General features: G+C 42.1%; 1 protein-coding gene across 2 annotated transcripts; it reads right to left on the minus strand.

Moving 5' to 3' along the window:
- Nucleotides 1-7,871: 7,871 nt before the first annotated feature.
- Nucleotides 7,872-121,406, minus strand: LOC121434457 (thyrotropin receptor). 2 transcript variants are annotated; one of them, XM_041633423.1, is made up of 10 exons: nucleotides 121,237-121,406; nucleotides 54,843-54,914; nucleotides 48,602-48,676; nucleotides 45,059-45,133; nucleotides 42,649-42,723; nucleotides 39,685-39,762; nucleotides 36,469-36,537; nucleotides 30,295-30,372; nucleotides 12,470-12,658; nucleotides 7,872-9,285 (listed from the first exon to the last, which is right to left on the minus strand). In XM_041633423.1, the coding sequence occupies exons 1-10, from the start codon at nucleotides 121,404-121,406 to the stop codon at nucleotides 7,872-7,874; spliced, it is 2,295 nt and encodes a 764-aa protein (XP_041489357.1). The 2 variants fall into 2 exon arrangements, with proteins under 2 accessions (XP_041489357.1, XP_041489358.1); XM_041633424.1 differs by lacking the exons at nucleotides 7,872-9,285; nucleotides 12,470-12,658 and adding an exon at nucleotides 29,265-29,292.
- Nucleotides 121,407-121,896: the final 490 nt, after the last annotated feature.

The raw sequence follows: 121,896 nt of genomic DNA on the forward strand, positions 1-121,896 counted from the left end.
ACCATGCAAGCAGGAGAACCCAAGTCCAGTTCCCTAACCCACACAGAAAGCAGGACATGGGTGTGCCAGAACTGGGGGATCACTGGGGCTGATGGCCAGTCAATCTACCCTAATTGATTTACTGAGAGATCCTGTTGTTTTTCTGGTTTCTCTCTCTCTCTCTTCCTCCCTCCCTCCTCCCTCCCTCCCTCCCTCCCTCCCTCCCTCCCTCTCTCTTTCTGTGGAGAGACCAAAGAGGTGTCTCTGTGGTAAAGAGCGTTGGCTGTTTTCCAGTAGTCCTTGGTCCATTCCCAACACCCACATGGTGGCTCACAACACTCTGTAACTTGTTCCTGAGGATCTGATATTGTCCTCTGGCTTCTCAGGTACTAGGCATGTATTTGGACAACTGAATGAGACATTGAAAGGTATGGAACCTCTAATTGATGAGAGATCTGTTATAAACAGGTGTATGATACCTTTGCTTGTAAAACCAAGTTCCAAAAGACTAGACAGGTGTCCAAAGTGATCGGAGATGTGATATTCTGAAATTATGCATAAGAGGAAGAAATGTTGACCTCAGGGACCAAACAGGGCTTCTCACAGGAAAAGATAACCTCATTAGATAAAGTTAGACCTGTCAGGATTCTCATTGCCTATGGGGTGTAGAGCACTTTCTTGTAGTATATATGGGGTTTCTGGTGAGAATTCTAGGAGCTTACAGGTTTGTAGCTGTGAAAAGAGAAAAGCCAATGTCCTTAAATGTGCTGAAATTGTTGATTCTCAGCTGGCAAGAGGCGTCAACCAGACTCTAGAGGGAGAGCTCCTCTCCTTTCTCATTTATGTGCTAACCCCGCCCCCCCCCCCCCCCCCCCCGGCTCCCCCCCTCCCCATCTCCTTATCCTGCCTCAGTTCTTAAAGGACAAAACTGAGAGCTGCTTCTGGAAATAAAAGGGCTACATGTTTCTGGGCATTTCTTCCCACCACTAGCCGAGCTGTTAACTTACTAAAAAATTAAGGAATTTTTCTCTGGAAATGGCTAATACCGGGCAACTGCTATAAGAGTTAACCACATATGTCTGAAATTCCCAGTCCTGCCCTCCACTTGCCTCTACCCAAGGCAGGTGCTATGGAACAACTGCCACACTTTCTCTGTCGTATATTTTCTAGATGACTTCAGTTGCCTTCACAAATACACTGATAAAAGCAACTTGGGAGCTGGGCTGTGGTGGCACACGCCTTTAATCCCAGCACTTGGGAGGCAGAGGCAGGCGGATCTCTGGGAGTTTGAGGCCAATCTGGTCTACAAGAGCTAGTTCAGGGACAGGCACCAAAGCTACAGAGAAACCCTGTCTTGAAAAACCAAAAAAAAAAAAAAAAAAAAAAGCAACTTGGGGAGGAGAGGGTTTGTATGGTTTATACATCTTTTACTATTGCAGGGAAGTCAAGGCAGGAACTAACAGCATTGCATCCACTGTCAAGAGCAGAGAGAGAATACATGGATTCTCACTTGCCCTCAGCTTGCTTCTCATTCACCTACACTGTTTAGGATACTACCACCACAGCTGCCACCACCACCAACAGCCCACCCCACCAGCCTAGGCAATGGTGCCACCCAATGTGGGCTGGGTCTTCCTGCATCAGTTACCAAGGTATTTCCCTACAGACATGCCTACAGGCTAACCTGTTCTAGACAATTCTTCACAAGACTCTTTCTAGGTGAAGTTCTAGGCTGTGTCAGGTTGACAGTTAGAACTAACCAATGTGTAATTAAGGTCTCCAATGCTGAACCATTTTTTTTTTAATATTTATTTATTTATTATGTATACAATATTCTGTCTGTATGCCTGAAGGCCAGAAGAGGGCACCAGACCTCTTACAGATGGTTGTGAGCCACCATGTGGTTGCTGGGAGTTGAACTCAGGACCTTTGGAAGAGCAGGCAATGCTCTTAACCACTGAGCCATCTCTCCAGCCCCATGCTGAACCATTCTTATCACGTGATCACTACACACACTTTCTGCAACCTAGAATGATTCTTTGAAAGTTTTACAATTTCTCCTAGATACAGCATCAACCATTGTGGTGGTTTGGGGGCAAGGAGTCCCACCCAGTATATCCACTTGGACAGAGACGTGGACAGGGACATAATGGAATAGGTTGGCAGGGGTAATTGAGACGTGTGTACTCTGGGAAGATTAGTGTAGCACAGGATGGGGCTGATTGGAAGAGAATGGTTGCTCTCTAGATCGGATGGACAAACAAAGAAACAGAAGGACATGCTTGGATTTCAAGTATCTCTCCCACTACTGGCTCCCCTGTACTAATTAAAATGAAGCCAAGTGGCAGTGTGCATGTCTGGGAGGACTTGTGAGTGTCACAGCCATGGTCAGTTTTTCTCGTTCGCTACAGTTGGCTGTGAGATGGTGAAAACAGGCATGATGCCGGCCATCTCCTCTTTCCCCTGGATCAGGGCGTTGATTGGCAGGGTATCCCTTTTCTGACATTTGTTGGAGCTGTTAATACTTACCCTAGTGCTGCTTCTGTCTGAGTGCTTAGGGAACTCTTGAGAAAGCAGAAAAGCACCTCGGCAAACAGAATGTAATTGTGTGAGTCCCGTGTTTGCATAGACCTATGGACTGTTTGTCAGTGTCTACCTTGAGTTTTTCATTATAACCTGTATCATTTTAAAGCCCTTTCCACCTGCTGTCAGGAAAAGGAGATACAACATTGTAAATTTTAAATTTGAATTTCCTACAAAAACTAGGAAGAACAGTCTTGCTTTTCTCAAAAGTTTATCTCCTTTCTTTTTGTTGATTTTTTTTTACTTTCTTATTTATTGTGTTTTTCTCATCATGAATCTTGATCCCATTCATTTCCTGTCCCTGCGTATCCAGCCTCTGCCCTTGCAGCTCTTCCTGACCCCAGATTTTGCTATACTATCCATGCTGGGCCCTTACTGGAGCTCCTCTTGGCTATCCTGCTGTTGCCCCTGGGTTGTAGAGATCTTGCAACTTTGGGTCTATAGGACCGGTCCCTTTACTTGCTCCAGCAGATCACAAGGCAGGGTGGATATTGGGGTGGGCCACCCCATAACCCTGGCTTGGGCCTGGATAGTGGTCAGCCTGCCAGCTCTTCCTTGTCCTCACCACCAGACTGCGCTCCCCTGCATTGCCTTGGCGAGTTTACTCTTTGCAGTGATGAACAAGGGGCAGGGCCGGTTCTGCTTTCATGTCCTCGGGGTTGCATTTTCTACATCTACACCTTCAGGACCAGCTCTACTGCGTGCTGCAGCGATGAGGGACAGGGCTAGATCTACCGCTCTTTGACTTCAGGGCCAGCTTTTATTCTCAGGCATTGATGGGCAGGTGGGGGAAATCTCTCTCACCCATGACATCACAGTGATGATGAATAATGGGGACAGCTCTTCCATGCTCATGGTATCAGGATTGGCTCACCCACACTTCTGCCAATGGGGTTGGCTCTACTGTGCTGCCCAGGCAAGGTGCAAGCCTGCTCTACTAAGTGTTGCAGCTGGTGACAGGCAGGAGCAGCTCTCAGCCCTTCTGACCTCAGGGCCCCTCTCCCAACCTGCCTCAGGCATTGATGGGCAGAGAGGTGAACTTTTGTTTCTTTAATGTGGTTCTTGGTGAAAAACTTGAAAAGCATCATAAGAAAATGAGGGTTTTGTAATTCTCATTAGGGTTGATCTGTAGATGCAGTATCTAGGGTCTTTAGAAAATTGAATCTCAGGAAAGAATACATTACAGCTAGATTGTTGTCAAAATCCTTCTTGCCTAAAGACTATATGTTTTTTCAAAGTATGTTTCTTAACTGGGCTTCTGCGTGGTCTCATCATTGTAAACAGTACTGCAATGAACATGAAAATGCAAATCTTTTTAAGAAAGGATTTATTTTGAATTGATGACTACATATGCATGTATCTATGTATGGGTGCACTATGTGGGTGCCTGTACCCTCAGAGGGCAGGAGAGGGCATCCGAGCCTCTGAATCTGGAGTTACAGGGGTTTGAGAGCCTCTGGCATAGGCACCGGTAATCAGACATAGTCCTCTGCAAGAACAGCGTGCACTCTTTACCACCGAGCCATCCCTTCAGCCCCTTAGTTCTGCTCACATAAGGATTCTGAGTTTATTACCCACAGACAGGTTTCTGGATCACATGGTAGTTGTGGTGGTTTGAATAAGCCCATGCACTCATACATTTGAACGTGTGCTCACCAGGAAGTGGAACTGTTTGAAAGGATTAGAAGGCTTAGGAGGTGTGGGCTTGTTGGAGGAAATGTGTCACTGGGGGCGGTCTTTTAGGTTTGAAAAATCCATGCCAAGCCCAGTCTCTTTCTTTGCCTGCAGATCAGGGTATATCTCTTAGCTACTTCTACAGCACCATGCTTGCCTTTCTGCTGCCATGCTCCCTGCCATGTTGATACCAGAACAACCCACTGAAACTGTAAGCAAGCCCCTGTCTATGTAAGAACCTTAGCTCTCATCTTATAGGGATTAAGAAATAGTTTATTCTGGAGCCATTATAAGTGACTATGACTTGGGAACACAGATTTAGATTACTGCAAATTCTGTGTTCCAACATGAAAACAGTTTTATGAAGTCTTTTTTTTTTGAAAATATTTATTTGTTTATTTATTTATTATGCATACAATATTCTGTCTGTGTGCAGGCCTGAAGAGGGCACAAGACCTCATTACAGATGGTTGTGAGCCACCATGTGGTTGCTGGGAATTGAACTCAGGACCTTTGGAAGTCGAGACTGTCGTGGCCCGTGAGGGTCCAACATAAATTCCCTAATTCCTCAAACCGGCTGGAACGGAGTCGCGAGGAAAAGAACTGACACAGCTTACACCGTCATCATGGAAAATGGCCAGATCGCCGTTTATTCTCCAAACATTTTATATACCCACACCAAATTGAGCGGGGAGGGGGAAAACCAATTACGCCATCACCTAGGCAACCAGGTGCCTGGGCTCAAGTCACATCCGCATCTAGCAGTCAGGTAGGCCCTGAATTAGCATCTCTATAAGACATCCTTCCAAATTACAAAAAGAAGGAAGCACCAAATATCTGAACTCTTAAGTCATCAGCTTCAGTCAAACATCTCTTCTCAGGTAACCCACATTTTAACAAAAGAAGCTAGGAGCAGGCATCCTGGCCTTTGTTAAGGGCAGAGACAGCTTGTCGGCAGAGCTACGTGGTCAGCTCGGACCGGGCTAATGGCTTTTGTGCCATATCGAAATATGGGCCCACAGAGACAATGCTCTTAACCACTGAGCCATCTCTCCAGCCCCTTATGAAGTCTTTTTTTAAAAATAGTTTTACAGAACAGAGAAAACCATAAATCAAGGTAAATTAAAAATCCCTTGGTGGGTCCACCAGAGAGGGGGGTGCAATGGGGTGGAGGAACCATTCTGTAGACCACAGAGGTCATCTGATTGCATTCTTTGCTCTTGGATTGGTGGAAGCCAGTGTTCTGCTAAGTTACAGCTTCTAAGACATGTTTATTTATTACCACAAGGTGTTAGTTCAGATACAGAGTGGGACAAAGAGTGGCTGTTCCAGATTGGCTAAAACTAAGCCCAAGTTAAGCAATGAGTCTCTGAACCTACAAAATTCCCACCTCTCCACCATGCTGAAATTCCAATCTGTATTTGTTTTACTATCTTTCTATTCTTATCCATAGATGCTTACTAATGAATCCTAATTAACATTCTTGGAGTTGCTAATCAATCAAGGTGGATTTCTCAGCAGCTGTGCACAGTGTTTTCTCCTCTTTGATTTTAACATACACGTATAATGTTAATCTTAAAAGAAATCAACAAATTAAAAAAAATACCATATACCTTAGTACAGGAAGAAAATGTATTGCCTTTTGCCCATGTGAATTTTGGTAACAATCTTGTTTGAGTCACTCCTCTAGGACTTTGCTTTCAAAGTGCTAGATCAGCTACTCAAGATGAAACACAATCGTCTGTCCAGATGTGGTACCAAGACATCACAAGAGAGAAACACATGCCGTGGGTAACACATTTGCTTAACTTCAGTAGTTACGAGTCAACTGTCGGGAAAGCCAGTGCTAATGGACAAAGCGCCAGGGCCGTCATGGAAGGGCTGAGTGAGATGACCCACAAAACCCTACTTCACAGATTTAAAGTGACAAAACGTTTTTATTGTATGCTTTGGGTCATGAGCACTGAGAAGCAAATGCCAGATCTGCTTGGAGGTTGAGGTGAGGCACTAGAACAGTGTAGTAAGGAGCTATCCAGTCAGGAAACCCAGAAGGTACTCCTGTAGACACGAACTCCTGGCCGTTTGAAGCAAGCTCACTATTGGCCATAAATGTTTTATGTCAGTGGCTGACAGGCTTAGAAGGAATCTGGCAGCGTCAGATGAAAAAGATTTCTCTTTTGACAATGCTAGTATGGTAGGAGATGCTGAGTGCTAAGAAGCCGACCTGTGAGGATGAGGTAAATGCTTTGAAGTGAGTCTACACAGTCACATAATAACTCTATTATTAGTCTATATTTTTTTGTTTTGTTTGTTTGAGACAGAGTTTCTCTGTGTAGCGCTGGCTGTCTTGGAATTTGCTTTGTAGACCAGGGTAGCCTTGAACTCAGAGATCCACCTACCTCTGCCTCCCAAGTGCTGGGATTAAAGGCGTGTGCCACCACGCCAGGCTGTATTATTAGTCTATTGCATACAGTCTGTTTTGGACTTAACAGCAGTATAGATATAACAATTAGATGAATAGTTAGGATCATTCTCCATATAGTCAGTCACTCAGAAGAATTTTTGGTTCAGACATGATGATCAAAATAAAATAAAATAAAATAAAATAAAGGAAAATCTTCTTGGGTCATAGCATGGTTCCAAAAAGAAGTAGACAGCAGCTCCACAAGATAGAAAAACCAGGTTTAAAGATACATTTAAAGATACATGAAAATGTATCTTTAAAGATGAGATATATCTAGAGTTTTTAAAATGGAAAAGGCAACAAGCGCCTCCATTTCAGTTTGGAGTTCCAGGGACTTGCTTGAAGCCCAGCAGTTAACTGGTGTGTAGTCACAGTGTTAACAAGTTAACAGTGTTAACAGTGTTAACAAGTGTGCTCTGACCTCATTCTCACGTATTGCTTAGACATGTCTTCCGGAGCTCTCATCTTCTACAAGAAGATAATTCTTAGATTGCTCAACCATAAAAGATGGGATCTCAGCAGGTTCTCCAGCCAATGCAGGACAGCCAGGTCACAGCAGGTAGATGCTGGTGAAGAGACACTTGTTTCAGAGTCTAAGGAATAAAAAACCTCTCCCAGCTAAGCTTCCCCCTTTTCATGTTTAGTGGAAGCAATTATGTAACATCTAGTCGTGTTTGGCTTTCCAGGGTTCTTTGGGTCTCAAGATGGGATATCATGTAGGCTAGACAGGCTGGGAACTCACTCTGTAGCTAAGGATGAACTTTGGATCCGCCCTGCCTCTACCTCTCAAGTGTGGCATTTTAGCTTTAAGGGACAAAAGCTTTCTTTGGTTATATCAGGGGAGCCAACATGAAGCTGCTTAAGTAACTGAACACTGGCGATCTTCAGTATTAAACAACACTCCACAAGCAGAGAAGGCAGATGGGGAAGGGTTCTGTTGGTATCCGTGGAGCATGTCGCCCAGGGTCATAGACGGACATGTCTCCTGGAGAGCATGGACTATTTCCATGTTACCTGGGACTTGGATATGCTGCTAGCTTCTCTCCCTTCTTGGAGACAATACTAGAGATGAACTGTGTCCCTATGAAACACCACCTGCCTGAAGCTACGCATCCACGTGCCCTAGATTAGAATGTGCATTCAAGAAGCCAGACTTTTGTGCAGCGCCACTTTACAAGGCCGTTTGCCTGTCCTCTTCTGCAACTTGCCCCTGTATTTTTGGAGTTAGGCGGGCGTTTTCAAGGAGTTCGTAGGCATCTTGCATGTTGGGGAGACTCTGTCTCATGTCCTGGGGAACCTTTTGAATCGGAATCCCGGTGCTGTTGTTTGGGCACACTCTCTGACCCTGGTATGACTGGGCCCGGCGTTTGCAGATGCCAAACTTGCTGAGCAGGATGAACACATCCCTCTGGAAGGCCTTAGTGAAAATGGCATAGAGGAATGGATTGGCACAGGAGTTGAGGGGGTAGAAGAGAACCAGCAAGATTTTGGAGTTAGTGACGGTGATAAGGGGCTTGTTCAGCAGTGCTGACAGGGCGTAGAAGGAGATGGGGGCCATGCACATGAAGTCCGTGAAGATCAGCACGGCCATCCTCTTGGCAATCTTGGTGTCTTTATCGCGAGGGTTGTACTGGGGATTCCGGACCGTGACGTAGATCTTCACGTAGCAGGAACAGACGATGACAAAGGCGACAATATTGAGCAGCAGAACCAGGGCAATGTAGGCTAGAGCAAGAGGCGTGTCAGTGTCCATCGGCAGGCAGATGCTGACCTTGGCGTAGCTGCTTATTCCCACCAAGGGGAGCAGGGCCAGGAGGAAGCAGGAAACCCAGCCCCCCGCCATGATGGTGTACGCATGCCGGAGGCGGATCTTCCTGTCCAGGCGCATGGCGAAGGTGATGGCATACCATCGCTCCAGGGTGATGACTGTTAGCGTGTACACGGATAGTTCGCTGGCAAAAACGGTGAAGAAGCCAGCCGTGTTGCACCCAGGGCCAGTCTGCCAGTCGATGGCGTGGTTGTAGTACTCGGACTGTGTGTACAGGTCCACAGAGGCAATGAGAAGCAGGTATACCCCCATGCAGAAGTCGGCAAAGGCCAAGTTACACATAAGAAAGCGAGGCACGGTTAGTTTATAGTGGCTGGTAAGGAGAATAAACAGGACAAAGATGTTGCCCAGGAGAGCCAGCAGACTGACAAACCACACCACGATTCTCAGGAACTTGTAACCCATGATGTCTTCACAGGGGTTAAACTCATCCGACTTGGGAGTGCACACCATGTCTTCATTGTCCCCACACACAGTGTAGTCATAGTGGCTGTCGAAGGCTAGCAGAGTCTCTTCCTGAGGATTTTTGAGCTCTTGGCCGAAACCGAGGATCTCATCCTCTTGTTCTTCAAAGAATACGTAGTAATGAGAGTTGCCCGAGCTCTCCTGGAGCTTGGGATTTTGTTTGTACCCAACACCGTTGTCACTCAGATCTTCCTCGTACTCCTGGTAGAGGGGACCTCTCAGCACATTCACTGATTTTCTCTGGCGCAGATTCCGGATGCTGCTCTCGTTACACATCAAGGACTCCAGGATTCTGTAAGGCAACAGATAGGAGTCACCTCTTGCTTAAAGTCCACCTTGGAGCCCCTTAAACTCTGGGAAGATATGCAAGTTACTTCTCCTGATGTTATTGTGCTACTGATTCTCCGTGATATGGATGGGCCCTCCTCTGCCACGCCATTTAAAACATTGACTTTGTTATGTTGCATGCACCACAGCATGGCGTAGAGTTTCACTGGCAGAATTAAACCTTCCTAGTCAGAAATCACTCCAAGCACTTCAAAGATCAACGAGAACACTTTAATAAAAGCATGCATCCAGATTCTGGCTAAGCCTATGGGATCCCAGCCATGACCAGAAATTGTCTACAGCTCCGAGTCTTGAGCTCTAATATGGTAACCTTACATATGCATTGAGTTGGCTTTTAAAGCTCCCATCCCAAGCTATATTTTCTGAGCAATTAGGTGGGTTTTCTTTTCCTTCCTTCCTTCCTTCCTTCTTTTTTTTCTTTCCTTTTTTTTTTTTTTTTTTCAAGACAGGGTTTCTCTGTAGCTTTGGAGTCTGTCCTGGAACTAGCTCTTGCAGACCAGGCTGGCCTCAAACTCACAGAGATCCACTTGCCTCTGCTGGGATTAAAGGCGTGCACCACCACGGCCCGGCTCATTAGGTGGATTTTCTAGAACCAAAACGAAGCAGCAGTTTTTGGTTATCTTTAGATTACACTGAGCAGCACAGATGCAGCTCTCTGTTAAACAAACAAGGTTTGCTGTCTGAACAGCTGGCAGCCAAGGCCATGTCTCTTTGCGTTCCTCTGATGAGAAGAGGGGCTCCCTATGAGCCAGTTCTAAAGAAATATGTCCTGGGGGAGTCTGAATTCTAATTTACTGTACTAGTACACCTCTGCCTTCCTTATTTTATACTTGCTAAGTTTGATTAGCATGCTATTTGTCTTAGAGTTGTGTTGGAGGCAGTACTTTTTCAGGTAAATTCTACTGTGTAGCTTAGTATTTTCTCAGCAAACATTGGTAAATCCTCTATACTTGTTATTATTTTTTCTTTTCTTTTCTTTTCTCCAAAAAGACAACTTTTGGTTGTTGATTCTCTTCTCCTACTATGTGGGTGCTGGGGATGGGACTCAGGCCTCTTGGAGCCATCTTTCCCACCCTCTGCTATTGTGACCAAGGACACTGATCTTATTTCTCACCATCTTGAGCCACTTGCAGAAGAATCATGATTGAAAATCACGACACGGGAGCCCACTTAGAATATGGCTCCCGTGGTTACTAGCTGTGCCACGTGGGGCAGACCTGTGACACCCGTTCATTTGTGAGTGGAGTGAGAACGTTAAATGAACAGAGGAGTAGCTTTTCCGAGCTGTTACAGCAGGACCAGGAACATGTGTTTGTGAGTGCTGTTAAATACTATTCCTGTTCCCAGCTCCAGAACTCCACACTCCCTTTGCCTTGAAGCTCATGGCCACATTTACTCGTTATTCAATTTTAGACATAGCCGCGTTTTTTCATGGGAGCCTTTCCTTGTCTATTAAATAAACCACCCCACCCCATTATCTCATCCCTTCCCAGCCCTGACTGACATTTCCTTCTGTTTGTTGACTTCCTCATACCCCTGCTGTGGCTAGGATAATGCCAGGTACACAGGAGATGCTCACAAAATATTTGCTAACAAATTAATAAATGGCCACAGCACACGGGTATACTCATAGAAATGATTTACGTTTTCAATTTATTTTTTGTTTTCTTGAGATTATAATATAATCACATCATTTCCCCTTCCTGTGTTCTCCTTCCTAATCCTCCATGATACCCCTCCTTCCTCTCTTTCCATTTCATGACTTTTTTCATTAATTGTAGTTGTTATTATGTGTGTATATGCCTAAATACATAAATACAACCTCTTCAGCCTGTCTAGTGTTATTTGTATGTTTATGATTTCAGAGCTGACCATTTGTTATTGGAGAGCAAATTGGTGTGCTCTTCCCTGGGAAGACTAGCTCTTGTTCTCAGCATCCCTTAGCTGCCTGTTGTTCTCTGTGTAGGGTTGAGGCCTACAGGCCCTCCCTGTACCAACATCAGCCTGTCTATTGTTGTCCTTGTTCAGCTCCTGCTTTGGTAGTTATGTTGGTGAATCTCCATGGGTGTGGCTTCTGACATTCCTAGGAGATACAACACAGTAGACTCTCTGTTCCTCTGTCTCTTATAATCTTTCCATCACTTCTTCCTCAGTGATCTCTAGACCTTAGGAGCAAGGGTTATATTGTAGATGTATCTGTTGGGACTGGAAGGATTTATATTTTTACTACATCACCAGCGAGGTCGCCTCTAACCATGCATTCCATCTCCGACCCTTTCCACTCAATGCCATGTAGTGTTAGTATAGCACCCGATATCAACACCCTGTGCCCCATGCAGCTATTATGGCTGTGATAGTCCCCTTCACCTAGCTCTTCAACCTTCCTCTTTGCATCTGCCTCTGTGAGTATGTCCTGATTTTTTTTTTCTGGTAAAATTATGAGTGTAGAAAGTCATCCAGTAGATCCTTGTGCAGAAACTAAAAGAAATGGAAATAGACAAACGAAGGTGGAGTTAGGACAGGCGGCACAAGGCCAAAAGAGGAAATAGGTCACAGGTCAGGGACAGCTTGAAGTGTGAAGTGTGATGACGTGTATTATTTCAGAAGCCAGCTACTGAAATAATACACGTCATAGCTAGTACCTTCTTTTACTTGTGACATTCTAGAAATTCAATCCCAGATGTTTCCAGTAAACTGCTTTATCTTCTCAAAACCTCTATGGATGACGGGTGATGGTCTCGAACCTTAGAAACTCGGGGTAGTTGAATGAGTACACTGAACACCGAGATGATACAGCTAGAAGCTGATAGGGTTGGGATGCAAGCCGAACCTGCTTCACTGTTCCTGCACACCGGACAAATTAGCTGCGCAGTGAGCCCTCTCTCCATGACATCATCATTTCTTATTGTCTCCCCTCCCCCACCACAGTCCAACAATGTTGGCCTTATTTCTCATCTGCAACCACTTTGCTCCCACAGCCACTAGGCCCAGGGCTTTCCTGCTGCTCGTGGGGGGAAGCTTGCGGTTCTTTCCCTCCTCGGTTTTAAATCCCATTCATTTCCAAATCTAAAATGAATCCAACTCCTGTCGTGGCCTCTCCTTGCTCCTTCCAGGCCTCTAGTACTTACCCCCTGATTTTCTTCTGGTTTTTAAAAGCACAGCAGTGGCTTGGGTAAGAGAGGTCAGCCCGCGTGAGGTGGAGGAGACTCAAGGACAGAGGGAGCTTCTTGAGAGTCCAGGTGTCTTTGGCGATCAGTTCCTTCAGGTGCTCCAGGCCTTTGGAGGGAAGGGCGGTGACACTGGTGGAAGACACATCTCTGGGATTCCGGGGACAAAACGACACAGACGGGCAGTGAGCAGCCAGGGCCTTTTAGTCTTTGCCACCCCTCACCTCCCCAAAACCACACAGTCCTGAGATTGATGGGCAGATGACACACTCCTTTCCAGATGACATGGACTGACAGGTAATCTGAGTTCATTACCTGCACCCGCTGGTCCACAGCAGACATTGAGTGTCCAAGTCAAGGTTACAAGAAACTCCCGTTTTGTAAAAGTTTTCATCAATCTTTGTTGTGTGTATGCCTATTGTGTGTGTGTCAGCACACACATGTCGTGGTGTGCATGTGGAAGTCAGAGGGCAGATTTGTGGAGTTAGCGCTCTCTTTTCATCTTTACGTGGGTCCTGGAGATGGAACTCAGGTCTTCGTGCTTATGTGGCAAGTGCTTTGTACCTAGCGAGCCATCTTACCAGCCTAGAACTGCTGTTTTTATTGCATGGAAGTCTTGCATTTAATCAGCATAACGCCATAAATATTTTATTCTTTTTGATAAACTCTTGGAATCAGAGAGGACAGGAACGTTATTTTGTAAAATGACATCATACAACTACTAAAAGATCTCCAGAAAAAAAAAATCAAACAAAGTCAATGACACCTAAACTATTATCACTTTCTGGGGTTGGGGGTTGGGAGCTTATGTCTGGAGACACATAAAGTACTCATTTGTAGGATTATTAGGATCAATATTATGAAGATACTCTCCATTAAATGCAGAACATAGTTACATAGGGAGTCATGGCTAAGAGAACTCTCCCCAGCACAAGTTCTTTTAGAAAACTGTAAATATATTCCTATTTTTAAAAAGCCAATTATTTTATTAATAATCTAACATTACTTCTGCAAACTGTGGGAGGGAAATGTGGTGGGGCAAGGGGTTGTTAATATTAATGTTAGTTATTAAAGTAGAATGGTTTTGACTTTTAAGTAACAATTATCTCTTCTCTAGTCCCAAAGAGTAAAGACTATATGTCTTGTTGATGTATATACATATATATAGATGATGCTTATACAGAGTAGAGACTATATGTCCTATTGATGTATGTATGTATATATATATATACACACACACACACACAGATGATGTCTATACAGAGTACAGACTGCATGTCTTATTAATGTCTATACAGAATAGAGATTGTATGTCTTGTTGATGTATATATATATATATATATATATATATATATATATACACACACACACAGATGATATCTACACAGAGTAGAGACTGTATGTCTTGTTGATGATTTTTCTTGCATTGCAAAATAACTTGAATAAAGCAATAAATATTTAACCTGCCATCTCTCTTCTTTAAATAGTCACTATGCATTCCCTATCCAAGGTATATATTTATACTTAAAATATTTACATTAAGATGGGTGTGGTGGTATATGCCTTTAATCATAGCACAAGGGAGGCAAAAGCAGGTGGATTTCTAAGAGTTCTAGGCCAGTCTGGTTTACAAAGCAGGTTTCAGGATAGCGAAGACTACATAGCGAGGCATTGTCTCAAAAAGAAAAGGCAAAACTAAATTTAAAAAAATTAATATTAACCTGGCTTGGTGGCATATGTCTGTAACATCAGCACTTGGAATTTGGAGGCAGGTGGATCAGGAGTTCAAGGCCATCGTCCTTGGCTACACAGTGAGTTCAAACCAGCCTGGACTACAAGAAACCCTGTCCATATACCTATGTGGTAACCAATAGCTCTCTGATAGAACTTAAGACTGACTTAACAAGAGGGAAACCATACTTGTTACTGGAAATCTAGCCAACTAACAGGGCTAGTGAAGTCATGGACCTTGGAGAAAAACCCACAATGTCACTCTACTAAACCAGCATATCCATAACTATATTGTTAATACTTGTCTTATACCCACAGATAAATCTAGTCCTTACTCCTCATTAGGGAATCCTCTCTTTGCAACCAATGGAAACCAGCACAGAAGACCACAACCAGTTAAAGTACAGAGTTGTGAAGCTTAGTCCCAACATATATAGCTATAAAACAATTCCTAAACCCGAGGCTCAGGGATCACTGCAGAAGAGGGGGCAGAGAGATTGCGAATGAGAGGAGCAGGAAGCTTGCGTCTCTAGGAATGTCAGGAAGTACACCCATAAAGTCTTACCATCAAGACTTCCTAAATGTGAGCTGAACAAGGACACCAACAATGGACATGCTGATGTTGGTAAAGAGAAGGCCCATAGGCCCCAGCCCTACACAAAGAACTACAGGCAACTAGGGAAAGCTGGGAGTGGAAGAAGTCGTCTTCCCCAGGAAAGCACACACCAACTAGGTATCTAATACCAAACAGCCAGCCCTAAAACATACATATGAGTGACAGTATAGAGACTGAGCAAGTTACAGTTAATGTGTTTACAAATACAGAGGTATGTACCTGTGCATATATGCGTGTAACAATACTGAATGAAAAATAGAGGTCGCGAGTTTGAAAGAGCAAGAAAGGGCATATGTGAGGGTCTGCAGGGAGGAAAGGAAGGGGGGGAAATGATGTAATCATATTATAATCTCAAAAATTTACAGAAAAACAAGAAGAAAAAACAATTAGTAGTGTCTGCTTAGCAAATAAAATCTACTGTTGTCAACTCTTCCATTACAATTGGATTTAGCTGGGATTTTATCATCAAGGTTCCAGACTGCCAGAACTTGTTACTGTTCTTTTTTAAAATTTATTTTATTAGTATTATTATTTACTGTTCTATGTTCATTGGTATGAGAGTCATATGTTCTGAAACTGGAGTTACACACAGTTGTGAGCTGCCATGTGGGTGTTGGGAATTGAACTCAGGACTTCTGGAAGAGCAGCCAGTGCTCTTAACTGCTGAGCCATCTCTCCAGCCCCTGTTCTTTTTCTTTTTTTAAACAAATATAAAGCTCATATATATTATCCTTGCTGTCACCATAGAGCTATGATTCTTGTGGGAGAAGGTGTCATATTAGTTATTTTGGTTGGTTTTCTATTTAAAATTTTACAGTTCTATGTTCTCCAACCTTGCCTGTTACCGAGAATGAACTTTGGCACTTGTCCCTGAATGCTCTCCAGATGATTAACACCAGCACAAGATGTTTGGGAAATTGGCATAAATAATTCTGCAGCTGGGGAAGGAGCAGAGGGAGGAGAAAGCGCCTTTAGCACAGCTGTGAAGTGTGGCCTCTCCTGTCCTTTGAATGCCCCTCACTCCCCACCCCCATCCCCTTACCTCCCCGCCCCCCAACCCTCCCCCCTGCCATTCTATCTTCAAGGTCAGGCCATCTTTCAGTTCTAGCTTCTCTTGGAGCAAGTTAGGTATCTCTACCCTGTGGTTCATCCATCTGTCCGTCATGTTGAAGGAGGATAGCATCTTTTAGCTCCTTTGCCCTGTCTTGCTCTCTTCCGGGCGAGTGTGCCTGGCATAGCATATGAATGTGGACCCACACAAACACTGTAAAGGTGCTGAAAATATTATGAGATGTGGATGTGTGATTCTTTTTGTTTTGTTTTTATAACTTGGTTTTGCATTGTGGGTGGTGCCATCGCTGGCCTGGTGATCCTGGTAAGCAAGCCAGTAAGAAAGCAAGACATGAGGAGCAAGCCAGTAAGCAGCACCCCTCCACGGCATCTGCTTAAATTTCTGTCTTCAGTTTCCTTCCCTGTTTGACTTCCCGTCCTGACGATCTTCAATGATGAGCAATGATATGGGAGCATAAGCCAAATCCTTCCTGTGCTTTTGGTCATGATATTTCATCATAACATATAGTAACTCTTAACAGCAGGCGCGGACAGAGTCAGTGTTGGAGCAGGAGTTATATACCTGAGAAACCTCTGTGGCATGATGTGTGTTTGGAATTTACTGGAACTCAATAAATCTTCATTCTCTTTTTCAACTCTGAGTTTATCTGAACTCAAAGCAAAGGATGCGGTCAACACAACTCGAGCCTGGAGCTGAAGCAGTCTGTGAGGCTGCTCATTTGACACCTTCACCTGCATGCCTTGCAGACACCTCCAGCTAAACAGAGCTGAAACTGAGGGGTGGCAGAGTAACTCTCAGGAAGCAGGTTGTTCCGCCCACCCTGGTTCACACTCACGGGGTCAAGGTGGCAGAGTCGAGTGTGGTTTGCTGTTATTTTCCTCATCCGTGTTTTACGCTGACCCTGTCTTGCCGAGGTCTGAAGTTCTCAACAGACACTAGAATGTTATCAAAAACAAAGGCAGCAGCTCCTTTCTACTTCCCAGGTGACCCCACGAGTCATCTCTACTGGAAATAGTACGATTGGAATGGATCTTCCCTTCCTTCCTACCAGTATCAAAGGGAATCTTTCCTGCCTTTTATACACCAGCTTCCGGGGTTTGAAGCTACAGTTCTTTCATATGGTCTGCTTTGCCCCTGTTCTACATTCATGCCCTCAAGATCTATAGTGAAATAAAACTGAGCTCCCTCCAGCCATCAGATACCAGCCCAGTTGTCCATGTGCCCATATACTTGTGACCTGTAGTGATATTTCATTTGTATTTCAATAAATAAAGCTTGCCTGAAGATCAGAGAGTAAAACAGCTCCACTAACCAGCCTTACAGACCAGGCAGTAGTGGTGCACTAGAGAGGAATAAAGGATGGGAGGAGATAGCTCTCAAACATAGTCTCATTCTGAGATTCCTGGAGGCAGGATCGCCGTATCTGTCTGAGGTAGAGGTAAGAATCAGAGTCTGGCTGTTTGTTTTGCTTTTCTGACCTTCAGGTTGAACGCCAATATCGGTCTCTGGGTTTTTATTAATAGCACTACAGTGACCCTTCTTACCACCATAGCTTAGGTCTCAACTACACTTCATCTGAGTTTTTCAAAAATGTCACGAAGGTCTCCCGGAAATCTAATGATCCCCCCTGTCTTAACACTTAGAATAGGATGCTCTCCCCAAAACATAATCTTACCACACTACTGCAGCAGCGAGCGAGGCACAGTTCCCTCAGGACATCCAGCTGCTCAAGGAGTATTGCCCTTCCCTCCACAGGGAGACTGTCCCTAAACTCTGTCATCTGTCTTGATATTCGCTCTCGTTCAGTTAGACCACACTTTCAAACAACTTCTTAGAAAGACCAGCTAGAAAAGAGATTTTCAGCTTGCTTGCAATTTTCATTCTTTGCCTTGCTAGTATTTTGGGTTGCAAACTTTTATTAAAAAAATCCCTCTTTCAAAATTGAAATTACTTGTCTTATTATAGTCTAACACCACTGTTGCTTTTCATAAATAAGATGCCACTCAAGTTCCTATGATATGGACTAGCTTTAACTCTGTGTGTCTGTCTCCCTCCCTCCCTCTCTCTCTCTGTCTGCTGTCTCTCTCTCGCTCGCCCCCGCCATGTGTGCTTGTGTACCTGCCCATATGTTCGTGATGATGATTAAACTCAAGTTTTAAACCCTCTACAGCTGACATTCTAAGTCCCCGCCTCAGAAGTCCTTAGAAATGCCTCTTTATCCTCAGTGTGAGAGTTCTCAAAGCTGTGCCATGCTGTGAATCCTTTTACCGTTTTTTTCTTCTAGTCACAGGGGTTTGGATCCTGCTTAGTCTGAACCATTAGAACATGTTCTTCTCTGGGAACTCTTCTTGGGAAGACTCATTTTTCCCATTTTCTCTTCCTCCTTTCTGGAGTTTCCAGGAAGTGGGAAAGGAACCTCTTGTATTCCCCAGACACACGTCCTTCTTTTCTTGTGATTATCACCTTCTGCTCTGTAGTCTTCTGGTAGAATGCCTTCATCGTATTGCCCATCTCTTGCACTGAGTTTTTCACTTTAGCTTCAAGAGAGCTTGTACTCTGTCCTGTTTAGAGCAGTATTTTTGATACTTAGACTTCAGGCTGGTGATATGGTTTGTCAAGTGCAAGAGAATCTTTCTGAGCCTTTCTTGTTCTTTCGTTCTTCCGGTAACAGGATGACCTGCGAAACCCAGCAATGCTAATGAATGTGGATATAACCACACTGGATTTTAGAAAGGCAAAGGAACAAATACAGATGATAAGTTTGAAATTCAGGTATGGTTTCTGGCTTCCTCATTTACTCACGGTTGCTTAGCAGCAGCCATCACCATCCTCAACAGAGTTGTGGGGATGAAATGTCTTATCAGATCTATCAGGTCACTAATTGCTCTGTGAAAAGTGAGTGCCTTGCTGTTCTCTGCAGGGTCTGATTCTTCAGACTCACTTTCCCATTTGTTTCCCTGGGTTTTGAGCTCTCCTGGTAGAAGCATTCTTTGCCCTGGTGCCCCGTGGTTACTCATTAACACAAGTGAGCTTGGCCGCTAGCTGACTTTGTTTTTGGGCAGCTGCAAAGAAAGATGGCCATTGTGTTACTGGACTCCAAAATGGTCAGGTTATATTCCAGCATGGGGCAGGGGGGGGAGGCACATGAGCCCCTACCCCAGCTGATGACCTACTGATACTTGGTGGCTTTGGAGTGAGGAGAATCAGCTCTCTGGAAGGGTGTGGCCGGCCTCCGTAGATCTCCACGCTCCAGCAAACGGCCCACATGCAGGGATATTTTGGCAGCATGAATTGGGATCGCTGGATTACTTTTAAAAACAAAAGACACTGAGTTGGGAGGGAGGCAGGGAGAAGGTAGTGTTTCTGGGAAGAGTTAGGGGGAGAAGTGGGGAATGAATATAATTGGATGTGTGTAGTAAATTGCCAAAGAATTAACGAAAGTATTGTATTTATAAAAGGTCAGGTTATGGTGCCGTTTTTGCTTCCCTGTTTTTTTTTTAATTTAATTTAATTTAATTTTTTGTTTCCCTGTTTTCTAATGTCTTTACAAAGGAGACTTGAAATCTAAAGTTCTGAACTCCTAATAAGGATATGTTATGATGGCAGCATTTTGCATGAATGGGTTAGCAAATATGCTGATCAAAGCTGATTGTCAACATGTCAGGATCTAAATCACTGAGGAGACGAGTCTCTGGATATGTATGCCTGTGAAGGATTATTGATTTGGGTTAAATGAAGTAAGAAATCCTACCTAAAAGTGAGAAAACCTGCCATTCCATGGGAAGGGATCCTGAACTAAAGAAAAAAACGAGAAAGCTTGACAAACACATATAGTCAAGCACATATAGTCATCTCTGTCTGGTTCCTGACTACAGATGTGGTGTGAACAGCTGCCATCTCCACGCCTTCCCTGCCATGATGGAGGGTACCCTTGAACCAGGAGCCAATACAGTAAACCCTTTCTCCCTAGGTTGCTTGTCAGGGGATTTTATCGCAGCGACAGGGAGAGTAACTAATACAGAGGCTCAGTGTTACCAGACAGACACATTCAGCCAGTCCTCCACCGTTTAGTGCCACGTTGTCTCTAACACGGGGACAACAACAGGCCACACACATCACCTCTAAACCCCGTACTACAAGGGTCCTGGGCAGAGCAAGACAGTTGCCTCTGGCTGTCTTTCCCTGGGAGATCTCTGCGTTTTGCTTCCCTTTTCCCCTGCCTTTCTCTTTCATAACTCTCCCGACTGTGGACACGCCCTTACCGTCTTCTTTGCATAGGTTCAACCTATCATCTTTTCCTTTTAGCCGCCACTCTGCTGGGCATGTGGACTCTTCAACAGCTTTGACAATGCTGCCAAATGCCGAGCTAGAGCAGACAGCCTCCCGTCTCTGGTGTGGATGGAGAAAGAGCATTAGTCTGAAGAAAATCCTCAAGCTTTACAACTTAGGGTTCTTTTAATAAATTTGAATATGTATCTTGTCTTATTTACACCATTTTTTTTATTTGATCACTTTGCATCCTAGATTTCCTTAGTGTAATTTCTTACTTACAACTAGGCATTCAGCAGACAGTTAAAGCCCACGGGTTCCATAATTTGTGCCACGAGAGTTCATGAAGCTTCCTGTTGCCTTATGAACCTTACAATGAAGGATTTCTCACAAGCCAGGATCAATCAAGAGAAGAGCTTTACCACAAGGAGATGAGAACACAGGGCCTCTGAGTCACAATTTAATGAACAAGATAGATTTCTATGTCCTGTCAGAGAGAGTGTGCACACGTGACAGCCCACAGCTTCCTCTTTCCTTCCACTACTGTGGGAATAGAACTGCAAGAGAGACAAAGAAGTTGGTATTTACCCATGTTTGCATGGGGCAAATCGTGTGCATAATTCTATGAACTAAAACCTCCATGTTGTACTTACATTGGTGGCTTATTTGTAATAATAATATTATTACAGATAATAATATCCAGACAGACCCACATCCCCCGTCAGTTAACAGGCTGCCAGGATTGTCTGGTTAATGGTGGTGTCCTGAGTAAATGCTGTTGCAGAGTGTAATTCACTTGATTGTTTTACCTTTGCTACAAATCCTATGCATCCTCAATTCTGTTAAACATAAGTCATTGAATCAATATGCATAAAAAAATCTAAACTTATGCAGTGGATGGTGATGGAAAAGGCCATAGTTTTTTGTAATTGAAAGTACAAGATAAAATTTGTGTGACCATATTTAGCAGAGTCTCACTGGCATTCACAAAAAGCAGATTTTTTTTATATTTAAAGATATGAAACAGGGGAAGGAAAAACATAACTGTACTGTTTGTTCTTCAGGTTCATCACTGTGGAGAGATCACGGTTAACAAATGTTGACTGGTTGGTCTGGAGAGATGGCTCAGAGGTTAAGAGCACTGGCTTCTGGCTGCTCTTTCAGAGGTTCTGAGTTCAATTCCCAGCAACCACATGGTGACTCATAACCATCTGTAATGAGGTCTGGTGCCCTCTTCTGGTGAGTAGGCATATATGCAGACAGAACACTATATATAATAAATAAATAAATCTTAAAAAATGTTAACTAATAACTATAAATTTATATGACATTTAGGACGTTTTGCCAGTTTTGTTTTCCTGGGGTTTATTCAACAAAACTTTTCATGTTCCGTTTTTTCCCCCCATTCTTTAAAGACAGGATTTCTCTGTCCTGAAACCAGCTTTGTAGGTCAGGCTGGTCTCGAACTCACAGAAATCCGCCTGCCTCTGCCTCTGCCTCCTAAGTGCGAGGATTAAAGGTGTGCACCACCATCACCTGGCTTTTGCTATCACTGCCCGGCTAAATGTTTTTTAACATGCCAAAGGACAAACACAGAACCACCCTTTGCTTGAACAATAAACTGTGATTAAATTGTGCTCTAAGAGAGCTTATGACTTGTAAATTATTTTCTTAGAGATAAAACCTTATTCTACTAGTACTTAGCATATATGAAAGTATTTATTCTGAATGAATCTCTAGGTTTAGGGCAGAATTCCCAAGATTTTAGTGAAATTTTTCTTTATTTAAGATATAAAACAAACAAGAAAACAAAAACTTTCCTCTTGGAGAATGGTAATGGTTATATTTTTAGTTGATTAAAGAAAAACAAGTATTTTTCTGACTCTGAGAATCTTCAGACTAACTCCATCACCTCTCTCCTACCCAAAGGAAGCCACTAGCTAGTGTCCACTTTGCGAATGATATCTCACTAGTTGTTAAAAAGTAATGCAAGTTGCGGGTGGTGGTGGTGCACGTCTTTAATCCTAGCACTCGGGAGGCAGAGGCAGGTCAGGTGCCTCTCTGTGAGTCTGAGGTCAGCTTGGCATACAGAACTAGTTCCAGGACAACCAGAGCTGTTACACAGAGAAACCCTGTCTCCAAAAACAATACAAAAACAACAACAACAAAAGCAATGCTAGCATTATAGACGGCTGTGATTTAAGGTATTAATTTTTTCCCCATGCCAGTGACTACAGTAGTAAGAGATCTCATTAATAAATGAGGATTTGGGGGGGAAAGTCAGTATCCTTAGTTTCTAGGATCTGACGATTTCTAGGGCTGATGTTGTTTATCCTGGATCTGGTCCAGAAGCCAGTACACAGCGCAGGAGGTTTCACTGTCTCTATTAGTTCTGCACAGACTTCCATGAGCCTCTTTCAATGCCTTTGCTGTGACCATGAAGGTGGGGCTGCGTCTTAAGAGGCATGAGGTACTCGAGTTGTTGCCTCAGCAACTTGGCTTCTGAGTCGGGCACTGCAACAGATCTGTTGGTCTTGGGCTTGCAACACTGCCACAATCAGTAAGCACAGAGGCCTGTCAGATTAACATCCTCTAACCTTGAATCCCTAGGAGGCTCCCCTTTCCAAGACAACTACCACAGGCGTTCCTCTGTGCAGCGCAGAAAGAAAGATGGGGTCTAAGCCGATGTGGTTTTCAGAGCTAGGTTCTCTCCTTTGAGGGAGGTACAATCCCTTATGAGAAGCTAGGAGATCCAGAAGAGCTAGAACTGAATACCTAATAAAGCCAGGGTTAGAGGCAAAGAAAGGATGGCGTGGGGTGAATTGAAGAGGTCACACCCTGTAAAGGGTTCTAACGTCTTCACGGCCATCCTACATTCAGCCCTTCTTCCTCATCAGATCAGGTTCTCCACAATATGACCTCAGAGAGTCTTTCAAATGCTATGTTTTGAACCTAGCTGTCATGGACTTCTAGTCTACCCTTTGCCCTTCCTCAGCTAAGCACACCCCCCTTCCCCACCTAAAGCCCGCCTCCTTTAATAAGGTCATTGCTAAACCACACTAACAAGAGCTAGTACCTTGGTTTTCGAAACATCTCCTTATGGCTCTTTGACATTAAATTTATGCCATAGCCACTTATTTACCTTTTCTTAAATTTTGTTTTGACCTCTCTCAAAGAAGAGTTCTCATCTCTTTGTTCAACAAAGTGCCCAAGACAAAAATGAGTGAACAAGCGTCTGCCACTTAGATCAGCCAGCTGTCCTCAGGAAAGGAAGGAAACGGCAGAGTATAAACTCGTGACGGCAGAGGGACGGCGGTTAGAACTCCAACTAACTTCTTTTCGGACCAGCTGTTACCCAAATAGAAAACTGGACACAAGATTTGAGCAGACACGTTTCAAAAGAAATTATGCAAATGCTAGTAAGCACATGAAAAGCTGATCAACATCATTAATACCAAGGAAGCACAAACTGAGACCCAAGATTCCATTCATACACACTGTGATAACTAGACTCAAACAAAAGGACCGTAAACCTAGGTGTGGCGATATATGCCTGAAATCCCAGCACTTGGGAGCTGGCTGCTAGCAGGAGCCTGAATTTGAGGCCAGCCTAAGTTACGCAGTGAAACTGTGTCTCAAAAAATTAAGGGCTTGGGATGTAGCTGAGTGGTGGAATGTTTGTCCAGTGCATGCAAGCCCTGGCTTCAGTCTGCATCAGCACACACACAGACACACACAAACACATGATTGATTAGAATGAAAAAAAAAGTTGACTGGGATGAAGCTCTCATCTATTATTGATGGAGAATAAAAAATGAGACAAACAATCAGGGCTGGGGAGATGGCTCTGCAGTTAAGAGCACTGGCTGCTCTTCCAGAGGACCTGGATTCAATTCCCAGCACCCACATGGCAGCTTATAACTGTCTGTAATTCCAGTTCCAGGGGATCTGGCACCTTCACACAGACATATATGCAGACAACACACCAATGCACATAAAATAAAAAAATCTTAAGAAAAGAAGATGAGAAGACCATTTTGGAAAACAGTTTGGTAGTACACCCAACAAAGTTAAACAGTTATCTGCCCTGTGGCCTGGTAATTTTGATTCTATATTTTTATGCTAGAAAATCCAAAAGATACGTGGTTGTTTATAAGAGATCAGGACTTGAGAGAAGGTTCCGGGGAATGAGAATGTTCCCAGGCTTACAGAGTAGAGTAATCAAGTGGTACAATTAAAAATGGTTGTTGTTTCATATAAATTATGCCTCAATAAAAAAATTTTTTCAAACATGATCTACCTAGAAAACAGTGCATTTGATACACCTGTGGGTTTCAGGCATGCCAGAGAGAACTTCGTCACAAATTTCTGCTAAGACTATAACCTTGGGGTGATCATAAAGAGCCAAAGAAAACAAAAACCTATTCTATGCAAACAAAAAAAGTTGGCAGTGCCATGCCTGGGGTTTTTCAAATGACTAATTTGAAAAGAGATGACATCAACAAATGCTTATTCTAGTTCATAAGTGTAATATGAACTCAAGGATATAAACACAAAGACGGTCTCTTCTTAAGACATACTTATAATAGTAATTGGCACTGTTATGGTAATTATCACCAGCTCGCTAAATGCTGTTCAGGCGAGTTACATAATTTAGAATCTCGAGAGCCCTGATTATTATGGAAAGCATTGCATTTCGCCGGGTGGTTTGCTTTGCTGTTATAAACACAAGGAGCTTCTCTTTCAAAATAAAGTGGGGCGGAAACAAGGCACTCAAAAAATGGAAAGTATAAAAATGGAAAGGGAGATGGACTGTCTCTGTGACAACAATCAGTCAATAAAATGTTATTAAGTTCCCAACTAAATTAAAAAGCCTTCGTAGAAAAAGAAGGTCTTAAGGACTGCAGAATAGATGGCATCTTTGATTTTGTGCCTGGTAGAAATCAGACTCTTCTGGTAGAAACGACCTTGAAAAAGAAGACGAGGCAGAGGCAAGTTCTCTCTTGACTGTGGGGATGAGCACTCCTTTACCGAGACACTGCACAGGGCAGAATATACGCAACACACAATCCCCTTTTCTTTAGATGGCTCTTGTAGATTTTTCAAGTTTAGCATGTCCACCAAATGGCAACCATGCCATGGCTATCTGACACTCAATTACAAGGCATCTGATGTTCCTTGAATATTTGCTAATGTCTGTTTTGGTGAGGATATCACAAAACTGTGAAGTACAGTCCTTTTCCTATGGGAATCTTCAAATCTAATTAGGGGAGGATTGTGGGAAAGAAAACGAAGGTGTTGATGCAGGCAGGCTTAAGAGCTGTCACAGGTTGTGCCTACACAATTTTAAGAATATTCACGCTTCACATTTGAGAATGCTATAGTTCATTTCTTATTTTTGCTCTTATGGAACCTTCAAGCGCTGACAATTTCATTAACTTTCTCATTGCATCTTATTTGGTTCAATTAAAATTTTTCTTAATGTAGTGCATGGGATTTGTTAGGTCTCAAACCCAGGACAGGTCTCACTGGGTACCTGAGACTCCTCCCAGCTCTCAGCACCACTCAGTACCAGTGGCTCCTCCCAGCACTCCTCACACTCCCCCCCCCCCCCAAACCTCTCCCTCCTAAAGGATAGGCTTCTGCTTCCTTCCCTTAGCCTGTGCCCTAAGTAACTCTTTTGGCTACTCCTCTCTTGGCCTAAGCCATCTCTCTTGGTTAGCAGCTCCTCTCCTCCCCTCCCTCTACCTCTCTCCTCTCATGGTGTGGTATAGTCTACTGGCCATGTTCTCCTTTATATCTGCAATAAAAATTTTCTCCATACTCTGTAGCTAGTTTTTCTCTGTCCTGACTGCCAGCTCCCAAAGCACAACACAGAGACTTATTATTAATTATGAAAACTCAGTCAATAGCTTAGGCTTATTTTTAACTAGCTCTTATGACTTAAACTAACTCATTTGTATCAATCTACCCTTTGTCTCGTGGCTTTATTACCTTTACTCTATACATGCTGTTTTCTCTCTGTTTGCCTGGCAATTCCTCAAGTCTCCATCCTTCTTCCCAGCTTTCTCTCTGCTCCCAAAATCCTGCCTAGCTATTGGCCATACAGCTTTTTATTATACCAATCTGAGTGACAGATCTTCATAGTGTACAAAAAGATTATTCCACAGCAATACTTGTCCGTTTATTCCATTTTTTTCATTCAGTACTATTTCTTTAATTAAAAATTTAAAAAATTATGTATTTTGTTTTATGTGTATGGGTGTTTTGCCTGCATGTATGTATATAAGTGCACCATATGTGTGTCTGGAACCCTCAGAAGTTAGAAGAGATCCCCTGGAAATAGAGTTACAAATGGTTTCAAACCACCAGATAGGTGCTTGGGAACTAACCTAGGTCCCCTACCAACAGGTGGTCATAACTGCTGAGTCCTCTCTTGACCCCTACTTTATTTTTTATTTTGTGTATGTATATGTGTGGGTATGTATTTGTGTAAGTACAGTTTATGTGGGTGCATGTGTGTTTATCTATGTGTGGTATATATCGGGGGGTGTAGCTCTGTATTCTGAGAGACCAGAGGAGGGCATCGGATGGCTTCAGGTGTCTTCCTTTTTCACTTTGTCTTGTTGCTTTGAGGTGGGGTCTCCCCCAGTTTGTTTGTTTTATTTCCCCCATCTAGACTGAAAACTGGTAAGGCGCAGTGATCCTCTTGTCCTTACTTCCCTCAGCGCTGGTTTACACGCCAGCACGGAACCACACCTGGTTGGTTATTGCTAGGTCTCACACTCCAAAGGACAGTGCACATGTCTAGAAATAGCAGTCTCGGCTCAGCGCACACTGGACTATAGGATTGCTGGTGGATACTTTCAGCATTCCTCGGGAACCTGGGAAACGGGTTTCTGTCTGCCCAGAAGAGCCACTTCCCTGTTCTCTTCCTTTCTCTGGCAGATGAGGCATCTTGCTCCCATTTGACACATACCAAAGCCAATGCTAAAGTTTAGACTTCTCAAGTCTGTATTCACTTGTATTTGTTATACATCTTCCAGCCACTGCTGGCCTCCTGGCCCTTCCTATCTCCTCCTCTCCTCCTCCAATAAACTATGTCTTCTAGATTAAAGCTCATTTCCTGATTTCTTTAAAATGATAATGATTCCCCTCTCCCCCATTCTCTCTCTTGCTATTTTCTGCTGTTCTCACTTCTTTCGTAGATAGCCTTGGCCCTGTCCAGTCTGCTTCTTTTTCTCTCTGCTCTGGACTCTTCCAGACGCCTCTGGATGTTCTCCCTCTTGTGCCTCCAATAAAACTCTTCCCACCAAATCATGGAGTGGACATCTTGGTGATCCCTTTACTGTACTCTTGCCTATAGTAGTTACACGGAGGTTATGGTCTGCGCACAAACCATGTTTGTACAACAAGCACTCTAAATTCCAGAGCAATCTCTCCAGTGCCCCCCCCCCCCCCCATTTTCTAAGAAGTAAATGAAAACCCTGGAAACTTTATAATCTGAGCATCCAATTTCTCTGTAATCCATATCTCCAATCTAGTTTCTAAGGCCTCCAAGTTGATCACTTTCAGCTTGGCCTGTTTCCTTCCATTCGGTCAACATTTCTTCGTGTCTTTCTTTTAGAGTTCATCGGCTGGTTTTCTTCTATAGAACATGAGTGATACACTCTTCTGTCACCTTTACCCACTCACTCCCCTTCCTCATATAGCTCTACTTGCCTAGTAGTTTTAGGACCTCTTTAATCAAAGCCACATCTAGGATTTGACTGGTTACCCTGTGTGTTGGAACCTCATTGTTTTTCAACGATAGCTTTTCGTTTTGTAATGAGCTGTTTCTGTCTTTGCCTCTTTCTTATTTGTACATCTTGGCTTGAAGGGACCTCTTGCTAAATCTCCTGTGTGCTCTAATGTTTTATAAAACACCTCCCAAACCAGACCAGCATTGCTCCTCATTTTAGTTTTTTATTAATTAAGCTTATTCCTAGACAATGTCATACATACATGTATATAATGCATTCTGTTTACTCTCCTTCATCCCCTCCCATCCCTATCAACTCCCCCCTCCTCCCTACACCTCCCTTTCTCAGATTTACATCTCTTTTATTCATTTTATGACACACTGCGCTTAACCAGGGCTGTCTACCTGGTCACAGGTTTGTAAAAAAAAAAAAAACATTGGACTATAAGTAGGCTCACTGGTGCCTAGATGACTGAGGGAAATAATGCTTGTCTTCTGGAATCTCTCCCTAACCCCATGTTCAATTATGAGGGCTGGCCTCCAAGCTCCTTCCTCATCCAGCCTGACCACTGATGGGCCACTGTGGTGCAGACTTGGCGCAGACAGCCATCACTGGTGTGAGCTCATGATTCCAGATGGTACTCCTTGCATGCTCTGCTCATGATTGCAACGGTTACCTCTTGCATGCTCTTCTGTCTGGACTGGCAACCGTCTTAGCATACACCTATTGTCCACCAGTTTTCGTTGTCATCTGTATATGTGTTAATCCAATTTAATTTGTTCTAGTTTTACAAGTAAATGTTTCCTCTCGCTTCTAATGGATGGCCTTGTGGATCTGTAGGGTACTGGGTTTTATTTCACTAAGGACTAATTAGATGGTCGGTGATGAGCTCTTAAAGCAAGGAAATGAAGAAGGTGGCAATGATACAGAAGCTTGAAGAAAATAGACTTGGTAGGACATGATCGCCAACTACATGTCGGGGGTGTGGTTAGAACAGATGCACAAACAGGTGCATTGGCTAACTATTAAAAAAAGTATATCCATCTTCCCTCAGATGTAAGATCTTCCAGATAGGAATCAGACTATAATTTATAGTTTTTCTTCTTTGTGTTGGGCATCAGGGGGTTGCCTTCATGTACAATTTCTCTGTAAAGACAGAGCACTTCCTAACTTTCAACTTACTTAGGAATCTCATATCTTACAATTTCGTAAGCAGTCACTGGTCCACAAACAGAAGGCCTATAACTTGGGGCCTTCTGAGTCTCAAAGGCTTCTTTCTTCTAAGAGGTAATCTATACAGCCAAGTGGGGAATAGTGGCAAAAGCCTTACCCAAAGATAGCAGCTTTCTCTTGTCTTGAATGTTGGTGTGGTGGTCTGAATGAGAACGGCCCCTATATGATGTGGAATGTGTTACATTTGTTTGTCTTGTGGAATATTTGATAGCGATGCAAATATGTGTGGCCTTCTTTTATGTTGCTTTGTTTAACTGTAAAGCTGTGTAACTTTGCCTGTCTGTTTTAACACCTGATTGGTGTAATGAAGACCTGAGCGGCCAATAGCCAGGCAGGATTGGGCTAAGCAGGGCTGGCAGGCAGAGAGAATAAATAGGAGAAATTGAGGTTCGAGAGAGGAAAAGGAGAAGGAGAGGCAGATGCCCAGGGCCAGCCACCCAGCCACACAGCCAGCCACAGAATAAGAAGGGAAAAAAGACATATAGAATAAAGAAAGGTTAAAAAGCCCAGAGGCAAATGTAGTTAAAGAGAAACAGGATAATTAAGTTAGAAAACCTGGCAAGAAAAAGCCAAGCTAAGGCCAGGCACTTGTAAGAAAGAATAAGTCTCTATGTGTTTGTTTGGAAGCTGGGTGCCGGGCCCCCGAAGAGCAAAGATTAAAAATAAAAACTACACCTATAGGCTCATAGTGAGTGGTGCCCTTGGGAGGTGGGAGGTGTGGCCTAGTCAGAGGGCCTGTCACTGGGGGCTGGGTTTTGAGGATTTCAGATGTTCAAACCAGGATCTCTCTCTCTCTCTCTCTCTCTCTCTCTCTCTCTCTCTCTCTCCCTCTCTCCAGCTCTCAGATCCAGATATAGAACTCTCAGGGACCTCTTTATCACCATGTCTGTCTATACTCACCATGCTTGCCTCCCCGGTGATAATGGACTAAACCTCTGAATTTTAAGCCAGCTTCCCATGAAATGTTTTCTTTTGTAATAGTTGCTGTGGTGCCTCTTCTGTCATAGCAATAGAAATCCTAACTAAGACAGTTGACATTGCCTCTCTTCACACCTCTTTCATTCCAGAAAAATAAAAGAGAAAACTACTAAAAAGCTACCAGCCATTCATTTGTGCTACTCACAGCAAGGTTGGTCCGCTGTATACTCCTCCAAAGGCATCTTTGTCAATAGCTGTCAGGAACTTATTCTTGTTTAGATAACTAGACAGGGGAGCGGGGGGGGGGGGGAGGAAGGAGAGGGAGAGGGAGAGAGAATATGAATTACGCAAAATTAGCCATCACATAACAGAACAAATATCAAAATACACTGTAACCAAGGTCACATCAATTTCAAAGTCACTTTATATTCTCTTGGCTTAAGCACCAATCTGTGTGTCAGGAATGCAAGGTTTTATTGTGGCAGGAATTTGAAAATTAATCATGTTTTGGGCCTAGTTTGCATATCTACATTTTATCAAAGTTGCCCAAATTTCCTATATCCTGGCAATCATTTTTTTTTTTCTACTTTGACTCAAAGTTTGCTTTTCAAAATTGACCATTACTCCCATATAGCTTTGAAGCTAGAACTTAGTTAAGAGGTGGGATGGAGATGGTAGGGTGATGGGAGGTGGCAAAAATGGTGCGAGGCTCAGTTCTTTTTTTTTTTAAAGCAGAGTTGCCAGATTTAACAAATTAAAACACATGATGTCAGTTTAATTCGAATCACTGATAAGCAGTGAATAATTTTCAAGAGTAAATATTTCCCATGCAAATTTATCTGTTGCTTATTTGAAATTCAAAGTTAATTGAATGGCATGCATTTTATCCAACAACACCAGTTTTGGTGTAGGGATATTTGTATAAGTAAGATTGCTATACCTTTTGTGAAAAATGTGTTGATCTTTCCGTTTTTATAATGCATTAGCCATTTGAAAGGATAATATTTCCTAGGCAATTTAAGTTGCAGAGTGCTTTTGAAATAAGATTTCCTCCAAGTGAACAAAAGCATCCAAGGATTTAGAAATTGGTCCTTCCCTCCCCCGCACAGCTTTTTTAGAGAGGAAAATCATCTAAAATGAAATAAAGTACATCCGTCTTTAACATAAATGACCCCAATTTATGCATTTACAATAACTTGCAGCATAGCGTAGGAAATTTACACTAGTGAGTGACCGTGACTTGATGCAGGATACATACAGTGGGGACGGCTGGGAGGTCTGCTTAATTATAGATAATGCTTCTCGCGTTGTATCAGCGAGTTTCTCGCTGCAGGGTGGTTATTGCTGAAGGCTGCCGGCTAATAATAGTAGAGCAATTGAAGACTTTCGGTCAGAATTCCATCTCCAGAGCATTCACAAAGAAAGGGCCCTTTAGCTGATTGGGTCCAGCTGAGTCTTTACTGGAGCGCGTGGATAAAAATAGAGCAAGCGACCCCCAGTGCGGAGGAGTTTTCTCACCCTCCTCTCTGAGCACGCTAAGGGATTAAACAGGCAATGAGTGGAGGCCTTATATGTTTGAATACAGTTTAGAGTCTTTCGATTATTTTTTAAAATAGAGGTCGGGGACTATTGGTCTAAAGTAGCACGCCTTTTGCCTGTGCTCTCTGTTTCCTCCTGACATTATCAGAATCTGTGATCACCCAGTTTCAGCCAGAATGGAAATTCTGCGCCGTATTTACTGCTGAGTACCCACTGCTAAGTTCAGGGCTCCAGGAATACTCACTGGGTGGGAACCGTGAAAGAGCAAACAAACAAATAAATATATCTTTTCTTTAAGATGGTGATATTGATACTTTTAAACTTTGAGGGTGACGCATATGACTGTCTAAAAAAAAAATAAGGAAAAAAAATAAAAGAAGACAGCATATGATATGGTGGCCTTGGGGAAATTGACCCTCCTGACGTCTGAATGCTGACGCAGCTGGTTTACAAATGGCCCACCCGAGGCCTCTTTAAGGGGTGGCTGAGCACACAGCTCATGGCGTGTGTTAGGTAGCTCTCGGTTATAACAAAATGGACACAAACAATCAGCGTAAGAAGAGAAATGGATTACTTCTGTTCACAGTCATGGGGAGGAGCTGATTGCAGTATTCTTGGTTTGTGGTACCATGGCTCACCACAGCAGGGGCATGAGGCAGAGGAAGCTACTTTCTCTACAGGTTCTGAGAAGCCAGTAACAGAGGAAAAGAAGGACCTGGTACCGTGTCCCCTTCAAAGGAATGTTCCTAATACCCCCCTCCGCCCCCCCACTAATCTTAAAAGTTCTACTGTTTCCCGCTAACACCAAGCTGACAATTGGTCGACTTTAACACATGGGCCTTGCGGGGCATTCCAGATAACGTCTATAGCAGAGGGTGTTTTGAAGTCTCCCATAGAAAAGACCAGTCCACTATATGTTCGGATTCCTGAGTAAGATGCCAAAGCATTGGTAGGCATTCCCAATGGGTTAATGCCATAGAAGGCTTGGGTCAAAGCACTCTCGTGTTCACAGACTGATTCTGCCATAAACCCATTATGTTTATGAAGATCTTTTGTTTGGTTATAGCTAGAGTGGGTAAGACCCACCTTGAGGAGAAAACAGCAACAACTGGAGAGAGGCTCTTGATGAGCACATCCTAACGACTATGATGGGCTTAGTGGCCATAGCGGCTTGTAACTCTTTATTCTTGGGCCAGTGTAACTATAGGTCACATGTAGTTCCTAGGCTGTGCCAAATCAAGTGAGCTCTGCCGAGCTCCTCTCTCTCCTCCTCTTCACTCCCAGTGATTGAGAGCAAAAATCAGCTTGCTCTAATCATCAGAAATTACTGTAAAACAAAATTATCACTTGTCCAATTTTGTAGCGTTTTCGTCTGATACTTAATACATCCCTGAGGACCAGGAGATTGGTCCACATGCAGAGCACTTTACCAGAAATGTTGCGGGAGGCTTCAAACTGGAGAAGGCAGCCAGAGTCCAGAATGGAAGAAAGAGCACAGCAGGAGGCACAGCCAATGTGAATGGAGATGAGCCAGCCTGATGGAGGCCCCATTCTTAAAGGACAGTACGCATGGTTGTTTGGCTGCTTGCCCTCTGAAGATGATCGAGTGATAACAATGCATGTGCCTCTCTTCCTTGTTCAGTCTGTTGGTTTCTTGAGCCAGGGTCTCAGTATGAAGCCCAGGCTGACTTTGGACTCGTGAGCCTCTTACTCCCACATCTAGAGAGTCTCTGGTCGTTTTGGGGGCTGCCTCTCTTAGCTTTGAATCTTGGGTTCTGATTTCTCCTTCCAGCAGAAGCTAATGGTGAGGAATTACAGACCCAGAAACATTAGCATAGAGAAAAGAAGAACTTTCACTAACCTCTTTAGCCACATGCTGCTGTCTGGGAATGTCATTCTCTGCAACCTGGTTCCTTGATCACAATTTATCCCGAGTCTGTGCTGTGTACACTGACTTGGCTAAATCAGTCACAAATATTGGTAAGCCAGATGGGAACCTACTCTAGACAATGACTCTTTTTGTGCGAATGGTAATAGAAGATGAAGGCAAAGAAGGTCCAAAAGTTTGGGAGGACTTGAAGAAGTGATGAAAGGAGAGATTTCCTAAAAGTCAGATTGCTAATGTGAGTACTGGGACAGGCTTCCAGAAAAGCTCCAATAGTTCCTTCCAAAGTGAAAAAGATGCTGCCATCTCTGCCTGGATAACGATGCTTTATTATTTTCATGGGTTCTGCCTTTTTGATGCTGGTGAAGAAATTAAGCTTGTCCTCGAAAACAGTTGTCAAATTTTCCATATTTCAGGACTTGAGAATCTTTACTTTGAACAGTAGGGCCGGGAAAATGAAGACAGCGATGAGCTGGGGAAAAACATTTAATTGGCAGCCTCAGTACTGTGAGGTGTGTGTGTGTGTGTGCTTAGTTTCTTGAACTCACCTTTTCTTTTTCAAGACAATGTTTCTCCGTCTATCTCTGACTGTCCTGGAACTCACTATGTTGACCAGGTTGGCCTTAAACTCAGAGATCTGCCTGCCTCTGCCTCCCCAGTGCTGGGATTAAAGGTGTGTGCCGCCACCACCCAGCTTGGACTCATTTTTTGAAAAGTTTCTTTTGTGAGACTTATTTTTATTTTATATGTGTGAGTGTTTTTCCTGCGCGTTTGTCTGTGTACCATGCACATGTAGATGCGTGCAGAGGTCAAGAGAGGTCTTCGGATTCCCTGGACCTGGCATTGTAGACAGTTGTGAGATTCTACATAGATGCTGGGAATTGAACCTGAGTCCTCGGCAAGAACAGTCGGCGCTCTTAAGCACGGAGCCATCCTTCCAGCTCTTGGATTCCTTCTTGACACGCAACAGCCATTCAGTGAAGACTTGTTTGACAAGAAATGAAAGCTCAGTTTCTGGGTAACTCACAGATAGGACAGGTTCTGCCCAGCGACAGAAGTAGTCAGTGTCCCAGAGAGGTGTGTGATGCACAGAGTAAATTTGCTGTTGCTCCTGGGTTTTGTTCTCTGAGGAATTTAAGGATCCATTTCAGTTCCAAGATCGAATTTCAGCTCATTCCTGCATAATTCCTTTAGGGGAAAGTGGGGTTGGCTTCTGGCTAGGCTGTGACATTCACATGGGAGTACTTTACATGGGGAACCGTGGTTTTTATGGTTTTTTTTTTTTGTTGTTGTTGTTGTTTTGTTTTTCCACACGGCTCTTGTTATTCAAAAACTGATAGGGATCCACCGCCTTGCTCTTACATTAGTCTAAATGGAAGCTGGGTTGGCCCATGGAAATCTTGATGGTTGAGAGATGGAGACACTTGTTTATCGACAGTAACAGGTGAGAAAGTGTTCAAGACTGCAGAAGGCCGCCAACCTTGGAGCATATCCTACAAGCTGTTCAAATACTTACCCCGTGAGAAATAGCAGCCTGCTTAATCCTATAATCTTCTCTACCGTCATCTTTCCCTAGTGGCTCCAGGCTGTGCTGAATTACTTCTAATCAGCTCATGTGTGATGCTAATTAGCACATTGTTTGTGCTGACTTCTCTGCTCATAACGATGACTGTCTTGGTAAGTCCTTAACACATCCAAGTTGTATTTATTTTGGGTCTGAATGTTTACTGTTAGGTAGAAACCCAGAAACTAGAATCCAACAATAGAGAATTCATCTCAGGGAATCAGACACTGTGTGAGACGCCACTCGGTTCTAGAAGACTGGATAAAGAGAGAGCAGAGAGGTCCAGAGAAAGAACACGGGACTGAACTTATGATTGAGAGCAGCTCAACTTCTCTTGAGCAAGGACACTCGTATTCAACGATCTGCCACCTGAGTGATGACAATGTGCTTGGCTCGCAGCGAAACCACGGAGCGACAGCTTTTACCCACTTGCCAGGATTTTCAGAACCCCCTAACTAACACCAGAACTGCTGCTTGGCTTCAGTGCTTGTCTGCAGTGTGGGATGGGTCCAGTCTGGCTGCAATAACACTACTCAGCCAGGCTAAAACAAAGAGTGTAATTGAGGTCAGACCCGATAACTTCAGAACATCAGTGTGAAGGGGATGATTGCTGTTTTGGATAACAAATTCTTTCAACTAGAACCTAGAGATATGTAAACACAGTTCTAGAGAGATCACGCTATTTTAATCTTTGAACCCTGCAAGGGTAATTATTACAGAAGAATTATTAATATGTTTTCCTTAGTTTGAAAACACAGTCAAGATGGAACTGTGCTAAAAGTATAGAGTGAGGGTCTAGAGAGATGGCCCAGGCTAAGAGCACTTCCCATATAAGCTTGACTACCTGAGTTTGATTTCTGGAACCCAAGTAAAGGCTTTTACTGGAGTGGTAGTGCAACTCTGTTATCCCAGCATTTTTATGGTGGGATCAGAAGTAGAGATACAAGAATCTACCTGAAGCTTGTGGACCACTAGCTAGGGTAGAGTAGACTGAGCAAGGGAAGGAGACAGCAGGAGAGATCCTAGCTCAACAAGATGGAGGGTAGGATCTGATTCTCAAACATTATCATCAGTGTCAGATGCACATAGTACCACAAAGGCACACACACACACACACACACACACACACACACGAACATACCTGTGTCCCTATAAGACAACTGATGATGACAGTATATGTCTTCACTTTATTGAGGATGAGAGCTTTGGGATTTAGAACTGGGGCCAACACTGTGTCCACTTCTGATGGCCCATGTCAAGTTCCTTTAGTATCACTTTCAAGACCTGAGATACTTAAAATAGATCCCAACAGAATTCAGACTCTCTGGATGGTCCTTCTAGGGGTGCGATGTCGGGAATGGTGGCAGTTTCCATGGTTACCCTAAACTTACACAGCATCCAGCTTTGTCCCATTGAAAGCATGTCCTTGAACTGAAGTAAATCCATTGTTGTATAGTTTCCTAAAATCAAGAGAAAGAGGGAGAGAGAAAAATCAGTGGCCATGCAGCTCAGTGGTAGAGTACTCGCCTAGCACATGTAAGGCTCAGGGTCACGGGATCCCCCAAAATGAGTAAATAAGTAAATAAAATTGATGACCTGTGGGATATATGTTGTTCCTTTTTAAAATAGTTGGTCTTCATCTCTTTAGTATCAGAAATGTGCATAAAATTTCACTCGTCATCCATATGCATTCCTCAAGACAAAATCCCTTATAGTATGCCTTGTCTGGGACATAAGATGTTTCCAAGTTTGAAACCTAATTCTCCGGACTTAGGGGCCCGTGAGTCAGCCTTTCTGCAGAAGCTACTTTTTGGTATGTGTGTGTGTGTGTATGCACACACATGCGCATGCACATGCATGTGGGTGCAGATGTCCAGGTAGAACAGGGAGGGCACTGGATTTCCTGGAGCTGAGTTATAGGCAGCTGTGAGCTGTCCTATGTGTACGCTGGGAACCTAACTCAGGTCCTCTGCAAGATAGGTAGGCACTGTTAACTGCCGAGCCATCTCTCCAGCCCATAGACTCTTTTAAAAGATGTGTACATACTAAAGGGAAGGGAGTTTCAGATGACATTTAAGCTCATGCCAACATTGGAGGAGTTACAACACTTTAAGAGAACCAGATAAGAAGACACCCATCTGAACGCATAGATTGCCATTTTGTCCCCATCTCTGTCTCTCTCTTAAAACATCTACTTGTCTTTATTGTTTAACCATAAAGCAAATACTTAATGATTATAGCTGGAATTAATTTGAACCTCATAGATGAATTTTAAAAAGTAGAGAGACCATGCCCCTTTGTGGCAATTTTTTTGAATGTTTTAATATCTATTAAATTTTTCCTTGATTCCCAGGAGCCATCCTCAAAATATTACCACCCCTGCTTCCTGGTGAAGTTACGGAGGATATGGGAGTGGCTTGCCAAGAACTTGTTAGTCTAAACTTGTTAGGGTTCTGGATCCTTGACCTCAAATTTTCTCATCTACCAGAAACACACCTCTGTAGGAGAAGGGAACCGAGTCTTTGGGACTCCAAGCTGTGTGGCACTCATGGCTATTGGTAGTTATTGGCATAATGAAGCAGCAGGCCCCAGGAATTCCTCAGGACAGGTGGGGTGAATTTCGATAATAATTTAATCTACTACTTATGGACTTGATAGGACAAAAACTACAGGGGGGACTCCAAGTTTACAACCAGGCCTGGCTCTGCCACTCAGTAGCTGGGTGATCCTGAGACTCTCACATCCTCCTCCATCCTGTTTTTTAATCTCTAGAAATATGATGCTAATATCTTATTACAGGTTGCTCGGGAGACCCAGTCACTATATCTAATAACGATGAATGCTAAAAGATGACCATGTTAAAGGAGAACGCTAAAATTTGAATCCATTCTAGATATCTGTGAGAAACTGGAGAATAATCTCATGGTTTTGTTGTTGTTTGTATATATTTTTTAAACAGCTAAGTTTTCTTGTAGTTCCTAAAGGATTATAGGTGTGGGCTGCAATCCATTTTCTAGGGACTCAGGTCCAGAGAATAAAAAATGCTGATGGATAAGTCCTCTTCTCCTGAACTGCAACTCTTCCAAATATGTGAAAAAAAATCCACTTTTTTATATTCTCTAAATTTGTTCTTGATGGGCAGGAGAGATGGGTCAGCCATTAATATGCCAGCCACACAAGCACAAAGACTTGAATTTGGATCCTTAGAACCCACTTAAAACAGCAAGCATAGTAACAGTGCCTGGAACCCTTGTCCTGCGGGTGGGGTGGACACAGTGGATGCTTCAAGTTCACTGGGCAGCCAGTCTAGCCGAATCGATGAGCTTCAGGGTCAGCCAGAGACCCTGGCTCCAAGAATATGAGTGGAGAGGGATTGAGGAAAAGCAATGCCCATCTGTAAGCCTCTACAATCCATGCATATATCTGCATGCATACGTTCATGTTTCTACACGGACAAGCACAAACACCACACACATACATGCACACACATGCACACACACGTGTACATACACACTAAAAAGTTTTCTTGGTTTGAGTTATGGTTAGAGACTAAATAAAACTTCATGGAGGAATAGGTCCTGAGAAATGCAAATGGCAGAGAAGGGAAGAGGCGCCGACTCTGCTGTTGGGCATTTTCCTTGCACATTTAAAGTTTTGAATCTGATTGACCTTAACGGAAGAAAGGGCTTTTATTTTATTTTATTTTTTTTTTTTTTTGATTTTCGAGACAGGGTTTCTCCGTAGCTTTTGGTTCCTGTCCTGGAACTAGCTCTTTTAGACCAGGCTGGCCTCGAACTCACAGAGATCCGCCTGCCTCTGCCTCCCGAGTGCTGGGATTAAAGGCGTGCGCAAGAAAAGGCTTTTATAACGATATTATTTTAAAGAAATATCATCTGGAAAGATAATTGACTAACTCAGGCCAGGCCAACACTACACGGACAGAACACCAATCCCCATCCTTCAGCATCTACTTTTGAAGAATCAAAGAGCAGGTCATGACTTCTGAACAAAAGCACTGTGTTTTCTACTGAACAAGCAGTTACAGGAGCTGTGTTATAGCTTGTGATCTCCGAGCAAAAGTGCAATTACAGAACATGAAAAGCCCCCCGTGGCACCACTCGCTTGTCAGTGACTCTGAAAGTCACATTTACTCCATGGTGTTTCTTCCTGGATAGAACGGGGCCATTTGGATACGGGATGATGTACCATAAAGCCGACAGGCCAAATCTGATCCACATTCTGTTTCTATAAAGGGACTTAAATGGGACGCAGACTTGCCCCCTGACTTATGGATGTGTTTGACTGCCTTTGCTTTGCAGTGGCAGTTGCTCCGAGGCAATGTCTACAGCCTACCTGGCCCTTCTTGGAACAAATGACCAACCCCTGCCACAGAGAATACGCAGTTCTCATTACCGCAATCTGTTTGGGGTGTGCCGAATATCACACCACAAGGCAGCATTCATCTGTGTGAAACCCTTCCAGATAGAGTACACATTATAAGGTGGCATGCTTCTGTAAAACTCCGACACAGTTTTGGCCAGAAAAACCACGGCAATAGCCTCAGATAAAAGTCAGGTGCCGGCAAGAGTGAAACCGGGAATACTCACAGGGTCAAGGTTTCGTTGCACAGTCCCTGAAATGCATTTTCAGGGACCGAAGTCATGTAAGGGTTGTCTGTGATTTCCCTGCAAGAGAAAACGATGAAAGCAGTTGAGAGAAGAATGCTGGAAATGGGTTCTTGGTGCATGTGTGCACTTCAAAGGACTGGCCGGAAGATAGCTCAGCTTTTGCTGTTTCTTTGACCTGCTTCTAAGCGCTGGTGGCCATTTGAGGTAACGAGAGCTGCTCTAGGTGGATACACATTCGCAGTCCAGTCTGCATCAGGCAAACAAGCTCCAGTGTGAGCTGAGGTCTCTGCCTTACTCCTTATCTCAGAGCAGATGGAGCTCAGAGACTTCTGAATCTGTATCACGATGTCCATAGCAACTAGAATTTTCTCTGTCAATATAGGGATAAGGGGAAAGGAAAAGGATCAATGGATTTCATGAGGATCATTAGAAAGTCTATTTGCAAAATGCTGCCAGGCAGGTGTTCCCAGAGGGCTGCTTATGTTTAAACAGAGTTTAGCTGTAGCAAAGAAACATGCTCATTTTTTTTCCTAGAAAAAAATTAAGAGTGTGCAGCATGCCAGGCGGTGGCACACATCTTTAATCCCAGTCCTTGGGAGGCAGAGGCAAGCAGATCTTTGAGTTAGAGGCGAGTCTGGTCTACACAGTGAGTTCTAGGACAGCCAGTGCTACACAGAGAAACTTGGTCTCAAAGGAAAACTGAGAGAGAGACAGAGAGAGATAGAGAGAGAGAGAGACAGAGAAAGGAGAGAGAAGAGAGAGGAGAGAGAGAGAAGAAAGAGAAGAGAGAAGAGAAAAGAGAGAGGAGAGAGAGAGAAGAAAGAGAAGAGAGAAGAGAAAAGAGAGAGAGGAGAATCATTCTATACTTTGCTGACTGCAGCGCAAACTCAACCTTTGCAATTTTCCTGCATACATACTTTTTCATTTGCATGATTAGGTAAGACAGCTGGTCTATGCCACTGCTTTTGGAAAACAAAAATATAAACAAAAACATCAGTCAATCAAAAGCATACCCTGATTGCTCTGTGACATCAGATCACATACTCATTTGGATTTTTCTAGTCCTTTGTTTCACTATTCATTGAAACAAAACTTCCCTTTATATTTTGAGTGAAGCAAGTATAGAAAAAGCTATCAGAAAATATGAAAAATGAAGTATCACTGTTATCAGTAGCCCCCTTCCCCATTAGGCCATTCCCCTCGGAAATCATTTGATCATTTTTCCCATTTAAAAATTAAATGTGGGTGGGGGAGTCTTGAGACAGCTCTGTGGGTAAAGGTTGACAACCTAAGTGTGGTTCTGAGAACCAACTCCTGCGTGTTGTCTTCTAACCTCCACATTCCACATAAGATACATACATATTAAATAAGTGTAAAACATGAAATAAAACAGGCTAGAAATTATTCTACCTAAGTGCAGTGGGTAGACCCTCCCTGAATGTGGTTGGCACCATTTCATGGGCTGAATTCAGAATCTTATGTGAGTGGAGGAAGCCCACGGAGTTGCAAGGAATCATGGATATGTTTGCTGTCACTTAGCTCTTGACAATGGGTGTGACGGGACCAGCTGATTGACTGCCTACTTTGGCTTCCCTGAAATGATGGCCAGTAACTTGAAATTGTAGCCAATTAAATCATTCCCTCCCCAGTATGTATGCTTCATGCCCATGGAAATCAGAAAAAAGTGTAGGATGCCCTGGAAAGGGAGTTACGAACCGTTGTGAGCTGCCACATGGCTGCTGAGAACAGAACCCGGGTCCTCCACAAGAGTGAGCTCTCAACCTCTGATCCATTTTTCCAGCCCCCTCACCACTGTTGTCTTTTGACAACAGAAATGAAATTAAAACAAGAGTAAACCTGAAGAGTTGGCTTTCTTCTCTCTCTAAAATTCTCTCCCAAAATTCTCTTTTGAACCCTGTCTTGTTTACTAGTGTTGTCATGAAACACCATGACCAAAGAAACTTGGGGAGGAAAGGATTTATTCAGTCTGTGCTTCCATGTCACAGTTCGTCATCAAAAGAAGTCAGGACAGGAACTCCAGCATGGCAGGAACCTGGAGGCAGGAGCTGAGCTGAGACCATGGTGGAATACTGCTTACTGTCCTCTTGGCTTGTTCAGCCTGCTTTCTTATAGAACCCAAGACCACAGCCCAGAGATGGCCCTGCCCACAATGGGCTGGGCCCTTCCCCATCAATCACTAATTTAAAAATGCTTTACAGGCCTGCCTACTGTAAACAGAGACTGCTCATTCATCTCCTGGCCACCCAGACCCAAATAATCACACAGAAACTATATTAATTACAACACTGTTAGGCTAATGTCTTAGGCATATTTCTAGGTAGCTCTTACATCTTAAATTAACCCATTTCTATTAATCTATGTATTACCACAGGGTGTGGCCTATTGGTCTTGGTGTTCCGGCATCTGTCTCCTTTAGGAGCTTTGTGGCATCTCCCTGGCTCCACCTACTTTCTCTCTCTCTATCTCTGGATTTCCAACCTGGCTTTATTTTGGCCTTTCATAGGCCAAAGCAGCTTCTTTATTAATCAATGGTAATAAAACATATTCACAGCCTACAGATACCTACAGAGGGGCATCCCACATCCACATTCCACCTGACTTTATGGAGGCATTTTCTTAATGGAGGTTCCCTTTTCTCAGATGACGTTAGCTTGTGTCAAGTGGACATGAAACTAGCCAGTCCACACCCGTTCCAATCCAGCTTCCTACCACCACCATCCTACACAAGCTGTTGTTATGTGAATCAGCAGTGGCCCACAGCTTGTGAACTCTGGCCGTTCCTTACTTGTGCCTCGCTCCATCCTTCAGCACAGTTACCCTGCTTACTGCTTTCTCTTGGAGTCCATTGCTTTTCCTGGCTTCTACTACTTCCTATGACTGCACCCCAATTCTTACCAAATACTGCATGTTGAGCTTACTTACAGTATAAAGAATACATCCGTGGAATAAATTTTGGTCAGGTCAGGGAATATTCTGAGTCCAGTGTTGAAAATGCCACTATATTAAAAAAGAAGAAATGAAAGTTTAGGTAAGAAAATCAATACCTAAGAAGTATAGTGTAATGGCCGAAATCATGAGACTAGGAGGTAAATCCCAAGTCCTCCACCCAATACCTCATGACTGTGGCAAGTGCCAACCCTGACATGAGATGATATTTCTTCAAAGCATAATTTAATTTGGTCAATAGTAGTGATATCGATGGCCTGCTTAGAATTAAATGTGGATTATTTGAGCCCAGTGAGATGCCTAGAAATAGAGGAAGAGACAAGGGAGAGGAGAGGAGGTGGGGGAGTGGATATTTCCCTGTTTTAATTGGAAGACATATGTGCTTGCGCAAGTGGCATGTATCTTTGTATGTGTGTCTCTCTCTCTGTGTGCGTCTGTATGTGTCTGTGTGGTGTACACGCATGTTATGTGTATGTTGGGGGATGGGCTGTCAAAGTCCAGTGGAAGAAGAACACATGACTATCCAGCTCCAAGTCAGCTTTCCTGTTGTCAGATTTACATTGTGGCATGGCGGTTTGTGCCATTAATCCCAGCACTCAAGAGGCAGAAAAATCCCTATAAATTTGAGGCCAGCCTGGTCTACATAGTGAATTCCAGGACAGCCAGAACTAAGCAGAGAGGCCCTGTCCCTTCCATAACCCCCAAATCTGCATCCTACTGCATTATTATTTTGCTAAGAATTCCTTTTTTGTAGTAACAACCCTGTGGGTATACAGCAGTCTTTAACCAACACTTGCAGAAAAAAAGGAAAATCTGAAAGACGATAGCTTCTCCTTCCAAAATTCATGCCATCAAGGAAAGAGTATGTCAAGGTTAAAAGATGTGTGAAACAGAACACGAACACAAAAGTTTGAGGCTCCGAATGCCTCCAGGATTTAATTCCTCAGCTACAAGACCATAGAAGTGGAAACAAAGTACGTTTGGAAAGGCTTGGTACAGAGCAGGGGAGACTTTGACCCGACCTAGCTCTTCTAGTGTGAAACAACTCATGTTTCCCTGAGACATGTTCAAAGGCCATTCAGTCTTGACTCCTTCTAAAGGGAAAGACATTGGACTGAAGAGGCAGCAGGAGCCAGAGAACTCAAAAAGGAATAAAGGGGATGATCCAGAAGGAGAGAAGTGATGTTCCATGGGTGTCTACGAAACATAGCAGCAGTTCAGCCGTGATTGGGGTTCATGACAAAGAGTAGGACAAAAAGGCCAGAGAGTCCAGTGGAGACCATAAATGTTGGATTAATGAGACTGGAACCTTGACCTCTCTACTCTCTAAACCCACTAAATGAGTCCTTTTCTTCTTTGATCTCCTCCTTAATTACTTGATTGACCATCCACTGAGTTGAAAGCAAGTCCATAAAAGGATTGACTGCCTTGTCCTACAAGAAGCCTTTGAATCGCACACACCATTAGACATGGAATTTCCCACTCCCACCCCTTGGACATGGGGCTGTTTCTAGTTCTCCCAAGTGGGCCATGTGGCTTCATGCTTCTGTCTTTATCATGGTACCCTATCCAGTTAAGGCTCCTTCTGACATAATGTCTCTGCAGTTCTTGAATAACTTCTATCCAGCCTTAAAATGTCGGTGAGATATACTTTTATTTTAAAAGTCTGGATGTAAATAAACTACATGTTAATAGTGATTATTTCAAGGCACAGGGTTGAAGATTGATTTTTATTCTCATTATACTGTTGCTTTTCTAATTTTAAAAATTGTATTTAAACAGAAAAGAAGGCTCCTCCAGCTGGTGTGTAAAGGGCTTTGGGTCAAATATTCACATCCATTCAAGACATTTCCCTGGACTACCTACTGTGTGATAGGCAGCAAGGATGAAATAGAACCAATATGCCCCCTGCTCTGGTGGAGTTTATGGCCAGCTCATAAGTCATTGCCAAAGCCAAGTAGAAGTGTATCACTTCTGTATTGAGACTTTGCCTTTTGAAATTTCTGATATTGTTTTTGTTAATAAATATAAAATTGTTGTTTCTAAACATTATTGACAAGTTGGCTATCAGGATAAGACCATGTATATATTTTACTGTCTCCTTCCTCTTCACTCTGGGAGCAGCTCTTTGGTCCCAGAACTATATGCTGACTTTTTGGGGTAGGCTTTAAACGTGAGCTGTTTCATGTGGCACTTTGCCCAATGGGAAAGGTGAAAAGTCATAAGAAACGATCTGATTTTGCCATACACCATTAAAATGATGTTAGACAATATCATCTTAAGGAGATTCTTGATAGACAACAGCATCAGAACTCTAAAACACACACACACACACACACACACACACACACACACACACACCAACAAGGAAGGAGTCAATACTTACAGGAATTTGAGCAAGGGCAGCTCTGTTAGAGCATCAGGGTCTATGTAAGTTAAACTTCTGGTGTTGCGGATTTCTCTGCAAGAGTTAACGAGAGTGCTGTCAGCAAAATACAGCCCTTCCAGTTTTTACTAAAGATAAATCAAGTTTAACAAAAGTTCATGAAAAGATGAGGATACATTTATATGGCAAGACAGAAACTCTATGTCCTTAGCCACTGATTCCTAGCTCCTCCCCTGGACATGATTTTCCTCATGGACTTGGTCTCAGTCAGTTTGAATTTATGGACCACCTTTCTCTTAACTGTAGTTTCAAAGCTTTGTTTGTCTGTTGTTTGTGTTTCTTATTTTCCTTGCTTTTTTTCCCTAGATTTTGGTAGAAAAGAAAACTCCTCTAGTGGTTTGACAAACTGATGAGCACAGGCGTCTTTATAGTGACAGGAGCCAGTGATGCTGCCATGATGATGAGCACTAGAGGGGTAAGTGAAGTGACAAATGACAGCATTGCAGAAAGGGCCAAGAGTCTGTTGACTGCAGTTTCAGGTGAAAGGGACAGAGGAAGCCTAAGCAGCTTGCTTGGGTTTATTTTGTGATGCCAATAATTTAAGACTCAGCATATGTGATATGTTGTGATATCATATGAGTTTGTAACTTATATAATTAGGTTCATGCATTCACTCATCAGGAATAGTTAACATAAGTGTCATAACAACTGTTAAACCTGGGCCGTAACTAGTAAAATTAAAAATTTGGCACACCTAGATTGGCTAGAAGAGGTTCATAGCACTCTCTGTGCTTACAAGGAAAGTCAGTGAGAACCCACTGAGGTCTGTAGTCTTTTGTTCTGCAGATGTCCCCTGAGGCTTGGCCACCGAGAGTACTGTGTCCAGTCATCCATGCTATTATTTGGAAAGCTTGGAATCTGATCATTGTAATACTTAAGCGTCTTTGTTCTAGGATAATTATTTGTGGGAAGCTTTCGGCTGTAGGATACATCCAGTACCTCATGAGAGCCTGTAGAAGGAGGAAGTGCTGTTATTGTCTGGATTTATAGATGAGGAAACTATGACTCCAGGGACCTTATCCAAAGTTATGTGGCCAGAGGTGACAGAGTCAAGAGTCTACAGCAAGCCTGGCTATTCAGCAATAAAAGGAACAAACTACAGATCTGTGCTACAAAGGAGATGAGCCGCATCTCACAGGCATCAAGCTAACTGAAAGAAGTAAAACACAAAAAGGCCACTTACTATATGCATCCATTAATAGGAAAGGTCCATGTAAGACAAAGTTGTAGCAATATTTTAGAGCAGGATCTGAGACATAGCAAGTACTTAGCAGCCATAGAGACTCGGGTTTGATCCCTAGCCCTAAGGAAGGGATGGGGGGGGGGGGAAGGGAGGAGGGGAGAAGAGAGGAGAGGGGGAGAGAGGAAAGGAGAGGAAAAGAGAGGAGGTAAGAGGAGGGGGAGGGGAGGCTAGGGGAGGAGAGAGAAAGAAAGGTAAAGAGAGGAGAGGGGAAGAGAGAAGAGGAGGGGAGAGGGGAGGAGAAAGGAGGAGAGGAGAGGAGAGAAGAGAGGGAAGGGGAGGAGAGGGGAGGGGAAAGGAGGAGAGGAGAGGAGAGAAGAGAGGGAAGGGGAGGAGAGGGGAGGGGGAGATCTGGCAGAAAAGAGAAGGTTGAGATAAACTACAAATATCCACAATGATGCTTTTGTCATTGATAGTAATGTGTGTTCTAAAACCGGATTGTTATGATAATCAATTCTGCAAGTTTCCAAAAAATTATTGAACCACAGACCTGTGAATTATTGAACCACGTTTGGAAACCAACTTTCCAAAAAATTAATTGAACCACGGGTGTGAATTTTGTGTTCTAGTCAAGCAATTAGCCTTAGTAACAGTTTCAAATGTGGTTATTACTGGAGTCTAGCTGAATAAGAGAATCCAGTTACAAGCGTTACTGCCAGATCTTTACCACACATATCACTGGGTGGCTAACAGATGGGACTCATAGTAGGTGACCAATCTCATTACTCTTTCAGTCACTGGTAATTGTCATCGTAATTCACTTTACTCACAGACGATAAAGAACACAGTGTGTTGCCTATGAGCTTCTTAGTAAGAGATCCGTTTGACATGAGTTAGATGAAAGAGTGAATTGATGTATTTGAAATGAATAAAAAGCCAGGGCCCAGTTGTGGTATGCGGCTATAATCCTAGCACATGGAGGCCGATGTGGGAGGAACACATATTCAAGACCAGCCTGTAGCACACAGTTCTTGACCAGCCAGGATTATATAGTGAAACCCTGTTTCAGCCACCCCTTCTCTACTAATGGATCAATCAGTTTATCATTGATATAGACCTCTGTGTGATTTCTTTGGGGCTAAATGGCTGTGGGACCTGGTGGGAGGACAGAAACCAGGCAGGACAGAAAACTACCCCAGTCAACAGTCTACCTCAAAGCAAGGCATGGTGTTTTATACCTATAATCTGAACATTTAGGAGAGTGAGGTGGGAAGATTGTTGTAAGTTTGAGGCTAGCTTGGGCTACAGAAGGAGACTTGGTCTCAAAATCCTGAACTAAACCAAATCAAACCATAACAACTATGTAAAGCTTCCCAACCTCCAACAATCTCCTTTAAAAAAAAAATCAAAAACAAAACAAAACCACATTAAAGAAATCCTTGGAGATAGTTTATTATATCGAAAGAAAGAGGATTGAGTATTGTTAGCATCCAGACCTAGAATTTTCCAAAACATTAGAAAGATACTTTCTTGTAACTCATGTAACAAAGGCAAAAATGGGCAAGGGCAGTTTAAACTTCTTAAGAAGCGTTTACAACCCCTCCCCCAATACTGTAATTCTAATTATTTTTGATGCCTAAAATTGTGCATTCAAACAATATTAGATTTTTAAATCTTTTTAAATCTTTTCTTTTCTTCTATGTTTGCACCAGTAAGACAAATTTTAATGTTTTGACAAAAATTTTAAATGTCACAAAGTACTCAAACTTTTCTCATTGATGGTTGAGTTTCTTCACCCAGTTCCAGTTTGTTTATTTTTAGAGTGCCAGGCTACCATGCAGAGCATAGGTTACCCTTATTTAAATTCCACTGTTTTTTTTTTCCTGTGCAGTCAAATCTATTTCTATTTACCTCCACATTTACCCCCTCTGCCTCTGTTCATTTTCTTCAGTACAGAGTATATGGCTGGATTGGGTCATCTTTTATTTTTTTTTCCTAATCATTCCCTGGAGCAGTTCTTTTACTTTAAGTCTAATGCTGACAAGTTCTCAAGAACTTTCTTTGTGGATTTGGAGAAATGACTCAGCCTGGAAGGTCACTTGCTACCCAGTCTAATGACCTGAGTTCTATCCCCAAAACTCACTTGGTGAAAGGGAAGAACTGACTTCTGCGGGTTGTCTTCTGACCTCCTCTTGCATATTGTGACACACCAGACACCGCAAAAATAAAATAAATGAATGTAAACGACCTTTTGTACTGGTGGCTGTGGTCTGGCTCTACTGGGTACTTTTCGTTGTACTTACATGTGAGTCATTTTGCTCAGGTTGTAGAAAGAGTGTGGCTCCAGCCGCTGCAGAGTTGCATCTATAGATAAATAGCTGAGCATTATAGAAATAAGACACAGCAGGAAGTTAGCAATGGGTTCCAAGCACTCTATTTTATTTTATCACGTTGGCTTACACAGGCCATTGCAATGCACGCATAGACTGTGCTGTCAACATATCCCCCACAGTCCACTGCTCTCTCTTCTCTTGCTCCACCCCTTCCTCATTAGTCCCTGTGTCCCCCTGCACAGCATTGCTTCCACCTTCCTACCATCTGTATATATGTGGCTCTAGGTATCTATAAAGCCTAGGACCCATAAATGAGAGGACACTTGCAATATGTGTCTTTCTGAGACAGCCTGAATTCACTTAACAACATGGTCTTCAGTTGCTTTAACCCCCCATTCTTTATGGCTGAAATCAATTCCATTGTGTCTGCAAACTACATTTTCTTACCCATTCCTACTGATGAGTGCCAAGGTTGGTTCTCTAATTTCAGTAGTGTGAAAAGTGCTACAGTAACCATGGATGTGCAAGTATCTGTGATATAAGCACAATATTTTTATGTACATATATGCATGTGTTCATGTGTAAACAGGCAAACAAGTGTATTTGTGTGTGTGTGTGTGTGTATGTGTGTGTGTGTGTGTGTGTGTGGTGTGTGTGTAGACTTGAGGAAACTTTGGCTCTCATAACTCAGAATGCCATCCACACTGTTTTTACAGATGAGGTCTCTCATTAGCGTGGGACACCTAAGTAGACTAGGTTGACTGGCCAGTTGTCCCCAGATATGCATCCATTTCCACCTCGAGAATGTTGGGATTTATAAATATGTGCCACTACACCTGGATTTCAAACACAATGTTTTAATAACTTCTTTGTTAGGGCCTTCCCAAATCATGGACCATGCACAAAGCCCATATGTAGTCTCTAACCACATTCCCTCTCCCCGCAAATCCCAGTATGTCTAAAACTTCCCAATCCTTTATGTTTCATTTCTCTGCAGGCCTCAAATGTCATTTTCTTCAGGAGTTTTAGACCAGCTTCCCAAAGATGCTACCATTATCATGATACATCATCACAGCAATATGAATTCATCTTTCATGGATAACCACAGTGCATCTTCCTAATTATTTGGACAGCATTTGATTTATGTCACACATGATTTATGTCATACCACTAAGCTGTCAGTCACCTAATGTGGAGGTTTGTGTCTGCTTTTGACCACCGAATTGTGAGTGTCCTCATAGTTCTTAGCATTAAGCAGACTCAGTAAATACATGCTCAGTGAATACATAAATAAATATCAAAATCAGAAAGTGTCACAAAAGAACACTAAAGAGAATAAGAAGCATTTTAATAGTGGGCTTAAGAGCATGAGGATAGAAGTGAAACTTCCAAGGAACTAACTGGCATTCTCCTGGTGGAGCATTCCAGAGGGTGGTGACTATAGTGATGATGCAATATTCTGAAAATGTCTCCTAACTCCTAAGAAACTGGAACCTTTGCTGGGCTTCACAGCCAAAGCTAACAACCCACCTTGAAGTCACTTAAGACTTAAGATGGCCAGCCTCCTGAGTACTCAGCCTATTTGTTTAGCCTGCTTTGAAGAGAGCAGTGGAACAACCAACCTTACTTGCCTTGGCTTTCCCATGTAATTAACTTTTACAACCTAAGCTAATGAATAGCTGGAACCTTAAATTATGTGCTTTATAGCGGGGCGTGGTGGCACACATCTTTAATGCCAGCCCTTGGGAGGCAGAGGCAGGTGGATCTCTATGAGTTCGAGGCCAGGCTGGTCTACAAAGGGAGTTCCAGGATAGCACAGCTATCACACAGAGAAATCCTGCCTTGAAAAACAAACAAAAAACCCCAAACATACAACAACAGAAATATTATGTGCTTTTCCTTGCCTTTGTCCTATAACAATACGTGTGTATTATTTGTTGAAAGTAGCAGATACAGAAGTTGAAAGCAATCTAAAATCTACCATGAAGGTTGAAGGTATCCATTCATGGATATTGGTTGATAAACAATGTTTGTTATTTGGGTCAGCTGGGATCAGCTGGGGCCAGTGAGAATACCTTGTAAAACTCAGTTAAAGATTTTTGTAGAGTTGCCCATTGCTCCCCATGTGATGCCTTCTGCGCTGTTCAATAGAGTGAAACCTTTTGTGAGAGACAGACACACAACAGACAGAGACACAAAGACATGCACATACACGCATGCACACACACATACATACACAGACTCAACAGTTAGTGCAGATGGGCCCAGAATAAGACTCAAACAACAGACAGAGGATGTAAGACATTGAGCACATGAAGGTAAGAACCCAGATTTGAACTCCTTTTGGTAAATGGTTCCAAGGTGAAGAGCTTTTATTTCTTTCCTGAATAAGACACAATGCATTGGCAATCAGAGATCATCACTAATGCATTTAATTCATGTAGACTGCATTATCTCTTAAGACCTATCTTTCTGATTTTGAATGAAACTAAAACGTTCCAGGATTTGCCTCGAAATTATTAAGCAAAAATATCATGCAAATAAACGTTTTAGGTACTAAGAGAGGGGAAAACGACAAGCTCCATTGCATGAGCAGTTGTGGATTTGTATGTAAGCTAGGTTGCTTTAGATGGTTTTGTCTAAATCTCTCTTGCAACAAGAATAATCCACACAGATCCAATGACCATCATCTACTGAGAGGCATTTCTATGGCATTTTGGAAAATCAATGATTAGCATGGTCGTAACAGAGATTCTCAGCCCTGAACCTAGAATTGAACAACCTGGATACATAGATGTTCAAGACCCATCCCAGGATCATTGATTCAGGATCATGAAGACTGGGCCAAGCATTTATATTTTTTCAAAAGCTTCCTTGGTAATTTTTATTGAATGACATTCTTCATAAGAGGGATAGTAATTGTTAGACTTAGGGTTATCTTTTTTTTTTTTTATTTTAAACAGGGTTGCTCATTGCTATTCTGGTAGTCCTATGCTGATTAGAATTATTTATTCTATGAACAAACAGCCTTTGACTTATCAGGTTTCCCAGCCCTTTGTCCTTTGTGGCTGAGCAACAGCATGCAAATTGTTTTCATCCGAACATTATCTCAGAACACTTTTTACAGGATCGGTTTACTGTTTAGGGACCATAGAGAAATTTTCATGGGTGAAAGTGGGGCAAGAGTCATTCTGAAAGCTGGAGACTTACTTCCCTGTGTTTGCTTCACAGCCTTTACCCCACATTTCCTACTGAATTTTCAGAGAAGTTCGTTCTGCCCGCCACACTGAGCTGAAGTTCTGGTTTCTCTAACCTCTGGGCTTGCTATAGCTTAAATATAGGAATGATTTATTCACCAGGACTGAAGCAATGATTCTATTTTGTTCCATTTTAAAACTAAGACATCTCTTTATTGCATGTAAATGTTACTCAATTACTATGATGACTATACAACCTCTTATAAAATTTAGGGTACTTTTCTCCTGTTGAAACATTTGCCAGAGTCACTGGTGGAGATTTTTAATTTCCTGGGCAAACCTAGGTCATCTTGGTGATCTCCGCTTGCTTCCCCTGGGATATCTTACTATTATTACTGTATGCCCATGCATCCAGCAGATATCTGTTGAACATTTACTTTATACCAGTATCTTTCTGGAAATTGATAAAACAGACTTCTTCCTTAGCTTCAAGGAACCCATAGAATTAGGAGATTCAAACTATCAGATGGGATTAGTGCAGCATGTATTAAGTGCTCTGGACGGTACAGGAGATCTTAGGCTGGCAAACCCAGTGCGGGCTGCTTGGGGGTTGCCGCAAGGAAACTTTCAAATCTCCATGAATATTGTCTATTTCTCAGCCACCCTCCTCCTACTGCCTATTCTTGATTATATAATATTTTGAATTCTGGTTGCTCACCACCAATCTTAGCAGACAAACTTTATAGAAAGCGTTGAAGCAGGAGATAGGAATTCTTTGGACCCCCCTCCCCACCAATAACTTTCTTGTGACAGTGGAGAAAGGGACTGTTTTCTTACATCCCTAATTCTGCTTGGCTGCGATCCTCCACCTCCTCAAGGACCACAAGCTCTAAGGTTGTTCTTGCTTTGTCCTTTAGCATCTCCCATTCTACAGTCTTCACCGTGTACTTGAGACTGTTTTTAAAGACAGGATTTTTCTGTGTAGCGCTGGCTATCCTGGAACTCGCTTTGTAGACCAGGCTGGCCTCTAACTCGAAGAGATCCACCTGCCTCTGCAGTACTGGGATTAAAGGCGTGTGCCACCATCACTCAGTTTGAGACTGTTTTTATGACTTCCAAGAACCTCAGTTTCTACTTACATCACTCCCCTGACCATGCACGTGCCCAGAACGTCCAATATCCTTTATTATACCTTGCATTTCCCCCTTCTCGTGTGCATTCTTTCTGTCTGAATCAGTATATAATTTACTTTATTATGTTTGACTCATTATCTGTCTCCTCCCAGCTGAATATAATTTTAGTAAGTGTTCATAGCCAAAGTGGAACAAATGCTTGATGACTGAATAAAAAATGTCTATATCATGTGTCTGCAGGAGAGGATGTCTTTCACATCCTTTACCTCCATACTCTAGAGGCCAGTAACATTCTCCTCTGCAATTCTGGCAAACAGTCAAATGTCAGAGTTCATTCTGGCTGAGAATCATTGAAATGATGCAACAGATGTTCAACACATGGCCAGAAGTGGAATAAGTTGAGTTACGCACTGTACAGGTCACTCCTGGTATTATTGGGTGTGTTTGAGTTAACCTGAACTGCCACCAAAAAAGACAAATATCTCACTCATCTCATGTGCAGAATATGGCAATGTGAAATCCCGAAAGTGGCTCTTACATTCTAAGACACTGGAATTTTTGTTGGACACCACAGCCAAAGGTAATAATACGTCTTGAGGTCACTTGAGATTTTAGACCACTAGGGTACTGTGTCTTCAACCTGTTTTATCTTCTTTTAAGAGAACAATGTAACAATCAACCTTACCTTACCTTGGACTTCCCATGTAGTCAACTTTTTCAACCCAAGCTAACCCGTAGTAGTAAACTTAAATCATGTACTTCTCTATGCCCCAAACCAGAAGAACACATGTGTTATTTGCTGAAAATAGTAAATACCAAAGTTGAAAGCAACTTCCTAAAACCTTCCTTAAAAGTTAAAAGCATCCATTTATGGATTTTTGTTGATAAACAATGGTTTTGTAGAACTGTTTGTTGTCTGGGTCCGCTGGGATCAGTTGGAGTTGGTGATTTGATCCTTGTAAAACACTGTTCAAAATTTCTGAGAAGTGTTCCATCCCTTTCCCGTGGATGATTTCTATGTTGTCCAGAAAATACAGGGCAGAGTTCTTTGTGGGAAGAGAGAGAGACACGGAGACACAAACAGATACATACAGCCGCAGAGCAGAACTCATGGATGCACACAGATGGAAGACAAAACGCGGGAACAGATCAAGACAGCCTTCAACCAGGCACAGATTCAGACTCAAGCAACAGGAAGACAGAGGATGGTAGACATGGGAAGCATGAAGTAGAAGTTTCAAATCTAAACTTGCTTTTGGTTACATGATTTTAAGAAGGAAAGTACTTTTATTTCTTTCCGTAATGGGACACAAATTATTGGTGACTCAGAGTTGGTCACAAATCTACACACAGACAGTAATCATCAGTCTAACATGCAAGTTCCTTTTCTCATCTGTTTTCATACCACATTTCTGTTTCTCAGGCTTAGAATTGTTTTAAATTCATGTTTAAGCGAGAGAAATCTCAAATGATTGGCTGCATTTGGGAGAAAATGTAAATGTTTGCATTGTATTAGTGGTGGAAGTGAATCAACAAAAATCTAGGATGAGTGAGTAGGAGAGAGAGAGTGACACAGAAATGTCTGAATATTCTTAGCTAAGGTTTTTGTCACATCCTAGGATATATTAAAATACACATAAGTGGTGAATATGACATGACCAAATGAATTTAAGTTTGCATTGGATTTAAAAGGTCCTAAAGGAAGCAAAACATGGAGGTGTGACTAAGCAGGTAAGTACTAGATAAATAAATTTCAAATATGCTAAAAAGGCAGATGTCACTGATATATGCAAGTGTAATAGAAATTGCTTTTTCGACAGACCCCATTTAGAAAGTATGTCACAACAGCAAAGTTCTCTGTATACTAGGGTAATTACTTACATCCTGGAAATATTGGGCAGGTTTGAAAACGCGAGACTGGGGATGGTCTTCAGGTGAGTCTCGATGAGCTTCCTAAGGAAACGACAGTCATGTGATTAGAGTCCTCATCACTGGTCTTTCCTAATTACTCATCTAATTAAAAGAATATCTTATCAGAAGTGTTTCACCTTTAAACACAAACAAAATCGACAAAGCCATCATGATTTCTCCTTCGGGAAAATAAGAACTGAGAATGTGATTCAGATGCGGAACATGAATCCTCAAACTTCATCTATGAATTGAATGGAGAGCAATATGCTTTCTCTACCACCACACTGCATTTGCTCACTGAAAAGGAAGGTAGGGTATTCCTATAGTATATTCATGAGAGTGTCAGGTCTACTGTAGTATCGATGCTGATAACCAGCCAACACTTTCTCAGAACCATAAGTATTCTTTGTTGAACCTGCAAATTGAAGGTATGGTGATGTGGGATTCCCCTCTGAATGCTGGGAATATCATTGGTTAATGAATAAATAGGCTTTTGCCTATGGAAGGGCAGAATAGAGCTAGGTGGGAAAACTAAACTGAATGCTGGGAGAAAGAAGACAGAGTCAGAGAGACGCCATTGAGCCACTGTAGAAGACCTGAAAGAAACTTACTGGTAGACCACAGCCACATGGCGATACACAGATTAATGGAAATGGGTTAATTTAAGATGTAAGGACTAGCTAGAAATACACTTAAACTATCTGCCAAACAATCTTGTAATTAATATAGTTTATGTATGATTATTTTGGGTCTGGGCAGCTGGGAAATGAATGAGCAGCCTCTGCCAACACTATGGCATTCCCCAACTTTCCTTTCTGGGACACCTCATAAGTAAGAAAACATCTTCAAATATCTCAGTATGGGTCTTCATCCAGGTATTCAATTTTTTGGCTTCCTCTCTTTACATAGTGATTACTTGAATAGAATCCCATGTGGAAAAGGTGTGCCCAATATCCCAACACATTTTGCAAAAAAAAAAAAAATGCAATGTTGTGTCCCATCTGCCCAAGTCTAGTTTTGCCCCTGAACTGGAAATCACACATCAGTCCTTACTAACTTACGTATAGATAATAGATAATATTGTATATCTTCCTTTCCAGAGTGCAGACTATTTCCCTTCATTTCTTTTCTCCCTTTCTTCTACCTATGCTTACTTTGCACTACTTCCTTTGACAGTACTAAAAAAATATCTGTAACATGCTTGATCAAAGCACCAGTAGGCCAACTTAGTTTGTAAAAGGACTTAGGAACTTTAGTGAAATGTAAAGGGGGTAGGTGGATGAACGAGATAGAGCTTTTACTCCTTCTCAACCTATGAGTATTTGACTATGAGATCCAATGTTGCTTTAGTATTAAGAAATTCAAGTAGTGGTAGTAGAATATGCCTTTAATATGAGCACCTGGGAGGCAGAGACAGATGAATCTTTGTGTTGTAGGCCAGAATGGCCTACAGAGTGAGTTCCAGGATGGCCCAGGTGACAGAGAGAAACTCGGTCTCAATCCCTCCAAAACAAAAACAAAAAGAGAGAGAGTGTGTGTGTGTGTGAGGGGGGATAAAGTCAGTGTTTGAGTGGCACCTTAATCTAGCTGTGTGGTGTTTTTGTTTGTGTGTTCATTATAATAATGCAATTTTTATTTTTACCAAAGAAAAAGAAAAGGAAAGAAACTCAGATCCGTAAATTGCCTTCACTTGAAGTTACATCCCCTTAACTGTGGTGATTAAAGGCTTATTGATGCAGATCCAGGATTCTGGAGTCAAAAACATATGAGAACAACTCGTTCTATTAAAATCTCTGTGTAAAAAATGGGCCATGCAGAAGGCAAACAAGGGATAATACGCACACCTGTTGGGTATTATGAAAAGAGGTTGAGTTTCTTGAGTCCAAAGGTGGTCTTATAGAGCTGCTTGGCAGCAAGCCTTTTGAGGGCATACTCTCAGAAGATTTCACATTGTCTGCAGGTAATGTGGACTAAACTGCAACTTTCACTGACTAAAAATTAGGGCACTCAGCCTTCTCCAAAGGAGAGAAATTGGTCAGGCTTGCTGGTGCACATTTATAATTCTGGTATCCAGGAAGATGGGGCAGGACAGTTGTGTGTTCCAGCCCACCTGGGGTACATATTGAGTTCAAAATAATAATAATAATAATTATAGTAATAATAATAAAAAGATTAAAAATAAATGATTTGTGTCAAATTAAATTGCAAGTTATAATAAAATTAAAAGGGTTTCTAGAAGTTTGATGATAAAAGAAATAGCATATAAATAAAATTTAATATTTTTCAATTAAAATGCAAATTGTATTTATATTTTTCCTAGAGAGAGAGAGAGAGAGAGAGAGAGAAAGACAGACAGAGAGAGAGAGAGAGAGAGAGAATATTATGTGTATGTGATTGTGAGTTTATGTGCACCATGTGCACACAGGAGCCTGTGGAGGTCAGAATGGGGTAAGAGATTCCCCTGAAACTAGACTTACAGATGGTTGTGAGCCACCATGTGGGTGTTGGGAACTGATCCCTGGATCCTTTGCAAGAGCAGCCAATGCTCTTATTATTAAACACTGATCCATCTCTCCAGGCCCATAATACCTGTTTCTTAAAGTATTTCTGTTCTCAGACATCAAACCTTATATACACTTAAAGCTGAACAAGTTATTCTTTCTTAGTGTGTCTTTTTGCTGCCTCTGTTTCTGTCTGTTTATCTGTCATGATTACTCATCATGTATAGACCAACCAATACAAATTATGTACTTATTGTAACAATAAAATAGGCTCAATAAATCTTCTAGAGTGAAGATGATGCCAGCCGTCTTAGCATTAAATGAAAACAAATAGCTTATTTGTTGGGTGAATTTAATGCAGTGATAATCATAAAAGAGACTGATTTCAATAACATTTACTGAAGTTTCAGAGTGAAAAATGATCACATAAATTCAAATTCAATAACAATGTAATTTACAAGTTTTTTTTTTTTGCCGTGCGTGCATATTCACAACAATATATAGATAAAATACAAAACACCTCTGCAACTTCGAATTCTTTTACTTTTGGTCTAAATAGTCTTGGTTACGTCTCTACAATTCACCTCATATTCACTTTTGTTTCTGAGAAATGTGGTTAGTTTGATGAACTACAATTAACACTTTGAAAGGATGGCTTCCCAGTGCTTGTCCAGACATTTGTATTTCTTCAGGTAAAGATAAAAAGGATAGATGAAACTGTGGCATCGAAGTAATGAAATAATGAAGACAAAATATCTACAAACAGATCTCATATTCTGTTTTTTCTCTTAATAAGAAAGGCCCAGAGATGAAGCTATGTCCTGTTCTAAGTGGCTGTCCTGTCCGAAGTTCCATATTGTGGGACAGTGGCTTTGGGAGTGCAAACGCAGGGTGACTGTTCATTTGCACTGATTGTGCAAATAGATGTTCACCACCTATTCAGAATGCACCACAAGGCACAAGGTGCTAACTTATTCACACAAGTAAAAAAACAAAACAACAACAACAAAAACTACCCTCTATGAACACAAGGTGGTAAGTACATTGAGAACATATGAACACTATCAGAAAATCCAGGTCTATGACTTTACCTAACACACCAGACACAATCTCTCACTTATAACTAGAAAAGGAGTGCCCTAGCCCTGAGTCAGGGGAGACATGAACTTGTCACCTGGCTACTTGGGAGCCTTTTCCAAGAGCGTTGCCACAGTGATGGATTGCTGCCTCAGTCCCTGGCTCCAGCTTGAGAACAGTTTGTCCTGTCCTCAAAGACTAGCCCACTTCAAACGGACCCTCCAAAGGTCTTTTGGATCAGGAACCGCATTGGATAACACTGTACCTTCAGGAGCTCTTGTTTGCTCCGTAGTTCACAGAATTTCTGTGGACCACAAAAACTACCCTTTTGTAGCCACCCTGTGCATCTCTGTGGGAAGTGGGATGTGTGATCCGAGAGTTAATTGTTGTATGGAGCTGCGGGCCGCTTCCCACCGCTTAGCTCCCGGCCACCAGCTAGCTCTACCTAAAATAACTACACAGAAACTGTATTCTTTTAAACACTGCTTGGCCCATTAGTTTTAACCTCTTATTGGCTAGCTCTTACATATTAATCTAACCCATTTCTAATATTCTGTGTAGCACCATGAGCTGGCTTACCAGGAAAGATCATAACCTACGTCTGTCTGAAGTGGGAGAATCATGGCGACTGCCTGACTTGGCTTCTTTCTCCCAGAATTCTGTCTGTCTACTCTGCCTACCTAATTTTATGTTCTATTAAAGGGCAAAGGCAGTTTCATTATTTAAGCAATGAAATCAACACAAAACAGAAGACTCCCACATCATTTCCCCCTTTTCTGTTTAAACAAAAAAGAAAGGCTTTAACTTTAACATAGTAAAATTACATATAACAAAATTAACCTTAAAATCCATACCAATGCAAGTTATTCATATCTATATCAGTTAATATTAGTAATTTAGGTTGGAATGGAAGAACATTGATCTCCAGTGGTCACATTAGCGAGTGAAATCGGGTCTAATTGCTGCTTTACGACTGCTCTCTGTACCTCAGTTCACAGCTGGAGCTCAGTGGTTAGTTGGTCTCTCCATAGCCTACATTCCCCACAGCTAACTTTCTAGTCAAAGAATCTCCAGACACTGTGGTTACAGTTTAGAGGGAGGATAAAACAAGACAAAATTTAAAAAAAAAAATCAAACTACAACAACAAAGCCCCAAGAACGAGTAGAGAGTAGCCAAAACTTTTTATCTTAATTTTCAGAATTTATTTTGACTGTTTGTGGGAAAAGAAGTATATAAGTACTTTATACCAAGAGTGTTAACAAAACATCTGGATATTTTTTTGTATTCTATAAAGAATCAACAGCAAGCTATTTGTTTCGGATTGTCATTTTGTAGGTGTTGAAGAATTCCTGCTTTTGATTTGCCTCTGATGATTTGGGATAAATTCAACAAAAAGGGTCAGCAAAAATAAAAATAGTTTCTTTGTAAATAGAGTTAAAAAGCTCTCAGAAAACTTCCTTTCTGCTAAGTACGACCATCTACTGTTAATGATTCCATCTTAGCACCGTGTATATGGAGTCACTGGGAAAAAGTTCAGTGCAACAACTTCATACCCTCGGTGAATTTTGTAATTTCATAGTTAAGCTGGCAGTAAGACATTGAAATTGCAAGTGTGAAGAAATCTAAGCTGGTGGTACAATTTAAATTTAGTTTTCTGCGATCCACTTAACAATGGAAGGTCATTGAGCATGTGACAGAGTCAAATGTTTCCTTGGGGCCTTCTTGTATGATTCAAAATCAGTATGAAAAAAGCTCTATAAAAGTTTTAAAAATGGAGACAGGAGTATGTTCTGCATGCTGCATCATTCCCGTTGCTGCCTGTGATGGGCAAAGCTAGTCACTAGTGTAATTGTCACATTGTCCTTCTCTGACTCTGGTGTTGTCCCTGGTACCTTTTCTTTGGAGTCCCCTTTCAGGGCTGATGGATAAGTGACCTTATGACAATGGACAAAAGCTGCTGGAGCCTGGTGTAGGAGGTCCTTCTGTATTTGTGTTGCTTTCATTGGTTGAATAAAGAAAACTGCCTTGGCCTTTTGATAGGGCAGAACATAAGTGGGGAAGACAGAACTGAATTCTGGGAGAGAGAAAGCAGAGTCAGACAGAGCTACCACCATGGAGTTGCCAGGTCAGACATGCTGGATCTTTCCCTGTAAGCTACGACCTCGTGGTGACATACAGATTATTAGAAATGGGTTGAATCAAAATGTGAGAGTTAGCCAATGAGAGGCTAGAGATAATGGGCCAGGCAGTAATTTAATTAATACAATTTCTATGTGGTTATTTTGGGGTTAAGCTAGCCGGGTAGCGGGATGCAGCCCACTCCTCCTACTACAGATTGGCGCCCAACTACAGGAGCCACTGCTAGCTTCACAAGACAAATGACCCTCACATAGAAGGTGGTTATCTATCACTGTGAGGCTGCGCTCCTGAGCTAATCACCCGATGGGAATCAGACTGAACCCCTCTAAGGATAAGCGTTCTTTAACCTATCTTGAAGAACTAAAAGTAGAAAATGAGCTATTCCTGATCAACCAGTTCTTCATGAGGTTCCTGTTAGTGCCTCAAAGACAGGTTGGAGCATCACTGAACCCTTCCCAATGTAACTGCATTAGCTAAATCTCTTTTCTCCATTACTCTTCATGACTTGGTGTGCTGGGGACAGCTGGTCAAGTCTAGCTTATTGGAACTCCTGGAGGCAAGATGTTTGATCCACTGCTACTTGGAGTTTGAACTTTGGTCATAGCCCTCTGGTCACAAATATTTGAAGTGACCAGAAGTACAAATACGTTGTGCCCAGAGGCTTGCAATGTATATCAAGAGATTTTGGGTTTCATGTCTTACAGATGTTCAGTTTATCTGCTTCTTTTGCTGGTCCAATTGCCCTTTAATTTCCTGTCTTCCCTGCCTTCTGAGTACCGATTCAGAACCATCTAAACAGATCCTGAGTCATAATTCCTAAGGCCAACAAACACTCATTTAACCTCCGTGTTTCTGAGTTTAACTGATAGGCACTAGGGGTGGGGGGCAAGCTATGTATGTCTCAAATGTCTGCTTCATGTGGATAAAATGTAAAACAGAAATCAATGGGAAATGCCATGGCTTGACCTGTAGATTTTGCAGAATGGAATCCAGTTGAAAAGGGTCCTTTTTTTTTTTTCAGCAGCAATGGGGAAAACTCACCCAGCTAATGATATAGAGGTGGCCTGCTTGTACCCGTGCTCCAAATGAGAAAGGTGTGTGCAGTTAGACTGTTCACAGTATTCTCCCTCATGGGTTCATCTCGCTGAAATTCCATTGACACATGAGTAGTATCAAAATCTTAACATCTTCTTTCTTATGGAGGATAGGTGTTTAGAAGTAAGTTTGGGGTCACACAGAATGAGAGAGACGAGAGAGAGAGAGAGAGAGAGAGAGAGAGAGAGAGAAAGAGAGAGAGGCCAATTGAATGACTCCACAGGGAAAAACTTTAGTCTTGATCAAGAGGGTACACTGCTCCCAAAAGTGGAGGAGCAAGCACAGAGAAGCAGCAAGTGAACTTAGATTTTTATTCTAATGAAGGTGGTGACTGAGTCTTTCTCTTGTTTGGCTGGGATTTGACCTCACACATTCTTTCAAGATTGGTCAGTTTTTAAAGAATTAGCACAAAGAATACAAGGGGGGAAAGGACAAATCAATCACTTTATGTCTAGAACAGAGCAGGGACTTTGTAAAAAAAAACAAAGGTTTTTACAATAGTAAGGAAGTGGGGGAGAATGAAATACCTGTGTAACAGTTATCAATTGGGAGAGAGATGAAGATTCGCATCATTGTTATGGAGGTTTGAATGATAATGGCCACATAGCCCATACATTTAGATAATTAGTTCCCAGTTGGTGTTACCATTTTGGATGGCTTAGGAAGTACGGCCAAGTTACAGGAGTTGTGCCACTGGAGGAAGGCTTAAAGGTTTCAAAAGATCTGGACCACTAGGTGGTGGTGGCACTTGCCTCTAATTCCAGCTCTCAGGAGGCACAGACAGTCAGATTTTCATGAGTTTGAGGCCAGCCTGGTCTATAGATGGAGTTCCAGGACAGCCAGGGTGGTTAAACAGATAAACCCTGTCTTGAGAAACAAACGAAAGAAAGAAAGAAAGAAAGAAAGAAAGAAAGGAAGGAAGGAACGAGAAAAGAAAAATAATAATAAAATACTAAAGAGAAAAAATGACTTGTGTCATTCCCCGTTGACTCTCTGACTTCCTGGTAGTTGTATCTCAAGATGTGAGCTCTCAGCTACAGCTCCACCACCATGCCAGAGTATCCTGGCTGTGGACACTAACCCTCTGAAACTTTAAGCCCCAAATAAAGCTTTCCTTTATAAATTGCCTTAGACATGGTGTCTTATCACAGCATTGGAATAGTAGCCAAGACACTTGTCTTAAACACAAATTTTATAGTATTTCATAGAAAAGACTCATATTTAATGCTTCTTATGTAGAGAAGCCATGGAGTTTGTGTGTTTTTTCTGAAGGTGCAGAAGTTCTCATCCATGGGATAAACTGGCAGGAGGAAGACTAACAGGGAAAAAGCATACAAATTCACAAACATACAAAACTTTGGAAGCCATAGATGAAGTACAGGACTCAAAGGAAGGCGAGATAGTTAGGGGGCTCTTGGAGAGGCAAGGTCAAGGGTTATGGTGGGGTAAGGGAAGATGTCTCCTAACATAGACGAAGTCTCAAAAAGCAGCTCACATAGTGCCTGGTAGTGGACGATGATCTGTCTTTGGACAAGGGGTGGTCTTTCATAACCTTCCTGTGAGCTGCTGGGCAGTTAAGGGGATTTTCACAAGCAAGTCTCTGCCTGAATCTGCTGTTGTTCCACTGATTTAGGTAGACATAAATTTCTTTTACAAATGAACAGCCTTCTCTCTCTCTCTCTCTCTCTCTCTCTCTCTCTCTCTCTCTCTCTCTGTGTGTGTGTGTGTGTGTGTGTGTGTGTGTGTGTGTGTGTGTTCTAGAAGAAAACCACAGGATCTCTCACTGATCTGGAAGTAGCCAGTAGGCTAGGCTAGGTGGCTAGTGAGTGCTAGGAACCCACCTTTCTCCATTTCCCAGAGCTGGGATTACAAATACATGCCAACACACACTGCTCTTTCTCTTCCTTCCTTCCTTCCTTCCTTCCTTCCTTCCTTCCTTTCTTTCTTTTTTTCTTTCTTTGTGAGCTCTGAAAACTGAACTCAGGAGCTGATGGTTCCATAGCAGACTGCCAAGTGAGCTGTTTCCCTAGTCTGCCAACAGTTTTTCCAAGGTAACCTTGTGCCTGCACTTTCTCAGGATACCTGTCTCAAACTAAGTTCAGCTAAAGATATATTGGGATGTCATACTCTTGGACCCTACAACAATTTCTACAATTTCAATTGCATAGTGTGTGTGAATAGGCTCACCTGCGGGGGATTTGAGTGGACTGGTGTTCCACATCACTGCCTGGTAAGGACTGTGCAGGCTGAGTGGATGCCAGTACCTGAGTCTAAAGATATTCTTTGGGATGGCTCAGCCCATGTAGTCTGGTCACAACAGATTTCTCAGTCATACGGCATATCTATTTCTCTTGTCAAAGAAGCTGAGAATATTCTGTAGTTTTATATCTATTTGTTTAGTAGCAAGGTCTGTATCCCAAAGGCCTTCTGTGTTGTGGCAATCTACTAACCAGCATTAAATTAGTCCACACAAACACTGAAAATATTGCCAATAGAGAGAGGAAATTGGTGCAAATAATTCATATAGATATTATGGAGTTGGATTGGACAACATTAGTGTAGTCTCGATGTGACATTTACCGTTTGCCTGGGTTTTATTTTGTGAGATGAAATTCTTAATGATGAATATATTTAAATGTGCAATTTTGGTATGCTGTGGCAAGCTGTGCCCCGTCATGGGGTTTCAGATCGGGACTGCAGACCAAGATAGATCATGCAAGCAAACACCTGGGAGGATTTGCATATAGACTACTTTTAAATAAGAACAAATTTCAAATCTGTACTTTGTTAAACGTTTTTTAAAAATGCTGGTAGGAAAGTAGGATTTCCATGCTGTGGCTGAACTACATTATAATACAAAAACTAAGATAACTTCAGTGTAAAGTATAACATTGCAGCTTTAATGGAGCTATAGACCACTAAGAATTCAAGTATGCCTGAGATATGATTTTGGGACAGACAGAGTTTCCTTTTGGGGTTGATTTGACCCTTAGAAAACCAAGCGAGAGTTCAATAGATTTGACTTGTGGGAAATTTTGAATTTAGGGCCCTCAGGGAAAGAGCTGTTCTTTCAGAACTCATGGTTTATTTCTCCAGGTTGCTGAACATATCAAATTTTAGTTCATTAGTAAGTGTAACATTTGAAATGGTTCATCTTGGTTACTTACATTAAGGTAGGGAGATTTTAATTTGTGTGCTTCAGGGTTTACAGATACAACCTGACACAACAGTCACCACCTTGACTCATAACCAATGTGGTTGACCTTGAGTGACATTAGCCAGATTCTCCTGCATAGCTTCCCAGAACACATGGACAGAATCCATCTGGGGCTTCGTGGGGCTTTACAACTAGCCTCTCTGTCTTAGTCACTTTTCTATTGTTGTGAAGAGACACCATGACCAAGGCACCTTATAAGAGAAAGCATTGAATTGGGAGCTGGCTTACAGTTTCAGAGAGTGAATCCATCCCTGCAGGAAGTGTGACAGCAGGCAAGTAGGCATGCTACATGGAGAGCTTACTTCTCAGCTATAAGAAGGAGGCAGACAGGGAGAGAGAGACAGCCTGGCTTGGGCTTCTGAAACCTCAGAGCCCACCCCCAGTGACATACTTCCTCCAATCAGGCCACACCTCTAAATCCACCAAGTGGGAGCCGAAGACTCAAATAAATGAACCTGTGGGGGCCGTTCTCATTCAAAGCATCACACTCTGGCTCTAGGGATATACCCAGGTAAAGGGATAATCCAGATATATTCCAGCTAGAAGAAAATCACTTTTCCCCTAACCCTTAAAACTGGACTTATTTCTAATCCGAATCATGGAGATTCAAATGGTCATGCTGCCACATAGGACTGTGCTTCAATTACTAATTCTCTCAGTCAATTGAACCCTGAAACCCTGAATCTTTTTGTCTCTGTTTCTTTGATCTCATGCTCCTTGGTTCAAGTCTTCTATCAACTAGCAATGGCATCTTCTGGACCACTTATCAACCAAATATGAAAAAAATACAAAATTTTATGAAGGCAATATGTATTATATTTACTAATATGTGATCATAACTGTGCAGTTATCATCTGTCATTGGTTTGAACAAGACCACAGATCTATGTGGTATAAATCTTCTCCAAGGAAGAAGTTGTGCTAGTATTTAGGTAGAAGCATTACTCCTGATTCCCATCCACGATACTGGATCATGTTTTGCACACTACTGGGGGAGAAAGACAATCATCAATATTCACTCAACTACAAACTCTGTGTACTACAATGGTGATGTGCCTGCAAGATATTCTAGTGCAATAATGGCATAAATGTTATGGGATCAACCAACTGCTTCAAAAAATGGACTTAAGGCCCACTCCATGAGATAGAATCCATGCCTGACACTGATAAAGGAGCCGTGAACCTGAGACTAGATTGGTCGTGGGTCTAGGGGAAAACTTAATATTATTCTGATAAAGGAATGTAGCAATACAATGGCTTCTAAGAGCATGCTGTTAATACTCATAGATCTGTGCCTTGTTCAGTCCTCATCAGAGAATCTTGTTCTAGCAGTCGTTGAGAATTAACACAGCAAACCCCCAATGGAAAAAATGTGCAGAGTGAGAGACTTTGGAGCACTCAGTCCTAAAGGAATGTCTTCACCAAACTCTCCCCTCAAGACTCAGGGATCTGTGTGAAAGAGGAGGCAGAAGGATTGTAAAAGTCAGAGGTGATTGGGTGACTCCAAGGCAACAGGATCTTTCTGATGTAACAGGGCTGATTCAGTATGAGCTCACAGAGACTGTGGCAACAGGCACAAGACCTGCACAGGTCCAAGCCTTGGCTCAATAAGGGGAAGTGGACAGGGGATCCCAAGAAGCTATTTGCAGTTGATACCCACTGACAAAAGGAAAATCAGTTTCCTCCAATGGAGTGTCGCCACGTGTATCAACCACTAAGCCCAAGAGCAGCTGACCGACTCAAAACAAACAATGCTACTTCTGGGGACTTTTTGCTTCACTTTATCTTATCATTTTTGTCTTATTGGTCTTTTGCTTGCTTGCTTTGATTTTTATTTTTTGTTCTTCTCTGGTTTTTTGTTTGTTTGCTTTTGTGGCCTTTTTTTTTTTTTTTTTTTTTAGACAGAGTTTTTCTGTGCAACCCTGGATGTCCTGGAACTTGTTCTGTAGACCAGGCTGGTCTCAAATTCAGAGATCCACCTGTCTCTTCCTCTTGAGTACTGGGAATAAAGACATTCACCCTTACCACCCAGCTTGCGTTTTTTGGTTTTGTTTTGTTTTCATTTTTGTTTTTTGAGAAAAAGAACATAAAGTTGGGTGGGTAGGGAGATGGGTAGGATCTTAGAGGAATTGGAAGAGGGAAAAATATGATCAAAATATAGTATATGAAAAAATTAATAAAAGGATAAATCAACAATTTATTTCAGGTAATAAGTGAAAGCTTCTGATTATTGGAAGGGTCTGAAGGGTCCAGAAATGGTGCAGAATCATGAGCTGTAGGCCAAGATTTTCTAAATTGAAATTAACTAAGGAGTTGTGATATTATCTCCTCTCATCAGTTAGATATCCTGAGATGGAAAAATAGACATGAAAGTGAATTAAATTATGCAAAACCCTGATGATGATCAGGAATTATAATGTAAGTAATCTTATCTAAAATGGGGTTCGTCTGGGCATCCTGGAATGTGCCTGCAATCTCAGTCTCTGAGAGTAGAGGCAGGAGAATTGCACGTTCAAGGTTGGTCTCATCTACATGGGCTAGCCTGCAGTAAAGAGCAACTTCTTTTCTCCACAGAAAACCAAGGGTTTAAGATGTAGTTGGTGGCAGAGCACTGTCTTGCCCTCACAAATCCCGAACTTGATCTTCATAACAATAACAATAATGACAACCCTGCTCATAGATACAGCTGGCATTCTGTTTTCTTGTAGAAAAATGTCACTATTGGCTTTGTTTGTCACAGGCTTGTATTTTCTCCCCTGGTTCTCATGTGTCTTGGCAGTTTGAAACTTTACCACCTCTTGTTGAAATTTAAAAGATCGCACACGAATTATGTCCAGGGAGAAAAGGCTTGGCTTAAGGACCTTTCAAATCGATCAACACAGTGAGCTAGATATCATTCAAGAGAACATGCATGTATTTATCATCTATGTGGTTACTCAGAAGCAAGCAGTTGAGGAAGTAGGTGGTAGTGTGTGTGGTGTGGTGTGTGTGTGTCTGGTGTGTGGTTGGTTGTTGCCGCTGTTGCTATTTGGGAGAAAAATAATGTTATTTTAAGGTGGCAAAGAGGAAAGTTCTTATTCTTGATTTGCATTTCAAGTGTCAACAGGTCTGCACAAATTAATTTTCGTTACTGTTCTTGCGTTTCAATTGTTTGGCATGGCTCTCAAACCACATGCTCCTCTTACCCACATTTCCTATTGCTCTTCAAGTCATGCATACAAATTCAAGTTTCTGTTTTCTTTCTGGCAGAAGAACTTCCTCTTATGTGGTTTGATTCTCTCCCCACTCCCTTCCTTCCTCCCTTTCTCTTTTTCCTTTTAAACACAAGTCGGCTGGCAGTGACTTTGCTAAGTCTTTGCTCATTTGAAGGAGTTTCTCTTTAGCTTCAATGGGGAAAGACATCATCCCTGGGCATAGAACAGTCTAGAAAGACAGACTTACTTTCCTTCAGTGCTTTCAACTCTGTTACATTTTAGTTCATGGGGCTTTTTGACAACATACGTTTTTATTCTTGGTAGACAATGGGAGCATAGTATTTCCTGGCTACTACTGAGAGCACATTATACTGATTCACAGCAACTCAATTGTATATATTGCATTATAGTTTTATTGACATGTCTTCTTTTTTAGATTTTGTAGAATCTTTGAATTTGTGAGTTTAGAATTTCCAGATTTTGAAAACTGATTTGAGATCACTCTAAACTTTTTCCTTTATTTTGTTTCTTCCTCATCTTCTTAAGATCTAGTTATGTTGTGCTAGATGGTGGTGGTGTATGCTTTTAACCCTAGCACTCAGGAAGCTGAGGCAGGCAGATCTCCTAGTTTGAGGCCAGCCTGATCTACAGAATGAGTTCCAGAACAGCCAGGGCTACACAGAAAAACACTGTGCTGAAACCAACCAACCAGCCAACTAACCAAACAAACAAAAAGACCTAGTTAAGTGAAGTTTGGTCAGTAGGTAGACACCATCACCCAGATCACTGGTACACTGTTAATTTTTTAAGGCTACAATAGTTTTTATTAATCTTTGAGGATTTTAAACATGTTTGCTCATATACACCCTCCACTCTTCCACTTCCTTCCAGATCCATCCTTATCTCTCTGTCATCTCACAAAATCCCAACTTCATGTGCTTTAAAAAAAACCTAGAGTGTACAACTTGTGTGTCCCACATACTCACGAATGTAGGGCCTTCCACTAGAGTATGGTGCAGCCACCAGCAGCCAAACCCTTAGAGAAAAGTGGACTCTTCCTCCCCAGATGCTATCAGTGGTCTAGAGTTCCTTAGTTCGAGATGGGAGCTCAGGAGCCCTTCCCCCTCCATACTAGAGTGTAGACCAACTCATGAAGAAATTCTTCTAGTTACATTTATTTATTTATGTGTGCATTTACATACATGTGCATGCATGGCACAGCACGTATGTGGAAGCCACAGGACAACCTGGAGCAGTTGCCTCTCTCTTTCCCCACGTGGGTTCCAGGGAGAGAACTCCTGTCGTGAGGCTTGGCAGCAAGTGCTTTTAGCTGCTGTGCCCTCTTATATTCAACCCTTTTCCTCTTTATGGTTCATTTTAGATTACTTTCAGTTCCTAAGTTTCTAACTTCTGATTCGTTTTCTTTCTGGAGTGTTTAATCATCTAAATCCTGTCTATGTTTTGATTTTATATGTTACTAACTGTCACTTAGGTCTTCTATGGAGTTTCCTTTTTTATTCTTATTATAATCATTCTTTATTTGTTTTATTATTGTTTGAAAGACTTAGCGTGGATGTTTTGGTGCCATGGTTTGTGAAGTCATTGCCATCATCTGGGCTTGTTGAGATGTTATGGCATTTTCTCTTACCTATGAATCACTTTTTTCTTTTTCACTCCTAGATTGAGATGTAAGACAGTATGATAAACAACGTTGAGAGGGGACTTTCTGAGTTAGATGGACACAAATTCATCTCTCTTTGAACTGGGATTGTGGTGTAGGAGGTCCTTCTGTCAATGTGTTGCTTTCATTGGCTAATAAAGGAACTGTTTAGGCCTATATCAGACCTGTAGGGGAACAGCTAGGTGGGGAAAGCTAAACAGAATGCTGGGAGGAAGAAGGCAGAGTCAGAGGGAGATAGATGTGCTGAAACTTTGCTGGTAGGCCACGACCTCATGGTGATACACAGATTAATAGAAATGGTTAAATTAATGTAAGAGTTAGCCAATAAGATGCTAGAGCTAATGGGTCAAGCAGTGTTTTAATTAATATAGTTTCTGTGTGGTTATTTTGGGACTGAGCAGCCGGGAACGACCAAGTGGCTCTCTCCTTGCAACAGGATTGCTCTGATTGCTGTTTGGCCACAGGATGTTCTGGAAGTGAAGATCTGGGATTTTTGAGATTTGATAAGAAGCTGCGCAGCTTCTGTGAGAGTCCCTTGGGGAATTTCTTCTGAGAGTTCGGTTATGTTCTGTTAGTATAACTACCCAGAGATCGCAGTGCAGAGAAACTTCGGAGGAGCTGCCAAGTGCCACCCGAGACTGGCATTTAGATGAGTGTCACCACGGCTGCCAACGTGTAAATGAAGCCATCTTTGGTTCTCCAGCCAAGGCGATTTGTCACATGAATGCCACAAAGAGAATGCTGTTGAGACCGTGAGAACAATCCAGCTCTCCTTCATAGTACAGAAGTAAAGGTAATGAAGTAGTTCTTATTTTAAATCTCAGCATTTTGAGGCAAATTTTTTTATGTGGTAATAGACAAGAAAAATGTTTTTCATCCAACATTATTTACATAGACAGTTTGCATTAAATTACTCATTGCATTTTGAACTTACTGAGCCATTCAGAAGATGTGGAATTTATTGAGTTTGCTTTCATTGGGTTTGATTCACCAAGATGGTAATGGCATAGGCGAGATTATATTTATAATCTTACTTACAGAATGTCTACTTGGAAGAAAAGGAGAGACTGTAAATATTACTGTTCTCTTTCATTAGATTAAAAAGTATTCAGAATATATTCAGTCTCCAGATATAATGTGTATAGTTTCTTGACTTTCCTTGTAAATTTTTAATGTATGTTTAATTAAATACTTGAAAGTCTTCCACAGAGTTAGCCAACTGAATATTGTTTAGTTGCCTGTAATTTATAGTTTTCCTATTCTTTGTAACATCTCTTAAAATTCTTCCCCTGTAATGGCAAAACTAAGCAAAAAAATTGCTTATTCTTGATAGCTAAGCAAAACAAAAGGAGGGAGAAAGAACTGAAATATCCAGATAAGGGAATGTGAGTAAATGATGGCCCATCCACTCACTGCAATAGTATTCTGCCTTTAAAGTTTCTCTAAAAGACATCTGAAAAAGAAATCAGATGTGTAATTCCTTCCAAGGCACAGCTGAAGGATCACAAACTAGACGAAGCTTCATGGACTATACAGGTTAGGTTTCCATCTCCTTTACCCCTGGAGAAAAAGAATAGAGGTTTGCAAGATGGAGACTTCAGCAGGGAATCCTAGGACTCTCAATTCTGTAGCAGGAAACCTGCAGCATTTCCTGATAATTTTATTCATCCAGGTGAGTAGCCAGTGCTCCCTGTTTCTCCAAACACATCAGCTTTCACAGACTCATGATGTTATAGCTTTATAATATGGGTGTATTCCCCTGGAAATACCCCACTATCATAAAGGGACACTACCACCATCAACGTGTTCATTTATCTGTTCCGTGTGCTACAACCAAAACATATTGCCTACTGATCATCTTGATTATAACAAAAAACAAAATAAAACAGTAAAAGCACTATGGTGGCCTGAATAAAAATAGCCCCCATAGGTTCATATGGAACAGCACAATCAAAGCTGAGGCTTTATTGGAGTAGGTGTGACCTTGTTAGAGGAAATTTGACACTGGGAGGTGGGCTTTGAGGTTTTAAAAGTCCAAGCCAGGCCTCTTGGCTCACTCTTACTTCCTGTTTCCTGAGGCTGTAGCTCTCTCAGCCCCTCTCCAGCATCACTACTGCTTGCACTCTGCTATGCTTCCTGCCATGATGATAATGGACTAAACCACTGAACTGTAAGCTAGCCCCCAGTTAAAGGTTTTCCTTTATAAGAACTGCAATGGTCATGGTGTCTCTTCGCAGCACTAAAACCAGAACTAAGACAAACACATTTCTCATTTAAAAAAATAATAAGGAAACCATATGATTTTATGTTTTGAGTGGAATCATCTAAACAGGTGGATGGTTATATCCATCACCTTCTAGCAGGCCATTGTTGGCTCCGTTCAGAAGCACTTTTATAACCTGTCCTTTCTGAGTGATAGCACTAGGCTTAGACAATCTGGTTTCACAAAAAGGGAAAATCATTGACAAAAATGTGAAATTTAATTCACATTCATCTCATCATGACTTTTCAGAGGAGCTTACATTTGCGCAATACATTGAGAAAGATAGAAAAGATGCATAAGAGCATACTTCACAGTGGATCACAATTCAAATAGAATTACTTTTAGTATCCAGATCCAAGTCAAAACTTTAGAGAGTTTTAAAGCGAAATATATTTTGTTTAATGTGACAACCTTGAGCTTGATTCTTGAGTAAAACAATGAACCAACTATGAAAAGTAATGCATTGTGCATCCGTTTTTTTTTTGTTTTTTTTTTTTTCTTTTTAAAGGAAGGGTCGTGTTCTACTCGTCAAGAAACGAGGAGGACATTGAACATGCTTCATGCTGCATGGGTATGGGATAGCAGGCAGTGGAAAGGTCCCTGTGAAAGTGATTTGTTTTTTCCTTTTTCTCCTCAAAAACTCCAAAGGGTTCCTATTGGAATGCCATTATTGTTTTTGTAACCACCTTGGTTATTGTCCATGTTGCGGTAAACATGCCCTCATGGTGGGTACTAAGTTTTTGTCAGCAAGGGCTGCTACTCACAACAACATCAGGTTTCTGCCCAGCTTCTGCTGATCCCATTAATTCCTAAAACATCTGTTTTCTACTTTGGGCTACAATAAAAACATATTTGGAGGCTGTTCTACTGAATTTTACATCCAAGGCTTGGAGATTCTAGACAGTGCTTAGAAGCCCCAATATACTACACAACAGATAAACTGGCAAGGATGTAGAGTCCCTGAGTGTATTTTTGTTTTAAAAAAAAAATCCGCTTTTCTTTAGGAAAATGTCAAATATTGTTTGGTTAAAAGCATCACCTCAGACCTTAAAATCCTTATCCAAAAAAAGTCTGGAATGTTTGATTGGGGGGCCTTAACCCAGCTCCCTGGCATCCATCTCGAAATGTTGGGTAAAAAGTTCCATTTCAAAGCTTCCTCCCCTGGGAGTTGCCTCAGTTCAACAGCCACTTCCAAAAAACCCCACCAAACATGACCCCTTCCCAGGGAGAGTCAAGACCACTCCCACAGCCTATTTAAACTGCCCACCCAGAGAATGATCACGTGGTCTCCCTTTTTCCCCTCTGGAGGGGGGTCATTTTGGTTCTCCTTTCCCCCTCTCTGTGTTTTCCCAGGGTGTCACCCAGGAGTAATGGGTTTCTTCTAATTTCTAGTAATGGGTTTCTTCTAATTCTAATAGGTTTCTTCAAACCTGGGTTTCTTCTAATTCGGTCTGATTAGGATTATTGCATCGGCGGAGAGGCTTTTTGGTCAGAAAATACTTAACAATGATCTTGATCAATTCACAAGTGATCAGGTACCCTAATTTAAGCATAGTTTTCCAATTTAAGAATAGCTCATGCTCATTTCATGTTAGAAATAAACTCAGGACTTTGCATGCTAGACAAGTATTCTACCACTGGGTTATTTTCCAACCCCTAGATATTGTATATTTCCATAAAATATACATAAAGGAAGCTAGATTAATTTGAGGTTTTTTCCCTCACCAGCACAATTTGAAACCTAAAATCAAGTTATACATATTTTCATTTTTCTCTCCATCTTAATTATAAGTAATAGTTAATATTCTTTGGATGCTTTTATGACCCAGATTCTGAGCTAATAATGTTACATGCATTTTCTTATTTAGTTATTCCCATGACAATATGAAGTAGGTACCATGGCAATGTATCTTTTGGACTAAGAAACTGAGAGCTAAAAATGTTAAGAAGCCCCTTAAAGGCCTTGTTCAAGAATGATAAGATTCTGTATACACATGTAGATATACATATCGTGAAGACACAAATATTAATAACTTTTACATATTGACTCTCTGCAGATACTCTGTTTAATATTATCGATGTCTACTATGTGTCTGAAAGCTGTACCTAGAATATAAAGAGGGGATATTGATCTGTAACCATACCAATCAGAGCATCTTTCTTTTCTGCCTTCATTATCATATGATTTGATCTCTTGTCTAGAAATTTAGCTGAGATGCTACTAGATACATTATGTCACCCCCATTCTCTGCATGCATGTCTGTTCTGATCTGTGCAAACCAAAGCAAAAGTCATTCACAGTATTTGCTGATTTCACACTTTATTTTAATTAACTAATTATTTCCAGTACTGGGATTGGACTAAGGTCCTTATGCAAATCTAATGAACACTTCATCATGGAGCTAGAACATAGGGCTAGGACTCCTGATTTCATTTGATTGATTGATTGATTGATTGATTGATTTGGTGTGTGTGTTTCCGTGTTCTGTGCGCATTTATATATGTGAATATGGGTATGTGCTTGCCAGAGCACATGCATGTAAATCCAAGGACATCCTCAGATGTTGCTCCTCACCTTCCACCTTGTCTTAGACAAGATCTCTCTGCTGTTTTCCCACCCTTGACACCAGTTATCTGACCCATGAGTATCCGGGGGTTCTCCAGTTTCTGCTTTCTATCTCCCCCTAGGAATGCTGGGATTACTGACTCTTGCTCTACATGTCTGGCTCTCTGGGGATTCACAGTCAGGCCCTCATGTTTGTGCAGCTAGCATTTTCATCTACTTCGCTGTCTCTCCAGCCCAATGTAACAGTTAAACTCAAAATTTCAATTACACAGAGTAGAATTTTAATCAAGGTGAAGCTAAATTATTTAGGTGGATTAAAATGTTTGGGGATCTGGAGAGATGGCTCAATAGTTAAGAGAACTTGCAGGTTCAAGTCTTAGCACCCACATGGCAGTTCACAAACCCTTTGAACTCCATTTTAGACACTTCATCACCCTGTTCTGGTCTCTGAGTGCAGCAGGCATGCCTGCAGTGCACATACAGACAGGTACCCCTGGAAGAAAACATCATGGAAAATTTCTTGGTAACTAGTCTTAACAATGAGTTTTTGAAATAACCTTAGGAGGACAGAGAAGAAAAGAAAACAAAGTGTGTGTGGGGGGGAATAGGAATAATTACATTGAAAAGCTCAACAAAAGGAATAATTAACAGAATGGCAAGCCAGTCTATAAATTGGAAGATGTTATTTGCTGGCTGTATATCTGATAGGTTAATATTCGAAGTGTATAAGGAATTCGAGAACTCAGCAGCAAGTATGCCTGACTGAGACTGGGCAGAGCACAAAAGCAGCCATTTCTCAAGAGCAGACGTAGAGGGAGGCCAAGGGTGTGTGGCTGAATGCTCAGCTCTCTATTATCAAGAAAATGCAAATCAAAGCCGCACTAGTCCGGACGTCATTTAGGAGAAAGAGCTGACAAAGCAAAGGCGGAGAAAGGAAGGGCTAGAGAGAAGCCGCCTGCACTGTGGGCGCAACCACAAAGTGGAACCAGAATTATGGAGAAGGACAGAGGTCCCTAAAAGAAAGATACATAGCAACAGAGATACCACATGGCCTGTCAATCCTACTTCTGGAATAGAACCAAATGAATGAGCTCAGCATTTTGTAAAGACGGCTATCCTTCCACATTCAATGCAGTAAAATTCACGATGGGCAAGCCGTGGAAGCAACCTAATAGCTATCAAAAGAGGAATGGGTAAAGCAGATGTGCCCCGAGAACACACGGGAAGGGTATTCAGCTTTCCAAAAACAGGTGTGATAACACGGATGAGCCTGGATGATAGCATATGACGTCAAACAACTTAGACAAAGAAAGACCTAAAATGGTAAATAAACTCTTAGAAGCAGGAAATGGAGTTTTTTGTACCAGTGGTTGGAGGAAGAGGTGGGGCAGGGAGGATACTGGGGAGATGTACTAAGGATACAGAACTTCAGTTAAATAAGAGTTCTGGAGATCCCTTATGCAAAGTGGTGACTACAGTTATTAACAATGAATGTAGAAGTTATTGACAGGAGAGTTTTAAGTATAAACATGTTGAGATGAAGCATACATTAACTCACTTTGACCATATCAAAATGTATACATATTTTAAAACCATGTGGTGGGCCAAAAATATAAACAATCTTATTTGTCATTTAAAATAATTTAAAATGCACATGCTGGATTTCGAGCATAGATCTAAAAGTGCTGTAACTGTATTTGAATAAAAGAAAATTCTTGCTGGTCTTGACAACTACTATGCACTAAAAGTTTAACCTAAAATTTTAAATTGACATCAATTCCTCACTTCTCCTTCTCTTCATTCCCACTTACCACAACAGTAACTCTCTATCACTTTCTCCAACCTGCCAACTTCTTTGCTAGCCTTGGGTTTTCAGAACTTGACATGGTGCAGAACTTCATGGTTTGAAAACTTGATTATTTAAATTTTCTCAGACAAAGGAATTTAGGTTGCCTGAAAAGTTTCTTTTTTATGCTTCAAAAATTTATACATGACCCAAAGGAGTTTTAAAGTTTATATTCAAACTCTGAACATGACCCAAATAGTCAAAACCAGACCATTTTTGAATTCCTATCACATAAACAGAGTCTGAGGACTCCAACACTCAGATCATCAGTGTGTGATGGGATTGAACTAAAGGTAAGGAGCTGATTGAAGGTTTATTTTGCAAGATGAGTCAATCCAGAACAAAGTTAAACTCAAGGATGAGTTCTGTTCTTTTGGATTCTCTTTGGTTCCTTACTGTCGTTACAGTTGGCTAAACTATCTGTGTGAAGAGCCAAGTATTTTGAAAGCTTTTAGGCAATAGTGTTCTGCAACTGTGTTCTACTAAAGCACCATGACTAATAATGACAGGAAAGATGACTCAGGCTCCAAGACATTCTATGACTTCTACTTGGTGACAAAAGTCACCTCATCTTGGCGGCCACCTTGTTCCCACCCAGCGAAACTGTGGCAACAGAGGCATATTGAAAGACCTTATTAGTGCAGAATTCCATTGTCGACTCAAAGCCTGAGCATTCACAGACAAGACCAGGAGGATGCCAAAGTTGAGATTGGAAGGAGAACACGGCAAAGGAACCTACCGAAGGCTGGGTTTTCAGGTATTCTACCTGGGTCTTCGTATAAGTCACACCACTTATTCTCTTTTACGTCTGCTTGGCACAACCTTCCACCATTCTAGATTTTATCATTCACAGAAATTTTGTCATTTGGCATCATGTCATTCAATGCGGACACCTTAATGTAGTAGTGTTTTTTTTTTTTTTTTTGTTTTGTTTGTTTGTTTTTTGGTTTTTCGAGACAGGGTTTCTCTGTAGCTTTGGTGCCTGTCCCGGAACTAGCTCTTGTGGACCAGGCTGGCCTCGAACTCCCAGAGATCCGCCTGCCTCTGCCTCCTGAGTGCTGGGATTAAAGGCGTGTGCCACCACCGCCCGGCAAGTAGTAGTGTTTTGATTGTTGATTTCTAGCACTCTTTTTGAACAACTCTAAGCTCAGCTCTTTTGATGTCTCCTCCGATGACATCATTCCCTCACAAGCAGATCCTCTGAGGCTGCACAGAGACCATCTCTGGCACCACTCCCACTGTTCTTTCAGACTGCAACCAAATGAAAAACCTCATAAGAGGTCCCAGAACCTTTGACAAAAGAAGGGATCTCAATTTGACTTTGGGACTAAAATAATTGAGTCATCAAGTTATTATAGAAGTATTTATTTGTTTCCTTTCTCAAATTATGATTAAAATTATAGGTTCATAGCCTATCTGTTTTAATACTAAATTAAGGATTAGAACACAATTTCCCACACGCAGCATTCAGGGGTGAAAATAATTCCGTAAGATTAATTCATGAAGATCTTTTCAATAAGGATTGTGTTATATAATACACTAATTCAGACCAGGTAAATAGAAATAATGCCAGACCACTGGTCAATATTTCACTGGATTCTAAAACCTCAGAGTACATCCCTCCCCTTGGGCATGTGTATGGTCTGAAATGAAGAGTGCCTTTGGGTTTAGAACACAACCTCCCAGGCTAACTGGCTGTGGATCCTAGCTGGTTACTTATTTACTCTACTGAGCCGTAAGAGCTTCCTTTACAAAGCCGGAACACACAGCAGAGATTAGTATAAAGAGTGGGTACGTATTTCTAGTGGTTTGAAAATTCTTAGAGAACAGACAAGTGTGCCTTTCTTCACAGTAACACTGCTTCTCACAAGGGCACCTATGTAATACACTTTATACGAACATATGTTAGTTGAGGGGAACACAACTATATCTGTTTACAATCACGTGTATCTTAAAAATGTTTAGCAGTAAATTTTACACAGGAAAAGATACCTTAATTCGTATTTTCCAGTGTTTCCAATGCTCTTTTAGGGATGAGGACAGAGAGAAAGGGGCTGGGAGAGAATGGAAATTATTATTTTCATTAAGTTTTTCTATATCTATTTCTAGATACACCAATTTTTAAAATCCTTTTTTTGAAAGTATAATATCATTACATAATTTCCTCCTTTCCTTTAAATACTTCGATATACTCCTCCTCACTCATTCTCAAATTCATGGCCTCTTTTTTTATTAATTATTATTACATATGGATGTATATAGATGTGCATACATCTATACATGTATGTATTACTATATGCACCCCCCCACATATCTGTACACATATATTGTGCTTTTTTGTTTTTACCAACCAATTTTGCTAGACATTTATTCTATTAGTTGTTTCAATATATCAGTTTTTATAGCTATTTGTCAAGTAGTATTAAAACATAGTATTAGTATATTTACTGTATAAAAGAAATATAAATGATAATATTTGGTTATATATTAACTTCTAGGAAAAGTTTCTTTATGTGTTTCAATAACAATATAATGAAGTTATATATGAAACAGCAATTCGTCACATCTCATGCATGATTCATGCATGATTAAGGACTTGGGCTTCTACTCGAGAGTCATTGTTTGGCTTCACTTCACACTCTTGTGTGGGTAGAATTTCAATGTTTGTGCCATTTGCTAAAAAAGCAATGTAAGGGCTGGAGAGATGGCTCAGTGGTTAAGAGCATTGCCTGCTCTTCCAAAGGTCCTGAGTTCAGTTCCCAGCAACCACATGGTGGCTTACAGCCATCTGTAAAGAGGTCTGGTGCCCTCTTCTGGCCTGCAGACATGCACACAGACAGAATATTGTATACATAATAAATAAATAAATAAATAAATAAATATTTAAAAAAATTATGGGAGCCATTAAATCTGGGAAACTCTGAGTTTGTCAGAAGTCTAGATAGTCTATCCTTGTCAAGCTCGAAACAAAATTCCAAAGACTGGCTGAATTAGCCAACTTTAGTTATTTCTCATGGGTTGGAGGGCAGAAAGTTAAAGTCAAGATATAAGAATGTTTGGCTCTTGTAGATGGTCCACACCTTTGCTTATAACCTCTGTACTCTCCATCCTCACATAGTGGAGAAAGTTGAGTTCTGTTTGTTATTTCTCTTTTTATATGAACACAAATCTCATTATGGAGGCCTTACCCTTATGGCTTCATATAAAACTAATTATCTACCAAAGACCCCATCTCCAAATATCAAATTGTTAACAAAATTACTATGTGTGTAGGTATGTGCCTGTGAGTATAGGGGCCATCAGAAGCCAGAGACATTGGATTCCCCTGAAGCTGAAGTTACAGGCAATTGTGAACCACCCAACACGGGTGATAATAATCAAGCTCATGTCCTAGAAATCAAACCCAGGTCCTGGGAATCAAACCCAGGTCCTAGGAATTAAACTCAGTCCTACTAAATTAAACTCAGGTCCTAGGAACCAAACTCAGATTTGAATAGTACGTACTCTTAACAGGCTCCAGCCCCTCACCATCATATTTTATTTAGGTCTTCAATATAAATTTTGCAAAGACACATTCAGTCCATAGCAATGACAAAAATATAAAACTGTATTTTAGGTAGCATTTTATAAACAAATAATGGTCACTGGATAAAAAAATGTAGGAATCTAAGTACACACTATCAGCAATACTGATTATGACAATCAGTAACAATACTGATTATAACAAATGTACAATGCTAACATAAAAAGTACAAGTCCAAAAGAAAAAGGAAAGAGTCAAAAGAAACCATTTCTCCCTATACCTTGATCTTGGAACTTTAGCCTCCAGCACAGTGAAAAAGTATGAATCTATTGCTTAGGGCTCCCGATCTCTGTGAAGCTGTTATCAACTAGAGCACAAGAAATGTGAGTAATAATACCTTTGTTAACTTCTCAATTTTTCTCTTAAATCAAATTTATCCAAAAATAAAAATACTAATTTTAATGAAGTGAAATCCAAGGTGGTCAAACAAGACAGTCTCTGAGTCAAAAGTGCCATGGATAACTTGAACTCTCTGATTATCTGGCCATTTGTCCCCCGTAAACATTTGTTCATTTGTAAAATGAACGTGCCCTACTTACTCCACAGGGTTTGTATGGTATCAGTGACACTAATACAGGCAAAAGCAATTTAATCAAAGTATCTGTTACCATTAAATATCGTGGCAAGGCTCATAGTTTTGGCAGAGAGGGGTCAAAAGGCAAGAACTCTTTCTTCTTAGTGGAATGCCCCAGCCTACATCAGCCACTCCAAGGCTCAGGAAACATTACAGAAGGGGGGACAGAAAGAATATAAGAGCCGGTGGATGAGGAGGCATGCTTCAAAAAAAGGTATCTTCTAGACCTAACATGGTCATTGAACTCCTGACCTCACTATGGCTACCGTTACCATGTAAAGACCTCCACAGGATTGAGCCTGCCAAAATTAACTTTATCATGGAAACACATCCCCTCCATGAGAGACTATTGACAGCTAATGGTTGCTAGGAGAGGAGGTATCAGTTTCCTCAGTGGTATAGCCATTAATAAATTACCCATAATCCAGTAAATCTCCTACCCATGCCCCTGCAAGCAACCCAAAACTCAATGAATCACATACAAAGAAGACATGAAAGTGGGTGAAGACTTGCAGGGAAGGTGAAGGATTTCAATCAGAGAGGGAAGGGGATAGGGGAGGGTAATGGAGGTCACTCAAATTCACTACAAGCGTGTATGAAATTGTCAAAGAGTAGAGATTTTAAAAGGGATTCTTGTCATCTCTTTGTGCAGTTCTGGCACTCGTGACTGGCCACATAAAGACTTCTTTAACCCAGTGCTTCCACGGCCGTAGGAGTCATAGTCTATCTGGGGACAGCCTGTTCTTTCTAGCCAGGCTGAGCCGTTTGAAACTACAAGTGCTTGTCTTCAGTGAGGTCCTGGAGGATACAAGGTGTAAACAACACAGTATTGATGGTGGATCAGTGTAACTCCTATAGAAGAAGAAAATATTTTTTACCTGTTAAATATAACACTTCCCAGTTAGTTCCCAATACATGATGTCTAAAGCAATAGCCTGTGGTATAGAAAATGTTAGAATTTTGAAGTTTTATACTCTCTGAATTTATGTTTTATACACTAACAATTTTGAAAATTTATACTCTCTGAATTTATGTTTTAGGTGTTTATAATTTATAAAATAAATGTAGTATCACTTATAGTAGTATGTGCCTATACTACATGTATATATAGATTTACTGTTTAAGTTTCAAATTATCTAAGAGTGGAAACAAACATTAAAAGATTTGGAAACAGAGCAAAGGAAACAAATCCCAGAGTGAAAAGACAACCTTCAGAATAGAAAAAAAATTTTTGCCAACTAAACATCAGATTGGAGATTAATAACTAATAACTAAAGTATATGAAGAACACAAAACTTAGAAAAATACATAAAGAGCACCAAAACCAAATCGTCCAATCAATAAATGTGCTGAGTTAAGGAGCATTTTCAAAGGATGAAATACGAATTTTCGGTCAAGAAATACTTGAACAGGTATTCGACATCTTTAGGAATCAAGGAAATGCAAGTTAGAGCTATTTGGAGATTCCATCTCAGCTCATTACAATGGCCACCATCAAGACAGCAAATGACAGCAAATGCTGGCCAGTATGTAGGGAAACAGGGAACTTGGTTCACTGATGTTAGGAGTATAAATTTGTACAATGACTATAAAATCAGTACAGTGGTTCCTCAAACACCAGAAAATAGAGCTACTCATATGACCCTGTCCTATTAGTTCTCAGGGATACACTCAAAATGAAACCAGCCAAGATTTACATTGAACTATGAAAAATTCACCATAGAATTTTCTTCGCCTCTAAAGAAAAATTAAACCATGACGTTTGCAGGAAAGCAGATGCCACTGAAAATCATTGTTATGCACAAAAGGCCAGGTTCAGAGAAAGATGAAAACCATATTTGTCTTATATGTGGAACCTAGATTTAAAGTTAGATATATATGGGGGGATGTCATCACAAAACTAGAAACAGAATCATAGGAGGACAGGAAGGGATATTAATGGAGGTAGGAAATGTAGAGAGAGGGCTGTGGAATACATGTAATAAGAAAGCAGAAGGGAAGACTTAACTGGGAGAAGAAAGGGAACCAGCTAGAGAAAGGTTAAAGGTATGTGGGAGGAAGAAAGGGCGGGGGGGATCATGAGAATAAAGAAAAAGTAACTGATATGTATGACTATGCCAAGATGAAATTAGTTTCTTTTTATGATAACCCAAAATATGTACACACTTATGATTTGGAGAGCACATTACTAGAATTAATGAGAAATGGAAATAGCAGTTGGGTAAGCACTAAGTTGTAGTTTTTTTTTTTTTTGGTTTTTCGAGACAGGGTTTCTCTTTGGTTTTGGAGCCTGTCCTGGAACTAGCTCTTGTAGACTAGGCTGGTCTCGAACTCACAGAGATCCGTCTGCCTCTGCCTCCCAAGTGCTGGGATTAAAGGTGTGCACCACCACCGCCTGGCTTAAGTTGGAGTCTTATTCTTCTTTTCTTTAATAAAATGACAGAGACAAGAGCTCAGTTTTATTTCAAGGGCTGTTTTCAAATCCTGAGATTTTTCTACTTGCTATGAGTAACTTACAGGAGTAACTTCATCTCTCTATCTCAATTCCTTCATCCTTAAGGATGCCATTACCATAACTATCTCATCATTCAAGAGCAGAATTAGAAGAGTCCCCAGGGTAGAAACTTTCTTAATCAGAAAGCCATGTGTTCACTGAGGCTGTTTGTTGCAGGTACGAATTTCTCCTTGTCTAACAAATCATGACTTCAAGACCTCTGAGTCAAAGCAAATCAGAGAAAAATGAGTTCAGGCTACTGTGTGAAAAGTCACGCAGGTGAGCTGACAGAAATGGTTGGCTTGGAACCATTTCTGTTATTTAGGACCACGTCAACCAGAAAACAGCATAGCTAGAGAGGCCCATGGACAAGACTCAGTACCACTATTGCCAATACAGTCTCATGAAAACACAAACTTTTTTTTTTTAAAGACAAGATGGTTTATGTAGCCCTGCTCTCCTGAAACTTACTTTGTGGACCAGGCTAGCCTTGAACACACAGACTCAGAGATTCACCTTTCTCTGTCTCCCTAATGCTGGGATTATAGGTATGTGCCACCACCCCTAGAAAAAAATAGATCTTTATTAACTTGTTAATGTAAATATTTACCTAATGAAAGGAAGGAAAAATAATATGTGTAAATGTATAATGGTGTAAAAGTACCTGAAGTGTTAGGTTCTTTGAGGACTCTATTAATTGCTAATGTAAATACAAAACCAACAAGCCACATGTATTGGATTATGACTATCAGATGCCAACTAACTATTCATAATTGTTTTGACAACTGGATAGAATATATACAGTTTGGCAGAATCACCTCATGGGGAACATTTCTTTTGTCAAATAAAAAAAATAGCTACTACCCTTGGGAATTCCTGTAAATTCTTCTGAAGTGTTCAGGAACTGAGTCACTGTGAGAAGCATAGGAGAGGGAGGGCTGGTGGAATATCCTCATCCCAGGTTAATTTTTGGTGGGACTTAGTGAACAATCACATTTAAAAGTTAGAGAAAGAAAGAAGAAAGAACCAAATTATTCGGTTTAAGCTAGTAGACAGTGACTGAGATTAAGGATTAGGAAGTATTTAGGCTGTGTAATTCTTTTTGAGTGAGAAAAAGGGGCAGAGTATCTGTGAAATGATTTGGTTAGATATGATGAATCTGAGTTCCTGTTAGCCTTCCAGGTGAAAATGTCCAGAAGGCAATGAGGAATGTAGCCTGCAGCACAAGGAAGAGTTCAGGATGAGTGACAGTAGACATGCTAAATTAGAAGAAAGTTTCTAAGAAGCCTGAGCAGTTCATAAAAGAGACAAAGGATGTAGTCTCCAGGTCAGTCTTTAATGATAGAGAAAGTCATAAAAATAATACATAGAGATTAAGTAGAAAGAGAATTAAGTTTGTCACTGACATATTGTCTTAGGGTTTCTAATGCTGTGAAGAGACATCACGACCATGGCAACTCTTATAACAGAAAACATTTAATTTGGATGGCTCACTTACAGTTTCAGAGGTTCAGTCCACTATCATCATGGCAGGGAGCATGGCAGTGTGCAGGCAGACATGGTGCTGGCTAGCTCTTGATGAGAAGGAAATAGGAAGTGAACTAGTGTCACACTGAGGGAAGCTTGAGCAAAAGAGACCATAAAGCCTGCCCCCACAGTGTCACACTTTCTCCAACAAGGCCACACCTCCTAATAGTGTCACTCCCTTTGGGGGCCATTTTCTTTCAAACCACCACACATAGGTTGCAGAAATATTAATCAGGATACAAACCAAACACTGACTTTTATGGTGGTAATTAAGTCTTACAGGGCCTTCACTGAAAAGCAATTGCTACAAAGTTGAATAATAGTACAGTAAACCACATTTACCTATCATAGAACAGTAAGCAGGAACTGAGAATATTTTTTTAAGGCACAGAGAGAAGGAAGCTGGTAGAGGATTGATTAACTTTGGGTAAATAGGGTCAAGAACTAGGGGAAATTTATAATGGGGAAATTCTGAACTCTATAGGTACCAGGCATACACACAGTATACATACATGCAGGCAATTACAGTAGTTGTTATACACATAAAACAAGAGATAAAACAAATCTTTAAAAAGACAATGAATAAACCTAATGAAAAAGGTGAAAGATTTCTCCAATCAAATTTGAAACTTTAGAGAATTGAATGGGACACTAGAAGATGGAAAGACCTCCCATGCTCATCACTGGTAGAATTAATAACATGAATATAGCATGTTGTCAAAAATGATCTATGGATTCAGTAAAATCCCCATCAAAAATGCTATCTTATTTCTTTCTAGAATTAAAAAAGCAGTCTTAATTCATATGGAAACATAAAGACCCTGAATAGTTAACTCAGTCCTGAATGCACCCATAGGATCCCAGTAGCACACCAGAGAGGCTTGCACACCAGATTCACTGCTGCACTAGTCACAGCAACCAAGATTTGGAATCAGCCTAGATATTGAGTAGCAGATGATGGATAAAAAAAAATGTTGTGCAAACACACACCAGGTTTTATTCTCCTGGGGAGAAGAGTGAAATAGCAACAGGTACAGGAAAGTGATGGTCCGAACAGGAGTCATGGCGTTAAGCGGAATGAACCAGATTCAGAAACAAAAGCGGTGAATGCCTTCTATAAAACTGGAGTCTAGGCTTAAATGAATATGTGTAATTCATAAAAGTAGGACGCACAAAATGAGAGGAGGAGATCTAAAGGGAGGAGAGGCAAACAGAGAGAGTGGTGGATACATGTGACGTGAGAGCAGGGGAGAGGAAGGGAACCAGCCCAGAAAGGATGGGGAATGAAGGAGGACAGTCGGGGAAAATGAGAGCAAAATAAAATGGTAGATAGGTACGAAGATGAAAATGATGCCTTTTCCTTTGTACGCTAACTAAAATAAGAAGATAAGCTTCATTTATCTTAATCTTTCTAACAGCTCAGAGGTAACCGCTGTGTTTATCCCCATCTTCAAGAGGAGGAAACGAGGCACAGCGATGGTGTGGAATATTATTTTAAGATATGTTACATTTGTTTCTGCTGTGGAACATTTGTTTTAATGATGCAAAGATGTGCTGTTCTTTTATGTTGCATTTGTTTAACTTTGTGGAGCTGTGATACTTTGCCTGTCTAAAACACCTGATGGTCTGATGAGGCGTGAAATGGCCAATAGCTTGGCGGGAAAGGATGTGAGGGGCTGGCATACAGAAAGAATAAATGGGAGGAGAAATCTGAGAATACTATCAAGCAATGAGAAAAAGGAGGAGGATGCTAGGGGCCAGCTAAACAGCCACACAACCAGCCAAGGAGTAAGAGTGAAAGCAAGATACACAGAAATAAGAAAAGGAAAAACCCAGAGGCGAAAGGTAGATGGGATCATTTAAATTAAGAAAAGCTGTGGGTGGGTGCACCCCTCGTGGTCCTGACTTCCTTGCTCATGTTCTCCCTCCTTCTGCTCCTCATTGGGACCTTGGGAGCTCAGTCCAGTGCTCCAGTGTGGGTCTCTGTCTCTATCTCCATCCATCACCAGATGAAGGTTCTATGGTGATATGCAAGATATTCATCAGTATGGCTATAGGATAGGGTCATTTCAGGTTCCCTATCCTCAGGTGCCCAAGTGTAGGGCCCTGGTCTTCCCTTATTCCTGGAGTGCATTCGCGGGGACAGTTTATGATCAACTAACTAAGCGTCCTGTGCGGTTCTGTGCTATCCCTGCCCCGCCTGGTGGTTAGCAGCAGGGCATTTACTCCATTGTTAATACGGTAATTTCCCACAAGCCTGGGCGGAGATCCTTGTGCTGCAGTTAGGTAGATAAGGACTCCCCGAATGCTGAATAAACTGGCATTCGGCTGATCTCCTTTCGAATGACCCTGGTCTCTCTGTGTGTTCTTTTCAACCTCCAGGCCGTTGCCCGACTGGCGTTCGGTACAGTGGCACGCGAACTGTACCGAGGGAGTAACACAAAATCGGGTGTTACACCCAAGGAACTAACTGGGGACATCGCCCTGGGCACCTGGGAGCCATTATTGGGAGCTCACCAAGGCCAGCTGGACTGTGACTGAAAAAGCATGGGATAAAACCGGACTCTCTGAACATGGCGAACAATGAGGGCTGATGAGAAGCCAAGGACAATGGCACGGGGTTTTGATCCTACTTCATGTTCTGGCTTTGTGGGAGCCTAGCCAGTTTGGATGCTCACCTTCCTAGACCTGGGTGGAGGGGGGAGGACCTTGGACTTTCCACAGGGCAGGGAACCCTGACTGCTGTTCGGACTGGAGAGGGAGGGGAAGAGGAGTGGGGGGAGGGGGATGGAAATGGGAGGCTGGGAGGAGGCGGAAATTTTTTTTTTGAATAAAAATAAAAAAAAAAAAAGAAAAGAAAAGCTGGCTAGAAATAAGCCAAGCTAAGGCCGGGCATCTAGAAGAAATAATAAGCCTCTGTGTGATTTATTTGGGAGCTGGGTGGTGGCCCCCAAAAGGGCAAAGAGTAAAAAGAAGAAAAGCCAACCAACTACACAGAGAGGTTAAATCAATTGAGCAAGGTCACTGAGCCAGACCACAGACAAGATTTGAATTCAGCTCAGAGCACCAGACTGCAAACTCTTCTAACTCACTTTCCCAGAAGGAGAGCAATGGAAAACAAAGGGCAACAATCTTGCAAGTACACATGCTCTGAGAGATACAAATTTTAGAAAGTTAATATAGGTAAATTTTATTGTATCTCTGATGGTTTGAATGAGAACGTCCCTTGTAGGTTTAGCTATCTGAACACTTGGTCCCCAGATGGGGGCACTGTATGGGGACGGTTTGGAGGTAGAGTTGCTGGAGGAAGTGTGTCACTGGGGTGAGCTGTGGGGATTCAAAGCCTCATATCATTCTCTGCTTGGTCTCTCTACATCTTGCTTGTCGTTCAAGATGTGAGCCCTCGGCTTCTGCTCGAGCCATCACCCCCACAGCCTGCTGTCTACACTTAGCATACTGAACTCTAACCCCTAGCAACCAGAAGCCCATGTAAAGTTTTTCTTCTGTAAATTTCCTTGCCCATGCTGTTTCATGCAATAGGAACGTAACTAATACAGCCCCAATCAATATCTAGGGCATCGCTCCTAAATGATCACATTGATAAGCGATCTTGTTGGGGTCAATATGAGAGTGAAGAAAGACTGTAGATAATCTCATGACAGCCTGTGCCAAATTCTGTTACAATGTGACTTGCCAAAAATCATTCGTGTTCAGAGCTGAGAGTGCTTTTAAACTGTAGATAAGGAGCTGTGTTCTTGCAACAACCGAGCCTTTCTTGGATGGAGGAGGCTGGGTGATGTGTTGGCCTTTGAAATTACTGTTTCTTCCTGAACAGAGAAGTCAAAGACCAAACAGATGAGACTTCAGCTCCTCATTCCCAGTCCCACGAGGAGCCCTGCTCTTCTCCCTTATCCAATGTCAGGTTCTACGTCGACCTCAGCTTTCCTCTAAGGTCCAGAACAAGCTTGCTCTTGCTTTTCCTTCAAAAAGTCAATGCAATTTAATTTGACCCACCGGTGGCTTCTCTCTGCCAGGCTTCAGCCACACCAAGAATAGCCAGAGGATGGAGGCACAAGTTCCCACTGGGTAGGCTCTCCGGCTCCATTTGTTCTCTGTGGCTAGCAGTGTTCACTTTGAAGTTATTTGTTCTTGGGGCTCATCATTCGTGAACCATATTAGAAGCCTTTTAGAGTCTGGGAGAATGTTTGCGGGACAAGTGATGTGAAACTGAAGATGTGGTCACGACTCTCAGGAAAACAGGTAAGTCGGCTTGGGTGAGACACTGCCACTTGGGCTGATAGGGAAGGAAAGGGCAGACATGATCTCTTGCGCCTTCAATTACAGGACTCAGAAGTCAGAGAGAGGTGGATCTCTGTGAGCAGTGGGCCAGCCTTGTCTATTTAGCAAGTTCCAGGCCAGCCAGTACTACTTAAAAAAAAATCCTATCTAGAAAAAAAAAAACACAGAGAGAAAGAAAAATCCCAAAACTGTTACGAAGATTATAACCCTTAGTAGAGCCAGTGAAGACCTAATAAAATATATACATAAATGCAAATGTAACTTTATGGATATATTTTATTAGAGTGTGTGCATGTGTGTGGACGCACAGCTTGAGCTAGCATATGTGTGGCATTTGGAGGACAACTTGTGGGCTCAATTCTCTTTGTCCACCATTTTGGGTTCAAGAATTAAACACATACACATACTGTCCGACTTTGTCAGGCTTGAGAACAAGCACCTTTACCCACTGAGCCATCTTGTCTAGCCAATGGCACCTTTGTACATAAAATAAAATTTAAAGCACCTGGCTCTGCAGCCATCTTCCTGCCCTCACTGGGCTCAGGTTGGAAGGAACTTAGGACTTTTGTTCAGAGCACACAACCAGGGCAGCTTTAACCCAGTTGGGTAGAAGAGGGGGAAGCACTGGAGTCCTCTAGAGAGGTGCTGACCATATTAACCCAGAAAAGCATTGTTACACAGAGTGCTGGATGCTAGAATATTTCTAGTTATGTGGAAGGTACAGGTTAACCAAAAATCAAAACGAAACAGAAGCCCAAGATTATGTTTTGCTTTTTGACTGATTTCTAGAACCATTAGGTATTTCAGGAGTTAGAAGGTTTTGGTAAGCTGGTCTGAAAATGTAATATCTGTGTAAAATGTATTCTACGTAACCAGCATCTAGAACACAACCCTGTAAGCTGTGGATTGTTTGTTCATACATTTCCTTTGCCAGTATTATCAAAATAATGGTATGTTAGAAATGAAAACAATACTTTATCTCTGTGGCTCAACATCATTGCAGTATCTTCAAACCCAGGTTTAATTTTACAACTAACATAATCTTAAATTTTCTAGACTGAGAGAATGAGTTGTTGGGCCACCTCATGTGGCAACATTCATGAAGAGATTAGAAGATGTGTTGATCAGATCTGACAATGTCACAAGACTGAGAGAAAGAGCAAATGCATTAGGTAACAGACACAAACACTTTGCTCTCCTTCCACCTCTTCCATCTCCCATACCCAAACTGGTTACAGTCTAGAGAATCACGTTACAAAAGAATTATGGGGGAAACTGGAACGATTGGGAAAGGAGGACTTGTTAGTGGTGAAGAGGAGCAAGATCATTAAGAAGAAATGAGATTCCATCTGATTTTGTCTATGGGGCTTTCACAGACCCAAGACCAATAGTTACCCATTTTCTCTACTGTAAGGAAGCATAATAGGAGCTGGGGAGATGGCCCAATGGGTAAAGTGAGTATCATTTTAAGGATGAGGATCTGAGTTCAAATCCCTAGGATCTATGTAAGCTGGGCATAGTAGCACGCGTCTGTAAACTCTGCACTCATAAGAGGAGATGGGAAGAGGACCCGGAACACCGGAAGCCTAAAGGCAGGCAACTCGTGTGCCTTTCAGAGCAGAACAAAGAAACCTTGCCAAAGTAAAGAAGGAAGGCAAGGGCACCACTGCAGGTTTCCTTTTGACCTTCACATTTGTATTATTGCGCATGCGTGGCTGCCTCCACCCTCATAAGATTTTCTTTTTTAAAGAAAACCTGACAACAGAATTCTCAAAAGGAGTAAACTCTTGTCACTACAGTCATCCAGAGGGAGAGTGGTTTCTAGTGGCGTCCGGATATTCTTAGAGTGAGAAGGAAGAGGGGATAGTTGATGAGTTCCTCTTCCAGGATTCTCTGAATCCATGAGAATTATTCTCTACGCGTTCCTTCTCCAAGTCATGTGATATTCCAGTTGGTTATATGATTCTGTAGGCAATGTCCAAATGTTCTTGATGAAGCTAGCCAGGCTTGAGACTGCCCATTGACTTAGTTCATGGGCGCGTACTTTTGGAAACCAAAATCTCTAGTAGGCATAAATCTGTTCAAGCCATGAGGGTTTCTAACAGAGTATGATTACAAAAGAAGCAAAAATTATTACAGCCAAGCAGAGGAAAAGTCAGCAGAATTCATCATTCTTATAGAACGTACCCTTTGAATCTCCTCTTAGGTTATTGCATGCATTTTTGGGATTTTATTTTATTTGTTTTTGGTTGTTTAGTTGTCTCTGAGGTCAAAACAGGGAATCTCTCATTTTGTACATCTTTTTCAAAAGTAATTTGTGCTTTCTTACTTTAAAAACTCTTTCATTACACTCATTGGTTGTGTGGCGTGTGTCACAGTGGGCATATGGAGGCCTGAAGACAATTTGTGGGAACTCTCTCCATGTGAATCCTGAGAATTGAACTTAGGTCATCGGGCTTGGCAGCAAGCACCTTTACCTGCTGAGCCATCTTATCAACCCCCATTTCCTTTTATTAGCTCTGGAGAGATGGAGTGATGATTAGCCAGTCTAGTTTCTTTTTATAACAGCTGCTGTTATAGAAAGTCAATAGTCTTTGATGTTGTAAATCATTTGCAGTTCACAGAGAGGCTTTCACCTGATTTTAAAAATATTAACTTTGAGTCACTGGAAGCTTATTTTTTTCACCTTTATCATACCCACCAAACTTGCAATTATTGCATCAGCATCGGCTGTCTAGAATGTCATTTTTCACCTTAACGACACCCACCAACTCGTAATAATTTCTTCAAGAGCAGCTGTCTGGAATGCATACGTAAGGAACAAGGGTGAGCAACCTATTTGTCTTGCTTGGTATTTACTCCTGGTGCCCAGAACAATGTTAGCACTCAGACAACACTGAATTGAACAAATAGATGTCAGAAGTGCGGAGCGTCTGCTCCCACAATGCTCTTAATTCAGTGCCTCTTATATCTCCACATCACAGGGCACATGCCACACTTTGGGGGGACGGTCGCACAGGAGGATAAAAGCAGCCTACTCTTTGAGACAGACTGCAGAAGAAAAGCACTACTGTCTCACGCTTCTGTGCAGAGGTCAGCGTGAAGGTTCCAGCTCTTCATTTTTAAGCTGTTTCATAATTCCTTGGTTTTAAGTATAACAAATGAGCACAAGGGCAGTTCATAATGATGCACAGGTTGTCTTTGACTTACTGATGTTTGGACCTATAATTTTTGATTTTATGACAGTATAGAAACAATATTTATTCAAAAGACTGTTGCTTTTTGTCTTTTTGCAGGCTACTGAGCACTCTCGTTTTTCTTTTTCTTTTTTGATTCTGAGTAGCAAGACAAAAATTGCTCTCAGAGAGCCACGATGGGGAAACACCCAGTAACTGGCAGCTTGGTGTCACTGAACTGTGATGTTTGGTAGGGAACACGTGAAGGGCATTTCCCACTGTGATCTTTTTGACTTGCAGTGGATGGGTTGATGTAGCTACAATAGAAGTTGGGAACTATCGGTGATGATAATGCACCGGATTCTTGAATGTCATTCCAAAGAACATGAAGACTGATCCCAAGGCTCATAGAGGGCAGAATGAGGAGTGGATGGCTTCCTACATTCATGAATATACATGACCCACATACATGTCCTCATGAATAGTACCTCATAGGACAGTCAGACAAGCAGATGCATCAACAATTAAGTAGGATAAACATGCCCCTTAAATGCCTTCTAATGTCTTTGCCAGCAGCATTCCTCCCTGGGAGGCAAGACAGCGAGCAGGAAAGGTGGTTAACTGGGGATACAGAGAGTAGAAGGTGAGTAACACTAAACACTAACCTGAAGAAGCAATTAAAAGATGAATGTGCTCCGGTTGCCATTTTCCAGGAGATACACCTAACTTGGTTCCTGACTCTAATCCGAGATCATCTTAATAACAGGATCACATGCGTTTGTATATTGTTTACTTCTCTGATAGATGTATTCATACATTATTTCATTTGATCTTTGTAAATAACAGAATTCTCATTTCTATAAACAGAACTCGTGGTTTAAATAGTCATGTTAGGATTAAGGTGTCGGGGTCAAAACCGAGTCCCCTCAGCTGTAGGGGCCAAAGCAGAGTGATGTCCCAATCACACAACACCTACTTATGCCAAGCTCTACTCTTTATGTAAAGCTAGAAAACTTCTTTTGGTTTTGCGAGCTTTAGTTTCTTTAATTTTTAAGAAGATTAAAAATAAAATTATGCGTATGAGTATTTGCCTGCATGTATGTCTGTGTGCTGGGCTCATGCCTGGTGCCCACAGAGGCGAGAAAAAGGTGTCAGATCCCCTGCTACTAGAGTTCCAGATGGTTGTAAACCACCCTGGGGGTACTAGGAACTGTACCCAGGGCCTTTGTAAGAGCAGCCAATGCCCTTAACCACTGAGCCATTTTTTTTTTTTTTGGTTCCAACCTAATTTTAAAATTAGAAGCTAAAGAGGTAAGAAGGAGTTGGGGGAGTCGGATGCGACTATTTCAGTTCACCTTGTGGACTCAGAGGTGGGGATAGTGGTGGTTAAAGTAGTCTGCACAGCCCAAACACCTATGAGACCGTGTCATTGTCCTTAACACTGGTGAGGATATTGATTGGGTTTAGGAGTCAGAAAGACCTTTCTAGCTTGTAACCTTGATTGACCTATGCCTATATTTTCTTCCTCTACAGATAGGAACAATGAGACTTGCCTCTAAGGGATGATGTAAAGATTAAACAGACACACACGTGCGTGCACACACACGCACACAGATTAGTGAGTCCACGACAATGTTGGCAGGGGACAGTACTACTATCATTACTACATATTTCTTACGGTGAAGAAACAGACTCGATAGTTTAATAATTTGAGATTCTACAAACCAATATCATCTTAATACGCTACGTAGAACAAGTAGCTTGGGTGAGAGCTTGTTTCTTTTTTTTTCTCCCTCTCATTAATCCTCCAGGGAGCCATAGAATCACTTTATTTAGGGTTTCAAAAAACAAGAGCCACCGAGCTGTAAAGAGAAACTTGCGCAAAAGAGACTTCCCCCTCCTCTAAAGATCTTAGGCAAGAGAATGGATTCCTGACGGTGCCACACACAGAGCTCCAGTTTTCTCCAAAGTTCCTTGTGAAAATCTTTCTGGAACAGGCTCTCCGACACCAGTGAGAGTGGAGTGGAAGGGAGGAGAGGTCACCAGGGAACTGAAGCCGAGACAGCTTTGGTGCTGAGACCGGTCTCTAGTCTCACTTTGGAAAACCATACGGTGGAGCAGGCAAGCACGCAATACTTCACGGAAGCCATCAGCCGGTTGTTAAGGGCAACGGCCATTGTTTTAACTGTTTCTCCAGGTCATTCTGCTCCAGGCAGCAAGGGAAGTCATGCACGGCAAACGGGCAGCACAAACAGCGCTTTGAGTAAATGACCAAATAAATCAGTAAATCTGTATTTGATAGTTGATCTTTTCTTCCTTATTCCACTTCAGCTTGCCCAGCCCTTCTTCCTGCTGAGCGCAGACCCGATTGTGCAGGGGCTCCTGGTACACCCAGGCCCTGGGAAGAGACCCGGAATCCTCAGCACTCCCTCTGCTGGTGAGACGAACGCTTAATACGGCAGAGCAAAGCTCTTCAGAATGTTCTGCAAATTAACAAATCAGGGACATAGAGAGAAAAGACGCCGGGGACTTTGTGTCATCATGTGAACCCCATAATTCATTTAGAAGCGATTCAGATCTGAAAGGAAAGGGGTAACCTATTGGTGAAGCAAAGAACATCAGAATACTCGAATAAGGGTTCCAGATTTGCGTTGGGGCCTTGGGATTTAATTGAAATTTCACAGAAAAGAGCAAGGATTGTTGATTCAATTCCTGCTGATGTCTTCATTTAATTTTATCCTTCTAACAGAACACAGCAACTGCTTGTATATAATGTAGGGTGTTTAGAAGGGCATGGCATATGGTTTTTTGAAATAGAAGAATGGATAACAGGGTTTACTACATGACTCATGGTGTCACACTACAGCTTTCATGGCGAAATTGATTTTTCCTTTGTGTCATTTTTTTCCTCTTAAATTTGATTTTATTTCATTTAGGGGAAAGTTTGTAAAAGCTTGCAAGGGCAGAGGGTAGATATGAATGGCATGGAGATTCATGATGTGAAAGACACAAAGAATAAATAAAAAGAAAATGAAAAACTATACTATTAGTCAAAAATAATAAAACAGAAGGTAGAGAAGTTGGAGCAAGTCAAGAAGAATCAGCAAGAAACTGACTTTTGGAATAGTTTTCTTTAAGACTTGCAAAACACAGATAGAAATTCCAGGAAACTGTGCTCCTTCCTTTGTGATAGAGCACATGGGATTTATAGAAGGCTGGTTAGCCAAGAAAGGTCTAAAATATCTGGCCAAGTGAGGCGGCTGTGATAAAATCCTGCACAGAAGGAAAGCACCCATAGTTCCTGTGAACCTAAGTTCTCAGAACGAAGCTGCACCTTCTGGTCGAAAACTTTTGCAAGCTAGAAGGACCTCAGTGCCCGCCCCCAGGCTGAACCTCCTCCCCAACGAGTGCCACCAACTAGGGACCAAGTATTCGGATATCTGAGCCTATGATGGACACTCATGTTCTAACCATGACACCTGCTAAATAGCCATTTCTCGGCTACCTCTGTGCAGACCTAGTGACTAATAGACAAAATCCTTTAGGAATGTAGCGACACACCATAGGTTCTGCTGACCAAACTGCTAAGAGTCCTCAGCCAATACCGGAGGCCCATAACTGGGTTTTCTCCACTTTGCAGTAACCACCTACTTAACGTTTCCACAAATGTATTTGAAAAGTGCCTCAGTTTGTGACTTTTCTTTCTCTGCTATTATATTTAAAAAAAGAGTTTCATGAAACATCTTCTACATTGGAGCAAGAAATCTAGGCTAAACTAAACCTGTATTCCCAAGCTATAATATAGTGCTCCTGTGTTATGGTCCCACATCAATTTCCCCCAAAAGTCCCAGAATTCCACATAGTCGTACCCTTACAGACTTGGGACTGGATCGCTGTAGCACTATGGGCTGTAACCCATGTAGTTCATTTAGTACAGATTCCACGCTGTGTGTCATCTGCTGTCGGCCTATGGGATGCCTGTCAGCTTGCAGTCTGTCCAGAGGATCTCCCTGGCCTACATTAGTCATTTGTCATCACTGGCTAACTCTACAGTGTCCTCTGGCAGTCATATTAGCCTTAAATTGTCCCTGCTCCGCTCTGCATTTGGCTTTTTAATGCCTCCCTCGCATTAAACTTTACCCTTCGTTCCTACCCTTTTCTTTTCCCCTCTCCTCTCAAGAGTCTGACAATAAAATCTGGGAAGCACTAACAAGAAAATGAAGCGTGATCTTCTGGCCTGTCAGTACTAATTACCTTCAAAGTTCCTTCTCCATCTACAAAATGTGTTTCTTTTCCTCCTCTTCTGAAATGGACCCGACCTGGTTATTGAACATCTGGACTGGGATCTTTGTTAAAGTATTCAGGGTGCCTGGAAGTGTACGAGGGATCGCAAGTCCACCTTGTGAGTAGTAAAATGACTTCCCTGGGAAAAGGAAACACTCTTTCTTGCTTCAGGGTGTGCTGGTGAATAACTTACACTAGAAGCGTGAGTTCCATCTGAGGGTGGAGCATCACAGATTAAAGGAAGGATTAAGAGGTGGGAGAGAGAGGCAGGAGTTATAATAATCAGTATGTGCTATGTGCATTCTGAAATTGTAAAAAAACAAGCTCAATAAAATTATAAAAAAATATTAGACAGAGAAAAGAATGGATTTATTTGCGTTTTATTGAGTAATGAGATGAATTTATTTTTTTCAAGTAGAAACATGATACAAGAAGAATATGAAGCACTGAAACTTAGTTATTTTTGAAACTCATATATGGAATTACAAATTATTTAAGAGACAAAAAGTTAGAACTTGTTCAGTCTGTCTTTCGATATCATTCATGAATTTTGCAATTTTTTTGCATGGTACATTTAAAACATATCCTCTGATTAGGTCTGTGTTTTAAAAAGATTTATTTACTGTTTCCTCCCCCCCCCCCCATTTGGGGGTTTTTTCAAGACAGGGTTTCTCAGTGTAGCCTTGGTTGTCCTGGACCTCACTCTGTTGACCAGGCTGGCCTCAAACTCACAGAGATTCCCTGCCTCTGTCTCCTGAGTGCTAGGATTAAAGGCGTGCACTAGCACCAATGATTTATTTACTTTTAATTTTATGTGTATGGGTGTTTTGCCTGCATGTATGTCTGTACACCATGTGTGTGCCTGGTGCCTGCAGAGGTTAGAAAAGAGCATTGGATCCCCTGAGACTAGAGTTATAGACAGTTGTGAGCTGCTGTGTCAGTACTAGGAAATGAACCCAGGTCCTCTGCAAGAGCCACAAGAGCTTTTAACTGCTGAGCCATCTCCAGCCCTCATCAAGCCTGTTTCCTCCAAACAGATGCCACTGGATTAATGTTGCGAAATCAACATTGCCACACTCAGCAAGCAACAATCCTGTGTAACAAGTATAAGAAACAGGCTTAACTTCAGGGATGCTTTATCAGACACTGTCTATCTGCAGTCTCTTCCACTCTGGACTCCAATAGAAACCTTCCTACAGAACATGGGCTAGGTCTTTCCAGGGAGCCATTGAAGAACCAAAGGACAGACCCAGGTGACAGGGGTGGAGCTCTGATCAGTAGCAAACGGTGAAAAGAAATAAGGATGCAAATTCCTTTATGCAGGGGCTGCCCAGGGCGTGGTTTTCCTACAAGACCTGTTACTAGACAGTTGGTCTATGTGTGCAGACACTTTCTCCACATTGCCTGCTGAGTCTCCAGTGGTTTCCTGGGAAGCAGGGGTGATGCTGGTGCTTCTTATTCCTGCCTCGGTACTTACTCATTAGGAAGACATCTCTGCTTCATGCTGCTTTTCAGGGAATTTAGGATACCACTGAAAATATCAGTTAACTAACACATAAAATATTCATTTCAAACAAGTATAGTTATGCTTAGTTAGGGTTTCTATTGCTGTGATGAGACACCATGATCATGGCAACACTTATAAAGGAAAGCATTCAATTGGGGGCTTGCTTACAGCTTCAGAGGTTTAGTCCACTATCATTATGGGAGGAAGCATAGAGACACAGGCAGACACGGTGCTGGAGAAGAAGTTGAAAGCTGGAAGAAAGAGACATTAGGACTGATTTGAGCATCTGAAATCTCAAAGTCCACACCCAGTGACACACTTCCTCCATCAAAGTCACACCTAATTTCTGTCAAGTAGCACGGTGCCCTAATGACTAAGCATTCACATCTATGTATGAGTTTATGGGGGGCATTCTTATTCAAAGCACCCCAAGTTCCTTGGATATATATGAAAGGGATCCCAGTAGATACCATGAAGGAAGCAGAGCTGAGTAAAGTTCAACCCCGTACTTACACTCTACAAAAAAAGGTAGAACAGTTGCAGAAATAGTATTGCCCTGGACAGGGATTGGAGTCTAAGCCTGACTGATATTTAGTCTTTAGCCATTAAGCACAGAGCTGTCTTAGATAAACTCTTAATGCCTTCCATAACAAAGCCCTACTATTTAATATTAGTCCAAAAGAAGATTGTGATTGTAACCATTTTTTTTTAAGAGAGGTGCTATTCAAATTCTATGGGAACTCAGGACCTGTGGCATTTGGGAAGAGCTGTTTGTGAAGAATAAGACACTGGATCCAAGCCTAGAAGGACTTGGAAGAGCGTAATGGACGGCTGCGGGGCTAGTGGGCATTTCAAGCAGGAGAAAAAACAATCCCCCAGCCTCCGCCAAAAGTAGGTGTGCACTAAAGAGAGCCGTGAATATTTCAGTTTGGCTCAAGCAAGTAGAAGAAGGTGCCTAAATGAAAGAGGTTGACAAAGTAGAATGGAAAACATTGGCCACCTTTTTTAAAAAAGAAAATTCTAACCTTCAATCTGTATCTAAGACTCAGAGTTCTTACTATGGAGAGAAAGTGGGTGAGGTGCTGAGAACACGGATAGTAATGGAGTCTATGCTCTCAAGAAACCCTCACGGGGCTTATGAGCAGTAAGCAGAGTGTGGGAGTCCTGAGTAGCGTGGATGTGAGAAAGTCTAGCGAGGAAAACCAACATGAAACACAAGTAGGATAGTTCTGGGCAGAACTGACGGTGGGAGACTTAAAATGGCAGGAGAGCAACACAAAGAAGTAGGGACATCTTAAATTGACCAAAAAATGAATTTGTTTTGGATAGTGAATTTCCCACCAACTAGGCAAAAATACCTAACAAGTGGACAAATGCTGAGGCTAGGTTGAAATCTCGCGAGAGCTTGACAATATTATACGAGGAGCTTGTAGGTCTGGGAGAACTGCCAAGGAAGAAAAATATAGACAGAAAAATCAAGAGGAATGCCTTTAGGTGATACCCATGTTGGTAGAAGCATGAGCCATCAAGAAAGGATCAAGATTAGCAGGGTGATGGACAATGAGCATAAACCATGTCAAGAGAAGAAAGAACCTTAAGAAAAATGGATCAGATCAGAGGCACCACATGGCTGATGGGACAGGTCCATAAGACCAGTGGAAAGATTTACAAAAGCCTTGACTCCTTGTCTATATGGATCCCCTAGGACCTGAAAAGAGGGTGCTTTGAGGAGGCAGTGTGGAAACAGAGGGAGTAAGACTTTCTCCTCAGTGAGGCAGGAAAGAAAGACCTCCCCCTGAATCTGGTTGAAGACTCTCACCAGCAGTGAAGTAAGAATTCCAGCATGTGTTGTAGAGTGCTTCCCACTTTCTCTTCTATCAGGTTCAGTGTGTTCGGACTGATATTGAGGTCTTTAATCCATTTGGACTTGAGTTTTGTGCATGGTGATAGATATGGATCTATTTTCATTCTTCCACAGGTTGACATCCAGTTTTGCCAGCACAATTTGTTGAACATGCTCTCCTTTTTCCATTGTATACTTTTAGCTCCTTTATCGAAAATCAGGTGTTCATAGGTTTGTGGGTTAATGTCAGGTCTTCTATTCGATTCCATTGGTCAACTTCTCTGTTTTTATGCCAATACCAAGCTGTTTTCAATACTGTAGCTCTGTAGTAGAGTTTGAAGTCAGGGACGTATAACCCCAGTAGCACAGACATTAAGGACCTCATTGAATAAATGGGACCTCCTGAGACTGAGAAGCTTCTGTAAAGCAAAGGACACTGTCGCTAAGACACAAAGGCAACCCACTGACTGGGAGAAGATCTTCACCAACCCCGCAACTGACAAAGGTCTGATCTCCAAAATATATGAAGATCTCAAGAAACTAGACCGTAAAAGGCTAATCAACTCAATTATAAAATGGGGCACGGAGCTGAACAGAGAATTCTCAACAGAAGAAGTCCAAATGGCCAAAAGACACTTAAGGTCATGCTCAACTTCCTTAGCAATCAGGGAAATGCAAATCAAGACAATTTTAAGATACCATCTTACATCTGTCAGAATGGCTAAAATAAAAAACACCAAGGATAGCCTTTGCTGGACAGGCTGTGGAGAAAGGGGTACACTCATCCATTGCTGGTGGGAATGCAAACTTGTGCAACCACTCTGGAAAGCAGTGTGGCGGTTTCTCAGGAAATTCGGGATCAACTTACCCCTGGACCCAGCAATACCACTCTTGGGAATATACCCAAGAGAGGCCTTAACATACAACAAAAATATATGCTCTACTATGTTCATAGCAGCATTGTTTGTAATAGCCAGAACCTGGAAACAACCTAGATGCCCTTCAATAGAAGAATGGATGAAGAAAGTATGGAATATATACATATTAGAGTACTACTCAGCAGTAAAAAACAAGGGCTTCTTGAATTTTGCATGCAAATGGATGGAAATAGAAAACACTATCCTGAGTGAGGTAAGCCAGACCCAAAAAGAGGAGCATGGGATGTACTCACTCATATTTGGTTTCTAGCCATAAACAAAGGATATTGAGCCTATAGTTAGTGATCCTAGAGAAGCTAAATAAGGAGAACCCAAAGAAAAACATATAGGCATCCTCCTGAATATTAACCTTCATCAGGCGATGAAAGGAGACAGAGACAAAGACCCACATTGGAGCACCAGACAGAAATCTCAAGGTCCAAATCAGGAGCAGAAGGAGAGAGAGCACGAGCAAGGAACTCAGGACCGCGAGGGATGCACCCACACACTGAGACAATGGGGATGTTCTATTGGGAACTCACCATGGCCAGCTGGCCTGGGCCTGAAAAAGCCTGGGATAAAACCGGACTCGCTGAACATAGCGGACAATGAGGACTACTGAGAACTCAAGAACAATGGCAATGGGTTTCTGATCCTACTGCACATACTGGCTTTGTAGGAGCCTAGGCAGTTTGGATGCTCACCTTACTAGAACTGGATGGAGGTGGGGGTTCCTTGGACTTTCCACAGGGCAGGGAACCTTGATTGCTCTTCGGGCTGAGGAGGGAGGGGGACTTGATTGGGGGAGGGGGAGGGGGAGGGAAATGGGAGGCGGTGGCGGGGAAGAGACAGAAATCTTTAATAAATAAATAAATTAAAAAAAAAAGAATTCCAGCATGATTTACAGTTGCCCGATGCCTTTCTCCCTTCCCAGCTACCAGCCTGCAATTTTCTGGGGCTCTTACTGGAAACCCCTTTGTAGAGAAAGGACATGTACTAAGTCTGTACCTACTGAGCTCACCTTGTGAGATTATCATTCCCATCCATGGCATCTCGGGAGCCACATTATACTCCCACTTTTCCAAAAAGAAAAGGAAAACCGTTTCTTAAAAACTTCTTGAGATGTAAGGAGATCTATCAAAATGGTGAAGATGGCTTACGCCTGCATGCGTGCACCCACAGTGAAGTGGCTGACTTTGGGGAGCCCACACCCACAGGGGAGGGTACCTTTCTGTTACTCACTCCTGAGATCCACGTGGCAGCATTTGGGTGTGTCTTTATTTCTGAACACCTCTTTCTCTTCAGCCACGTGCTTAAAGCCTTTTTAAAGGACCTTTAAGAAAACCTTCATTTCTGCGTCCAACTGGCTAGACCTGATTCTTTTCAAAGCCAGGGGTTTCCCCCAGTCATTCCGCTAAAAGATTAGGGCACACACCAGGGTGCCAATAATGAGCCCATAAAGCTCTATTTCTGCCCCCATTGCTGACATTTAGCATTTCTCTCTTAGTATTGTTTGAAGTTTTACCAAGTGCATGTTTTACCTGGTTGTAGAAATAGGTTAGAATACAGATTTAGAATTCTTTTTTAAAATGTTTACTTTTCTATTATATGTATTGGGGTATGTGGCATGCGCACATGAGTGGAGGAGAGAAGAGATGTTGAATTCCTTGGCTCTGGACTAAAGGGAGGTTGGTATCTGGCCAGCAGGGGTGCTGGGAATTGAAGTTTTGTTCTTTGTAAAAGCAGTTGCCACAGTTAACTCCGAGCAGTGTCTCCAGCGCCCAGATTTAGAACGTATCTCAGATATACAATATAAGAATGTTGAAGAGTATGTACCAGACATCATTTCAAATCTTAAAAGAACAGATTTGAAAGCCCTTAGAGCACATAATTTCCAAACTATCTTCTAGTCCTTATAACAACTGTACCATGGGTAAATGAAGATGAAAAGCAGCAATAACCTAGAATACACACACACACACACACACACACACACACACACACACACACACACACAGATCAAAAAAATCTCCCTCCACCAAAAAAGCCAAAAAAACAAAACTAAAACCAAAAACTACACCAAACAAAAATCAAAAACCAAAACCCTAGTATCCATGGAACCCCATGTTTTGGTAGAAGTATAGGATCTTCAGAAGTCATTCTAAACACCGATGATAAATGACTAGAAGATGAAGAAACAGTAGCCATGAGAGGTGAGAGTACAGGGAGCACCTGAAGGGTAATTACATCAGTAACCTTGTTTGCCCAGTAACCTAAAATAACCCAACCGCGAGTTTGTCACTTTTCAGCAGGGGGCAGTAGAGAGCTCCAGACTTCAGACCCCTGGTGGAGGAATCCCAATTCCTGTCAAATTAAAGCACAGGATGCTATTATATTATATTACATATTTAGTATCCCAAAAAGATGTGGAATGTCACAAAAGACTTGAAGCAGAGTTAAGAATCAATTAATAGAAGACAACAGAGCCAATTTTCAAGGCCTGTATAGAGAAAAAAACAAGATCCAAGACTCACCAGGAAAAAAAAAAACCATCAGTACAACTAGCAATCATAAACACAGACAGCAAGCAAGAGTCAAAGGGCTACAATACAATGCCTTATGTGCAACCAGTATTGATTTGGAACTGACACCTGGGAAAGCTAGGACTTCTCTGCTGAGGACATGGCGAACTATAAACTGCTGGACTGAGAAAGCATGGAGCGGCATTATTAGGGGGGCTCAGGGAAGTATTGTTGCTTTGAGGATAGAAGGCCCTTGAGAAAACAAATGGAGAAGAATGAACTCAGTAACAAGGAAAAGCTGGAAGTACCTGAGTGATGGGGCACCTCATAGACTTATAATTGAGCTTTCAGGAAGAGCAGAAATTACTGCTCAGCTTCTGAAGCCATGTGCTCAGCAATTACACGTGGTGACAATATGGTTTGACTTATAATTTTTGACCTTATGAGGGTGGAAAAGCAACTACAGTCAGTAAAAACTGTCCTTCGAGATTTGAGGTTTGTTTACATTGATTTTTATCTGTGTGTGTATCTGTGAGTGCATGCCATGTGCGCAGGTATCCCCAGAGGCCAGGAGAGGGTGTCAGATTCTCTGGAGCTAGAGTTCCAGGTGGTTGGGAGCCTGTGTTGGGTGTTGAACTCTGGTCTTCTGGTGGAGCAGAAACTTTGTGATATTCGCTCTTTACTTCTAACTTTATGCAGGTTCTGAGAGAGTTGTATCAGCTGTGGGGGTTGAATGCAGGCCCTTTGGAAGAGCAGCCAGTCCTCGAAACCACGGAGCCATCTCTCCAGCCCCTTTGGATTGTATTTTAACCAACACCCAAAAGCAACCACTATAGAAAAAGCATTGAATGCCACTATACTCTACGGCAGATAGACAACTGCAACAGTCCCAGCTTAAACAACATATGCTAACTGTGGTTGCAGAATCCTTGGCAAGAAATGCCTTCACCATATCACCAGATCATTTCACAATGTTTCCAAAGGTGGAAACTGGGGGAAGTTAGAATGAGCTTTGTGTGAAAGAGGTGATAATTACTAATTGTGGCCTTAAAACTAATTGCCCAGCAAATTGGAGGGGGTTGTTTTTGTTTTGTTTTTCCCAGCCACTCTCCTTGAAGATTCCCATAGGGAAGAGAAACCAACTGATATCCTGGACAACCTTTCTCAAATGTATGCAAAGAATTCGATCTCTATTAGCAAGGAGTGCACTGTGGCGGTCATCAAGATGGGCTTTCTTCTGGAGTCTGCTTACTAGACAGCTGCAAGGGTGTAGTTGGCACCCTGAAGCAGCTCAACGTGTTCCTTGCTGTGCCTCAGCAGCTGTGCCTCCTGTGCTGATCAGACAAATCCCACGGAGGCACCAGGCAGGCGAGAGGAATGATGCGGATGAAACCAAGGGACGCCACTAGCAGGACAAAGCCACCACACATTCAAACTGAAACAGAATCTAAAAATGGTCACTGGATTTTGCAACAAATATTGCAGTGACTTTAGCAAGAATGTTTTCAGTTGAGTAACGGGGACAAGAGCCAGATCACACTGGGTAAGGGGTGAATGGGAAACAAAGGCTCCAAGAAAGCAGCTCAGGAAAAGATTCCTCGTGAGTGTGTGCAGGGGAAGAGGACAGATAGTGAAAATGACGGGTATGTTATTACAACGGTAGAGGAGGGAGAAATGAACTTGGGGACTTTGGGGTCAAATAGTCAGGTTTTTTTTTGTTGCCTTTTTCATTTTTTATAGTCTCAAAATCTCTCAAAATCAGTCTTTAGCAGAGCTGGCTGTTTGGGTTATTCTTTCGGTCTACCAAGAGACAACCAAATATTTATCAGATTATGACTTTACATCTTTGATGAGTCAAAAGCATCCTGGATATTTCCCTAATTAGTTGGTTTGCTTAAGAGTTCTTCGAAGACCAGAAGCACTTTATAGTTTTTGTAAACAGACATCAAAGGTCAGCCACAGCAGGGTTAAATGCTTTGGTAAAAGTTTGTGACTTCCTAAAGCTTTCCTGACATAACCTCCATTGCTATTAAAACCATATGTAAATTACCCTTTGAGATAGATTAAGGGGCCACCCACTCCTCCCTGGAGCAATGAGGGCAAGAGTTAAACATTGTTAGAGCAGCGTTAAATATAGATATGGCACTGTTAATAATAAGCCTTTATTGTTAGGACCCTCTTAATTGTGTAGTTTCCTTTAAATAAGTTTTAATGTTCGAGGCTGGACTGATTGACAGCTGTTAGACCATTCCCTCACTGGTGTTTCTGATAACTTAAATTGAAGGACTAGGACCAAGCAGTTAGAGTAGGACTGACCTGGTTGCTTTGGAAGCTTTGTGAGTAACCTGAGCAAGCTACATTGCAGCCATGGTTGTTTCAAGCATCTTGGACCAGTGTTTTGAGTCAACACAACTAAGTCCGTCATCATTTTGACCCAGGTGTAGGAGGGAAGATGCTTCCCCTAGCTGCCCAGCGGAAGACGTCAGTTTCTGCAAATACACTACTTCGTTGCAGAAGGGCGATGCTGTGACGGATACAAACACAGTCCTTCATGCACACGTAGATCCTTTGTAGTCAGTGTAAACACCCTTGCCACACTCCCTTCTGCAGGCTGTTGAGCTAGCTGTTCGAGTCGGCTGAGAGACACCCTCCTGCACTGCCCCCTGCTGTTGCAACATTAAGTTAAGCACAGAAAAAGGCTTTCCCAGAAAGAGCTTTCCTTGCCCACTCTTAGTTCTTGGCATTAGTGCAAACAGGACGACGAGGTAACACAGAGGACAACAGCAGTGACAGTGGCTGAGTGGCAGAGTAAACACACTGGCAGGACACTTGAGCCCTTCGCTTTGACAAACAGATTATTGTACCAACAAATTCCAAGGAGTTGGAATTTCCCCAGGAGTCTCTTGCTGGGAGAAGGAAAAGGACAGAAGCCCTTGTGCCAGCAAGAGGAAAAACTTCTGCCAAGAAAAGAGTCTTCACAGATCTAACTGCTTGTCAGACCACCATGTAGGAGAGACTGGAGCTGATAATGATGGGTCAGTGATGGATGGGGCCTCACCTTGGCCAGGACTGCTCTACCATCCATCCATCCATCCATCCATCCATCCATCCTTCTTTCATTTATTTTTTAAATATTTATTTACATATTTACATGTGTATGAGTGTTTTGCCTGCTTGTGTGTGTAGTTCCTGCAATAGCCAGAAGAGGGAATCAGATTTCTTGGAACTGGAGGTACAGACTTGTGATCCTTCATGTGGGTGTTGGGAATTGAACCCTTGTCCATGGCAGAGCAGCCAGAGCTCTTAACCACAAAACCATCTGCGATGTCTGCAGCCCCCATGTTAGAACCCCCAAAATGGACTTGAGAGGTCACCAGACAGACATCTTTGTTTTTCTTCCACTCTGGTTGCACGGAACAAATCTCCTTTCACTGCTCCTACCTCCTACCTGCCTTGTTTAATGGGTGTATTCTGAGTGGGTGGGTGAACCTAGCTGTTTAATGGGTGTATTCTGAGTGGGTGGGTGAACCTAGCTGTTTAATGGGTGTATTCTGAGTAAGTAGGTAAGCCTAGCTGTTTAATGGGTGTGTTCTCAGTGGGTAGGTGAGCCTACCTCGTTAGGATTGCCAAGGCCCAGGCTCTGACCCTAACAACTACAGGCGTAGCAGTAAAAAGGAGAGGGCAGCTGAAGTGTGGAGAGCAGTCAGGAGGGAAACCACAGCAGGAAGAGGCAGCGGAGATTACAAGAGACATGGAAGTGGAAAGAAACCACGCGCGAGAGAAAGCTGAGGCTAAAAACAGAGGGCTGTGAAGGACCAGAGCAGAGACACCGTGGGCCTCGGTCACTGGAAGAGAATCAGTGAGTTACAAAACTGGAAGGGCTGAGAGTCCCAGATACCCTTGGCCAGAGAACCGGAACACTAACCAATCTCAAGAGGGAACACTCCAAGGCTTAGAGTCGCAGAGCCTGAGGCCGGTGGAAAACTGTAATGTAAGCAAGTGATACCTGATTCTGCTAGCTGTGGCCTACTGCTACAGCTCTGTGATCCTGGAAATGAATTATACTAGCTGCTAGGTGTGCCTGTGGGGGAGGTGTGCGCGATGGGTCATGCTGCTAGTCAAGGCCTGCAGCAATGAGCCTTCAACTCGAGTACCTACACTTCAAAAAAGCTGCAGCAATCAGCCCTTAACTTTTCGGGTTTGTAACTAGAAAGTCTTTACGTCTCCCAGTCCAGCCACCAGGGCATGGGCACCAAAGGGCTCATAATTGCCAGTCTTTGGAAGAAAATTTCCTCATCTGCCCATCATTCCTATTTGTGAAGGGCAGATTGGCCCTAGGCACCTCACTGGTAACACTTTCCTATATTCCTAGATGACTTTTGCTTTTAGGTGGAAAACCAGTCCTCGCTTGTCATCATGACTTCTAGAAGTCAGATTTATGTGTGATATTTTTCCTTCCCCATTTTGCTATTAGTAATGAATGTGTCAGACATAGGATATAATATATAACTATAATATAAAATACAATAGCCATAGCCTCTCCAAGTTACCCTGTTTGCTTTGGTCGTGAGACACAGATTCTCTGTAAAGGGCCAAGAGGAACCCTTATAAGAACATCAGACATGTGTTGTTCCACAGAACCGAATCCGACAGAACCTTAACGAATTCTTTCATGCTTCATGGAACACATTTCAGAGCTTCTGGCTGTGTTGTTTTAGACTGAAGGGATCGAGGGTGGTTGTGAAATGCCTGTTTGGTTATGCTACATAAGAAGGCCAGCCAAGCATTAAATACGGGCATCTGGAGGGTCTGGAAATACTAACAGGCATATTAGCCAAACCCTGACACAGAGCCAGTGAATTCTTCCAGATTTATGGGCTCTATTAGGACAGAGAGCCGCAAATTATAATTCCAATCACTGTCCCCTGCTGATGGCAGCTTCTCGGGATGATGTTCTTTGAAAGGGGAACCTCGTTCTTGTTAATCTTTTCAAAGCCTTTTTTTGCAAGGCGGACAGATACTTTCCTAACAAGTGACACAGCCCTGATGGGAGGCAGATACTGAATGGTCTCCGCATGGAAGCTTGCTCTGTATAAACTGATAAAATAATCCGAGGTTCCATGAGACTTGAATGGCACAGTTTCTCAGATCTGCTGCTTCTTGGGGCAGCAGTTAACCTGTAACCAAGGCAGGTCCTAGGTCATCCGGTTGCTTTCCTCAGTGAGGTAACAAAACACTTGATGTAGGGTATCTAATGGGAAAAGGCCATATTTTAGTTCATGGGTCCTTGACTCTGTTGATCCTGGGTTTGTGGCGAAGCAGAATATTATGGCAGCAGGATCCTGTGGAAGAGGAAACTGTTCCGGTGGAAGGGAAGCAAAGTGAAAGGAGTAGACCAGGGGCAGGTACACCCTTCGGAGGCATGCCTCCAGTGCCACCTCCAGGTAGCATAATTCCTTTCTTTGCATAGTGACTAAATACTTAATGGAGATATAAAATGAGGTATAGAAGTCAAAACTTTTAAAGAAAAACCCAGTAGAAGTGGTATATCAGTTGAGTTATTTCTCAGTTTCTCTACAACAGAAAAAGCATTTTAGTTAAAAGTTGACTCATTAAAGAACTATATACCATAACATATGCCTTTATTTTACGTCATCGTCTTGCCTAGCATCACCACGAAGCTCAGATGCAACAAACGTACACTATTCTTCAGCCAAGTGGCTAAAAATACTGTCCTTTGCAAGTTGACACTCAAGACTTTCTTGGGTTTGTTGCTTCAGCTTTGGAAAATAAGAATGACTATTTCAGTATTTGTATTTTTAGAATCTAAGGTAAGAAACTGAGATATAACACTTCTAAAGCTTAAATCATACATTAAACCCTACACACTAATAGTGGAAGACTTCAACACTCCATTCTCACTACTGGACACGTCAGTCAGACAAAAAATTAACAGAGAAATAAGGGAACTAACAGATGTTATGACTCAAATGGACTTAGCAGACATCTATAGAATATTTCATCCAAACATAAAAGAATATACCTTCTTCTCAGCACCTCATGGAACTTTCTCAAAAATTGACCACATACTCAGTAACAAAACAAATCTCAGCAGATAAAAAAACACTGGAACAACCCCATGTATCTTATCAGATCACCATGGCTTAAAACTAGAAATCAACAACAACACTAATTCCAGAAAGCCCACAAACAGATGGAAATTAAACAATGCTCACCTGAATCATCAATGAGTCAAGGAAGAAATAAAGCGAGAAATTAAAGACTTTCTAAAATTCAATGAAAATGACCACACAACATACTCAAATTTATGAGACACCATGAAAGCAGTGTTAAGAGGAAGGTTCATAGCACTAAATGCCTACATAAAGAAGCTGGAAAAACCCACACTAGTGAATTAAGACAATATTTTAAAACTCTATAGCAAAAAGAAGCAAACTCACCCAAGAGAATTAGAAGGCAGCAAAAATCAAATCAAGAGCTGAAAGCAACAAAATGGAAACAAAGAAAACAATACAAAGAATCAATGAGACAAAGAGTTGGTTCTTGGAGAAAATCAACAAAATAGACAAACCTAACCAAAAGGCAGAGAGAGAATATCCAAACTAACAAAATCAGAAATGAAAAAGGGGACGTAACAACAGACACTATAAAAATCCAGAGGATCATCAGGTCATGTTCAAAAACCTCTACTCTACAAAATAGGAAAACTTAAAGAAAATAGACAACTTTCTAGAAAAATATGACTTACCAAAATTAAATCAAGACCAGATAAGCAAATTAAACAGACATTTAACTGCTAAAGAAATAGAAACAGTCATCAAAAGTCTCCCAACCAAAAACAAACAAACAAACAAACAAACAAAACCCAGGACCAGATGGTTTCAGCTCAGAATTCTACAAGATTTTTAAAGAAGAACTAATACCAATACTCCTCAAATTGTTCCACATATTAGGAAAAAAGGAACATTGCCAAACTCTTTTTATGAGGCTACAATTACCCTGATACCCAAGCCACAGAAAGACATTACTAAGAAAGAGAATTACAGACCCATCTCACTCATGAACATTGGTGCAAAAATACTAAATAAAATACTGGAAAACTGAATCCAAGAACACATCAGAACCATCATCCACCATGATCAAGGTGGCTTCATTCCAGACATGCAGGGATGGTTCAACATACGAAAATCTGTCAACGTAATCCATCATATAAACAAGCTGAAAAATAAAAACCACATGATCATCTCGTTAGATGCCGAAAACGCTTTCAACAAAATACAATATTCTCTCATGATAAAGGTCTTGGAGAGAGCAGGGATACAAGGAACATACCTAAACATAACAAAAAGCAATATACAGCAAGTCAACAGCTAACATCAAACAGAAATGGAGAGAAACTCCCAGCGATCCCTCTGAAATCATCAAAAGAACAAATAATCCAATAAAAAAAATGGAGTACAGACCTAACCAGAGAACTCTCAACAGAGGACTCTAAAATGGCTGAAAGACACTTATGGAAATGCTCAACATCCTTAGTCATCAGGGAAATGCAAATCAAAACAATTCTGAGATTCCATCTTACGCCTGTAAGAATGGCTAAGATCAAAATCACTGATTAATGACTACTTATGCTGGAGAGGTTGTAGAGTAAAGGGAACACTCCTGCATTCCTGGTAGGAGTGCAAACTGGTATAGCCCTTTTGAATATCAGTATGGTGATTTCTCAGAAAATTAGGAAACAACCTTCCTCAAGACCTGGCAATACCACTTTTGGGTTTATATCAAAAGGATGCTCAATCATGCCACAAGGAAATATGCTCAACTATGTTCATAGCAGCATTGTTTGTCATAGCTAGAACCCAGAAACAACCTAAATGCCTCTCCACCAAAAAATGAATAAGGAAAATGTGGTACATTTACACAATGGAGTATTACACAGCAGAAAAAAATGACATCTTGAAATTTGCAGGCAAATGGATGGAGCTAGAAAACATCATTTTGAGTGAGGTAACCCAGACCCAGAAAGACAATTATCACATGTACTCACCCGTAGGTGGTTTTTAAACACAAAGCAAAGAAAACCAGCCTACAAATCATAATCCTAGAGAATCTAGACAACAATGAAAACCTTAAGAGAGACATCCATGGATCTAATCTACATGGGAAGTAAAAAAAGACAAGATCTTCTGAATAAATTAGGAGCATGGGGACCATGGGAGAGGGTTAAAGGGGAGGATAGAGGCAGGGAGAGAAGAAAAATGTAGAGCTCAATAAAAATTAATAATAGTTTGGGCTTGCTCTCTATACTGCTATGTTAAAAATTAAAGGGCCCTGGAAAGTCTTGCAGTCTTTAGATTGACCTCTTCACATTCAATTCTCCATCAGCCACTGTCTAATCACTCACAGGCCATCCCTATAGTGTGGTGACACTCTCAGTAAGAGAAGCAAGCCCCCAAAATGCACAATATCTATTTACATAAAAAGTTTTGAAGAGTGGTAAAACATTGGAAAAGATAGCCAATTAGCAGTTGCCAAAGGCTGAGAGGGGCAGGGGCTGTGGATTGCCTGTTTCATTAGCCTAAGATCTCCCTTTGTGATGCTGGACAAATACTTGAAACTAGATGAAGATAGATGATGACCAGAGAGGTTTGCTAACTCAGCAAGTGCTGTTGCTCGCCAAATTTCAGAGGGTTTGTGGTGTGCATTTCACAGTTGAGGGCAGGCAGAGGACAGAGTTGGTGAAGAGGGGAGAAGAGAGGGAAGAAAGGGAAGGGGAGAGAATGAGCTTGATTTAGGAAGATAGGTTTAGAGTAGAGCGAGCCTTGAATTCGTGAGGGGAGGTCTGTGCTTGAATTCTTACTTCTGTGATGGCTAAAGTTATGCTTGAAGTTTAAATTAATGTGATAAAAATGCCTCTAACCTGTAAGCCCCACTTACCCAAGGACAGATAATTTCCTGGAATGCTGAATGCATTCATGTGAGACAACAAGCCCCAACTGCACAGGATGTGCTTGATGAAGTACACATAGTCAGGATGTATGCGTGCCCCTGACTGGATGAGGGTTCGTTTTGCCTTTATAAGCCTCTGACTAACGTATTTCGGTGTCATATTCTGGGAATTCCAAATATGGACCTGGCCAGTGTCCATTGCCCTAGCCGGTATTGAATAAATCTTACTTCAAATTTTGCTCAAAAATTGTGATAGGGGTCTCATTCTTGTCCAGGGGGACTAACAGTTTCTCCGTGGTGATGACATAAAAGGGGTGTATGGTTTTTCTAGGTTTTATTATTAAAGTGTAACCTAGAGTCAAACATCGGCCTTCCAGAGCCCCTGAGTAACAAGTGAGGCATATGTGTTTATGAAAACACAGTATGAGTCTGGGTACAGAGTTGACACAGCACACATAATTGAAACACAGAAAACATGCTGCTGGCAAGTTGTAAAGACAGGCGAGAAAGGACATTTAATCCTTGATGTAGCTAAAAATGATGAAGAATGGAGGCTGGGGTGATGGTTTAGTTGGTAAAGAGTCGTGGTACAAACACACATTCAGATCCCCAGCACCGACACAAAAATCTGGGAAGGGGGTCACACAGCAGTAATCCCCTTGCTGGGAAGGTGGAGACAGGGGTGGGTGACTGGAGTTTGGTGACCTGTTAGGCTAGCTGTATAGAGTCAGTGAGCTGCAGCTTCAGTGAGAGAGTCTATCCCTAAAATAGAGTAACTGAAGAAACCACCCTTGCCTCCTCCATGTGCGCGCGCGCACACACACACACACACACACACACACACACACACTCACGAGAGAGAGAGAGAGAGAGAGAGAGAGAGAGAGAGGGAGAGAGAGAGAGAGAGAGAGAGAGAGAGAGCTGTTAAATGAGTGAGAGTCTACTTGAACTAATAATTCATCACAGATGAATGCATCACTGAAGAACTGGGTAGCCCAGCATATTGCTCACCATCTGTGAACAAGAAACCTGGAAGGTTGGCAAAGTTGGTGCCACTCCCTGCTCCCGACAAGGACCAGGGCACGTGCGTTTCCTTACCCTCCCTCCTATAGTCAAAATTCCAACATGCTTGGCACATGTGACATTGTGGGATGCAGCAACCACCGGGTCACACCAGCTGCCAAGTCCCCATCCTGCCATCTTCATTCCCACTTTCCGCTCTTCTGTTCCATGGACTCAAGCTCCCCAGTAAAAACTCTCAGGTACAATCTGCTTTCATGAGAACTGGGGCGTAGACATCACCAGCTACTGCCTTTTGCTAAGACCAGCCACGCTTAGGAAATCCTGTCGGGTTGACCTTGACAATAAACCTTGGATCCCACCATTTTCCATCACTCTTCCTTCTAGTCAACATGTACAAGCTGTTGCTACCTCTTAACCTCACTGACACGCAAATCAGTCAAGGCGGTTCTAGCAAAATGCAAACCGGACATTGTGTTATTTTGGACGGGGCGGGGGGGGGTCCTTCAAAATGCTTATGAGCATCTTAACCCATTCAGAAAATAATTATGTATGCATGTATGTGTTAGTATGTATGCATGTGAACTGCGTACAAACACTCTACATATGCTGTAGATCATATATAGTGACCTACAAAACACAACATGATGTGTTCCCTAGGACTGTATTCCCCTTTACTCTCCCTACTTCAGTCACTGTGCTTTCTTTGTTTCTGACCATAACCTGTACATTTTTCTCCATTGCCACTCCCACTTCTGGGTCTTTGCATTTCTTTACAGTTTTACTCCTCTGGATGTGGGGCTAGCCTACTCTCCCTCACTTCTTTCATTTAGCACTCCGCTTGAGTGTCGACTTTGCAATGAGGCCTTCTGTTTTGGATTGAGTATTTGAGCCCCTTCAGAAAATTTACCTGGTTGAAATCAGCATCTCCAATGTGCACTTTTAGGAAGTGAGTCTTTTGGATTGTAATTAAGTTACAAGGGTGATGCTTTTGCTTTCATGGCCAAGTCAGGGTCCTAAAACTTCACAAAAGCAAGACTGATGAGCTCAGATCTCTACCATGCGGAGTTACAGGAAAATGGGCATTTATGAACCAAGGAGAGGACAGCAGCCATCACATCTGACCAATGAAGGCAAATTCCAGCATTCCTATTCTCTCTCTCTCTCTCTCTCTCTCTCTCTCTCTCTCTCTCCTCTGATAGTGTACTCTCCTCTACCTGCAATTCTTTGGATTCTTTGTATTTTACTCTGTCTACCCTGTCCATTTTAGAAATTTTCCTCTGTTTGAATGTAAGGTCAAGGTGGTCATTTGTTATGTTTCACCAATGCCATACTAGGATTAGCATAAATATTTACTGAAAAAACAAGAGGGACGAAGGGAGGGAAGGAGAGAGTGAGGGAGTGAAAGATGAGGGGAGGGGGAAGAGAGGAAGCGAGAGAGGGAATCAGCTACAATAAAGATATGTTTATTTAAAGGCTGAATTTCTGGTTTTCTCAGCTCTGTAGACCATGTCCATAGGCCCAGAAGTACTTCAGAAGGAAGTTGAGAAAAACACAACACAGCTGAAGAGTCCATTACAGCCGTGCCCCAAGGAGCCACTCTTTGTTCCCTAGATCCTGTGTGCAGAGACTTTCCCCCAAACTGGCTTTCTAGTTTCTCAGCTTATAAAATGATAGAAATAAAAAGACACAATGTGACAACACCTAGAAATAATAAAAGACTACTTCAGTCCTCTCTTTGGAGCTGAGTATTTGTAACACCAGGAATGGGTTAAATTAAACTAACGCCTGACAATCGTAAGCCCATATCTTAATGTATTATCTAACTGGAGAAGTCATATCTACTGGAAGAGAAAGCTGGACCCTCGGGAGAGTTTTTTATGCACAAAAGCAATGTGGGATGCTTACTTTATGACGATGAAAGAATATTTGAATTACTGGTGTATTCTGATGAGAAAGTATTTTCATTAAAACTGTATCAGAAACATCCAGGTTGGATGTACACATATAGCAGAATTGTATTAACGGGATGCCTTCAAATCACAAGAGCCCGCTTTACATCTAAACAAGAACACCAGAAAATTTCAAAACAAATTCTTGAGTCTGACATCTCGGTGACACGCTTTAAAACCCAACCTCTAGTTTTGAACAAGTGGGACTATTTGTCCATTCTTATAATTTTCTCTGTTATTTTCAAATGGCAGTGATGAAAGTCAAAGAGTAACTGAATACAGAGATCTGTTTCAGGAAACTTGGAAATATTGCATTAAATATATCTTACTATAGTTAATTTAACTCTCTCTCTCTCTCCCTCCCCCCTCTGTGTTTTGTGTGTGTGTGTGTGCGCACGCGCGTGTGTGCACCATGGCTCTTACATGGATATGTGGAAATCAGTAGACAACTTGCCAGAGTTGTTGGTTCTTTGTGGATCCCAGAGATGGTGGTCAGGCTACCAGGCTGAATTACAAGTCTTAACCCGATGAGCCATCTTGCCAGTCCAGTATTAAGAATTTAAGAGACAATGCACCAGACATGTGCAAAACATATTGTCATAGCACTGATTTAAAAGACCGAGGGCCTTTGGTGAACTTCCATGTGGAAGTATTTTCAGAGACAGGTGAGCAAAGTAACCATCGTCATGATGTGTTCAGAAGGAAAAGCATCACATTCTGAGGTCAGGCAGTTTTGTTTATTTCTAAAACACGAGTTTTGCGTTCCTCATAACATAATAGAGTGAGTCATACTGTATTCCAAATGTGTAGGTATAGCCCCACAAGAAATGACAGGTTAGTCCAGTGCATGGTTTCTCAACATTTGGGCAGTCAAGGATATCTTTGAAAAAAAAATCTAAGAAATTTGCTGATTGTGTGAATATAAAATTTTATACAATTCCAGGTTCCCAGCAGCATGGTAGACTTCTCGGATACCTCTAAACCTTTTGAGTAATAAGCTTTCATTTGATGTGTGTAAATGACACACCGGTACAATCAGAAAACAAGTAGGTTGATCTGCACAAGCAATTTCTGAGCCTTAACAGGGACACAGAGCACCTTGATGACTGTCCAGTGACACTCACACAGGAGTATTTTATTTAATGATGTATTTTGCGCATTGGGAATTAGCTTTCTCTATGCTTACTGCCTGGTCAGAAGTGACACAAGGAAATCGAATTAGTCTCCAGTCTAGCCAGCACTTCTTCTGCAGAAATGAAATGGAAAAAACTAAAAACTGTGGATTCAGGCCTCTAAGCAGGATACCTGACCAGCTCCACTGGCTTCCTGTGCACATACAAAGGCCCATGTACCCATGCACATCCATGTGCACACAAACACACACGCACATACATAAGCATACACAAACAGGAGCCCAGTTACAACAGAAAACTACAGCTAGGCAGGGTCAGTCATCATCTCAGGACCTCATATCTGGTGCATGGGCGCATGCGTGTGCAGGTTCAAGTCCACATTCACATGCCTGCCGAAGCCAGAGGACGATGCCAGGTATCCTGATCTGTGATGATACTGGATTGGTAAATAATCCTAGTCCTGCCTCCCAAGCTACCTTGCTGTCCTCCCACTCTGCCTGCCATTCTAGACATTCAAGTCACCTCTTTGAGTCAAGTTCTGGGATGATGAAGTGGAGTTATGTTAACATACAGGTTCAGAAACATTACTCCCGGAAACTGCATGGCATCATATAATATTTGTGTGATGGGGCGGGGGGGGGGAGGGAAGCACAAAAAAATATTAGTTTCTGTAAAATAAAAGGAGAAAAACCAGAGTTGACAAAGCAATGTCCCACTTTCTTTGGCTGCTTTTAAGGAGCCCCCATTGTTGGGTGTCTACTTTTTCCTTTCTCAGAGGAGTACTGTACCAGGCAGTTGTGAGCCACCATGTGGGTGCTGGCATTTGAACCTGGGTGCTTTGGAAGAGCAGCCAGGCCTTATCACTACTGATCCATCTCTCCCCCTAGGAGTACTATAGCAAAAGAGCCCATTCAGAAAGCACTAGTGAAGTCAATAGCTGTAGGAGATGGACGTCCGAAGTTTCTGGAACACGGTTTTATGAAATGTGAAGTAATAACAAGGAGTGAAAAGGGTGCGAACCCCTCAGGTGTCACATCAGTACCTGGGAGAAAAATGCTAGTGCCCTGGGCAGTCAGAGAAGCGGCCTTGGTTGTGGGGCTTTGTGGAGAATAGCCCACCCACCATCTTGTTGGTGTACTACAGTTTTTCATTTGCTCTGTCTTGTTTTCTGGTTGTCACCTCTTACGGAGCAAGTCTAACTTCCCATCTCTAGCAGCGCCATGAGCATTCCTAAGTGGGTTTATTTCAGTTTATTTCAGTTAAGCCTCTTTAAGCATCCCCAAAGGTAAACGGCACAAAGGGAAGCTACAGTCCACATCCTGAAGCTGGAACACGATCATTTGGTTTAGAAAATTCAGAGACAGTCATTCATTAAACCCTTAGGTGTGGCCTGCAAACAGTTAAGACCGGAACTTTAACATCTCAACAGCATTTCTGAACATACTCCCACAAGGTGGAGAAACCCTTTACTGCACTGAAGTCCAAGCTCCAAGACAATGTAAGAAGTGGTAGCAGGTACAGGCGGTCATTGCTGCCATCATGAGCTGATAGGGAGCATGCTCTATCATGCTATTGGGTTAAAGGGCAAGGCAAGATGAGTCAGCACTTTTCTGGAGAAAAAAAAATTGTAAAAACCCAAAATGGCTTTCTCTCATGCAGAGAGGCAACACACAGACACCCTTTGAATGGAGAGAGTGATGGCCCGCCCAGCTTGGCTTGTTTGACTTGAGAGTAATATTCTCTATAATTATGTGCCAAAATCTTGCTGTTGTTCAGCTTTCCACTTTTTTCAAACCCCTCCAGAAGTGTAAATTTTCATTCATTCATTTACAAGGTGTGTGTGCGCGCGTGCGCGCGCATGCGTGTGTGAGAGAATGTGTGCACGCATGTGTGAGTGAGCTCTGGTGCTCATGTGGAGGTCGGAGGACAACTTGTGAGTGTCAGATTGCTGTGCTGTGTTACCCACCAAGCCGTCTCACTGTCCCTGTGAGCCCAAATACTTAATTCCCTTCTTCTGCTTCATCTGAGTTCCCTCATGTGAGTGGCAGCTGAGAGGAGTCAAGTTTTCCAGGTTTCTTGCGTCTCAAAGGCAGCTGAATGCCGCAAACAAAGAGTAGGGACAGCAGCGTGTCCCCAACCTCGTCACCACCTCTGCTTTAATGAGGGTGCACTGTTCCCATCTGGAGAAGCACGTCAGGAAAAGATCCGGAGCCACACCGTGACTCTTTCCTTCCCATCCCTAGCCCACAGTGCAGGAGCATGGGCAGTGCAGAAAGAGGTCTGCTCCACTCTCATCACCAAAGCGCAAGCCCTCGGCACCTTAGCAGCACGTTAAACAGGCACCCGCCTCTTGTACAGCATCCTGATGGATGCTGCAAACTGAGACAAACAGCTCTGCAAGTGCACAAGGCTTTGCGTCCTAAGCCAGAAGGCTTTTTAACAGTTCTATAAGAGGATGGTATTGCAGAACACTCTCTGGGCATGACATGGCTGGAGCGCTCTTGAACTAATAAAAGCTATGATTACTTGTACCTGACTCTGACCTGATTGAGGCTCATAGCATCCTGGCATGGGTACCAAGTGGATAGGGGATCATGAGGCCGCCAGCCCTACCTGAGGATTTATAGGAGGTTAATGGTTACTTTGGGAGGGAGAGACATTTTCTTTAGGGGTTTTATCATAGGAAGGTATCCATGCTCCTATAACTCCTCGTTCATGTTTTGTAAGCAAGCCTAGTTAAACTTGTTCACACACACACACACACACACACACACACACACACACGTGTGCGAAGGTAGGAGACTAGTTCAGAAGACAAAGGAGATCAGATGGAATGGGAAGGAGACAATGGGGCTTGACCATGATCAAATACATATACATTACATACATGTCATATGAAATCTCTTATTATGTACAAGCAATTATTATGCTAACAAAAAGCACTAAGAAAGTTGAAAGACAAGATACACTCTAACTATGTAAATCTTGTGAGCAAACATCCCTCGAGTCTTATTTGAGCATGCCATTTGCCCACACTTGAAAACAAACATCAGCTGTATCTTCCTCATCTTAGAATAACTTCACTCTTCAGGACCCTGCACGTGGTCTCCACTACCCTCCAGGTCAGATCCATCCATCCCTGAGCAGTCATCCCCTGTGATTCAGCCACTGTCTTCATCCGCACCACAGCCTCAGAAGCATCTTTTAGTAGAAGAAAAACTGAGCCCTTAGGAGTAAAAAGTGATCTCACTTTCAGCCTTCCCCTTTGGCAACGTTTCATGAGTTCTTTTGCACTCACAGAAGCTGTCTCTCTTCACTGGTAACTCTGTGAAGAAGCAGTGCCTCTGGGCTTCCCATAACCCGAGACAAGAATATGTATTTATTTATCCATTCACTTAAGGCTGGTTTGTGTGTGAGTGAGAGCTGGCTGGTTTGGAATCTGAGGTTGCATGGCAGGGTCAGGTCCCTGTGTTGGAGGTATCCAGCCTGCTTGGATAAGCATGCAAACCGATGAACTAAGGGTAGCAAGGTTGTCCTTATGGATTTTGAAGTTTGTACAAGAGTTCTATTTTAGAGACTATCTGTACCCAGTGTAGGGATTTCATCACTGTCCTAAGGGTGTGTTTCATTCTGTGAAGACAGTGTTGAGAATGAAGCGCTACTCAGAGGTTACCGCAGTAACACATCCTTGGGGGAAAAAGGCAAGGGTGGGTGGCTGAGTCTCAACTAACGGTGGAAACAGTACAGAAATGTGTACCTGGGAGTCAGTCATCTGACAACTGCTCCTACACAGTGAATTCTGTAGGATTGCATTTTTTTTTTATCTCCATGTCCTCTGGGGGTAATTAGTCACTCTGTCTTTCTGTTCTTTCTGCAGTATTTTTTAACCAATCTGTTTTAGGGAATAACTGATTTAATTTAAATGTTGCTAGCCGGGCAGTGGTGGTGCATGCCTTTAATCCCAGCACTTGGGAGGCAGAGGCAGACGGATATCTGTGAATTGGAGGCCAGCCTGGACTACAAGAGCTAGTTCCAGGACAGGAACCAAAAAGCCACGGAGAAACCCTGTCTCGAAAAATCCACAAAAAAAAAAAAAATTAAATGTTGCTTAAGAATCTACCATTTAGCACGAGGATTAAAATGTGATTTTTGAAATTTCATCTTTTTCCTCATGTATATTAAAAAGAAATTCTGGATATGCTAAATGGTGATACAGGTTGGGCAGTTCAAAGTTAGGATCTACACATAGTGGATAAAGGGAACACTGCAATTTTTTATTATTTTAAAATAATTTAATTTACTCTTTTATAATTTCACACACACATATATATATTCTCCATTATTCCCTTCTCTTAATTCCCTCCCATTTCTTTGTTCTAACATGTCCAAGGGTACATTTATAAATGGGCTCCTAATTAAGTTTTTGTTTTGAGGCAGACTCTCTTTACATAGCCCAGGCTGTCCTAGAACTCACTCTGTAGACCAGGCTGGCCCAGAACTCAGAGAGATCCTCCTGCCTTTGCCTCATGACTGCTAGGATTGAAGGTGAGAGCCACTATGCCCATTTCTGATTAAGTTTTAAACTATTATCTGATGAGTCAAATGATTAAGATAATTTTTCACCTAGGGATATTGAAAGGGGTATTGGGGGAGAGGAGCAATTTTATTTTCTAAGATAATTTTTGGTTATGAGCCATCTCTCCAGCCCTGTATAAGATAATTTTAAAAGTTAGTCCTTAAGTTGTTTTATGTCTTACTATCATTTGAAGTGAAACTAAAATCCAGCGGGTACTAGGAGTTGGCAAAATGTAGACAGACTAGTAACTCTTCAGAAAGCACAACTTAGGTTCTGTTTCTCTATGTCAGCAGCACAGACAACCTTCCCAAGTATGAGCAACTGAGTTTGTCCAGGGCCTGACCAGACACCGGCGCACTCCACCACACACCATGAGTTTCTATAGGGGTCTTGGCCTTGGCTACTTACAGAGTCTGGGTGCTGGGTGGTAGGCTGGGGATGCGGTGGAGTTCCTTGCAGGTGACTCTGAAGTCGTCCTCCTGGTGGCACTCACAGGGTGGAGACACACACCCTCTGCCCCACTGGCTCCTGGGCAGGGCGAGCAGCAGCACGAGCTGCAGCAGGTACCCTGGCCTCATTTTCCAAGGGACCCCTTGCGCTACTTCATCTTTGCGCACTGTCGCCTCATTTCTCAGTGCCCAGCGCCTGACGCTGGAGGAGAGCGGGAGCCAGAGGGACGGGAGGGAGGAGGAGGGCTCCGAGGGGCTGTGACCTCATCTCTGGAAAGCATGCTGGAGAGAGGGCAGGAGAGGCTCTCAAGTACTCCGCTTGCCTAGGCAACTCTCCATCCAAACAAGCCAGTTTGTCATGCTCGATCAGCCTCTCAGCTCCTTCTGTTCCGAGACACCCAACTTCGGTCCTGGAGCTGTACTCTCGGTCCCACCCATTAGCTTTTACTAAAGCTTCATAGAGGCGCCCTCTTCTTCGCCTGTCTCCAAGCTCCTGGAGCCACCTTTCTTGGCTGAGCGGCCGTTAAGAGCGGTGGCGACCAGAGACCCACCCAAATGGGCTTCGTCTAATGTCACCACGGAGGAGGAGACTGTTGTGGGACAATCTAGTGTCTTCACC

This window comes from Microtus oregoni, unplaced genomic scaffold (genome assembly GCF_018167655.1).
Source record: "Microtus oregoni isolate MIOR12 unplaced genomic scaffold, Mior012 000043F_ref0000047, whole genome shotgun sequence".
Taxonomy (NCBI): Eukaryota; Metazoa; Chordata; class Mammalia; order Rodentia; family Cricetidae; genus Microtus; species Microtus oregoni.

Excerpts from the sequence above, each read along its gene's own strand:
- LOC121434457 (XM_041633423.1), bottom strand. The coding sequence starts at position 121,406 with ATGAGGCCAGGGTACCTGCTGCAGCTCGTGCTGCTGCTCGCCCTGCCC. Across the intron at positions 39,763-42,648 it reads ACGGATGTATTCTTTATACT|GGAAATCACAGACAACCCTT; the intron begins GTAAGTAAGCTC and ends TTTCTCTTGCAG. Across the intron at positions 12,659-30,294 it reads TACAGCGGACCAACCTTGCT|AGATGTGTCTTCCACCAGTG; the intron begins GTGAGTAGCACA and ends CCGGAATCCCAG.